Below are 144,179 nucleotides of genomic sequence, written 5' to 3'. Positions count from 1 at the left end.
ACTTTATTTTTTGCCTTCGCCTTTGCCCCATGACTTCCTTGCCAGTTATTTTCTGTGACCCTCTGTCCTATCAACACCTTACCCTTTGTTCTCTTTCGCCCTACCCTCGCTTTATTTGCTTAAAACATATTACTTTTCTCACCTTTGCCAATTCTGATGAAAGGTCACAAATCTGATGATTTGCTTCGCTAATCATAGATGTTGCCAGACCTGCTGAGTACGTACAGCACTTTTTGTTTGTATTTAAGCCTTTTACTGGAGTTCCCCAGGCATCAGCGTTTAACCTTTCCTCTTCCTGATATATATGAATGACCTAGACCTTGGTGTGTAGGGCACAATTTCAATGTTTGTAGATGATACGTAACTTGGAGGCGTTGTGAGCAGTGAGGAGGATAATGTAGATCTTCAAAAGGACAAATTCAAGTTGGTGGAATGGACAGACAGGTGGAAGATGATCTTCAATGTGGAGAAATGTGAAGTGATTCATCTTGGTAGGAAGAACATGGAGAGACAATATAGAATAAAGAGTAGAATTCTGAACGGGGTGCAGGAGCAGAGGGACATGGGTGTATATGGGCATAAGTCACTAAAGGTGGCAGGATAGTTGAAAGAATGGTTGATAAAGCATACATTATCCTGTACTTTATTAACAGCAGCATGGAATACAAGGGCAAGGAGGTTATTTTGAAATAAAAACAAGAAATGCTGGAAATACTCAGCATGCCTGGCAGCATCAGTGGAGCGAAAAGCAGAGTTAACGTTTCAGGTCAGTGACCCTTCATCCTATTCTTACCTTTTTATGTGATACTTTATCAAACACATTCTTCAAACCAATATAGACAACATTCATCACAGTCCCTTCATCCAACTTCTCTGTTACATCATCAGAAAATTCAATTAGATTAGTCAAGCATGACATTCCTTTTGTAAATCCATGCTGGTTATCATGAATTACCTCAAACCTCTCAAAATGACTGCTTTTGTTCCCTGATGATTGTTTCTAAAAACCTTTCCCACTGCTGGTATTGAACTAACTGGCCTGTAGTTGTGAGGACTGTGTGTTGTCCATTGATGTATCTGCCAGGTGAGTGGCCTTCTATTCTGGTGAGGTGAAGATATAATGTTCTCCCTCAGCATGGAGAAGCAGGATGAGAGGTCCAATGGCTTTGTCAGGATAACGGGATTCCTGATGGTGTAGGAGGCTCTGCGGGGCACGATGCCTTCATTTTGCAGCATTCAGCTGTTCACACGACCTTCAGAAATTTGTGGAGAACCAGTATGTGGCTCTTCAGAGAGAATCGCTACCCCCCCCCCCCACCAATTTACATGACACATGATTCACCCCCAAGGAAAACAAACCCTACTTCCCACCGCAATCAACCTCACACAATTAACATGTGTGCAACGTGAGCAGTGGAGCCACCAGGAACAACGTGGAACAGACCATCAGTGTGATGAAGAAATGCTTCTGATGTCTGAACCGCTCGGAGGGAGCCCTCCAGTACACATTGGAGCAGGTGTCCAACTTCATGGTGTTCTGCTGCACCCTTCATATCATCGGCATCATGAGGACACAGACGTTGGCAACAGGAATCCGGAGGCCACATCAGGAGGAGGAGGAGGCAGGGAGGATATTTCCTGGATGCCTTCGACCCGGACAGGCTGTTGGAGTGTCCTTGCTAAGATTCCAGTTCCCATAGGACAACTTCCCTTTCCCACCATTGTTCCCCCAATCTCCACAATCACACACACCAGAGACGCCCCATCACAGCGTCCCCTTGATCACCATCCTGCAATACAAACCACCAACACAAACCTTTTTTCTTAACGTCTTAATCTAACAACACATCCAGTTATACAATGAAAACTGAATGATGCACTCTTGTATATTCCCTTTTGCCTGTCTTGTAGGTACACTCGACTTGCCTAGTGCTCCTACACATTGCTTCCCCAGTGATTGAAGCATGGCTGGTGGAAGGCTGCTGACTTTCACTGGGGGAGACTGCATATTGCCGTGCAGGACGTCCTCGAGTAGCTTTGGGTCTTGAGGGCTCGGATTCGGACTGCACCACGTCGATGTGAGCAGTAGCAGCTTGGACTGCAGATGGGTAACAGCAAGTACACTGGTGGAGCGGCAGTGAAGGGTGAACAAATATTGTCATATTGAGAGACGACAACAGGTTAGTGCTCCACGGAGCCACTGCCACTACTACGGGGCGACACCTCAGAAACTTTAGTAATCTACTGGATCACAGATCGCTGGATTGCTGTGAGAACCTGCAAACCCCTTTGCGCACTGAGATCCACAGCCATGATGGCAGCAGTCTGATCCTGCATGGCAAAACATGGATGTCATGAATTCAGCCTGAGCTTCCTCTGCTGCACTGAGACGTTGAGTGTCTGCCGTCTGTGATGCTGTGGAAGCTGAGACAATGGCCACCAGCCACTGTATCAGGGCTGGGTCCGCTAGGGCTGTCATGGAGTTAGTGACCACTTCCACAGGGGAAGGAATGAGCTTCCAGCTCTGTGCAATGTTCTATGCCATGTTGGAGCCGGGCTTCTCCATGTTCCTTGACAATGACAACAGACTCTCTGACAGGTCTGTCTATGGACAAAGTATCTCAGTGTACATATCCATCAGCAATCTCCTGTATGCTTCTCCAGCAATATTCAGATCTGAGTCTTGTGAATTATAACTCGTTTTTGACCTCGCCCTCCGATGAGCTGACACATGAACTATCGATTCCCCTTGGCCTGGTTGCAGATCACTCGTGCTCGGTGACTCATTATGTGCAGATTCCGACTCTACACAGGCAGTGTAAGTATTGAGCTAGTGGCTGAGCGTATCAGACCAAGTGATGGGGCTTCACCATCAGTGCTGTGCTGCTGCTCTCTCTCTCTGTCTCCTGAAGGTGCTGTGACTGGGAAGCTGGCAGTTTTGGGGTATCATTGGAAAGTGTCACATCAGAAGGGGTAGGTTGGTGTGAGGGATTGGGGGTGGGATAGAAAACAGGATGTCCATGGTCCCACCATCTGCAGCTTGTGTATTATCCCAGACAGCAAGATGAGGGGCAGGTGGGTGTTAAGAACGGATGTAAGGCAAGAACTTAGCATCATGCTGAATGTTATTGGTGATGCCGGATGCGACGGCCTATGTCACAGCCGGTCCCATGATGTGGAGAACCATCTCCTCCCTCAGGCTCAGGGGATGAAGGTATGCCTTACCCCCTCCGGTTCACTGCTGCTCCCTGTGATTAGGGGCTACCTTGTCCTGTAATAGAGAGGGCAGAATATCAGTAATTGTGTTTCACTGTGTTTAGGTGATGTGCCTGCCATAGATTAATAGCTGGATGTATGTAAAGGCAGTGATAGGTGATTGTGAGGCTGGTATCAGTGGAAGGTGTTTGAGGGTCAGTTGGGGTATGTGAATGTTAGGAGTGAGTCCTGAGTGTTAGGGACTGCTGATGGGTGAGTCATGGGAGTGTGGTACATTGGGCAGTGTGGGAAGTTGGTGGTGTTGGGGTAGAGATGCCATGTACAGATGAATGCACTGACATTGACCACCTGGGTGAGATCATTAAACCTTTTCTGGCTCTGCTGCCTGGTTCTCGGGGCCAGACCTCTTGCATTGACCTACCTGGCCACCTGCTCCGTTTCCCTTTGGAGGGCGCTCTTTGAGGGTCTCCACCCCTCCCCACAAACACATGGCCTCTCTCCTCTTGTCAACCTCCATAACTAAGACCTCCAGCACCAAATGCGTGAACCGCAGAGCCCTCTCTCTGTCCTATTATTCCATTTACCTTGTCTCCAATTGCAGCATTCACACTCAGCTGCCTGCTATGATTCAGTGTAGTTTCCCTTTAAGGGGGACAGACTGTCTTTAAGAGCTGAATCCTGGCTGAAACACGTGCCAGCCTCACACACATTTAGGGCCCTGTTAAGTGTGCAGACAGGCAGTAGCGCGTGTCAACCTGGGCGGCATGTAGATTTCATGAGAACGAGGAGGCAGCGGGAAGTGTTTGTGTCACCTTCCAAAGCAGGAACGGGCAGGGGCAGATTATGCCCCCTCAGAGTCACAGAGTTAATACAACACAGAAACAGGCCCTTCGGCCCTCTGCCCAAAAAGTGATGCAAACCCAACATTCTCGCTCTTTCTATTTCACTTTTAATCTTGCATGCTTTCTGTCTCTCGGGACTCTCTGTGTCTTGCTCATAGATGCAGAGATTGGTGCAGCACAGAAGGAGGATATTCGATCCATTGTATCAAACGCTATATAATTAGTTCCACTCATCTCCTCTTTCCCCAGACTCCTCCATTGTTTCCTAAACAAGTATTTGTTAAATTCTCTTTTGAAAGATATTATTGAATCTGCTTCCACCATGTTTTCAGGCAGTGAATTCCAGATCCCAACAACTCGCTGTGTAAGAAAATTCTCCTCATTTCACCTCTGGTTCTTTGTCAATTTCCTTCATTCTGTGTCTTTTAATAATGAACTTTCTGACACAGGAAACAGTTCCACATTAATTGCCCTATCAATACCCTTCATGATTCTGAATTCTATATTAAATCTTCTCTTACACTTCACTGCTCTAAAGAGAACAATCCCAGCTGTCCCAATCTCTCCCCAGATCCCTGGTACCATTCTGGTAAATCACCTCTGTATCTTCACTAAGACCTTGACATCTTGAGCAAATTGTGGTGATCAGAATTGGACACAATTCTCCAGCTGGGACCTAACCAATGGTGTATCAAAATCAGCATTTCCTCCTGTGTTTTATTACTCTGTGCCCCACTCTCTAACACCAAGCACTCTACATGTTACCTTCAAAGATCTGTGTGTGTACACCCCAGGTCTCTCTAATCCTGCACCCGCTTTAGAATGGTACCATTTAGTTTATATTGTTTCTCCACTTACTTCCTACCCAAATGTCTCACTTCACACTTCACTGTGTTAAATCACATCTGTCATGTACTTGCCCATTTCACTAGTCAGTCTCTGTGCTCTTGAAGTCTGTTACTATCCTTCTCACCGTTTATTAACATTTCTCAGCTTACGTCCATCTGAAAACATTGACATTATCACCCCTGTGCGCAAGCCCATTGCATTAACATACATCAACAGTGATCCAAACTTTGATCCTGGGGAACACCACAGTTTGCTTCACTTCAGACTGAACAATAACCATTCTCCCCTACTCTCTGCTTTCTGTCACTTAGCTAATTTCCTGCATGCTGGCATTGAAAAAAAAACTTCCATTTATGTAGCGACTTTCACGACTACTGCATTTTCAAAAGCGATTTACAACCAATGAGTACTTTTTATGCCCAAGTCTCTCTCGTAATGTAGGAAACAGGGCAGCCAATTTCTGCACAGCAAGATCCCACAAGGAGCAATGTGATAATGATCAGATCTGTTTTTCTGATGTTGATTGAGGGATAAACATTGACCAGGACACCGGGAATAATCCCCCTGCTCTGCTTCTACATAGTGCGATGTCATCTTTAACATCCACCTGAGAGGCCAGACGCCTTGGTTTAACGTCTCATTCGATAGACGGCACCTGTCACTGCAACATTCCCTCTGTACTGCACTGCAGTGTCAGCCTTCATTCTTGTGATCAAGTCCTGCAGTGACACTTGATCCTAGAAGCTTGTACTAAAAAGGGAGAGAGATACAAACTGAGCCCCGGTTGACGTTGGCCCTTCAATCATTTGTGTTTCTAATTTGCTAACACGGCTGTTATGTAGTAATTTATCAAAGATATGTTGAAAGATTAGGAATATTGGGCAAGTGCAGGCAGGAACAATCATTCAAACATAGAATAGCACAGCCTTGAATGAGGTCATTCGGCCCATCAAGTATGTGCTGGTCCTTTCAGAGAGCAATCCAGTTAGTCCCACTCCCTTGCTTGTTCACAATATCCTTGCATTTTTTCCTTCAGATATTTATCCAATTCCCTTTTGGGATCTACTTTTGAATCTGTATCCATCAGCCTATAAGACAGTGCATTCAAATCCAAACCAATCCGAAACAAAAACCTTTCCTGCCAGCTTCAAAGATTTGTACACAAACACTCCTTGTGTCTCTGTGATTTCATCACCTTTATAGTTGTATCATTTAACTTGCATTGTCTCTCCTCATTCATCCTTCCAAAATGTATTACCTCATACATCTGCAATGCCAATTAAATATTGAGAAGATTGTAGCCGTTGTTTTCTGTCTCTACTCCAAGCATTTCCTAGCTACCAACTCAACCCGCCCATTAGCAAATAGAACCATGGGAAGATTACAGCTCAAAAGGAGTTCCTTCAGCCCGTTGCGTCCATGCTCACCAAGAAAAAAAAAATAGCCGCCCAATCTAATCCCACATTCCAACACCTGCAGTTTGCAGCACTTCAGGTGCATGTCCAAGAACCTTTTAAAACAATTGAGGGTTTCTGCCTCCACAACCGTTCCTGGCAGTGAATTTCAGGCACCCACCACCCTCTGAGAGAAAAACCTTTCCCTCATTTCTCCTCTAATCCTTCTACTAATCACCTTAACTCTATGCTTCCTGGTAATTGACCTCTCCACTAAGGGAAACAGACCCTTATTGTCTGCTCTATCTAGGACCCTTCATAATTTTGCACACTTCTATAAAGTCACCCCTCAGATTCATCTGTTCTAAGGAAAACAGCAATAGCCGATCCAATATTCCATGTAGTTGCAACTTTCAAGCCCTGGCAACACAATTGTAAATCTCCTCTGCACTCTCTCCAGGGCAATCATGTCCTTTGTGCAATGTGTTGACCATGCCAGCTCTCCACTGTGCTATGCAGGCAGTCCCACTCACACGCTCGATTCCGGTAGCCTTGCAAATCTATTTCCATCAAGAGCCCATCCGCTTTCCTTTTGAACGGTCTTCAATTCCACCACCCTCATGGGCAGTGAGTTCCAGAGATTACCATTACCATTATCATTACCATCCCGTGTGTAAAAAAATTCTTCCTCATATTCCCCCTGCATCTCTTACCCAAACCTTCCATCTGTGCTCCCTAGTCCATGTTTCATCAGTTAATGGGAACAGCTCCTTCCTTTCTATCTTTTCTAAACCTGTCAAACTCATGAGGGGTCTGGACTGAGTAGGTAGGGAGAAACAGTTTCCACTCGTCAAAGGATCAAAAACGGATGGGCATAGATTTAATTTACTTGGTAAAATAAAAACAATGTAAACATGAGGAAAACATTTTCACACAGCGATTGGTTGGGATCTGGAAACCACTGTCACAGAATGCGATTGAGAGAGGTTAACTTGAGGCATTCGAAAGGGAATTAGATGGTGACATGAGAAGAAGAATGTTCAGGGAAATAGGGAAAAGGCCAGTGCATATATGAGGGTCGAATGGCCTCCTTCTGTGCTGCAATATCTCTGATTCTGTGCAATTCTCTCATACTCTTGTATACTTCTCGTAAATATTCCCTCAATCTCCTTTTCTCCAGGGAGAACAATCCCACATTTTCCAACCTAACCTTGTAACAAACACCACGCCCACCAGTCCATGGAACCATTCTGATAAATCTCCTCTGAACCCTCTCCAGGACCCTCATATCTTCCCTAAAGTGTGCTGACCAGAACTGGACACAGTAATCCACTTGGGGCATAACCATGGCTGTATAAATTGTCGACATAACTTCCCTGCTTTTGTACTCTATGCCTCTATTCATAAGCACAAGATACTTTTTAATCTCTCTCTCTTAATATGTCCTGCGACCTTCAAAGATATATATACATCCACACACAGGTTCCTCTGTTCTTGCACACTCTTTAGAACTATGCTATTATGTCTGCATAGCCTCACACTATCCCTTCTGCCAAAATGCATCACCTTACTCTCCTCCGGATGAACTTCGATCGTCCATTTCACTGTCCATTCTGCTCACCTATCTCTATCCTGTTGCAGGCAGTTTGTATTATACTGACTTGTTTGCCACTCCTGAAAATTTGGCATCATTAACAAAGGGCGGCATAGTTGCGCGGTGGTTAGGACTGTCACCTCACAGCTCCAGCGACCTGGGTTCAGTTCTCGGTACTGCCTGAGTGGAGTTTGCAAGTTCCCCCTGCGTCTGCATGGGTTTCCGACAGTTTCCTCCCACAGCCGAAGACTTGCAGGTTGAGAGGGAAATTGGCCATTGTAAGGTGTCCCTAGTGTAGGTAGGAGAATGGTGGGGATGTGGTAGGGAATAGGGTGTTAATGTAAGATTAGCATAAAAGGGGTGGTTGTTGATCGGCGAGGATTCGGTGGGCCGAAGGGCCTGTTTCAGTACTGCATAACTAAATGACTAAATTTTAAAATTCTATGCTGATTTCCAAGATCCAGGTCATTTATTTGTAACAAAACAAGCAGATGTCCCAGCACTAACCCTTGTGGAACACCCACATTATACCCTCCTCTAGTCTGAAAAACAACCATTTCTCTGTTTTCTGTCCTTAAGCCAATTTTTGATCCAATTGGACACTGATCATTCTATTCAATGAGGCTCAACTTTGTTCACCAGCCTTTAATGTGGCACCTAATCAAATACTTTTTTAAAAACCGTTATGAACAGCATCCAGCACATTCCCATCATCAACCTTCTCTGATACATCATCAGAAATTTAATTAGAGTAGTAAAGCATGATCTGCCTTTTTAAAATCCGTGCTAACTATCCTTAATTAACTCAAACCACTCCAAGTGTGTGTTGGTCTTTTTCCTTGATAATTGTTTCAAAAACCCAGCAGTTTTAGAGTCATAGAGATGTACAGCCCAGAAGCATGCCCTACGATCCATCGTCGCTAGGCCTCTGTGTTGTCCATTGATAATTCTGGGAGGTGAGGGTGAACATCTATGTCATCATTTTCTCCCTCAGCAGGGAAAAGCAGGATGAGAGGTCCCGTGGCTTTGTCAGGATAGCGGGATTCCTGATGGTCTAGGTGGCTCTACGGGGCGTCCATGGCATCGGGGAGAGGCACAGGAACTGAAAGAACTCTCACTCCATTGATGTACAGTTGGCGTGTGAGCATGCCCAGTACATCATGTTGGTGAATGTCCACTATCCTGGTAGCAGCCACGATACCTTCATTCTGAAACAGTCAGCTGGTCCCAACACTTAAGAACTCAATGAAGAACCATAATGTGGCTCCTCAGAGATAAAGGAAACCCCCTCTAGACACAGGTCATGTTTCTACACCCTCAAACCACCTCGCACTGCCAACCAACCTCACGCAATTAACATGTGTATAATGTGAGCAATGGAGTCACCAGGAACATGGTGGAACAGACCATCGGTGTGTTGAAGCAATGCTTCCGATGTCTGAACCGCTCGGGGAAGCCCTCCAGTACGCACTGGAGCAGGTGTCCATGTTCATGGTGTTCTGCTGCACCCTTCATATCATCACCATCATGAGAACACAGGCATTGGCACCAGGAATCCGGAGACAACATCAGGAGAAGGAGGAGGAGGCAGGGAGGATATTTCCTGAATATCTTCGACCTGGACAGGCTGCCGGAGAATCCCTGCTAAGATTGCAGTTCTGGTAGGACAACTTCCCTTTCCCACCATGGATCCCCCATGCTCCACCATTACACTCATCTGAGATGTCCCATCACAGCGTCGCCTTGGTCACCATCCTGCAATAAAACAATCAGAACATTATTACAGCACAGAAGGAACCATTCAGCCTGTCGGCACAGGCTTTCTGAATGAGTAATTCACCAAATGCCATTCACTGCTTAATCCCTGTAATATTGCACATTCTTCCTTCTCCTATAGCAGTCTATTCAGCTTCCATTAAATTTGCCTCCACCACACTCTCAGGCAGTGAATTCCAAACCTTAACACATACTGCGTGAAAAAAAAACCTTTCCTCATATCGCGGTTGCTTCATTTACCCATTACTTTAAATCTGTGCCCTTTCGTTGTCGATCCTTTCACGAGTGTGAGCAGTTTCTCTCTATCTACTCTGTCCAGACACCTCATGATTCAGAATACCTCTATCAAATTATCTCTCAGTCTTCTTTCCTCCAATGAAAACAGTCCAAACTACTCCAATCTACCTTCATAACTGAAGTTCCTTACCTCTGGAAACATTCTCGTGAACCTTTTCTGTACTCTCTCCAATGCCCTCACTTCTTTCATAAGGTGTGGCGCCCAGAACTGGATGTAATATTTCCGCTGAGGCTGACCTAGCATCTTATACAAGTTCAACATAACTTCCTTGCTCTATGCCTCTATTAATAAAGCCCAGGATACTACATGTTTTATTAACCGCTCTCTCACCATGTCCTGCCACCGTCAATGATTTATGCACATAGACATCTAGGTCCCTCTGCTCCTGCATCTGCTTTAGAATTGAACCCTTTATTCTAGATTGTCTCGCCATGTTCTGCCTACCAAAATAAATCATTTCACATTTGCCTGCATTGAATTTCATCTGCCACCTGTCTGCCCATTCCACCAACTTGTCTATTTCCTTTTAAATTTCTGCACTATCTCCCTCACAGTTCACAATGCTTCCAAGTTTCATATCATCTGAAAACTTTGAAATTTTGCCCTGTACACCTCGGTCTAGGTCACTAGTATATAGCAGGAAAAGCAAGGCTCCTATAAGTGATTTCTGGGGAAATCCACTACAAACCTTCCTCCAACCCGAAAACCAACCATTAACCACTACCCTTTGTTTCCTGTCACTCAGCCAATTTCGTATCTATATTGCTATCATCCCTTTTATTTCATGAGCTGCATGTTTGCTCACACGTCTGTTGTGTGACACTATGTCAAGTGCCTTTTGAAGGTTCATGTACTCCACATCAACAGCATTGTCCTCATCAACGCAGTTTTACTTCCTCAAAAAAACTTCATCAAGTTATTTAAACATGATTTTCCCTTAAGAAATCTATGCTGGCGTTCCGTAATTAACTCGCTTTTGTCCATGTGACTATTGATTTTGTCCCGAATAATTTTTTCTGAAAGTTTTCCCGCCATTGAAGTTAAACTGACTGGCCTGTAGTTGCTGAGTTTATCTTTACAACATTTTTTTGAACAATGGTGTAACGTTTGCAATTCTCCAGTCCTCTGATACCACCCATTAGTCTGAGGAAGTCTTAAAAATTATGGCCAGTGCCTTTGCGATTTCCACTCAATTCGTTCAGTATCCTTGGATGCATCTCATCTCGCCCAGGTGCTTGATTCACTTTAAGTACAAACAGCCTGTCTAAAACTTCCTCTTTATCAATTTTAATACCCTCTAGTGTCTGACTTGCCTCCTCTTTCAACATTGCTTGGGTTGCATCTTAGAATCATAGACAAATTATGACACAGAAAGAGGCTGCTTGTCCCATCGTGTCTGTGCTGGCCTAAAAACGATTCACCCATTCTAATCCCACCTTCCAGCATTTGGTCCGAAGCCTTTCAGACTGCAGCACTTGAGGTGCATATCCATACCCCTTTTGAATGTGTTGAGGGTATATGCCTCAACTATCCTTCCAGGCAGTGAGTTACAGGGATGGAGGATTTTAGCTACAAGGTTAATCTGGAAAACTGGGATTGTTTTCCTTGGAGTAAAGGAGGTAGAGGGGGGATTTGATAGAGGTATACAAGAGGATGGCAATCTTGGTTAAGGTAGACAGGAAAAGATGTTCCCATTAGTAATTGATACAAGGACAAGAGTTAAGGTTGTGGGCATGAGATACAGGGGATGTAAGGAACAACTTTTTTTACAAAGCGAGTCGGATTGGCCTGGAAATCTCTTACTATGAAGAATATTAGCAGAGATGGTGAATGATATCAAAAGGATATTGGATGAACACTTGAGGAAAATAAACTTGCAGGAATATGGAGACGGAGCTGGGAATGAAACTGACTGGATTTATCTGCAAAGAGCTGGAATGGAATCGATGGGCCGAATGGTCTCATTCTGTGCCGCAATGGCTATGACTGTACGGCTATCTGACAGGGGAATACTATTACTACTGCTTTCCTATACTGGGAACGTTTATAATGGACTGGGCAGTATCACCCCGATGAACCCCGTGGTGTAAGTGAATTTTTGAATGCCCCAGAACGGGGTTAAGAAATGTCCTTCACAAACAGAGTAAATCAGTTCAGTCACACTCACAATTCTGGATCATTCACAATGGGGAGTAGTTTGTCATGGACAACAGCCAGGCTTTTCTCTGTGCCCCCCACCTCCGTATGGAAAGTCTTGGCAGGGTTAGGTGAGATAAGACACATTGCATGGGCGATAGCTTTCTTCAATTGTATTACTGCTTCAGTGTTCTCTTCAGTCCAACCGGGTAAAATCTGATCATCATCACCATTAGGTAGTTCATAAAGAGGCGGCACAGTGGTTAGCACCGCAACCGCACATCTCCAGTGACCTGGGTTCGGTTCTGTTTACTGCCACAGCCTCACAGCTCCAATGTCCTGGGTTCTGTTCTGTGTACTGCCTGTGTGGAGTTTGCAAGTTCTCCCTGTGGTTGTGTGGGTTTCTGCCGGGTGCTCCGGTTTCCTCCCACAGCCAATGACTTGCAGGTTGATAGGTAAATTTGCCATTGTAAATTGCCCCTAGTGTACGTAGGGGAATGGTGGGGGTGTTGTAGGGAACATGGTATTAACGTAGGATTACTATAAATAGGTGGTTGTTGGGTGGCACAGACTCGGTGGGACGTAGGGCCTGTTTCAGTGCTGTATATCTAATCTAGGAGCCGCAAATCAAGGGATGAGGGTCCACTGAAAGCCCGCCAGCCTGAGGATAGGACACAGGGCAGTCCTTGAGGTGGACAGGGGTAGACACTGGATGAGGGTCCACTGATGCCCCACCGGCCTGAGGATAGGACACAGACACGTCTTTGAGGTGAACAGCTGTAGACACTGGGTGGTGTCGGCCTGATGTTGGTCTGGGCTGATTCTGGATGATCCATTCTGGACACCTAGAAAGGTGACACCATCTTATACCATCTGGGTCTTACGTGGATGGTCTTTTAGTCCAGCTCCTGAAGTAACTGCAGTAGTTCCTGTAAAAGGGATAAATCTGCGGACAAAGTCTGTGGTGATGAGGAGGAGATCATCGACATATTGCAGCAAGCAGGAAGACTGTGAAAAGCTCATAAGGGCACCGGCCATACGTTTGTGGAACATAGTGGGGTTATTGTGGAACCCCTTGTGACCGATATGTCCAGGGGTATCTCTGGTCCTCATTAATGAATGTGAATTTAAGTTGTTTCTCCGGTTTTGCTGGGATACTACAATAACCATTAGAGATATACAGGTTGGAGAAGACAGCCCTGCCGCTGGGAATCCGGGAGAGTAGGGTGGGTGTCTCTCAGACAACCGGGTTCACACAGGGGTGACTGAGTTGAGTTTGTGATGGTCAATAGTCAGTCACCAGCTGCCATACGGTTTTCAAACCGGCCAAATTGGGCAGTTAGTAGTGAATGTGTCTTTGTGAATTACACCCTGGTATAACAATGACCTGATGGTGTCTGCAATATATGACATAATCTCAGCTCAGTAAGAATTTTGCTTCATGGAGCATGCAATGGTCAATTGATTTCTTCAGGTCTGCTCATGTTTCCACAGTTATCTTTATGGGTTGTGAATACACTCAGCACCGACTCGAGAATCGCCTGTACCTCAGGGTGATCAGAGGTGACTGGTTCACACTCCTCTGATATTTTAATCATGAATATTGAGGGTACACTGGACACCAGATTAAGGGTATGGTTTAATGTTCTACAATATACAAATATAGCGATAATCAATTACTGCTGATAACCTTTGACCACATTACTGCCCAATAGTCCCTGGCCATTATCCAGGATCTTTGACATGAACTCTGTTCCCCTCCCACTTTTAGATCTTATCTATGACAACAGATTAAACAAAAGGAAGTCGAAGGGTCACAAGCAGTATATTGAGGAGTGACAGTTCAAACACAGCACACTGTCTCACCAGGGGGATTAGTCGTGCCCTCGTGAGGCTACGGTGGTCGTTTCGGGAAAGGGGGCGTCTTGGGTCCCCGAGGTAGGTTCCGAGGCAGGGGTGCCCCTCACTCGGGCACCCTGTGCCCGACTGCCATGCCCCCCTTTCATGCCCCCAGCACGCTTGCCACGTGTAAAATATCCATGGAGGCGAACGGGGGCCTTTATATGGACGTTAAGTGGGCACTTAAGGGCCTTGATTGGTCTCGGGTGGACGGGCCGTTTCTTCCCCCTGCCCGACCGCCGTAAGGTTCAACAGAGGTGGGGTGCGTAGGCCTCCCAGAGCCTCCCGCTCAATTTTACCCTGCCCCCACGCCATCTTCCGACCGGCTGGGGTGGTTTAAAATTGGGCCCATGCAGTTCTGACATAGAAGGTGGCTATTATGCATGCTGAATCTCTGCAGAGCAGTCCAGTCAGTCCCACTCCCTGCCAATCCCCATCGCCCTGCAAGTACATTTCCTTCAAGTGCCCATCCAGTTTCCTTTTGAAATTATTGATTTGTCTCCATTTCCACCACCTTTGGGGGTAGCGAGTTCCAGGTCCTTACGACCCACTGCATAAACAAAAGAAGTTCTTCTTCACATTCCCTCTGCATCACTCACCCAAGACCTTCAATCTGTGACCGCTGGTCTTTGCATCAGTCGTTAATGGGAACAATTTCTTCTTGTCTGTCTTATCTAAGCCTGTCATAATCGTGTACAACTCCATCAAATTTCCCGTCAATCTCTTTTGCACCACTGAGAAGCACACCAGCTTTTCCAACCGAACCATTTTCATTAACAACCATTTACTGTGACACGCTGCTATTGAGGCATTTTTGTAATCCTATTAGACACTGGCCCTCCTCTTCCATCAGCCTCAATTTTGTTAACCAGCCTTTTATCTGGTCCTTTCTAAAACGCTTTCTTAAAATTCATATTGACAACATCCATCACATTACCTTCATCAAACGTCTCTGTTTCTTCATCAAAAAATTCAATTCGATAAGCGAAGCATGATCTGTCTTTAACAAGTCCATGTGCTGAGATGATTGAACTCCAACAACCACTACTATCTTCCTTTGTGTTAGGTATGATTCCAAACAGCAGAGAGATTTCCCCTGATTCCCATTGCCGCCAGTTTTACTGGAACTCCTTGATTCCATACTCGGCCAAACGCCCCCTTGAGGTCAAGGGCAGTATCTCTTAACTCCCTTCTGGAGTTCAGTTCTTTTGTCAATGTTTGGATCAAGACTGTAATATAACCAGCTCAGCACGGCGATCAGTATCCTGGGCTGGTTGACCCATATTCACACTGTACCAGCTCAGCATGGCGATCAGTATCCTGGGCTGGTTGACCCATATTCGCATTGCACTAGCTCGGCATGGTGATCGATATCATGGGCTGGTTGACCCATAATTGAACTGTGCCAGCTCGGCATCACTAGTAGTATCCTGGGCTGGTTGCCCCATATTCGCACTGTACCGGCTCGGCATGGCGATCAGTAACCTGGGCTTGTCGGCCCATATTCACACTGTACCAGCTTGGCATGGTGATCAGTATCCTGGGCAGGTTGATCCATGTTTACAATGTACCAGCTTGGCATGGCGATCAGTATCGTGGGTTGGATGACCCATATTCACACTGTGCCAGCTGGACATGGTGATCCATACCCTGGGCTGGCTGACCCATATTCATACTACCAGTTTGCCATGGTGATCTGTGACTGTAATATAACCAGCTCAGCATGGCGTAGGTATCGCAGACTTATTGCTGGGTGGCAGCAAGTGCTCTGCTGAAGTGGAAGTGAAGGGACTACAAATGCTGTCACACTGAGGCAGGGCAGGCGATTGGTGCTCCACTGAGACATTTCCACTCTCACAGGGTTGATCCTAAACAATCCTAGTAATTGTTTAAAGTTTCTGCTGTGTGAGCTTTTGTGTACGGAAATCCTCAGCCATAGGAACATAAGAAATCGGGGCAGGGGTAGGCTATTCAGCTCCTCGAGCCTGCTTTCTCACTCGTCCAGTTCATGGATGATCATCTACCGCTGCACCATTCTCCCACACTATCTCCATATCCCTTGATATTTTTAACATCTAGAAATCTGTCGATCTCTGTCAGGAACATACTCAATGACTTAGCCTCCATTGCCCTCTGGGTTAGAGAATTCCAATGATTCACTATCCTCTGCATGACGAAATTCCTCCTCATTTCAGTCCTAAATGGCCTGCGTCCCATTCTAATACTGTGATCCCTGATTCTAGACCTCACAGCCAGGTGAAACATCCTTCCTGCATCTATCCTGTTGAGCAAGAATTCGGTATGCTTCAATGAGATCTCCACTCTTTCGATTAAACATTGGAGGATAAAGTCCTCAATAAACTTTGCAGGATAAAGTCTCCTCAATCTCACTTCATAGGACAATCCTGCCATCCTAGGAATCAGTCTGATGAACCTTCGTTGCACTCCCTTTTTGTAAATATATCCTTCCTTAGATAAGTAGACCAAATCTGCACACAATACTCCCGGTGCGCTCTCCCCAAGGCTCCACAATTGCACCAAGGCTTCTTTAGTCCGATACTCAAATTTTTTTGCAACAAAAGGCAACATAGAATTTGCCTTCCAGATTGCTTTCTGCACCAGAATGTTAGCTTTTGGTGACTTATGAACAAGGGCACACAATTTCCTTTGGACATCGGCACTCCTTCCAGGTGATGCAGTGATTTATTTGCACTTCTTTCAATTTAGTATCCTGTACTCACATCTCACAATGTGGTTGCCTCTACATTGGGAAGATCAAATGCAGATTGGGCGACCGCTTTGTGGAACACCTCCGCTCAGTCCGGAAGCATGACCCTGAGCTTCTGGTTGCTGGCCATTTTACTATTTCAGTGCCTACAGATGACTTTGGGATTCATTTTATGTTAGCTGCCAGTCTCTTTTCATAGTCTTTCTTGCTACTCTTATTTGCTTTTCACTTCCCCTCCGAACCTGTGTATTCAGCCTGGTTCACCATTGTAATATCCGCCTGACATCTGTGAAAAGGACACATTTTCTTCATCTTCTTCATCATCATCATCTCTTTCATTTTTGTCATCCAGGGAGCTCTGGATTTGTTTGCCCTACCTTTGCCCTTCAAGGGAACATACCTTGACTGTGCCGGGAAAGTCTCTTATTTGAAGTAGCCCATTGTCCAGCTACCATTTTTCTTTTTAACCTTTGATTCCAAATTACTCGGCCCAGATCTAATATTTTTTTAAAATTCTTTTTGTGGGAAGTGGGCGTCGCTGACTAGGACAACATTTATTGCCCATCCCTAAATTCCCTTGAACTTAATGTCTTGCTAGGCCATTTCAGAGGGCATTTAAGACTCTAACTACATTGAAGTTGGCTTTTTCCCAGTTAATTTTTCTTACTCTGGATTGTTTTTTGTCCTTTCTCATAGTCAGCCTAAGCCTTGTGATACAATAATCACCTATCCCCTAAATGTTCCCCTACTGACACTTGATCCACTTGTTCCATCTCATTCTAGAGAAAGAGGTCCAGCGGTGTCTCCGTTCTCATTGGACTGCAAACACACTGCTGTAGAAAATTTTCCTGAACACGATTTATGAACTCTTGCCCCTCTGACCGTCACACTATTAATATCCCAGTCCATATTTGGATAATGAATGTTTCTCATTATGACCTTTTTTTTAGAGGTACAGCACTGAAACAGGCCCTTCGGCCCACCGAGTCTGTGCCGAACATCAACCACCCATCTATACTAATCCGACACTAATTCCATATTCCTACCACATCCCCACCTGTCCCTATATTTCCCTACCACCTACCTATACTAGGGGCAATTTATAATGACCAATTTACCTGACAACCTGCAAGCCTTTGGCATGTGGGAGGAAACTGGAGCACCCGGAGGAAACCCACACAGACACAGGGAGAACTTGCACACTCCAATCAGGCAGTACCCAGAATTGAACCTGGGTTGCTGGAGCTGTGAGGCTGCGGTGCTAACCACTGCGCCACTGTGCCGCCCTATGGTTTTCTTGGCCATCATTAGACTAGCTTTTTTTTTATTTCAGATTTTTTATTAATTGAATTCAAATTCCACCTTCTGCTGTGCTGGGATTCAAACCCATCTCCCAAGAGTAATACCCTGGGTCTCTCGTTTACTAGTCCAGTGACAATACCACTATGCCACCACCTCCCCATGGTTCTCTATAATCCTTACATTTTTCTGTAATGTCCTTCCAAATTTGTTCCTCCACGTCCTTCCCACTAGCTGGTGACATATAGGCAACACTGAGCTATGTAACTGCGCCTTTTTTTGTTCAGTAGCTCTAGCTAAATTCATTCTATCCTTGGCCCCTCTGGAATATCCTCTCTCGCCAGCACTGAAATGCTCTCCATCATCAATACAGCCGCCCCTACCCCTTTTTAACCTTTCCTATCATTCCTGAACACCTTGTATCCAGGAATATTTAACACCCAGTCCTGACTTTCTTTGAGCCAGGTCTCTGTTATAGCCACAACATCATATTTCCACATGGCAATCTGCGCCTGTACCTCACCTGCTCCATCAACCATACTCCATGCATTCTCATACATGCTTAGTAAACCTAATTTGCACCGGATTATTTTCTCCGTTACTCTTATCTCACCAAATAACTTATATATTCTTGTACTTTTACCTATATCTCCCTGTATTCTGTGCCCCTTGGTATTCTTCTGTGGTATTTCCTGCTAGTTCTGACACCCCTGTCAAGTTAATTTAAACACTCATATCACCCTCGCTCCCACCCCTCGATAACACTAGCAAATCAGCCCGCAAGGAAATTGGTCCCAGCTCCATTTATGTGCAACCGTCCGGCCTGTACAGATGCCACATTCTCCAGAAATGATCCCAGTGTCTCAGCAAGGTAAAACATTCCCACCAGCACCATCTTTCCCGCCATGCATTCCCGTGTCTTTAATTACTTGCGTAGGTGCTGGTAGTAATCCGGAGATTACAACTTTTGTGGTTCTGCTTGTTAACATCGTTCCCAGCTCCCTGAATTCTGACTGTAGGATCACTTCCCTCTTTCTGCCTGTGTCTTTGGTTGTGATGTGCACCACGACTGCTGGCTGTTCACCCTGCACCTTCAGGATGCTCTGCGGCTGCTCAGTGATATCCATGACCCTGACACCAGGGAGGCAACACACCATACTGGATACATGTCTGCGACCTCAGAAACGCCTGTCTGTTCCCGTGGCTATTGAATCTCCTATCACTATCAACATTCCAGTCTTCCTTGTACTTCCCTGTATAGCTGAGACAGACTTGTCTCTGGTTGCAGTCCCCAGATGAAGCATTACTTTCCTCAGTATTGAATACTGGTTGGAGAGTGAGATGTACTCAGGGGTCTCCTGTGCTACCTGCCTGATTCTTCTTGACTGTCTGGTCATCACCCATTCCCTCTCTCCTTAAGTTGCGATGTGACCACATCTATAAACGTGCTACCCTCAAATCACTCAACCTCACGTATACACCACAGTGACATCCATGGTCCCACCATCTGCAGCTTGCACATTAGCCCAGACAGCAGGATGAGGAGGAGGTGGGAGTTAAGAAGGGACATAAGGCAGAACATGGCATCATACTGAATGCACTCGTGATGCCAGTTGCTACGGGCTCTGTCACAGCCGGTCCCATGATGTGGCGAACCCTCGCCTCCCTCAGGCTCAGGGGATGATTCGTGCTGACCCCCTCCGGTTCACTGCTGCTCCCTACGCTTATGGGTAACCTTGTCCTTTAAGAGAGAGTGCAGAATTTCAGTGATTGTGTTGGACTGTGTTTGGGTGATTTGCCTGCCATAGCTGAATAGCTGGAGGTATGTGGAGGCAGTACGAGTTGGGTGTGAGGCTGGTATCAATTGAAGATGTGTGAGGGTGAGATGGAGTATGTGAATGTTAGGTGTGAGTGCTGAATGTTAGGGATTACTGATGGGTGAGTGATGGGGGTGTGGTACATTGAGCAGTGTGAGAGTTTGCTGGTGTTGGGAGCAGGAGATGCTATATGGAGATGAATTCACTGACGTTCACAACCTGTGTGCGCTCATTAAACCTATTCTGGCACTGTTGCCAGGTCTTCGGGGGCTGACTTCGTGCATTGACCTCCCTTGCTCCCTGCTCCCATTCCCTTTGGAGGGCGTTCCTTCAGGATCTCCACCCCACCACACGGAAGCATGGCCTCTTTCCTCCTGTCACCCTCCATGACTAAGGCCTCCAGCACCACATCAGAATAACAGAGCCCTCCCTCTGTCCTAGTATTCCATTTACCTTGTCTCCAATTGCAGCATTCACAGTCAGAAGCAGCAGCCTCCTGTGATTCAGTGCAGCTTCCCTTTAAGAGGGACAGACTGTCGTTAAGAGCTGAAACCTGGTTGAAACTCGTGCCAGCCTCACACACAGTTAGGGTCCTGTTAAGTGTACAGACAGGCAGCAGCGCGGGTCACCCTGGGCGACACGAAGAATTCATGGAAATGAGGAGGCAGCAGGAAGTTTGTGTGTCACCTGCCTCACCACGAACGGGCACGAGCATATCATGACCACTCTGCTAAAAAAAAAAGATGCAAACCCGATTTTCTCACTCTTTCTATTTCCCTTTCCCTCTTTCACACTTTCATGCGGTCTCTTTCTCTTTCTGTCTTCACTCTCTCTCTCTCTTTTCCATAGAATCAGAGATTGATGCAGCACAGAAGGAGAATATTCGGCCCATTTTGTCAGTGCTGTCTCTTTGAAAAAGCTATCTAATTAGTTACACTTCTATCCTCTTTCCCCAGATTCCTGTAGCTTTTATTTCTCTTTTCAAATATTTGTTAAATTTCCTTTTGAAAAATATTATTGACTCTGTTCCATGATCTTTTCAGGCAATGAATTCCAGATCCCAACAACTCGCTCTGTAAGGAAATTCTCCTCATTTCACCTCTGGTTCTTTATCAATTACCTTCAGTCTGTGTCTTCTTAATACTGAACTTTCTGACACTGCAAACAGTTTCACATTAATTACTCGATCAAAATCCTCCGTGATTTTGAACGTCTATATTAAATCTCCTCTTACTCTTCACTATTCTAAAGAGAGCAATCCCAGCTACTCCAATCTCTCCACATAACTGAATTCCCAGATCCCTCGTACTATATGATTAAAATTCTGCTGTTCCATGAGTCTTGCACTGAGATGAGCCGTCGTGATTATATAGATTTAGGATATGTTGCCAGCTTTTGCTTTCTATGCCTCTATTTATAAAGCCTAGGATCGCATATGCTTGTTTAACTGCTTTTTTGTCCTGTAACCTTCAATGATTTACACATAAACGCCCCAGGTCTCTCTGTTCTTGCACTCCCTTTACAGTTGTAACATGTAGCTTCTGTTGTCTCTCCGCAAACATCCTTATAAAATGTATTACCTCACACATCTGCTCTGACAATTCAGATTTGAGAAGATTGAAGCCGTTGTTTTCAGTCCCTGCTCCAAAGTTCATTCCCTGGCTCCCGACTCCATCCCTCTCCCTGGCAACTGTGTGAGACTAAAGCAGACTGTTCACACATTGGTGTCATAATTGATCCCGAGATGAGCTTCGGACTACATATACACACCTTCATTAAAACAGTCTATCTGCACCCAGAAAATCATGGAAAAATCATAGAATGTTTACAACAGAGAAAGAGGCCACTTGGCCCATTATGTGTCTGACGGCCAAGCAAAGACTCCGCCCCCCTTCCGCCTGCCTCCCCAAGCCGATCCCTCCTTCCAGTATTTGGTCCATAGCCCTGCAGATTACAGCACTTGAGGTGCAACAAGACACCTTTCAAATGACTTCGGCGTTTCCCCCTCAACTACCCTTTCTGACAATGTGTTCCAGACCACCACCACCCTCTGGGTGTTTTATTCCTCATCTCCCCTCTAATTGTTCTAGCAATCACTTTATGTCTATTCCCCCTCGTCACTGATCTCTCTGCTAAGGTGAATGAATCATTCACCCCCACTCTGTCCAGCCCCTCAAAATTATCTACATTTCAATCAGATTTCCCCTCAGCCTTCTCTGTTCCAAGGAGAACAACCCCAGACTATCCAATTTTTCATCATAGCTGCATTTTATCCAGTCCTGGCAACATCCACGTAAATCTCCCCTGAACTCTCTGTAGTGCAATTAGATCCTTTCTGTAATGAAGTGACAAGAACTGCACAAGTACTTAAGTTGTGGCCTATACGGTTCCAGCATAACCTCCCTGCTCTTGTATTCTATACCTCAGGTAATAAAGGAAAGGAATTCAAAGGGCTTGATAACTGCCTTATCGACCTGTGCTGCTACCTTCAGGGTTCTATGGACATTCACTCCAAGGTCCCTAATTTCCTCTATACTTCTCAGTGTTTTCCCATTAATCGTGTATTCCTTTACCTCGTTTGACCTCCCCAAATGCATCACCACACATTGCTTCATGTTGAATTCCATTTGCTACTGTTCTGCCCATCTGACCAGACCACCAATATCTTCCTGCAGCCTTTAGCTATCCTCCTCGCTATCTACTACATGGCCAATCTTTGTGTTGGATGCGAACTTCTTGATAATGCCCCCTACGTGTACCCCCAAATCCTTAATCTATACCACAAAAAGCAGGGGACCCAGTACTGAATCCTGCAGAATGCCACGAGAAATAACCCTCCAGTCGCTAAAACACTCGTCAACAATTACACTTTGTTTCCTGCCACTGATCCAATTTTGGATCCAGCCTGCTGCAGTTCATTGGACCCTATGGGATTTTATATTTTCAACCAGTCAGCCATGTGGGCGTTTGTCAATGGCCTTGCTGAAATCCATGTTGAGCACATCAACTGCGCTACCCTCATCTATCTAACTTGTTACATTTTGAAAAAGGCATGCAAATTAGTGAGAGAGGATCTTCCCTGAACAATCCATGCCGACTATCCTTGATTAACCTGTGCCTTTCTAAGTTACAGTTTGTCCTGTCTCTCAGAATAGATTCCAATAATTTGTCCACTACTGAGTTTAGACTGACTGGCCTATAATTACTTGGTCTACCCCTCGATCGCTTTTGAAACAGAGGTACAACGTTAGCAGTTCTCCAATCCTCCAGCACCACACCTGTATCCACTGAGGAATGGAAAATGATGGTCAGACCTTCTGCTATTTTCTCTCTTGCTTATTTTAACAGATAGGAGTAGATTTCATCCGGCTCTGGTGATTTGTCAAATTTCAAGGACATTAATCCCAATAATGCTTCCTCTCGGCACAGTGGCACAGTGGTAGCCTCAGAGCTCCAGCGACCCGGGTTCAATTCTGGGTACTGCCTGTGTGGAGTTTGCAAGTTATCCCTGTGTCTGCGTGGGTTTCCTTCGGGTGCTCCGGTTTCCTCCCACATGCCAAAAGACTTGCAGATTGATGTGTAAATTGGCCATTATAAATTGCCCCTAGTATAGGTAGGTGGCAGGGGAATATAGGGACAGGTGGGGATGTGGTAGGAATATGGGATTAGTGTAGGATTAGTATAAATGGGTGGTTAATGGTCAGCACAGACGCGGTGGGCCGAAGGGCCTGTTTCAGTGCTGTATCTCTAAAATCTAAAAATATGTTTATCACATCCAATACTTCACACTCTTCCTTCTTGACTACAATATCTTCATCGTCCCGCTCTTTTGTGAAGACAGACGCAAAGCGTCAATTAAGAACCATACCAATATCTTCTTCCCCTCCATGTAGGTTACCTTTTAGATCTATTGTGGTCCCTACTCTCCCCTTAGTTATCATCTTACTCCTAATATATTGAAACAGCATCTTTGGGTTCACATTGATTTTTCTTGACAATATTCTTTCATGATCTCTGTTTGCTTTCCTAATTTCCTTTTGATTTCGCCCCTCCACTTTCAATACTCCCAGTTTTCCGTAGTATTGCGTTTTCAGCATCAGACACAAGCTTTCCTTTTCTGCTTTCCCTTACTCTTATGGCTCCTTGACATCCATGGGGCTTTAGAAATTGGTGTCTCACCTTTTTTTCTTTGTGGGAACATATTTACACTGAACTCCTTGAATCTTCACTTTGAATGTTTGCCACTGATCTGAGACTGATTTACCTTCAAGTAGTTGCTTCCAGTCCACTTTCGCTCAATCACTCCTCACTTTAGTAAAATTGACCTTTCCCCAATTGAGAACTCTAACTTCTGTTCTATCTTTGTCCTTTTCCATAACTACGTTAAAACTGACCGAATTATGATCACTATCATCAAAATGCTCTCTCACTGCCAGTCAGTCCACCTGCCAACCTTGATTTCCTAGAACTGCTGCAATCCGGAGACACACACAGTTACACCCAGAGAGACACAGTCGCACACACAGTCGCAGACACACAACACAACACAATCCCTCAGACAAACGCACACACAGGCACACACACGCACAGATACACAAATGCACAAAGCACACATCAGGCATGAGATACACACAAACACAGATGCACACACGCAAATCCGCAAACGTACACACACGAATCTCAACCCAGGCACAGTGCCAGGCGCACACACACACACACACACACACACACACACAAACACACACACAAACACATACACACACAGACACACAGCACAATCCAGGCCCGGAGACAACACCACACACCGACACACACACGCACGCACGTGCACTCACACACACAGATACACAAAGACGCAAAGCACAACCCAGGTCTGAAACACACACACAGACACACATATGCACATAAACACACGGACACAAGCAAACACAGCGCAGTCCAGTCCCTGACGTGCACACGCACACCACAACAGAAACACGGACATACACTCACACACGCACACACAGACACTCACAGTCACACACTCACAGACTCAGACGCATACGCACAGACAAACACACGTACACATGTACAGACACACACACAATCACGTGTGCACACATGCGCGCGCACACACACACACACACACACACACACACACACACACACACACACACACACAGGAAGACACACAGCATAACCCGGACACTGAAACATAAAATACGCACACACACACTCAAGCATACACAGATACAAACACAACCGAGGCCCTGAGATAAACACACACGCAGCCACACACGCAGGTGCACGTACACCTACAGACACAGATACACAAAGACACAAATCACAACTCAGGCCTCACACACACACACACACACACACACACACACACACACACACGCACATACACACACACACACATACACACACACACATACAGCACAACCGAGGCCCGAGGACACAAAACACAGACACACACACACAAACACAGCACAGCACAACGGAGGACTTATGCAACGAAACACACGCACACACACAGCACACACATAGACGCAGAGCACAATCGAGGTCCTGATGCACAATCGCACAGCACAGCCCTGGACTGAGGCGTACGCACACAAACACACACACACGCATAGCACAGCACAGTGCAGGTCTGAGATACAGCAATGTACACACACACACGGGCACACACAGAGCATAATTCGCGCCCTGATGCAAACACACACACACACACAAGGACACACACACAACACAACAGAGGTCTAGGAAACCGTAACACACACACGGAAACAAATAAACATACACACATAGACACACAGCACAATCGAGGTCCTTATACACAAACACACAGCACAGTAAAAGAAAGCCCTGACTGAGTGAGACACAGAAATGCACACACAGCACAACCCGGACCTGAAGTAAACACACACACACACACAAAATACAGACATGCACACACATATGCACAAACGCACATAAGCACACTCACGCACATGCACTAACGTCCACCCACACATACACGCGCGCACACACAGAGCACAATTCAGGGCCTGAGACAAACAGCCACACAGACACACACAGGCAAACACATACACACGTACGCAAGCACAAACACAGAGACGCACGCACAACACAGATGAAGACATAAAACACAACACCGGCCTGATACTCAAACACACAAACACAAGCAAACAACCACATGTACTCACATGCACACAGTTACTGAGCCAAAAACACACAGTTACACGCCAGATATCACACCACAGGCATAGAGGTAGACACAGAAACACATCTCATACACACATACACATACAGGCCAGCACATGCACGCAAACGCATCATGCACTCACATACACACACATACACACGCACACACACACACACACACACTCGTACACACATCACCCACGCAAACACACAGTAACACACACGCACATACACTGATCACAACCCAGGCACAAAGCCAGAAACACAAACAAACACACGCACAGATATACGCACTCACATGGATCACACCCCAGGCACTAAGCTAGTTATACACAAACACAGGCATGAAATCAGACAAAAGGCACTGAGGGAGACACAGAAACAACACACACAAACACAAAGATTACAAACCAGGCACTGAGGCACAAAAACACAAACTGACACAGGCCATACAGTTCTCCCTGTACCTGCGTGGGTTTCCTCCGGGTGCTCCGGTTTCCTCCCACATGCCAAAGACTTGCAGGTTGATAGGTTACTTGGCCATAATAAATTGCCCCTAGCATAAGTAGGTGGTAGGGAAATATAGGGACAGGTAGGGATGTGGTAGGAATATGGGATTTGTGTAGGATTAGTATAAATGGGTGGTTGATGGTCGGCACAAACTCGGTGGGCCGAAGGGCCTGTTTCAGTGCTGTATCTCTAAACTAAACTAAACTATCCCCCAGGCACTTTGTCAGACTTACTCATACACACACACACACATGCGCGCACATCACAGACATAAACACACACGCACACGCACGGAAACCAAACCAGGAACAGAGACAGATGCGCACACACTCAGACACCTGCACAATCTCATACAGAAATTAGAACCCAGACACTTAGGCACAAACACACGCACGCAGACAAATTCACATGCACACATATCACACTCCAGGGACTGAGCTAACCATGCACAAACACACACACACATACAAACACACACACACACAATACACAGACACACACACGCGCATAGACACGTACACACACAACGATCACACTCCAGGCACTGAGCCAAACACACACAAGCGTGTGCGCAAACACACACACACACGCAGAAACGCACAAACACACATTCACATGTACACACGCAGCCACCCACATAGAGTACACCCTCGGCATCCAGGCACACACGCACACACACAAACACGTTCACACAAACAGTTCAGATCCCAGTTACTGAGCTCGATGCACCGAAACACACTCATGAGATTACACAATAGGCACTGAGGCAGACACAGAAACAGTTCTCCATCACACATACACACACAGGCGAGCACACACGCGCACACAAATGACACAGAAATACACACATGCACACGCACACACACACACACACACACACACACACACGGACACACATTGCACACACATACACAGACGCAGACACAAACACACACACGCAATTACACAGAACGCAACCCAGGCACTGAGCCAGAAACATACATGCACACACACACACACAGACAGACACACACACACACACATGTACAAACCCACAAACCCAAACATACCCACACACACACACACACGCACGCGCACGCGCTCAGAGACACACACGCATCATTTACACACATACAGAAACGTGCATGCACACACATCACAAATGCATACACACATGCGTACACACACAAACATACACACAATGCACAACATTCCAGGCACTGAGCCAGAAACGTACACACACAGGCAGACAGAAAAACAGACACTCCCACACCCACATGCACACACGCACAAAGCACAGCGCAGGTCTGAGACACAGAAATACTCAAAGCCAGAAACGTACACACACAGACCGACACACACACAGACACACAGACACACAGACACACACACAAACATACACACAAATCACAACACAGTTCCTGAGACAAGCATACATACAGAAGCACGCAGACACGCACACACAAACAGATGCTTCATAGAGCTCAACCTAGACCTCGAGACATAAAACACACACAGACGCAGCCACGCAGCTCAATCCAGTCCTTGAGACAAACACAGACACAGCCACACACACACACACAGACACACAAACACACACGCACACAAATATACACACACACAAACACACGCAGACACACACACACAAACACATACACACATTCACACACACACACTTGCACAGACACACACACTGTCATTCACACAGAGAGACACAAACGTACACACACACACACACACACACACACATACACGTCCACACACACACACACGCACACGTCCAAAAACCCACACACAGGCACACACATGCGTCCACGCGGGCAACATACGCATAGATACAGGAAGGCACAAAGCACAAGCCAGGCCTGAGACACACAAACACACACACACACATACACACACACAGCCACATGCACACACGCACACAGCACAACGCAGGTCTGAAACACAGAAATACACACACACACGCGCGCGCGCGCACACACACACACACACGGACCTACACACAGAGCACAACCCAGGCCCTGATGTAAAATGGACTCACACAGAGAAAAAACATACAAACACAGGGACATGCAGACGCATATCCACAAACAAACGCAAGCACACGCACGCACACACAAACATCCGCGCACACATACACAGGCAAACCTACACAGTCGCACAAGAAGAGACAACCTCCTCCACCCCCACACTCAAGCATGCAACACATTTCAGGCCCTGATATTCACAAACACACACACACAAAGACCTGCACACAAACACACACACACACAAAGACGCAAAGCACAATCTAATCGCTGAGACACGCCAACATACAGAAATACGCATACATGCAAACACGAACAGACGTGCACATAGAGCACAACCCTGGGCACATGACGTAAAACACACACACACAGGCACATTACACAACCCAGTACTTGAGACAAGCACAGATATAGTCACAGACACACAGACAAGCACACAAACACATGCACACACTCACACACACACACACACACACACGCACACACACTCTCTCTCTCACACACACACACACACACATACATACACACATGCATACACACACGCAAACACATCATCGCTCACATAAAGACCTCAAACCAGGCACAGAGCCAGACGCAAAGATACACACAGGTCAGACCCCAGTTATTGAGGAGATACACTCAAACACACGCATGAGATCACAGCACAGGCACTGAGGCAGGCACAGAAACACAGACACATGCACACATCACAGACACATACATCACATACACACATACACAGGCACACACATAGATGCACACCCATCACCCACATACACACAGGCATACGCACACACAAACAAACACACACGCTCACACATGGATCACAACCGAGGCACAGAACCTCACGAATACAAACGACACCACGGAAGGATGCAGGTATGAGGTACAGACATAGACACATAGCACAATTCAGGCCCTGAGACACAAAACACGCAAAAACAAACACACCACAGCACAATGCTGGTCCGAGACACAGAAACACGCACAAGCACACACAGACACAGACACACACACAAGCACAAAAATTATAAACTAGGCACTGAGGAACAAACACACATACACATATACAACACACACACACACAAAGCACAACCCAGTTCCTGAGACACACAAACATACAGCAACACACAGACAAGCACACACAAGCACATGCTTCATAGAGCTCAACCTAGGCCGCGGGACATAAAACACACACACACAACCCTGTCCTTGAGCCAAACACAGACACAGCCACACACAGCCACACACAAACATACAAACACACACACAAACGCACACCACAGCACAATGCAAGTCTGATATATAGAAATGCACAAAGACACAAAGCACAACCTAGGCCTTGAGACACACACACACACACACATGCGCACACGCACACACAAACCCGCAGACGCACATACACGACCCAAGAACTGAGCAAGATGCATGCACACACACAATCACATAGACAGAGATTTCAGTCCAGGCACTCAGGGACACACAGATTCAAGCAGACACATTAACACACAAACACACGCATATCACACGCCAGGTACAGAGCCAGCCATGTACAAACACACACCTGAAAACAAACACACACACACACACATACACATGTCATCGCAGGCACTGAGCCAAGCATAAACACACGCACACATACTCACATAGACACGAATACACACACAGAAATCACACTCCAGGCACTGACCCAAACTTACACATGCACACGCACACACACGCATGCACACTCACACACAAATACAGCTCACACCACAGTTACTGAACCAGTCAAAATTACACACAGACAAACAGACACACACACGCAGACACATACACAGACACACAGCACGACGCAGGCCCTGAGGCAGAGAACGCAGAAAAACAAACACACCGGAGCACAACGCAGGTCTGAGACACGGAATTAGATGCACACACACGCAAATGGACACACACACAGCACAACAGAGGCAATGAGGCAAACACATACACGCATACAAGCGCACACACACACACACACACGCAGAGCACAACGCAGGTCTGAGACGCACACAAAACACAGAAACACACGCACACAAACACAGACACATAGACACATGGCACAATCGAGGTCCTGATACACAACCACACAGCACAGCAGAACGCGGGCTCTGATTGACATATGCAGCCCACATACACCTACATATACACACAGTCACACAAACGCAAACACACCACAGGAGAATGCAGGTCATGGAGTCATCGAGTCATACAGCATAGAAACAGGCCCTTAGGCCCACTGCGGGTGGCTCTGAGACACAGATGCGCACACTCACAGCCACACACAGCACGATGCATGCCCTGAAGAAAACACATACACATCCACAAACACGGACACACACTCGCACACACAACGCATACAAACACATACACAGATGCCCACACTCACACGCAGCAGAATCCAGGCCCTGCGACTCTCAAACACACACTCAAACACACAAACATAGACACAAGGCACAATCGAGGTCCTGATACACAAAGGCACACAAGCCCTGAGTGAGAGATACACACGCACAAGCAAACACAAACACAAGCACAAACACAGTACAACACAATGCAGTCTGGGACACAGAAATGCATACACACACACACACACACATACACGAACACAAATAGCACAACCAGGCCCGAAGGTAAACAGACACACACACACAAAGCAGACAAGCACATACACACACACACACGCACACACACACACACACACACACACACACACGTATATATACGAACACAAACACACACAAGCACACAAACGCTCACACAAACATTCAAAAATACATGCACACACATACACGCACACGAACACACACACTTACACACACACTTACACACACATACACATAAAAAAGCAGCACAATTCAGGCCCCTGAGATTCACAAAGACATACACACACACAAAGACATACACACACACACACACACACACACACACACACACACACACACACACACACACACACACACACACACACACACGAAGACACAAAGCACAATCCAGTCCCTGAGGCACTCAAATATACAGAAACATGCAGGCATGCACACACAAACACACACACACATAGAGCACAACCTAAGGCCTGAAACATGAAGGACACACACACACGCAGGCACACAGCACAACCCAGTACTTGAGGAAACGCAGACATAGCCGCAGACTCAGACACAGACACAAACACATGCACCCACTCACATACAGACACACAAATACAAACACACGAAGTCAAACACACAAACATACACACGCAGAAACACACAGAGAGGAAGACAGACAGCACAATCCAAGCCGGGAGACATGAAACACACACACACACAGACACATAGCACATCGCAGGCCCTGAAATAACCCCCCCCAAACCCCCCCCCCACACAAACACAAACGGACGCACACGCACATACACAAACCTATACACACAAACACACACACACATGCGCGTGCATGCAGACAAACAGCACAACACAGGCCCTGAGACATAAAACACACACAGAGAAACACTCACACAAACACGCACATACACTGACACACAGCACAAGCCATGCCCTGAGCAAACCCACACACTGACACACACGCACACGTACGCACATACACGCACACACACAAACACACACGCGCACACACACACACAGCTCAGGCCCTGAGTATCATACACTCATAGACACACTCTGATCACAGCCCAGATGAGTCACAAGCACAAACACGCAAACACACACACTCATGCACACACATTAAAACCCAGCTGCTGAGCCAGACACATAGGCTCTCACACACACGCAGACGGGACACACACGCACATACGCACTCACAAACAGATCACAGCCAGGGCACTGAACCAGACACACAGACACATATACTCTCTCTCCCTCACACACACACACAGAACACGCACATCACATCATTACCCAGGCAAAGAACCAGATACACACACACACACACACACACACACACACGCACACACACTCTGTCTCTCACTCACATGCTCACAGATACATTAACGATCTCTCTCTTACTCAGACGCGCACGCTGCCGCACGCACACCCACACACTCACACACGCACATCAGAGCCCGGGCACTAGCCAGATACACACACACGCACACTCTTTCTCACACATAAACGATACACGCACACACACATATATGCACTAGCAAACACGCGCACACACACAGAGATTACAGCCCAGGCACTGAACCACACACACACACACATGCACACACATGACCAACGTAGATCACACCACAGGCACTGGGGTGACTCTGAAGCAGAAACGCTGATGTCTGCATGCACACACACAGGGCACACCAAAGCCACTGAGCCAGAAACACAGATAGACATACATGTATGCACAAACACACAGACACACAGAGATCAGATCCCAGGCGCTGAGATAGAATCTCTTAATCAGTCCAACATTTAACTTTCTTTTCAAGTGCTGCAGATGCTGCAAATCGGAAATTAAAACAGAAAATGCTGGAAATAGTCACCAGGTCTGCAGCATGTGTGGTGAGAGAAACAGAGTTTAATGTTTCAGGTCGGGGAGCCTTTATCAGAACTGGGAGATGCTCGAGATTGATCAGTTTTAAAGCAGACAGGGAAAGGAGGGAGCAGGAGTATTATGCCAACATTGAGTTTACCAATTTCAATATGATACTTTTGTTATTTAATCTCTCCCGCCTTTTACCGTATCACAGACCTTTCCATTTGTTCATTCAGGTCCCAACATTTCGATATATCACTGGATACAAGAACAAATTTATAAATCTCAATAAGTCCTCAAACAAACATGTAACTTTGCTCCCAGCTTGATATTTCATTTCTCTTTTTATTTCCCTTCCTCGCAGTTAACTTGTTAACGATTGGGATCCTGTCTCAGGGAAAGTGCGGTCTCTCCAAATGTGTCACTCGCTACCTGGTGGCCATGTCAGCGGCGGATCTACTTGTCATTATCCTGGACCTTATATTGAGACACATTCCCATTGTTTATGAGGAACAGTTTCAGTTCGTGCAGTCCATCTCTGTGTGTAATATCCACGCCGTCCTGCTTTACGCAGCCACAGACTGTTCTGTCTGGTTCACCGTCACTTTCACCTTTGATCGATTTGTGGCCATTTGTTGCCAGAAGCTAAAAAGTAAATATTGCAGTGAGAAAACGTCATCTGTGGTTCTGGCAAAAGTGACTGTGCTGAGCTGTTTCAAGAACATCTTCTGGTATTTTATGTTGTCAGGTCGATATTGGCTGATGAACGAACCGTGGTTTTGTTATTTAACAGCTGGTGTTCGGAATTCTCGTATCTGGGTAACAATAGAGTTCCTCCACAACATTCTAACCCCTGGGATCCCATTTATGGTGATTCTGTTGCTCAACGCTCTTACCGTCAGGCACATTTTAGTGAGCAGCAGAGGACGCAGGAGACTCCGAGCTCACAGAAGAGGGGAAAGTCGCAGAGACACAGAGATGGAGAGTCGAAGGAAATCCATCATTTTACTGTTAGTTATCTCGGGGAATTTCATCCTGTTGTGGGCAGTGCTTATGGTGTATTCGATATGGGCACGGATGTATGATTTGGGGTATGAGCCTTTTCATCTGCCGTGGCTTCTGCTGGAATTGGGATTCATGCTGCAGCTCCTGAGTTGCTGCACAAACACTGCAATTTATGCTGTGACCCAGACGCAGTTCAGGGAGCAGTTGAAGAATGCGCTGAAATATCCCTTTACTACGATTGTGAAATTCATTCAGTGATGAGGGGAATTGAATCACTGACTATTTCCAGCAGCCGATGGGGCGGAACCTCTCACTGTGGAGACAGAGAGGGGGCGGGGCCTGTCAACATGGAGACAGAGCGGGGTCGGGGCCTGTCACTCTGTTGACTGAGCGGGAGCGGGGCCTATTTCCAATGGTAACGGGGAGTGAGGGCGGGGACTGTTTCCGAGGGTGACGGAAGAGCAAAGGCGGGGCTTTTTTCCCAGGGTGACGGAGGAGAGGGGGCGGGGCCTGTTTCCAAATATGACGGTCGCGTGAGGGCGGTCCTGCTACCCAGGATGACGGGGAGAGCGGGCGGGGCCTGTTGCCCATGCTGACGGAGGTGCCGGGCGGGGCCTGTTTCCCAGGGTGAGGGATGAGTGGGGGCGGAGCCTGTTTCCCAGGCAGACGGAGGCGATGAGGCGGTGCCTTTTCCCAGGGTGATGGAGGTGAGGGGGGCATGTTTGTTTACACGATGATTGAGGCGTGGAGCGGGCCTATTTTCATGGTGACGATGAAGTGGGTGCGGTGATCTGTTTCGAGGGTGAAGGAGGAGTGGGGACGGTGTCTGTTTCCCACGGTGACGGAGAAGTGGGGGCGGGGTCTGTTTCACGTGGTGACGGGTGACTGAGGGCGCAACCTGTCTCCCATGGTGACGGAAGAGTGGGGTCGGCGTCTGTTTCTCATGCTGACAGGAGAGTGGGGGCGTTTCTGATTCGAGGCGTGAGGGAGTGTGGGGGCGGAGTATGTTTCCAGTTTGACGAGTTGTGGGGCGGGCCTGTTTTCAGGGTGACGCGGAGGGGGGGAGCGGGTTCAGTTTCCCGGGTGGCGGGGACAGGGGGCATGTTCTGTTTCCCAGGGTGAATGAGGGCGTGTTCTCTTTCCCAGGGTGATGGACTGGAGCACTCTGTTTCCCAGGGTCACAGAATGGGGGACGGGTCTGTTTCCCGTGAGGGCGGTGTCTGTCTCCCAGGGTAATGGGCGAGGGGCCGGGGCCCGTTTCCCAGCGTGACAGAGAGTGGGGGCGGGGCTTGTTTCCCATACTGACGGTGCAGTGGGGGCAGGATCTGCTTCCCATGGTTACTGGGAGTATGGACGGGGTCTGGGGAAAGTTCAGAGGAATGGAACTAATTGGCAGCTCTTTCAAAGCAAATCAAGACCATATAAGGCTGCTGTTTATTGACAAGAGGCAGTCTGATGTTCAACTCTTCAATAATAAAGGACGAGCCCAACTCTGGAACTCCTTGAATTCTTTATAAATATTTCTAAAATGCTGACAGATTATTTCCTTCTTTTTAAATTCACTTCCATGTGTATGGTGAGCAGGCATCGCTGAACACAGTGGGAGCAGCAAATTAAGTTCAGAGTGGGCATGATGGCGCTACACTTACCCTGTGTTTTCCAACAAACAGGTTAACAAAGCCATGAAAAGCAAGCCAAGCACTGAAGTTCATTTCCAGATGAATAGAATTGACAAACAGAGAAGTTATGCTAAACGTACATTGAACCTTGGTTGGAGCACACTTGGAACAATGTGGACATTTCTGTTTACGGTGTTATACAAAAGGATATAGTGACAGATGTGATATAGATTCACAAGGATGATGTCAAAATAAAGAGATATACTGATCAGGAAGTACTGAGGGAGGAGCCAGTTCCAGATTTCTACTGCCCTTTCTTTGAAGAATTGCTGCAAAATTTCACTCTTCTATGGCCCAGCTCCAATATACGATGATGTCACGTTCTCCAGATCCCTCACAATTGGAAAGAGTTTCTCTGTATCTACAAGATCGACACATTAAATGCATTTAATCAGTTCTTCTTAATCCAGGACACCAGTATAAATTTACCTTTACCTTACAGAAAAAAGCAGTGCACCTGGAATTGTTTATCATAGGGATTACACAAATTCCTCTCCCAAAGCGAAGGGGAGCCGTCAAGGACCCTTGAACTTTGACCAGACAATCTGCCATTGTCTATAAAAGCCAGGCTCTGGCAACAAATGCAGCGTCTAGCCAGGACCTCCGACCCACCGGCAGATGAAATGACTTCTACCGCTGGGTGCACTGGCTCGCTCGCCAGAGCTGAGGACCCTCCCTCCTCCCCAGATGTTACCAAATTTAGGAGGACCAACCCTCTCCTTCGTAATTTGGGAGCGAGGGATCTTGCTCAAGACATGAGGCTCTGACGGTGCTGGTGGTGGGGGAGCCGATGGATCTGCACCAGGAAAGAGACCATGTTCTTCAAGGCCCTCATCAGAGGAGGAGTGCCTCGTTATCTTAATCAGGGAGTTGTGCAGAGGCTCAGAGACTGCTCTCTGAGTAAAGGTCTCCGTTTGAATACCCACACCCACCCCACCCTGCCCAGATTCCAAGGGCCTGTGCTCAGACGCCTGGCGGGTGGACTCCCCTGTATCGGGCACAGGGCTAGGTTCAGGCTCAGGTGGTTTTTCTGTGACCAAAGAGAGCGCGTCTGAGTGTTTCAACTTACGAAAAACATGGCCTCCAGAACCGTCTGAGCGGTGGTAATTGCAGTTATAGAGGGACGAGGGCGAGGTGCAGTGGCGCCAACCTGGGCCACTGAGGTGTGGTTGATGGCACTGTGGTTGGTGCAGCTCTTAAGAATGTGCCCAATCCCCTTTCAGGCGTCGCACTGCACCCTGTCCGAGGACCAGCAAAGACGGTAGGTTGCCGACTGGACATCAAAGAGATCTTCCGAGACCATCTTCCACCCCAACTGCATGAATTACTGGTGGTGGAAGGAATAGACATGTCGGAGGCTGCTTTCCCAAAGATCGAGCGGGGCTGGAGTGATTCCAGTCCTCACCTACCCAGAGTGATGCAGGTGTAGGGTGGTGGTATCAGTAGGAGATCACCATGAGTAAAGGGCAGGACATTCGATAGAATTACCCTCTGCTCAGTGACCCCCAGAGGTCCATTGGCAGGAATGCTCCACGCACGGTGAGCTCCCTACTCAGGGCCTGATACACGTCAGCTCAGTCTTTGAGGAAAAAAATTCACTGCCTTCCAATACCTCTTAGAGAAAAGGAACAATGGCCAAGGGGCTCAAACCTTGGTCATTGCCTTTACGCAGACTTCTATGGACAAGTTGGGGTGGGGATAGCTGTTCACCCCATGACTGGAACTAAGCAGTTTATAAGTCGACAGAGTCATCTGGGCAACAACAGAAGCTGCAGCCACATAAATGTTCGAGGGCCCCACCACCAGTGATGGTGGGATCCCCATGGGTTCAAGAGCTAAACCTCATGCCAATTGCAGATTTTTAAAAATAGTCTATAAGAAAATAAATATTTAAATATGCCAAGTTACGGGAGAGGTAGAGGGTATAATGAAAAAGGCAAAGACAGGTTGTGAGTGCTGACTTGCTTTTCGGAGGTGATGCACACAGCTCACTTAAAACAATCTTTGCCAGCTCTCCTGATCCTGTGGTCTTCTGTTTGGGGGAGGCGCCTTCACTTGGATCAGCTGAAAGCTGCGAGACACTAGTTGTTTCCTTCTGTCTCTTTATCCAGGTACCTTCCGCTGACCCAAGCTGGTCAATTAGGTTGGAGAGGGAACGTTATTGTGTGCTTATTGCAGCAGCACAAGTCCCTGCAGAATTGGATGCCCCATCCCTTGTTGTTCCGGCCACGTGTTCCTCCCTCAGCAGTCTGAAGCAAAGAATACCTCCGGTGTTCAGCAACCACCTCCAAACAAGGCCCTGTTTCAAAAAGTTTTTTTCTTCGCTGTAAAGGTTGTTGTTATTGAAATCCTCCTTCTATTTAGTTGTAATTCTTCTCCCTCTGCTCATTGTAACTCCTCTCTCCACGTCTGCAAGCTCCAGCTGCCACCAACACTGTTGACTGATACTCGTGGTTGTAATCAGCACTCAGTATCTCCAATCAGGCAGCATCCAACCCCGTTTTTTTTTTCCTTTTTTCTTCTTTTTTTAACACCGTGCTGCACCTGTCGTGGGAGTGTTTGATGGAACAGTGCAGAGGAAGCTTTGCTCGATGTCTAACCGTGTGCTGCACCTTCCCTGGCAGTGATTGTTGGGAACAGTGTCGAGGGAATTTCACTCTGTACCCAGCCCTGTACTACATCTGCCCTGTGGGTGTTTGATAGGACTATTCATAGTGAGCTTTATTCTGTATCTAACCCGCTTTTTCTTTTTACCCTGTGGCTAACCCATACTATAGCTGCCATGGAGGTGTTTTATGGGGCCAATGTGGAGGAAGATTTAGTCTGTATCTGACCCTTTTTTTCTGGGTGTGTTTCTTGGGACAGTGTAGTGAGAGATTTATGCTGTATCGAACCCGTGTTGTATCAGTCCTGGGAACAGATTAAACTAAGATGATTGTTATTCTCCTTGTGTAACACTCCTGGACATTAAACTCCGTGACAGTGTTTGTGTTGGTCAGCCGTGTTATCATAGACCACTTTCTGTTTCTGTCTGTCTTTTGTGTCTTGTTTCCATGGGTATTTCCTTCATCTGTCATTGCTTACTGTTTCCATGAATGAAGGAAGCAGACACTGCCAGTTGCCATCATGATCTCCCTTAACTCGCCTTATGCACTGATTGCATCCCATTCCCCGGCCAGTGTCTGAGACTTAAGCAGCCTGCACACAAGGTAGGCTTCCTAGTGAGCTGTGAGCTCAGCTTCCAATACCATCACCCAGATCGCCTACTCCATATCGCCCATCTCAGTCTCTGCCTCAGCTCCTCTGCTGCTAAATCTCTCATTCATTCCTTTGTTAGCTCAACAGTAGACTATTCCAACTTACTTATCTCCTGCCTCCCACCTTGTCCACTCCATAATCTTCAGCTTATCTAAAGCTCTGCTCGTATGGTAATTCGCATTTAGTCTCATTCACCAATCATCCCAGCTCCTGCTGAGCTATATTGACTTCAGGTCCAGTAATGCCTCAGTTTTAGAATTCTAATTCTCGTGTTCAACTCATTACAAAGTTTCCAGCAATGGAAATGCGACCTCAAAATGGCGATTGCCAACTTGTTTTTGTTTAGAATTTTACCTTAAGTACTGTTCTCTCTCTCCTCCTGCCTTGCTCCTCTCTCCCTCTCCACTCCCGCCCTGTTCCTCTCTCTCTGATCGCCATGTTCCTTTCTCTCTCTCCACTCCCACAGAGCTCCTCTCTCCCTCTCTCTCTCTCCACTCCCACCGTGCCCCTCTCTTTCTCCACTCCCGCCGTGCTCCTCTCTCTGTCTCTACTCCCGCTGTTCAGCTCACACTCTATGTCTCCCGCCGTGCTCCTCTCTCTCTAGTCCCGCCGTACTCCTCTATCTCTCCGCTCCCGCTGTGCACCCGTGTCTCTCTCCAACGCTGCCGTGCTCCTCCCTCGCTCTCCGAACCTGCCATACTCCTTTCTATCTCACCGCTCCTGACGTGCTTCTCTCACTCACTCCAATCCCGCCATGCTGCTCTCCCTCTGCTGCTGCCGTGCTCCTCTCTCTCCGTCTCGACTCCCACCCGTTTTTTTTATTCATTCAGTGGTTGTGGGCGTCGCTGGCCAGGCCAGCATTTATTGCCCATCCCTAATTACCCTTCAGAAGGTGGTGGTGAGATGCCTTCTTCAACCGTTGCAGTCCATGTGGGGTAGGTACACCCACAGTACTGTTATCAGGGGAGTTCCAGGATTTTGACCCAGCGACAGTGAAGGAACGGCGATATAGTTCCAAGCCAAGATGGTGTGTGACTTGGAGGGGAATTTGCACGTGGTGTTTTCCCATGTATGCGCTGCCCTTGTCCTTCCAGTTGGTAGAGATCGCGGGTTTGGAAGGTGCTATCTAAGGAGCCTTGGTGCATTGCTGCAGTGCATCTTGTAGATGGTACACACTGCTGCCACTGTGCGTCGGTGGTGAGGGAGTGAATGTTTGTAGGTGGGGTGCCAATCAAGCGGGCTGCTTTGTCCTGGATGGTGTCGAGCTTCTTGAGTGTTTTTGGAGCTGCACCCATCCAGGCAAGTGGAGAGTATTCCATCACACCCCTGACTTGTGGCTTGCAGATGGTGGACAGGCTTTGGGGAGTAAGGAGGCGAGTTACTCGCCTCAGGATTCCTAGCCTCTGACCTGCTCTTGTAGCCACGGTATTTATATAGCTACTCCAGTTCAGTTTCTGGTCAATGGTAGCCCTTTGGCTGTTGATAGTGGGGGATTCAGCGATGGTAATGCCGTTGAATGTCAAGCGGAGGTGGTTAGATTCTCTCTTGTTGGAGATGGTCATTGCCTGGCACTTGTGTGGTGCAAATGTTACTTGCCTGTTCTCAGCCAAAGCCTGGATATTGTCCAGGTCTTGCTGCATTTTTCGCCTCTGTTTCCGCTCGCTATGCTCCTCTCATTGTTTCTCCTGTCCCACCATGCTCCCCTCTCTGTCACTGCTCCTGCCGTGCTCTACTCTCTCTCTCTGCTCCTGCATGCTACTCTCTCTCCCTCTGCTCCCTCCATGCACGTCTCTCTTTCTCCACTCCCGCCGTGCTCCTCTCTCTCTCTGTTTGTTCCCGCCGTGCTCCTCTCCCTCTCTCTCTCCATTCCCACCGTGCGTCTCTCTCTCTCTGTCCGCTCCAGCCGTGCTTCTCCATCCCTCTAGCCTCTACCATGCTCCTCTCTCTCTCTCTCCACTCCAGCCGTCCTGCCCTCTCTCTCAACTCTCGCCATGCTCCTCTCTCTTTCTGACTTCCCACCGTGCTCTTCTCCCTCTCTGCACTCACGCCGTGCTCCTCTCTCTCTCTCCGCTACCACCGTACTCCTCTCTCTCTCCCTGCCCGCCGTGCTTCTCTGTCTCTTTCCGTTCCCGCCGTGCTCTGCTCTCTCTCTTTCCAGTCCTGCGGTGCTCCTTTCTTTCTCTCCCTTCCCGCCGTGCTCCTCTCTCAATCTCCACTCCCGCCGTGAGGTAGTGAGGGTGTTCTGCATTGTCGGAGGTAAAGCACTGCAAGAGAACCTCATTGCCAGATGTGCAGTGCTGAGTGAGTGCTGTACCATCAGCGCGGCAGTCCTGTGGAAGTGCTTCACGTTCGGAGGCACAGCACTGAAGGGGAGCTGCACTGCCATAAGCGTAGTGCTAACTGAGTGCGGTACTGTCGAAGAGGCAGTCCTGAGGAAGTGCTACACTGTCGGAGGCACAGCACTGATGAAACGCTGCACAGGCAGCGTGTCAGTGCTGAGGGATGGCTGCACTCTCAGAGGGACAGTTTTGAAGGAGTGCTGGACTGTCACAGATGCTCTTTTTCAGATGAAACATTAAATCAAGGCCCCCTCTTACCTTTCAGATGGCGGTAAAGGATCTCATGGCTTTCTTTTGAAGAAAAGAAGAGCACTAATTTCCGATCACTTGGGCAATAGTTACTCCTCTATACGTCACTGAAAGATGATGATGTCTTCAGAATTACATTGCTCTTTATGAGCTCTTGTTTTACTGAGATTGACTTCAGTCTTTTTCCACATTGCAGCAGAGACTCCACTTGAAAAGCAGTTAATTGGCTCAAAAACACTTTGGGGCGTCCAGTGATTGGGAAAGAACAATGTGGATGCAAGTCTTTTCTTCTTTCCTTTTTTTCATATCACTTTTGATGCCTGCAGAAAATGACACTCAAACTGGCCATAGCAAATTTCACCAACACTAGCCACAATAATTGCCTCTTAAAATAGCCTCAGTGCATATCACTGAGCATCGTCAGAGCAAATATCTCTCAAGCTCATCAACATGAATATCACTTAAAATGGCTACGGCAAATATCATTCATAAAAGCCTCAGCACACATCATTGAAATGGCCACACTGCATAGCGCTAAAATGACTACAACCAATATTACTTAAAATCGCCACGGAAAGTATCATTTCTAATAGCTTCAGCATACATCATTTCAATGGTCACAGTGCATGGTGCTCAAAATAAAAACAACAAATATTATTTAAAATGGCCACTGCAAATATCACTTAAAATGCCACCAGACCAATTATTTATTATGGTCTCACTGCATGTCAGATAAAATGGTCAGCCTGCATGTCATATAACATTGCTGAAGACAGATGTCACATAAATTGACCACCACACATCCCACTTAAAATGACCCACAAGGATTGATCTCATTTTAAAATGGCTGTGTGCATATCTCTTAACCATTGAATACATTGCATTGCCCAGTAACAGAGCACTGTTCCGAAATTAGAAAAACAAAAACACATATACACAGGCTCTTACTGATGACTTCAATATCCTGTCTGTGGGGGAGGACATTTCCTGTTTCAAATCGTGGGTAAGCATGCTTACATCACATTAAAAGTCCAGACCTAAATTAACCACAGCTATAAGCCACTTTAAAACTCAAAGTCCGCAATCGAACAGGAAAACGTTCAAACAGGCCATCAAAATCCAGAGTCCTGGATAGGAAATTCAACCCTCGTGTAAGAAAGAGATTCAAAAGCATGTAGACCCATTGGATACTGCCTCAGGGTAAAGGGATCTGTCCAAGAAGGATGAATATCCTGTCCAATAAAATTCCTCATCCTATAACACTCCAGCTCTATTTATGTCCCGTCATTGAAGTTTTCAACATAAAAAAATGTCCCCAGGGGGAGAGAGCAACAGAAATTGTATATATCAAAGCAAGAGATTCACAAAAAAGTGATGCAAGATTCCAAAGCTTCCTTTCTCAGTTATAGCGACAATCTCTCAGCAACAGCCCATTATAATGAAATCCCAATTAGAAGGCAAAGGATTGCAAGTGAAAAAAGATTGAGACAGGGAGTCTTTGAGAATGTATAACCCACATACACAACATTGAGAGGGATTTCCCTTTTCTGGAGAGAGAGAGGAAGGGAGGAATGCTTGGGAATTGGGATTGGGACTGGGATCCGTCTCGGCCAGAAAAACCCCAGCTCAGCAGTTTACTTCATCCTCTGAGTCTGTGACACATTGAGATGTCTCTCAATATGTTCGCCATTGTCCTGTCCATTGATTTGTTAATCCAGGACAATCCAGGATGGAACCTCTTTGACAAGGGCACTTGTTTTTTTTCTGATTTAAAATCATTAAATTTGAGCCTTTCAGAAACATTCCTGCAGTTTGAAAATATCTGATCCCACTTATAGGGGCCACACGGGGACTGCAGAATGAAGAAGGCCCAGTGCCACTGGCCAGTTCCACCCACAGCTCACACTTTACATTAAACCCAGTAAGCTCCATCAGTTTTTCTCCCTCTTCCTGTCTGAGCTCTGGACTGGAGCATTTCCCCAGACTTTGGGACACCGACGTCGGGAGCAAATGGGACTCCGAATCCCGCACTTGTCAGCAATGAGACCAGCAGAGTACTCTTCCCAGCATGAGGCATCCTAATTGACTGCCTGTAAACTTGCCCTGCAATTAAGGTTGGAGGGCCGGCTTTCGGCAGAGCTACGTGCTGTTCAGGCAGGTCAGTTACTGAAAGGGCGCCTCAGCATGAAGGTTCCCTTTCTGTACAACATAGCAGTAATCAAGTAAACAGGTCATGGCGGTAAAGGGAAGACCCCTCCGCTGGATATGTCTCCAGTGTTTGAGGAATTTATACCCTTCTTTGGAGCTTGGATACTCTGTCTGGTCCAGGAAAATGTAACCCTCTCTTTCAGTCCCTGTCTTGTTCTCGTGCTCTGTCTGTTTCACTCTCAGTCCCTGTTTGTCACTCTCTCTATCATTTCCTAGGCAGGATTTTCCCTGTTGGGACAGTGATGTGATAGTCAAATCTGGTTTTGACACTGCACTCTGTGGGGAATAGTCACCCAGCTATGATTTTCCTCGAATTGATCAATCAGTGTCAGAGGGCGGTTTGGCCATCTAAGTCAGGACGGTGAGCCGGCTTTCGAAGCTAGACAACAATATGAGGCCCGACAGCACTGAAGGAGATGAAGCTTGCCTTTCCAGCTTTGTGGGAGAGAGGGGCTATAATTTATGCGGCATCATCTCTCTAGCTTTTTAAAATGCTAAAGTAAAAAAAAAAAACTGCCGGCCCAGCATTGTGAATGGGGAGCTCCAGGACAGGGCGGCCTGGAACAGGAGCTCAAGGCAGGTAAACAGGAAGTATCTCTCAGCCTGCCTGGAGCACTGTCCATCTCCATTCCCAGTCTGTCACTGGGAAACCACGTCCAGGTAGCTGGTCTAGTCCCCGATGCCTCGGGGAGGCCGGAGGTTGACTGAAACATACAATTCGGCCTTTGACAGAGGACTGAATTTTGTGCTCAACCCATTTCCCTCTCTCCACGTCCTCCCGTCTCCATCCCTCCAAACTTTGGCCTCCACGCTGATCTTCAAACCTACCTCCGGGAAGCAGCAAACTTACAGCAAATGGTATTAAGCAGTAAGATGATGTGGTAAAGTTAGAAAACGATGGAAACACTCAACATATCTTGCAACATTTGAGGAGTGAGAAAAAAGTGTTAATCCTTCGGATTTCACATTAAGCCCTTTAGCAGGAATCATACCCTGACCACTGTGCAGAGAATATCGAATTCCATTGAACAATCCCAGATCATCCCTCCAGCTCAAGTAAGAGGCAGTTCCAGAATACAGGAATGAAGTGAGCGCCCATCTCGATTGAACAATCTGAGCTCTTCTCCCTGGCTCGGATAACAGACAGTTCCACCTTGCAGGAATGACTAAATCCCAGGTCTGCATTGAACAATCCGAGCTCCACTCTCCCGTACAATGCAGACAGCGATAGAGAGTGAGAGAGTGAGACATCGATAGAAGGAAAGATAGATACAGAGTCGGACACATGGTGAGGGAGAGAGGCATGAAGAGAGTTAAACAGGAAGGGAGTAAGGCAGAGAAAGAGAGAGTTGGGGCAGAATTTTATCCCACATATGCAGGCGAGAACAGAGTCATGCTGGTATGACTCTGGCATGCTGGTTTGCAGAGCCCATCCCGCCCCTGAGGCAGGATCTGCATAGAGGCAGGGCTCCAGCCCTCATATTGCCAATTGACAGTAGTTATTTGCCTCTGGCACACACTCTGGGATGAAATTTATAGTTGGCCCTGAGGAAAGAAGTGTTGGGTATTCTAAAAGGCATTAAGGTGGACAAGTCCCCAGGTCCGGATGGGATCTATCCCAGGTTTCTGAGGGAAGCGAGAGAGGAAATAGCTGGGGCCTTAACAGATATCTTTGCAGCATCCTTAAACACGGGTGAGGTCCCGGAGGACTGGAGAATTGCTAATGTTGTCCCCTTGTTTAAGAAGGGTAGCAGGTAATTATAGACCGGTGAGCCTGACGTCACTGGTAGGGAAGCTGCTGGAGAAGATACTGAGGGATAGGATCTATTCCCATTTGGAAGAAAATGGGCTTATCAGTGATATGCAACATGGTTTTGTGCAGGGAAGGTCATGTCTTACCAACTTAATAGAATTCTTTGAGGAAGTGACAAAGTTGATTGATGAGGGAAGGGCTGTAGATGTCATATGCATGGACTTCAGTAAGGCGTTTGATAAGGTTCCCCATGGTAGGCTGATGGAGAAAGTGAAGTCGCATGGGGTCCAGGGTGTACTAGCTAGATGGATAAAGAACTGGCTGGGCAACAGGAGACAGAGAGTAGCAGTGGAAGGAGTTTCTCAAAATGGAGACGTGTGACCAGTGGTGTTCCACAGGGATCCGTGCTGGGACCACTGTTGTTTGTGATATACATAAATGATTTGGAGGAAAGTATAGGTGGTCTGATTAGCAAGTTTGCAGACGACACTAAGATTGGAGGAGTAGCAGATATTTAAGGGGACTGTCAGAGAATACAGCAGAATATAGATAGATTGGAGAGTTGGGCAGAGAAATGGCAGATGGAGTTCAATCAGGGCAAATGCGAGGTGATGCATTTTGGAAGATCCAATTCAAGAGTGAACTATACAGTAAATGGAAAAGTCCTGGGGAAAATTGATGTACAGAGAGATTTGGGTGTTCAGGTCCATTGTTCCCTGAAGGTGGCAACGCAGGTCAATAGAGTGGTCAAGAAGGCATACGGCATGCTTTCCTTCATCGGACGGGGTATTGAGTACAAGGGTTGGCAGGTCATGTTACAGTTGTATAAGACTTTGGTTCGGCCACATTTGGAATACTGCGTGCAGTTCTGGTCGCCACATTACCAAAAGGATGTAGATGCTTTGGAGAGGGTGCAGAGGAGGTTCACCAGGATGTTGCCTGGTATGGAGGACGCTAGCTATGAAGAGAGGTTGAGTAGATTAGGATTATTTTCATTAGAAAGGCGTAGGTTGAGGGGGGACCTGATTGAGGTGTACAAAATCATGAGAGGTATAGACAGGGTGGATAGCAAGACGCTTTTTCCCAGAGCTGGGGATTCAATTACTAGGGGTCACGAGTTCAAAGTGAGAGGGTAAATGTTTAGGGGGGATATGCGTGGAAAGTGCTTTACGCAGAGGGTGGTGGGTGCCTGGAACGCGTATCCAGCGGAGGTGGTAGACGCGGGCATGATAGCATCTTTTAAGATGTATCTAGACAGATACATGAATGGGCAGGAAGCAAAGAGATACAGACCGTTGGAAAATAGGCGACATGTTTAGATAGAGGATCTGGATCGGCGCAGGCTTGGAGGGCTGAAGGTCCTGTTCCTGTGCTGTAATTTTCTTTGTTCTTTGTTCTTTGATCCTGACCCTCAGCCGACACCCGCACAAATGCTCTTCCTATGCTAGCGTCCAAATGGTAATAAGGACTAAACAACACTGTTATTATTAATCTCCTGAACTCAGGGTTTCTGACAGTAATTCTGGCAACCGCGTTATCAACCTGACTAAGATCCGGAAAAGCTCCACAAACAACTTGCATTTATATATGAAAATAACTTTAATATTGTAAAACATCCCAAGGTGCTTCAGAGGAGCATTATCAGACAAAAATAACAGAGTCACATTAGGAGATATTAGGACAGATGACCGAAAGTTTTATGAAAGTGATAGGTTTTAAATTTTGCCTTAAAAGAGGAAATTGAGGCAGCAGAAGGAACGGCCACAAATTAAACAATGAATAAAATTGGATATGCACAAGAGGCCCGAATAAAGGAGCGCTGATATTTCAGAGGGTTGTGGGTCTCGAGTACATTACAGAGGTAGGAAGGGGCGAGGCCATGGAGGGGGATTCCTGACCTCAGTGGAAAAGCTTTTCAACCAAGCGAGCAATACGAGCTTCGATGGTTCTCCTCTCCTCCTCCTATTAAATCAAGAATCTGACATGTAACAAAATTAATCCAGCAAGTGTCACACGTTACCAGATAGAGGAAAGGTTGACAAGTCTGAGTTTAGAAAACATGCCCAAATAGTAAAAACAGGTATTCATTGGAAAATACAAAGCAACTGTCATGCTGTAATAGCTGGCCCCTCGTGTGATTTCTAAAGCTGGTCTATGTTAAACCGAGGTCGAGGCATGACAAAAGAGTCGGGTGTATTTTCATTCATTGGGATGGGAGTGCCTGCTTGCTGTATGTGGGGTTATGTTGGTCCTAGGAGAGGTAGTTGGTTCGAAAAATCTTTATGTTTGGTAAGCATGACAGTCACAGTTTCTCAAAGCTGCGCTGCCATCAGTCTCAATGCTTTCTATTTGTTTTGGGAGCGACGGCAGGTGAAGTAGGGGATTTCCTCTTATTCGAGTCAGAACATATCCAGAAAGGGAAGACATTGTTTTTCAACGCCATGCATTGCCCGTTGAGGTTTGTGTTAAACTTGATGGAGTGTCTTGGCTCTATAGGTGAGAAAAACAAGGCACAGTCTGGATTTAGTAAGTGATCACTGAGGGAACAGCCTTCACGAAAGTTCACAATGTGAGATGTGTTTCAAAACAGTACGCAACAGTAAGAATGCATGTCTTGATGTGGTCACCCCACAGCTTAACAATATGTAGGGAGAGAGCATGACCACTGGACAGTCAAAAGGAATCAGGCAATTAGTGCAGGAGACCCCTGAGTGCATCCCACTATCCAACAGGTATTCAGTTGTCAATACTGATGACAGTGATGGTTCACCTGGGGAGTGCAGCCAGAGAAACGTCCATGGTACCACGGGTGGTTCAGCTGCACAATCTGGTACAGGGAAAGCTGGAAGAGCCATAGCGATAGATGATTCAACGGTCAGAGGAACAGACAGGCGTTTCTGTGGCCACATACATGTATCCAGTATGGTGTGTTGCCTCCCTGGTGCCAGGGTCAAGGATGTCACTGAGCGCCTGGAAAGCATCCTGAAGATGGAAGGTGAACAGTCAGCAGTCGTGGTCCACATAGGAACCAACGACATAGGTGGAAAGAGGGAGGTGGTCCTGCCATCAGAATTCAGGGAGCTGGGAAGGCAATTAGCAAGCAGGACTTCAGAAGTAGTAATCTCCAGAATACTCCCAGTGCCGCACTCAACTGTGTATAGAAACAGAAGGATAAGGCAGATGAATGTGTGGCTGGAAATATGGTGCAGGAGGGAAGGTGTCAGATTGCTGGGACACTGGGAGTAGGTCAGGGGAGATGGGACCGATACAGGCGGGACGAGTGGCACCTTAACGGAGCCGGGACTGAGTTCTTTTTGGAACGTTTTGCTGGTGCTGTTGCGGAAGGTTTGACTAGTTTGGCCGGGGCGGGTGGGGGGGGGGGTGCGGGGGTGGGGGGGGGTGTGGTGGCGAATCTCAGGGTAGGCTAGGCTGGGACAAAATCATAAATTAAAATGGAAGATGGAAAATTAATGCATGAGTAATGGGGCTGCATAGTGGCGCAGTGATTAGCACCGCAGCCTCACAGCTCCAGCGACCCAGGTCCGATTCTGGGTACTTCCTGTGTGGAGTTCGCAAGTTCTCCCTGTGACCACTTAGGTTTTGGCCGGGTGCTCCCTTGTCCTCCCACAGCCAAAGCCTTACAGCTTAATAGGTAAATTGCCCCTAGTGTGAGTAGATCGTAGGAAGATAGTGGGAATGTGGTAGGGTACATGGGATTGATGTAGGATTAGTATAAATGGGTAGTTTTTGGTCGGCACAGACTCAGTGGGCCGAAGGGCCTGTTTCAGTGCTGCATTTCTAAATAAATAAAATGTAAAAAAATAAATGTGTCTGGAAGACAGAGGAAGCGAGGTCTAGCAAATAAAAAAAAACGAGTTTGGCACTGCTCCAGGGTATCTGTTTCAAAACAAGGAGAATAGCAGATGAGCTGAGGGCACCGATAGACACATGTAAGTATGACATCATAGCTACTGCAGAAACATAGCTTAAGGAGGGGCAGGAATGGCAGCTCAACGTTCCTGGTTACAGGTTTTCAAATGTGATAGGGAGGGAATACGAAAGGAGCGGGAGTGGCAATTTTGGTCAAGGAAACAAAGGTTACTGCTGTGAGGAGGCATGATATGTTCGATAGTTCATCAAATGAGGCCATATGGATTATGCTTAGGAACAAAAACGGGACAATCACACTGCTTGGAGTATACTATTGCCTCCCAAACAGTCAGAAGGTGATAGAAGAGTTGATATTTGGACAAATCACAGAGAAGTGCATGAGCAATAGGGCAGCAATTGTTGGGGATTTTAATTACCCCAGTATTAAATGGGATAGTTTTAGTGTGAGAATAGAGGGAGCAAAACTATTGAGGTGCATTCATGAGAAATTTTTTGGCCAGTATGTAGCAAGTCCAACAAGAGAGGGCGCAGCTTTGGACTTAGTTTTAGGAAATGAAGATGGGCAGGTCGAAGGAGTGGCAGTAGAAGAGCATTTTGGTGCTAGAGATCATAATTCGTTCAGTTTTAGCATAATTATGGAAAAGGACAGCAACAGAACATGAGTTCCTGTTCTCAATTTGGGCAAATAATATTTTCCTAAAGTGAGGAGTGAGTTAGCTAAAGTGAACTGGAAACAGTTACTTGAAGGTAAATCAGTGTCAGAACGTTGGGAGGCATTCACAATGGAGATCCCAGGGGTTTTGAGTTAACATTTTCCCTCAAAGAAAAAGGGTGAAGCGGTCAAATCTAGAGCTCCATGGATGTCAAGGAGCCTATAGGGTAAGATAAGGCAGAAAAGGAAGGCTTACGTCGGACATCGAGAACTCAATACTACAGAAAGCCAAGAGGAATGTAGAAAGCGGTGGGGTGAAATCAAAAAGGAAATTAGGAAAGCAAATAGAGGGCATGAAAGCATATTGGCAAGCAAAATCAAGGTGAGCCCAAGGATGCTTTATAAATATATTAAGAGTTGGAGGATAACGAAGGATAGAGTAGGGCCCATGGAAGAAAAAAAGAAAGTAACCTATGTGTCGGAGCAGAAGATATTGACATGGTTCTTAACGAATACTTTGTATCTGTCTTCACAAAAGAAGGGGCGATGCAGATATTGTAGTTAAGGAGGAGGAGTGTGAAGCTTTGGATGTGATAAACACAGGGAGAGAGAAAGTATTAATGGGATTAGTATCCTTGAAAGTTGATAAATCACCAGAGCCTGATTAAATATCCCCCAGATTGTTAAAAGAAGCTATTGAGGAAATAGAAGAGGGTCTGAACATCATTTTCCAGTCCTCACTGGGTACAGGTGTCGTGCCAGACGATTGGAAAATTGCTAACGTTGCACCTCTGTTTAAAAAGGGATCGAAGGAAAGACCGAATAATTACAGGCCAGTCAGTCTAACCTCAGTAGTGGGAAAATTATTGGAATCAATTCTGAGAGAAGGGATAAACTGTCACTTAGAAAGGCATAGGTTACTCAAAGATAGTCAGCATGGATTTGTTAAGGGAAGATCTTGTTGGACCAACTTGATCAATTTTTTAGAAGAAGTAGCAAGAAAAATAGATGAAGTTCATGCTGTAAATGTGGCATACATTGAATTTAGCAAAGCTTTTGACAGGATCCCACAAACTGTTTTTAAAAAGTAAAATTCCATGAGATCCAGGGAAATGCAGCAAGGTGGATACAAAATTGGCTCAGTGGCAGGAAAATAAAAAGGGTGATTGTTGACGGGCGTTTTAGTGACTGGAGGGCTGTTTCCACGAGCGTTTCGCAGGGCTGAATACTGGGTTCCCTGTTTTTTTGGTATATATAAACGATTTGGACGTAGATGTAGGGGGCATGATGAAGATGTTTGCGGACAACACAAAGATTGGACGTGTGATAGCTTGCGAGGAGGATAGCTGTAGGCTGCAGGAAGATATTGATAGTCTGGTCAGATGGGCAGAAAAGTGGCAAATGGAATTCAGCCCGGCGAAGTGTGAGGTGATACATTTTGGGAGATCAAACAAGGCAAAGGAATACACAATAAATGTGAGGGTACCGAGAGATGTAGAGGAAGTGAGGGACCCAGGAGTGTACGTCCACTGATCCCTGAAGATAGCAGGACAGCTGAATAAGATGTTTAACAAGGCATATGGGAGACTTTTCTTTATTAGCCAAAGGATAGAATATAAGGGCAGGGTGGTTCTGCAGGAACTGTATATTTCTTTGGTTAGTGCACAACTTGTTTACTGTGCGCAGTTCTGGTCACCTCATAACACAAAGGATGTAATTAAAGTATAGAGGGTCGAAAAGAGATTTACGATGATGTGGCCAAGACTGGAAAACTGCAGCTATGAGGAAAGATTGGATAGGCTGGGGTTGTGCTCCTTGGAACAGAGAAGGCTAAGGGCAGATCTGATTGAAATGTACAAAATTTTGAGGGGCTTCGATAGAGTGGAGGTGAAGGGTCTATTCACCTTAGCAGAGAGGTCAGTGCCGAGGGAGCATAGATTTTGAGTGATTCGTATGACAATTAGACGGAAGATGAGGAAATACGTTTTCACCCAGAGTGTGATGAGGGTCTGCAACTCATTGCCTGAAAGGGTAATTGAGGCAGAGACCCTCAACTCATTCAAGATGGTTCTGGATATGCACCTCAAGTGCCATAAGCTGCAGGGCTACAGACTAAATGCTGGAAGTTGCGATTAAAATAGATGCATCGTTTTTTGGCCTGCACAGACACGATGGGCCAAGTGGCCTCTTTCTGTGCTTTAAGCTGTTTTTGATTCTATGACATTGGGTGATTGGCAGTGGTGGGATCACGGATGCTGTCCTCCTGAGAGAGGACAGCAGCTTCATTTTCTACGGAGCCACAGGTATTCCTACGGGGCAGCACCTCAGCAATTCTCACTGTCCTGGACCATAGCTTGCTGGACTGCTGTCTGATTCTGCACGTCGCTTTGAGCACTGCGTTCCACAGCCAAGATTGAAGTAGTCTGAGCATGCATAGCAATGGCCCAAGTGTCTCCGTGTGAGCTTCTATTGCAGCAGTGAGATATAAGCATAGAAACACGAAGATTTGCAGAACCGAAGGAGTCCATTCAGCCCATCGTGTCTGTAACAGCCAAAAATAGTTATCCAGAGCAATGCCAGTAGCTGACCTGCTGGCTTCCGAGTGTGGGTTAAGTGATGGTGCCCGCTCTTTCACGTGGCTCTTTGGAGGTTGAACATACATCAGTTCTTGACCATCTGAAAACACAGAAGCAGAAGGGCCGAGTTAGATGAGGGAAGTGACAGTGAGGAAGAATGATGGAGTTCCACGGACACACAATCAGCAGTTTCAATTTCATGGCACCTTTTAGATCAGGGTAAGGTGAGAGTGGAGAAGGTGCATAAGGCAACAACTTACCATCACCCTCGAGATCCTCGGAAGCACCAGTAGCCACGGGCTCTGTGGCATTTGTCCCCATTATTCGTTACAGCATTTATGCAAGAAAGCTGAGAGGATACAGGCGTGCTTGTGCTCCACCCGTCCTCTGGTTTATCCAACTGCTCTGGGCCAATTTCTCCTGCACGATGGAGGGCAGAATGCCAGTAACCATGTTTCACTCTGGGTGGATTATGTGCCTGCCATAGCTCAACAGCTTAGATTTGTAGAGGTGTGTGTGTGTGTGTGTGTGTGTGTGTGTGTGTGTGTGTGTGTGTGTGTGTGTGTGTGTGTGTGTGTGTGTGTGTGTGTGTGTGTGTGTGTGCGCTGCTGTCATGATTGGAAGTTGTGTGCAGTTGAGGTGCAGTGCAAGGATGTTCAGGGTGAGTCCTGCATGTCAGTGAGTGCTGCTGTGTCAGTCATGGGGTGTGATATATTGAGAAATGTGAGAGCTGCGTGGTGAACTGGCTCTGAAATGTGATGTGCCGAAGACCACCCCGGTGAGTTAGGAAGGTTTTTCCAGCACTGCTGTCATGTTTTGGGCGCCACACTCTGGGGATTCACCACCGCTTTCATTCACTCCCAATACTTGCAGCGTCACAGTCTGGAAGATTTCCTACCACTCAGTGGCAATATAGCCTCTTTCTTGAACTCCACCTGTCTGAGCATTGCCTCCAGATCAGCGTCAACAAAGATGGATTCCTTTTCCCTGCCGTGGTTTGACATTCACCTTGTTCATCATTGATCCAAAGTAATTATACAGCAGCCTGCAGTGCATTGTTGTAGGTTCCTTTTCACAGGGGCTGTGATTTTTAAAAAAGGAAGGCCGTCTTCAACACTTGGTTTGTTCACAAATAAATGCCCAAGCTATTTTTCACACAGAGAATTGACCGACCAAGGGAGACCTCACAGTGTTGGGCACAGTCAAATGCCCTGGTGTTTAAAACCACAGAGAGCTGATACACCAGGCGAGGGCTCGCTGTGTTGGACGCAGTGAGCTACATTGAAGCATTGTTTAAATAGAGCTGGTACAACATGGAGACCGTACTGCTTTGGAAGGAGACTCACATTTTTGACACAGTGGAAACAGTGAAGTTTTTTATCAACACAGACAACATATACACAATGGGAGGCCTCACAGTGTTGCACACCTCGTAATACACCGATGTGTTGAAAAGCACTGAGAGCTGATGCAACATGTGAGGTCTCAAAATGTTGCACACCTTGTCATACTCTGAAGTGTTTATAAATACAGAGAGAGGGCATACAATGGGGGTCTCACATTGTTGGACACAGTGTAATGCACTGAAGTATTTATAATCATAGACTGATACACCATGTGCGGCCTCACAGATTTGGACACAGTACAACGCGGTGAGTTGTTGGTAACCACTGAGGGGCCTCACACTGTTGGACATTATGAAAAAGGATGAAGCGTTCATTCGTCCAGTGAGTAAATAAATGAATAAAAATCTGGAACAAATCTGGAAAATAAATCTAGTCTCAATAGTGTTGACCAGAAAACAGAAAGCTATCAGATTGTTGTAGGAATCCATTCGGTTCATTAGAGCCCTTCAGGAAGGAAATCCGTCCTCCTTAGACATTCTGGACTGCATGTAGCTCCAGATGCGCAGCAATGTTGTTAACTCTTAAATGCCCTCTGAAATGACCTAGCACGACACTCAGCTGTAACAAACCGCTGCAGAAAATTCGAAGAAGAAACAAACCCAGATGGACTACCCAGCATTGACCTAGCCATCGCTCACCAGCATCTTCTCAAGGGCATTTAAAGATAGATAATAAATGCTGGCCTTGCCAGTGAGGCACGCATCACATAAAGCAAGAGAAAATATGTTAAAGGCCCACCGCGCCCAGTCAACCCTGCAAAGTTCAGCTCACTAACATCTGGGAACTATCACTAAAGTAGATTACCTGGTCATTATGACATTACAGATTGAGGGATCTCACAGTGCACAAGTTACGTTTCCTACATTACCGCAATGACTTCACTTCAAAAAGTACTTCATGGGCTGCTGTGGGATATACCGTGGTTATGAAAGGTTTGATATAAATGCATGTGTATATGTTTTGTACAATTGCAATCAAGCCAGGGGACCAATTGTGGTTTAATGGGAAATGCAGGACAGCACGTCAGGAGCAGCACCAGGTCTACATAAAATTAGGTGCTAACCTGGTGAAACTATAGCACAAAATTAGTTGCATCCTAAACAACAGAAACAACATGCTCAAGACTGAGGTAAGCAATCCTACAACCATCAACTCTAAGCAAAGTTCTGCAGTCTTGCCACATCCATACGTGAATGGTGGCTGACAAATAAACAAGATCTGGAGGAGGAGTCTCCACAAACATTCTCCTGTTCAATGATGGGAGAGCCCAGTCCGTCAGTGCAAAACACCAGGTTGAAGAATTCGTACCCATCTTCAGCTGGAAGTTCTCAGTGGATGATCCTTCGTGCCTTCTCCAGAGTTCCCGGCCATCATAGATGGCAGTCTTCATATAATCAAGAAAAGTGACATCAAGAAATGTCAAGAATGCATTGCATATAGCAAAGGTTACGTCTCCTGACAACATCCCAGCTGTAGTACTGAAGACCTATGCTTCACATTCCCAAGCCGATCTGTTCCAATACAGCTGCAACACTGGAATCTATTCGGCAACATGGTAAATTGAACAGGCATGCCCTGTCCAAAAAAAACAGGACAAACCTAACCGGCCAATTACTGCCCCATCAGTCTCCTCTCAATCATCAGCAAAGTGATTGCACTTGTCGACAGTGCAATCAAGTACCACCTGCTCACCAATACTCCGTTTTTTGTTCTGTCAGGGTCATTCAGTTCCAGGCCCCATTGCAGACATGGTCCAAACATGGATAAAAGAGAAAAATTCAGAGGTGAGGTGAGAGTGATGGCCTTTGATATCAAGGCAATATTTGACCGAGTGTATCATCAAGGAGCCCTGGAAAAATGCAGTGACTGGAAATCGGGGTGAAACTCTCCACCGATTGCACTGTATTCAGTACCATTCCTGATTCCTCAGGCACTGAAGCAGTCCGTGGCAGCATGAAGCAAGCCCTCGACAACATTCAGGCTTTGTCTGTTAAGTGGGAAGCAACATTCACGCCACACAAGTGCTAGGCAAAGATCATTTCCCCAAAAGGTTAATCTAACCATCTTCCCTTGACATTAACTGGCATGACCATCGCAGAAACCCCTATCATCGACATCCTGGGGTGCACCATGGACCAGAACCGTAGCAGGACGATCCATATAAGTACTGTGGCGACAAGATCACGTCAGAGGCTCGAAATTCTGTGTTGAATCCCCAAATCCTATACACGATATGCAAGGTGGAAGGTGTGATGGAATATTCCCCACTTGCCTGGATGGGTGCCGCTCCAACAACACTCAAGAAGCTCAAAACCATCCAGGAAAAACGAGTCTGCTTCACTGGCACCCCGTACACTATATTAATCTTACACTCCCTTTACCACAGATGCAGTCAGAGTAGTGTGTACCATCTACAAGATGTACTTGCGGCTGAAGCTGGTTGCAAATGTCACTCCATGCTGGATGCTTGTTTTGTGATGCTGATTTCAGTCTCATTCACTGTTTATCCTCCAGTACCTTGACAAGTGGTAATGCTGTGCTTGGGAACCTATACAAAGACTTGCCAAAATTTCGACCATAGGGCGCAGCACAACCACCGTCCCTGGTTGATTCTGTCTTGCAATGTTGAGGTCCACGGCAGCACAGCAACAACAGCTTGAACTTATATCGCGCCTTTAACCTAGCAAAACGTTCCAAGGAGCTTCACAAGATCATAGTCAAATTTGACACTCATTCGATAGAGACATGAGGTAATTTAATCAAACACTCTGCTTGCTTCCTTGGTGTTGTGACAACTGAAGGCACGGCTGCTAATAGGGGATTGGAGGAAGTTGGACTTGTACAAGAGGCCAGAGTAAGAATCATAGAATGGTTACTGCATAGAAGAAGCACATTCGGCCCGTCGTGCCTATGCTGGCTCTCTGTAGGAACAATTCACCCAGTGCCACTATGCTACCTTTTCCCCGTTGCTCTCCTATGCCAGATAATAATGCAATTCCGTCAGAAATACCAACTTTAAGGGCATTTAAGTGGTCATTGGATAGACATATGGATGAAAATGGAATAGTGTAGGTCAGATGGTTTCACAGGTCGGCGCAACATCGAGGGCCGAAGGGCCTGTACTGCGCTGTAATGTTCTAAAAAAAAAACCTGGATTGAACCTGCCTCCACCACCCTCTCAGGCAATGCATTCCAGATGCTACCCACTCACTGGGATTATTTTCCCCATGTCGTGATTTCTTCTTTTGCCAATTACCTTAAATCCGTGCCCTCTGGTTTCTGATCCTTCCACCAATGGGAATAGTGTCTCCCTATCTCTGTGTCCAAACTACTCGTGCTTTTTAATATCTCTATCAAATCACCCCTCGACCTTTTGTTCTCCAAGGAAAACAGATCCAACATTTCCAATCGATTCATGTAACTGAAGGTTCTCATCCCTGGGATCATTCTCGTCAAACTTTTCCACACCCTCACTTCAGCCTTCACATCCTTCCTAAATTGTGGTGCCAAGTGCGGGAGGCAACACTCCAGTTGAACGTAACTCACTTACTTTTGTAGTCTATGCCCCTATTGATAAATATAGGATGCTTTATGATTTATTAATCGCTCTCTTAACATGTCCTGCCACCTTCTATTATGTATGAACATGTACACCAAGGTCCCTCTACTTCGGCTTCCTGTTCAGAAAGTTATCTTTTATTTGAGATTGTCTCTCCGTGTTCTTTCTCCCAGAATGAATTACTTCACATTTTTCTGCATTAAATTTCATCTGCCACTTTTCCGCCCATTCCAGCAACATGTCTGTGCCCTTTTGAATTTCTACACTATGCTCCTCACAGTTCACAATACTTGTACGTTTTGCATCATTCGCAAATTTAAAATTTTGCCCTGTTCACCAAGGTATAGGTAATTTATATATATTTGGAAGAGCATGGTTCCTTACAACAAAGGCTATTACACGATAAACCTTCCTTCAGTCCATAAAATAACCATTAACCACTATCGTTTGTTTCCTGTCACTCAGTCAATTTTGTATTCATCTTGCTACTGTCTCTTTTATTCAATGGGCAGTAAATTTGCTGACAAACAAATTATGTGGCACTTTATCGCACCTTTATTGGAAGCCCATGTGCACCACATCAACAGCACAACCCTCATCAACCGTCTTTGTTATTTCAACAGAAAATTCAAGCAGGTTCATTAATCATGCTTTTCCATTAGCCAATCCGTACTGGCTTTCCTTAATTAATTCGAATTTGCCCAAGTGACTATTAATTTTGACCCTAAGTATCGTTACTAGAAGCTTCCCCACCATTTAGATTAAGCTTTCTGGCGTGTAGCTGCTGGGCTTTTATTTGCACCACAATTTGAACAGAGGAGTTACATTTGCATTTTTGCAGTCCTCTTGCATCACCCACAAATCTACGGAATATTGGAAATTTATGGCCAGTGCCTCAGCAATTTCCACTCTCATGTCCCTCAACATCTGGTCCTGGTGCTTTATCAATTTTGAACACGGACAGCTTATCCAATACCTCCTCCTTATCAATTGTAAACCTTTTAAGTGTTTCAACTACCTCCTCTTTCACCATGACCTGTGCAGCATTGTCTTCCGTGATAACGACAGATGCAAAAATATCAATTCAATACCTCAGCTGTGTACCCTGCTTCCATTCATAAATTCACTTCTTGCTCCCTAATCGGCCCCAATCCTCCTTTTTAGTGCTTTTATTATTTAATTGCTTATCGAAGAGATCTAAAGAGGATTCCCTTTGATGTGAGCTACCAGTCTCTTCTCATATTCTCTCTTTGCTTCTCTTATTTGCCTTTTCAATTCCTGTCTACAACTTTTGTATTCAGCCTGATTGTCACTTACATACTCCACCTGACATCTGTCATAAACACAATTTTTCTTCTTCATCTTAATTTCTATCTTGTTTTCCAACCAAGGAGACCTGGACTTCTTCGCTGTACGTTTCTCCTTCGAGGGAAAATTCCTTGACTGTTAGCAAACTATCACTTCTTCAAAGGCAGTCCATTTTTGAATTACTGCTTTGCCTGCAGTTCTTTGATTCCAATTTATTGGGATCAAATCTATTCTTACTCTACTGAAATTGGATTTCCCCCAGTTAATCATTTTTTACTCTGGAATGTCGCTTGTCCTTTCTCATAATCACTACAAACATTAGGATACCATGATCACTGGACCCTAAATGTTCTCGTCCTGACACATTATCCACTTGGCCCGCCTCATTCTCAAGAACCAGTTCCTATTGGACTCGTAACATCCTGTAGTAGGAAATTTTCGTGAACACGCTTTCGGAACGCTTGTCTTTCTGTGACGTTTACACTACCACGATTCTTGTCTACATTCGGATAATTAAAGTTACCCATTATAACTACTCCATAATTATTGCACCTCTCTGTAATTTAATTTCTTTACAACTGTTTGGTGGCCTATAAATTACACGGAACAGCGTATTTGCACGTTTTTCGTTCCTTAGCTCTATTAAAATAGATTCTGTCTTGACCCATCTGGGACATCCTCTCTCTCCAGCACTGCATGTTCTTTTTCATCAATTCTGCGACCCCTCCATATTTCCGCCCTTTCCTCCCTTTACTGAGCACATTGCATACTGTAATATTTAATACCCAGTCCTTCCATTCTTTGAGCGAGGTCTCTGTTCTAGCGACAGCATTAATTTGTCAGAGGGCTCACTTAACAACTTATTGATCACACTCAGTGCATTCACATACGTGCACGGTAAACATAATTTAGAGTTCATCACTTCAAGTGACAGAGTCACGGGGGTCACTTGCGGCATGGACGAAGATCATTAGGTCCATCGAGTCCGTCATGGCTCTCCACAGCGCTGTGCAGTCAGTGCCACATTCCCGCTCATTTTTTAAATAATTCATTCATGGGATGTCGGCATCGCTGGCTGGCCCAGCCTTTATTGCCCATCCCTAATTGCCTAAAGGTGGTGGTGAGCTGCCTTCTTGAACGGCTGCAGTCCAAGTGAGGTAGGTGCATCCACAGTGCTGTGAGCAGGGCAGTTGCAGGATTGTGACCCAGCGACAGTGAAGGAGCGGCAATATAGTTCCAAGTCAGGTGGTGTGTGACTTGGAGGGGAACTTGCAGGTGGTGCTGTTCCCATGCATTTGCTGCCCTTTTCATGCTAGTTGGTAGAGGTCGCAAGTTTGGAAGGTGCTTTTTAAGGAGCCTTCGTGCATTGCTGCAGTGCATCTTGGAGAATCTAACCATCTTCCCTTGACATTCAATGGCATTACGATCGCTGAATCTCCCACTATCAACATCCTAGGGGTTACCATTGACCAGAAACTGAACAGCAGGAGCCATATAAATACCGTGGCTACAAGAACAGGTCAGAGGCGAGGCATCCTGCGGCGATTAACTCACATCCTGACTCCCCAAAGCCTGTCCCCCATTTACAAGCCACAAGTCAGGAGTTTGGTGGAATACTCTCGACTTGCCTGGATGGGTGCAGCTCGTACATCACTCAAGAAGCTCGACACCACCCAGGACAAAGCAGCCCGCTTGATTGGCACCCCATCTACAAACATGCACTTCCTTCATCACCAACTACCAGTGGCAGCCGTGTGTACCTAGATTCTCTCCTGTTGGAGATGATCATTACCTGGCACTTGTATGGTGCAAATGTTACTTGCCACTTATCGCCCAAGCCTGGACATTGTCCAGGTCTTATTGCATTTCTACACGGACTGCTTCAGTATCTGAGGAGTAGGAATGGTGCTGAACATTGTGCAATCATCACCGAACATCCCTACTTCTGCCCTTATGATTGATGGAAGGTCATTGATGAAGCAGCTGAAGATGGTTGGGCCTGGGACACTACCCTGAGGAACTCCTGCAATAATGTCCTGCGACTAAGATGATTGACCTCCAACAACCACAACCGTCATCCTTTGCGCTAGGTATGACTCCTAACAGCGGGGAATTTCCCCCTGATTCGCGTTGACTTCAGTGTTGCTAGGGCTCCTTGATGCCATACTCGGTCAAATTCTACCTTGATGTAAAGGGCCGTCATTCTCCCTTCATCTCTTGAGTTCAGCTCTTTTATCAATGTTTGAACAAGAACTGGACATCTTGCAACCAAAGAACACAATTCTGACTCGTATTCTCTCCAAGCAAGGCTCTGTGTGTCCAGTGACATATGTTAATATAAGCCCATCACCGATGGACCATGTAAATAATCACCCACGTCCAGACACAACCTGAAAACACTCCCACTGACCACACAAATGGTAACACACTGACAGAGACCACGGGCTGAATTTAACATAAACACTGACACACGGTATGTATCGGAACTCACTTCCAGACAAGTAGTGAACTGTAAAAAAAAAACACTGTCCTTAGCAATATTTACAGACTGACATTGAGAACAGATTAATATGAACACACTCACTGACACACTGTGGACATCATGACCCACAGTCAGATAAACCCGATAAAGTCTAAAAGACCGTGACTGTCTTCAGGAATATTAAGACACAGGCAGAGGCACCAGATCAACACTAACACAGTCCCCGACACACAGTGTACATCATGACCCACAGTCAGATTAACCCTGCGAAGTGTAAAACATCAACATTGCCTACAGGAATATTAACACACTGACAGATAACATATATTAATATTAACACACACATTGAAACACTGTGCACATCATGACCCACAGTCAGATAAATCCTGTGAATTGTCAAACAGCACCACTGTCCTCAGGAATATTAACACACTGACAGAGAAGACAGGCTAATAGTAACACACTCACTGACACACTGTATGCATCATGGCCCACAGACAGATACATCCTGTGAAGTGTAAAACAACCCCAAAGTTCTCAGTAATATTACCACACTGACGGAGGAGACAGATTGATATTGACACACTCCCTGTCACACTGTGTACATCATGACCACAGTCAGATACACCCCGTGAAGTGTAATACACCACCACTGTCCTCAGGAATATTAACACAGTGACAGAGAACACAGATTAATATTAACACACTCGCTGACACACTGTGTGCATCATGACCCACAGTCAGATACACCCTGTGAAGTGTAAAACACCCCCACTGTCCTCAGTAATATTAATACAGTGACAGAGAACACAGATTAATATTAACACACTCACTGAAACACTGTGTGCATCATGACCCACAGAATGATGCACCTTGTGAAGTGTAAAACACCCCCACTGTCCTCAATAATATTAACACACTGACAGAGAACACAGATTAATATTAACACACTCACTGACACACTGTGTGCATCATGACCCACAGAATGATGCACCCTGTGAAGTGTAAAACACCCCCACTGTCCTCAATAATATTAACACACTGACAGAGAACACAGATTAATATTAACACACTCACTGACACACTGTGTTCATCATGACCCACAGAATGATGCACCCTGTGAAGTGTAAAACTCATCCATTGCCCTCCACAATATTAACACATTGATAGACACCACTAATTAATATGAACACGCTCATTGACACACTGTGTACAACATGACCCACAGTCATACACACTATGAGAGGTGTAAATGTCCTCCACTGTCCTCAGGAATATTAATTTACTGGCAGAGACGACGAATTAATATTAACACAGTGACTGACACACTGTGCACATCATGACCTACAGTCATATACACTCTGTGAAGTGCAAAGCACCTCCGGTCCCTCAGGAATATTACCACACAGACAGAGAACACAGACTAATATTAACACACTCATGACACATCGTGTACACCATGACCCACAGTCAAATACTCTCTATGAAGTGTAAAACAGACCCACTGGACACAGGATTAATAACACTCTATCAGAGAACACAGATTCATATTAACACACACACTGGCACACTGTTTACATCATGATAAAGATTCAGGTACACGCTGTGAAGTGTAAAACACACCCACTGTCCGCAGGAGTATGTACATACTGAAAGAAGCTACAGATTGTCATTAACACACGTCACCGACACATTATGTGCATCATGACCTTCAGTCAGAAACACCCTGTGAAGTGTAAAACACCACCACTGTCCTCAAGAATACTCACGCCCTGACACAGAACACAGTTTAATATTAACATACTCACTGACACACTGTGTTCATCATGGCCCACAGTCTGATACACCCTGTGAAGTGTAAAACAACTCCACTGTCCTCAGGAAAATTTACACACTGAGGAAAAACAGATTAATATTAACCCACACACTGACATACAGTGTACGTCATGGCCTACTGTCGCATACACCCTGTGAAGTGTAAAGCACCCCCTCTATCCTCACGAATATTAACACACTGACAAATACGACAAATTAATACTAACACACTCAGTGACACACTGTGTACATCATGCTCGACAGTCAGATACACTCTGTGAAGTGTGAAGCACACCTACTGTCCTCAGGAATATTAACACAGTGACCGAAGCCACCGATTAATATTCACACACTCACTGACACACTGTGTACATCATGACCCACAGACAGATACATCCTGTGAAGTCTAAAACGCCACCACTGTCGTCAGGAAAATTAACACAGTGACAGAAAACAGAGATTAATATTAACACACTCACTGACACTCTGTGTACATCATGACCCACAGTCAGATACACCCTGTGAAGTGTAAAACACCCCCATTATCCTCAGGAGTTTCGACACACCGAAAGGGAATACCGATTAATATAGCACACTCCCTGACACACTGTGTACATCATGACACACAGTCAGATACTCCCTGTGAAGTGTAAAACACCACGCTATCCTCAGGAATATTAACACCCTGACAGAGAACACAGGTTAATATTAACACACTCCCTGACACACTGTGTCTCATTCCCCAGCTCTTTTTGCACAGCTCTGCACGCTTATTCCCCTCACGTGACCATCCAAAATCTCTTTGAAATCGTTAAACAACCTTTGTAGGCAGTATTTCCCAGGCTATTCCAAATCGCTGTGTAATAAGTAGTTCCACTGATCCGCCGGTGTCTCTTGCCGAAATCTTAACATTAGTCCGTGTAGCATTAGCTGACAGGAACGTCTTTTCTTTTCCTACCTTGTCCAAACCTGTCAGAATCTTGCATACCTCTATCAAATATCGCCTCAATATCCTTTGCTCCAAGGAAAATTACCTCAGCTTTTCTAACTCAACGTTGTCGAAACCTTCCTTCCATCCATCCCTGGAACTATTCCGATTAAGCTCCTCTGCATCCTCTCAAGCACCCTCACATCCTTCCCAATGTGTTGTGACCAGAACTCGATGCAATGCCCTAGTTGGTGCCTAAACAGAACTTTATAAATGTTGAGCATAACATTCGTTCTTCTTTACTCAGTACCTCTATATATCATGCCCAAGATGACATTTGCTTTGCTTACCACTCGCTCAGTGTGTCCTACCAACTTCAAGGATCTAAACGCATGAAACCCCATGTTCTGCTGTCCCTACACATTCTTTTGAACTGTGCCATTCGTGTATATTGCCTCTCCATGCTCCTTCTGTCAAATTGCAGCACCTCACACATGTCAGTAATAAATTTCATCTGTCACTTGTTTTCCAATTCTGCTAACCTATCCAGGTCCTGTTGTATCGATTGGTATCAACCGCATTGTCACCATAACGGAGATCCTAGTACCGACCCTCGGGGAAAACCACTGTCGAGCTTTCATCACTCTGAAAAATAACTATTTAGCACAAGTCACTGTTTTCTCCAATAAATCGTTCTTCATCCAACGTTGACACTGACCCTCCTATTCCATGAACATAAATTCACTGCAAATTTGCCACAAACAGACTATGAAAGAAACTACAAGTTCAGCTGAAAATTAAATGAAATGTTAAATGTAAAAACAAATTAAATTTAGGAAAGTGATCAACTCTGATATCTCTTAAAATTCAGTCACTCATTACATTTATTCCATTTAGTACTCTATATAAACCATACTCTCTAAAACGAGACTTGCTGCAACTTAAACCATTTATGATTTAGGGCCTGATCTCCAGAGCGTAGGGTCTAAGCAGCTGAACCACGGACACCAATGGCAGAGTAATTAATCTGTGGGGTGCTCAAGAGGCTAGAATTAGATGAGTGCAGATATCTCGGAGAGTTGCAGGGCTGGAGGAGATTACAGAGATAGGGAGGGTTGTGGCAGTGAGGAATTTGAAAAGAAGGCTGACAGTCTTAAAATTGAGGCGTTGCCGACCAGGAGTCTATGTAGGTCATGAGTATCGGGGGCGATGGGTGAAAAGGACCTGGTGCGAGTTAAGACATGGGCAGCAGCGAGACTGCAGAGACCAGGCAAGGTGCACTGAAACAGTCAAGACCAGAGGTAACTAAGGTAAGGATGAGTGTTTCAGCTGCAGAAAATCTAAGAGAGTGATAACGTCATGCGACATTAGAGGGGTGAAAATAGGAGGTTTTACTGATGGTGTGAATATTTGATAGGAGTTTCATCTCAAGGCATGTGAAGGTCAAATATCTAAACATGTTTTCAAATAGTTTGGCTTAATCTCAGACACGGAGAGCTATGGAGTCTGTAATTAGGAAACGTTTGGAGTGGGGATAGAATACAATGGTTTCAGTATTCTCAATACTTAATTGCATTGCTGAAGTGTGAAGTGATACATTTTGGGGAATGAATAAGAATAAGAAATGAAGGCGAAATGGTACAACTTTAAATGTGGTGAGATAACAGAGAAATGGGGTGTTTGTGTTCAAATGTTTGAAGGCGCAGGACAGGTCAACATAAAGTTAATAAACCATGTGGGATCCTAGGCATTATAAATAGAGATGTACAGTAAAAATGCCGACACACTATGCTAACCATACATTCAAGACTAGTTCGGCTCCCCGTGGAGTATTGTTTCCACTACTGGGCACCACACTTTTGTAAGGGCACGAGGCCATGTGGGAGGGTACAGAAACGTTTTACTAGACTCTTTCCGCAGATGATGTCGCTGGGGTTGTTCTCCTTAGGGAAGAGACATTTAAGAGGAGATTAATATTTTGAAGGGTTTAGTGAAATACACAGAAACTGTTTCCAGTATGTGAGGGGTCGATAACTAGTGTAAACAAATTTAAGGCGATTGCTAAAAGTAGCAGATGTGTGAATTTGTGTTTATAAGTGATTTGGATTTCGAATGCGCTGTCTCATAGGCTTTTGGATACTGATTCAATAGTAGTCTCCAAAAGGGTATTTGCTAAATATCTAAAGGAGAAAAAATAGAATAATGTAGTGAAACGGCTCGTGAGTGGGACTAACTGGTTTGCACTTTGAAAGGGCCAGCACTGACTCGATGGGCTGAATGGCATCTTGCAGGGCTGTGTCATTCCATTATTCCATGATTACTCCTGCCTGTATTTTCCCAATTGTCCTGTCCTTTGAAAATGTGTTTATTAAAGTACCACGTAACAGAGTTGTTACCCAATTAGAAGCACTTGGTATTAAAGGGCCAATGACAGCGGTGTCTCAATTTGTAGTTCTCTCCCCTTTCAGTCACAGCTTCTGAGTTCAAGTCTCACTTCTTGAATTAATCACAAGAGGCAAGGCTGACACTGCAGTGCATGATTGATTGAGAGAGTGTTGCATTGTCAGATGTGCTGTCTTTTGAATGAAATTTAAATCAAGGCCGCATCTGCCCTGTCAGATGGATGTAAATGATCTCATAGGATTATTCAGAAGAAGAGCAGGGTAGTTAACCCCGTTTTCCGGGTTAACATTTACTCTTCAGCCAGCATTACAAAAACGGATCTGATTATTCTTATATTGATCCTTGTGGGATCTTGCTTTGCAGTAATTGGATGCTGTTTTTCCTGCATTAGAAGAGTGCCTACGCTTTAAAAAAGTGCTCATTGGTTGTAAATAGCTTTGCAAATGCAGTGGTCATGAAAGGCACCACATTAAAAAAAACTTTTATTTTTTTTTTCACTGCCAGCATGAAGGAAATTAGCGAAGTGACAGAAATCACAGAGTAATGGAGAATGGTTGTTGTTCAGTCTGGAGGGAAGGACAGCGTGGGGTTCCACAGGGTCGTTGTTGGGATCGCTGTTGCTGTACGTTAATATGATGGGCTTGTGTACAGAGGGGTAATTTCAATATTTTGAGATTGAGGGAAGCTCGGAAATGTAAATAAATAGTGAGAAGGACAGTAACAGACTTAGGGGGACTGAGACTAACTGGAGAAATTGGCAGAGATTGGCAAATGTAATTTAATGCAGTGAAATTTGAAGAGATATATTTTGTTAGAAAATATTTATAAAGGTCATATGAACAAAAGGGTATTATTTAAATAAAAACAAGAAATGCTGGAACCACTCAGTAGGTCTGGCAGCATCTGTGGATAGAGAAGCAGAGTTAACGTTTCGGGTCAGAGACCCTTCTTCGGGTATTATTTAAATGCGCGTGCAGGAACTGAGAGACCGATAGTACATGCACACAGAACTTTGAAGGGAGCAGGACAAGTTGACAAGGTTATATAAAAATATGGTGCCCTTGGTTTTACAAACAGAGGCAAAGAGCAGCAAAGGTCAGGGAGAAGTTTTATTTTTATATATCATTGGTTAGGTCCCATCTGCAGAAATGTGTCCAATTATTATCACCACACTTTGGTAAAGATGTCAAGGACTTAGTGAAGATACAGAGGTGATGTACTAGAATGATACCAGGGATCTGGGGATTCAGTTACGTGGAGAGATTGGAAAAGCTGGGATTGTTGTCTTTAGAGCAGTGAAGGGTAAGAGGAGATTTAATATCGAACTCAAAATTATGAAGGGTTTTGATAGGGTAATTGATGTGAAACTGTTTCAGAAAGTTCAGTATTACGAAGACACAGACTGAAGGCAATGGATAAAGAACCAGAGGTGAAATGAGGAGAATTTTCTTACACAGCGAGTTGTTTGGATCTGGCATTCACTGCCTGAAAACATGGTGGGAGCAGATTCAATAATATCTTTCAAAAGCATAATTAACAAATACCCGAACAGGAAAAAGTACAGTGGTCTGGGGATACATGAGGGGAAAGGAACAAATGAGATAGCTCTTTCAAAGAGACAGCACTGAAACAATGAACAAAATAGCCAGCTTCTGTGCGGCATCATTCACTGATTCTATGTACAAGATGCAGAGTTTGAGAGAGAGAGAGATGGGGCCATGGGGTTAATGTGCTGTGTAAATTGGAGTCAGAGAGAAAGGGAGGCTTGTGCCCATTCCCGTTGAGGCAGGTGACACGTAGACTTCATCTCCTAATTGCCATGAGCGTACTGCCCAGTAGGACCCATGCTGCTGTTTGGCTGGACTATTAACTAACTGCGTGCGAGGCTGGCATATGCATCAGCCAGGCTTAATCTCTTAAAGCCAGTCAGTTTCCCGAAAAGGGGAAAAATACTGCAAATGTTGGAAATCTGAAATAAAAACTGAAAGTGATGGAAATAGCCAACAGGTCTGGCCGCATCTGTGTCGAGAAAAGCAGGGCTGACGTTTCAGGTCAATGACCTTTCATCAGAACTGATTAGAAGGATAATGAGCTCACACAGGTGGTCAATGTCAGTGAATTCATTTCCACTTGACATCTCCTACTCCCAACTCCACCAAACTCACACACTGTTCAATGTACTACAGCCCCATCACTCACCCATCAGCAGTCCCTAACACTCAAGACTCATACCTAACATTCACATCCTCCACCTCATCCTCACACACCTTCCTCTGATACCAGCCTCACAGCCACCTCTCACTGCACCCACATACCTCCAGCTATTCAGCTATGGCAGGCACATCACCCAAATACAGTGCAACACAATCACTGACATTCTGCCCTCTCACTTACAGGACAAGGCAGCCCATAATCACATGGAGCAGCAGTGAACCGGTGGGGGCAGGCTATACTTTCATGCCCTAAGCTTAAGGGAGGAGATGGTTCTCTACATCATCGAGAGCATTCAGGATGATGCTATGTTCCTGCCATATCTACTTCCTAACTCCCACATCCCCCTCATCATGCTGTCAGGGATGATGTACAAGCTGCAGATGGTGGGACCATGGACCTCCTGCTTTCTGTCCCACCCCCAATCCCTCACCACAGCTCTGTGATCACCTCCGCATTGAATCAGAGTCACCTCACACACTGCTGAAGGGTTAGGTGTAGGTAGGAAAAATGCTCTTGGAAAACCCTGGGTGGGTAGGGCAGAGCCCACTCCTCCTCCATCTTTGCAGAGCTTCCCCTCTCTGCAGCCACTGCTCCATTTGTTAATCATGTTACAGACGCAGTGAAACTGTAACAACAGTTCCCATACTTCGTCCAGAGTTGGGTCACCAAATACTCTGTACTCCCTGAATGCATTCAGCAGCTCACAACAAAACCTCCAAAAAACCATCCAGAGAAACTCCACTAACTTTACAATAGCAGTAGTAAGTCAAAACCACTTCACCTGTAAGTTGGGTGCCTCGTCCTTTTTAAATAAGAGTCGAGGGGGTTCCTTGTGCTACTGATTGTATGTTCAGCTGAGAATGACTAACACAGGCAGTCATTGGACATGCACAGACCAAGTTTAAAAGTTATACATCAAAGCTGTCGGAATGGTACATTGATGCCGCATACAAAACCCTCCTCACAATAATGGCACATGCACGATACGCCCCGCCTAGAGCAATGCTCAGCATGGGTCACTGTGCAGGCCATACCAGAAGTAGATGGTGCACAGCGCACATCATTTTGCGGATCCAGCATTCCGTAGCATTGGCACCAGTCCTGTTAGAGAGTGAAAATCACTATCGGGGGAGATAGCAATGCAATATATTACACTTCAAAAATTGAATCAGCAAAATACCTAAAAGTAAACAATTTGCAGGAATATGGAAAATGGCAGGGGAGTGAGACTAATTGGAGTGGTGAGGCAATGGAGGGACATAAGACATAAAAACATAAGAATGAGAATATTAAAATTAAAGTGTTGCCAGACCGGGAGCCAGTGTAGATCAGTGAGCACAGGGGTGATGTGTGATCGGTGTTTGGTGTGAGTTAGGATACAATCAGCAGAGTTCCAACTGTAGTTTCTGGGGATTTGTAATTAGGATGGCGGCCAGGATAGAATTGGAATACTCACCTGCAGATTTAATAAATGCATGGATGATAGTTTATGTAGCAAATGTGCTGAGGCAGTGGTGGAGGCAGTGATATTGTGGAGGTGGTAGTAGGCAGTTCCGAATAAGGGTCACTGAAGTGAAAGTTTAACTCTGCTTCTCTCTCCACAGATGCTGCCAGGCCTGCTGAGTATTTCCAGCATTTCATGTTTTTATTTATGGTAGTAGGGAAGTTTGGAGATTTATAGAATATCGGGATAAACTCAGCTCAGCCTTAACTAACTGTCAGAGGTTGCAAATAGTCTGGTTCAACTTCTGTCATTGGGCATTGAGGGTGATGCAGATCAAGATAGGGAATGGAGTTTGTGACAAAGACTGAAGAAATGACTTTGTTCTTCCCAAGATTCAAGTAACAAGAACACTAAATCAGTGAAATATGGTTTATAGATCAAACACTTGGATCCAGAGACTTACCAGGGACACCAACAATAGCGAGGAAGGGACAGTAAATCAATTAAATCAACTTCAGCACGGAACAGATTCGATAATCTAATGTCATCCAGTCTGCAGTAACGTTAGAAAACCAATAGGGGAAGCTCCTGCCCAATGTTATAACATGAAGATCATTTGTTCTTAGATTCTGAGCCATTGTTGCAGCATTCCAATCAATTGTTCTCATTTACTGAGACTTTGTTGTAAAATTGCAATCTCGTGTTCTCAGATTCTGAACGACACTCTCTCACTCTCTGCCTGGAGCTTCTGATTCCTGTTAGTGATGGGGGTGACGGTCCCATTGACACTATGGGAAAACACATTAAAAGGAGACTCTTATTAATAAAAGGGAGACACCAACCAGTGACACAATTGGGGTCCATGGAGACAGACATTAATTACAATCACTGATTCAGTTAACTCCTTTGACTCCAAGACTTCTTTTACCACTATAAACTAGAACTTTTAACCAGTTTTGATGGGATGTATGAGGATTGCTGAGAGAAGGACGGTTGGAAATACCAGAGTTACTGGCCAGAATCATTCAATACTCCTTGGATATGGGAGTGGTGACAGAGGACTGGAGGGTTGTAGGTTTTACACCCGGCTTATGCAAGTACAGTAAGGATAAACCCTGCAACTACTGACCATTCATCCAACGTCGGTGGTTGGAAGTTTCTAAAGACCATATCCCTGCATAAAAAGGGAAAATAAATTTGCTTGGAAAAATATACGTTAATAAATGACAATCAGCACCAATAGGTTAATGCCAAATCATGTCTGATGAACTTGATCGAGTTTGGTTGCAACGTAAAAGTGAGAGTTGATGAGGCCAGTGTGGTTGGTGTTATGTATATGGACTTTCAAAAGACCTGTGATCAAATGACATTTAATTGATTTGTCAGGAAAAATGAATCCCATGGGAAAATGGGATAGAAACAGTATGGATATGACATTGACATAGGGACAGAAAGCAGAGAGAAGTGGTAAACAGTGTTTGTTCAGTCTGGTGGGGCGGGGGGTGGGGGAGGCAGTGGGGGGACGGGGTAGTGATGTAGTACACAGCGCTGTTTCCTGGAGGTCGATTTCAGAACCTCTGCTGTTCCTGGTATATAGATAGATGGATATATATATACGACATAGACTTCTATGTAAAAAACATAATTTCAACATTTGCAGATGACACGACATCATAAAAATAGTAACCAGTGCACAGGAGTTTAGTAGGCTTCAGGGGGAAATAGACAGTCTGATGGTGAAATCAGCATATCCATGGAGAATGAAGTTTAACACATGGAATTGGGGAAGTGATCATTTTGGGATGGATAATAAGGGGAGTGAATAGAAACTGAACTGCACCATTTAAAAGTTGGTACAGGAGTAGAGAGACGTGGGTGTGTATGTACACAAATATTCAATGGTGGCCGAACAAGTTGTGAAGGCTTTTTTAAATTCGATTTATAACGGGAAGCATAGAATAAAAGAAAACAAAAGACCTGTCATCAAATGACATTTCATAGATCTGGTATGAAAATGGAACACATGGATTAATGTGACAGTGATGGTGTGGATACGACACTGACTCAGGGACAGAAAGCAGAGAGAAGTGCTGAATTGTTCAGACTGATGGGGGAGGGGGTGGAAACAGTGCTGTTTCTCAGAGGTCAGTATTAGAACCAGTACTCTTTCTGACATATAGATAAATAGATACATGACAAAGACTTATGTGTAAAGAGCAGAGTCTCAATGTTTGTATAAAGCAGGAAACTTATAAATGTAGTAACCAGTCTGGAGGGTAGTAGCCGGCTTCAGGAGGACATGGACAGTCTGATGATGAAATGAAAATTCACATGGTGAATGAAGTTTAACACATAGAATTGGGGAAGTGATTATTTTGTGAGGGATAATAAGGGGAGTGAATAGAAACGAAACTGCACCTTTTCAAAGATCCGACAGGAGAACAGAGACCTGGGTGTGCACGTACACAAATATTCAATGGTGGCTGGACAAGTTGTGAAGTTTTTAAAAAAGCATACGGGATCGTTCGTTTTATAACTAGAAGTGAAGAATAAAAAAAAACACAAGAACATTCTGCGAAGACGAGCTAAATGACTGTTTAGGCCTCAGCTGGAGTATTGTGTCCCATTCTGGGCACAACACTTTATGAAGGATTTCAGGGCCTTCGAGATGGTATGTAGGTGATATACTTGAATGATAACAGGGATGCGGGAATTCAGTTATGTGGAGAGAAGCTGGGATTGTTCTCCTTAGAGCAGGGATGATAAAAGGGAGATTTAATCGAGGGGCTCAAAATGATGAAGTGTTTTGCTAGAATAAGTAAAGAGAATCTGGTTTGACTGGATGAAGGGTCAGTAACCAGAGAACACAGTTTAATGTTGATTAACAAACAAACAGAGGAGAGATGAGGAGATTTTCTTTTCTTGACACAGCGAGTGTTTATGATTTGGTATTCACTTCCTGAAAGGGTTGTGGAAGCAGATTTAACAGAAACTATCAAAAGGGAATTGGATCAGTACTAACAGGGTGATTTGCTGAACTGGGAGAAAAGAACAGGGGAGAGGAACAAATTGTCAAACCCCTTCAAAGATCTGGCGCTGGCGTGATTTGTTAAATTACCTCCTCCTGCGCTCCATGATTCGATAACCTTTGATAATGGAAGCCGTTGAACAGGTATTTTATGTGTACACTAGATGGTCAGCGGTTTGTAAGTAAGAGTAGTTTTCACTTGTTCTCGAATAAAGGCAACAACGGAAAGCAAGGGGCTGCTGAACCAATTTGTGTTGACAATTTACTTAGCAGAGAGTCATGAATGGTGATTAACATTGTGCAATCATCAATGAACATCCCCACTTCTGACCTTATAATTGAAGGAAGGTCATTGATGAAGCAGCTAAAGATGGTTGGGCCGAGGCCACTGCCCTGATGAACTCATGCAGTGATGTCTTGGAGCTCAGTTGATTGATCTCCAATGACCACAACCATCTTCCTTTGCGCTGGGTATGATTTCAACCAGTGGAGGGGTTTCCACCTGATTCCCATTGACTCTAGTTTTACTAGGGCTGCTTGATGCCATACTCGGTCAAATGCTGCCTTGATATTAAGGGCCGTCACTCTCACCTCACCTGCTGAGTTCAGCTCTTTTATCCATATTTAAACCAAGGCTGTAATGAGGTCATGAGCTGAGCGGCCCTGGCGGAACCCAAACTGAGCGACACTGAGCTGGTTATTACCTAGCAAATGCCGTTTGACAGCACTGTCAACAACACTGTCCATCACCTTTCTGATGATTGAGAGTAGAATCATGGGGCGGTAATTGGCCAGGTTGGATTTGTACTGCTTTTTGTGTACAGGAAGTACCTGGACAATTTTCCACATTGCCAGGTAGATACCCGTGTTGGAGCAGTACTGGAACAGCTTGGCTATGGGCACGGCAAGTTCTGGAGCACAGGTCTTCAGTACTATTGCTGCAATATTTTCAGAGCCCAAAGGCTTTGCAGTATACAGTGCCTTGAAAACACGTGGAGTGAATCGAATTGGCTGAAGACTGGCAACTGTGATGCTAGGGACTCCAGGAGAAGGCCGAGATGGATCATCATCTCGGCGATTCGGCCTTATCTTTCGCACTGATGTGCTGGGCTCCCCCATCATTAAGGATGGGGATATTTGTGGAATCACCTCCTCCAGTTATTTGTTGAATTGTCCATCACCATTCATGACCAGATGTGGGAGGACTGCAGAACTTAGATCTGATCCATTGTTTATGGGATCACTTAGCTCTGTCTACCACACGCTCTTTACGCAGTTTGGCATGCAAGTAATCCTGGGCTGTAACTTCACCAGGTTGACACTTTATTTTGAGGTATGCCAGGTGCTGCTCCAGGCATGCCCCTCTGCACTCTTCATTGAACCAGTGTTGATCCCCTGGCTTGTTGGTAACGGGAGATACGCCGGTCTATGAGGTTACAGATTGTGTTTGAGAACAACTCCGCTGCAGCTCACGGATTCACAGATTTTCATTGCTAGATCTGTTCGAAATCTATCCCATTTAACACGGTGGTAGTTCCACACAACACAATGGAAAGTATACTCGAAGGGCGGCACAGTGGCGCAGTGGTTAGCACCGCAGCCTCACAGCTCCAGGGACGCGGGTTCAATTCTGGGTACTGCCTGTGTGGAGTTTGCAAGTTCTCCCTGTGTCTGCGTGGGTTTTCTCCGGGTGCTCCGGTTTCCTCCCACAAGCCAAAAGACTTGCATGTTGGTAGGTAAGTTGGCCATTATAAATTGCCACTAGTATAGGTAGGAAAATGTAGGGACAGGTGGGAATGTGGTAGGAATATGGGATTAGTGTAGGATTAGTATAAATGGGTGGTTGATGGTCGGCACAGACTCGGTGGGCCGAAGGGCCTGTTTCAGTGCTGTATCTCCAAACTAAACTAAACATGTGAAGAGGGGACTTCGCATCCACAAAAATTGGGCAGTGGCCACTCTTACTAATTCTGTCATGGACAGATACATCTGCGGCTGGCAGATTGGTGAGGATGAGTTCAAGCATGTTTTTCCCTCTTGTTGCTTCCATCACTACATTCCGCAGACCTGACCTAGCAACTATGCCCTTTAGAACTCGGCTTGTTCGGTCAGTAGTTGTGCTACCGAGCCACTCTTAGTGATGAACATTGAAGTTGCCCAGCCAGAGTACATTCTGTGCCCTTGCCACTCTCAGTGCATCCTCCAAGTGGTATTCAACACGGAGGAGCTGAGGGAGGGCAGTAGTTGATAATCAGCTGGACGTTTCCTTGCCCATCTTTTACCTGATGCTATGAGACTTCATGGGGTCTGGCGTCAATATTCACGACTCCCAGGACATATCCCTCCCGACTTTATACCACTGTGCCACCACCTCTGCTGGGTCTGCCCTGTTGGTTGGACAGGACATACCTAGGGATGGTGGTGGTGGAATCTGGGATATTTTCTGTAAGGTGTGATTCAGTGCGTATCACTTGACTCGTCTGTGGGACAGCTCTTCCAACTATGGCACCTGCCTCCAGATGTTAGTAAGGAGGACTTTGCATGGTTGACAGGGCTGAGGTTGCCGTTGTCATTTCTGCTACCTCAATCGATGCCTGGTGCCAATTCCTCATTGGCCTTTTAGCGAATAGGTACAGCTGAGTACCTTCGGAGAGCATTTTAAGAGTCAACCATATTTCTGTCGATCTGGAGTAACATGTCAGCTAGACCAGCAAATGCTATTCCCTAAAAGACATAAGTGAAGCAGACTGTTTTGTTGCAACAGTCGACAATGGTTTTCTGGCCTTCATTCGACTAGACCTTTTAATTGTTTTTTTTTTATTAATTGAATTAAATTCAACCTTCTGCCACGGTGGGATTTGAAACCACGCCCACAGAGAAGTATTCGGGATTATTAATCCCATACCAATACCACAAGAGCACTGCCTCCCCAGTGTTACAACAAAAGGTCACACTGAGGGAGAATTATAAACCAAGACTGGGCCTCGGGCCCACACTTGCCTGGGGCAGCGGAGACACAGTGGAACTGGGAGGAATTACACCAGAGAGGCACCTGTAAATCAGTACCAGAGTTAGGGTCCACTCTTACTTGGGAGAGTGGAGAGGCCACGGACTTGGGAGGAATTACACCAAGGAGGCACCTATCAATCAAGACCACGGCATGGGGCCCGCACTTGCCTGGGGGAGCGGAGAGGCAGCGGGCCTGAGAGGAATCACAACAAGGAAGAGGCACCCATAAATCAAGACTGGGGCTCTGTGCCCACTCTTAACTGGGAGAGTGGAAAGGCAGCAGGTCTGGGAGGTGTAGAATGGGAGAGGAAACTGTAAATTAAGACTGGGGTGTGAGGCCTGCACTTATCTGCGAGAGCAGAGAGGCAGTGGTCCTGAGAGGAATTGCAACTAGAGAGAGCCTCGATCAATCAAAACCGAGGGTCTGTGCCCATTCCTAACTGGGAAAATGGAGAGGCAGCGGGCCTGGCAGGAAATGTAGGGAAAGGGAACTGTACATCAAGACTGGTGCTTGACACCCACACATATCTCGGAGAGATGAGAGGCAGGAGACCTGAGAGGAATCTCACTGGAGAGGGACCTGTAAATCCAGTACGGGACTCGGGGTGGGGCTGGTGGAGAGTCAGTCTTGCGCTATGACTGTGGCTTTCGCTGGAACCAAACGCTCCATTTGAAGAACCATTCAAAAAGGGAAGGAAGAAGAGTGGAAGAGAAATAATGACAGGAATTTCGTTAGTTAGGGGAATTGACAGGCGTTCCTACAGTCATAGATGTGACACCAGGATGCTATGTTGCCTCCCAGGTGATAGGATCAAGGTTGTCACGGAGAGGCTGTAGGACATTCTTCTGGGGTGGGTGAACATCCAGAGGTCGTGGTCCACATTGGTACCGAAGACGTCCGTAAGAAGAGGGATGAGGTCCTGAAAGTTGAGTTTAAGGAGTTATGATTATAAATTAAAAAGGAGGACCAAAAAAGCAGTAATCTCAGGATTGCTGCAGTGCCACGTGCTACTGAGGATATGAATAGGAAGACTAGGTAATTGAACACGTGGCTGGAGAATTGGTGCAGGAGGGAGAGCATCATAACGCTGAGGCATTGGGATCTGCTCTGTGGAAGGTGGGACTGGTACAACATGGACAGGCTGCGCTTTAAAAGGACTGGGATTGCCATCCTCGTAGGGATTTGCTGGTGCTGTTGGGAAGGGTTTTAAATAAATTGCCTGGCAGTCGGGAACCTCAGAGGGAGCTCAGATTGGAGGGGAGCAAGACAGGTAACAGGAAGCAGAAGGTAGTAAGCGAAATTGGAAGGCAGGCGAGATAAAGGCAAACATCAAATAGGAGTTGTATGAGAAATACTGTTGATACAAAGGTAAGGGCACTCTACCTGAATGCACGCATAATTCACGACATGGTAGATGATTTGAAGGCACAAATAGAGGTAAATGGCAATGATTTTGTTGCCATTACAGAGATACAGGGCTGGACGTTAGGTTGGGCAGACGGGAGCTGGCCACTGATGTAAAAGTCGATGGCGAACACGCTCCTGCCTAGCCCGCGGATCTGTCCCGCATTTTATGGGTTCCCAGGCTTTAATTGTTCTGAGGCGGGACGTCCATCCGCTTGAGTGAGGTAATCCCGCCTCAGTGAGCTGCCAGCCAATCATCGGGCCGGCAGTTCTTAGTCCCAGAAGTGTCACCGGGAGTGGTGGCTACTGCTGGGACTGCGGCCCAGCCAAGGACATGGAGCCAGGACTCCAAGTAAGTTTGAGTTACCTCACCTGGGTAATCAGTCGGGCCCCAGCGAGGCAAGGACGGTCGTTTGGGGGGGAGGGGAACGTCTTGGGCCCTGGAGGTGGTTGGAGAAGCAGGAGTGGCCTTCACTCGGGCACTCTGTTCCAGATTGTCAGGGACTCTTCCGCGCCCCCCGCTCCCGCCCCCGGCGGGGTCAGGAAAGGCTGTCCACTCTCACCGGCCGCCTTTCCCAGACTCCAGGACGAGCGCTTGCCACGGGTTAAATCCTTGTGAGGGAAGGGGCTGTGAAGGCCCTTAAGTGGCCATGAAGTGGCCACTTAAGGGCTTCGATTGGCCTGGGACGGGCCGCCCATTTTTCGCCCCGCCCCCCCCCTCGGACGACGTCATGTGGAGCGGAGGCAGGAGTGGGTCGGGAAGGCCTCCCAGAGACGGCCATAGTTACAGGGTGACAAGCACTCGGATCTGGATATTTCTGTGTTATTTGACATTTAGGCGGGATAGGCAGAGGGGCAAAGGAGGTGGTGTAGGGCTGTTACTAAGGGGCGAGATCAATACGATAGTGAGAAAGAATCTTTGATCGAAGGAGCAAGATCGAGAATCTATTTGGGTGGAGCTAAGAAACAGCAAGGGGGAGCAAACAAAACAAACACACATTCCTCAAAGACGCAATAACTCAACTGGAAAGTTGAATCAACCTTCAAACTAAAGTTAAATCTTAAGAAAGCTTAATACCTAAAATGAAGTTAAAGTTTGCATTAGGTCAAAAGAAGTGACTCATAAGATCGCCAGAAAAAGTGGTAAGCCAGACGAATGGGAGCAATTTAGAATCCAGCAAAGGAGGACCAGGAAACTGATAAACAAAGGGATAAGAGACGATGAATGGAAGCTAGCTAGAAACATAAAAACGGACTGTAAAAGCCTCTTTAGATATGTGAAAAGGAGACAATTATCAACTACGAATGTGAGTCATTTGCAGGTGGAGACAAGGGAGTTTGTCGTGGAGAATGTGGAAATGGCAGAGAGACTAAATAATAACTTTGTGTCCATCGTCACGGAGGAAGGCACATCAAATCTCCCAAAAAATCTAGGGCACAAAGGGACTTGGGGAAAAAAAGAGATACTGAGAGCAGCCAATATCACTAAAGAGTTAGGAGTTACACTCGAAATATTAATTTGGTTCAAAGTTGATAAATCATCTGGACCAGATGACCCAGAACCCAGAGTACTAAACGAGGTGGTTGTAGAGATGGTAGATGAATTTATGGTTTTCTTTCAACAATCTATAAATTCTGGAAGGGTTCCTGGAGCATGGAAAGTAACAAATGTATCCCAACAGTTTAAGAAGGCAGCGAGAGAGAAAATGGAGAACTACACGAGTACTTTGCATCGGTATTCACCGAGGAGAGGGACATGACGGATGTTGAGGTGAGGGACAGATGTTTGATTACTCTAGGTGAAGTCGGCATAAGGAGGGAGGAAGTGTTGGGTATTCTAAAAGGCATTTAGGTGGACAAGTCCCCAGGTCTGGATGGGAGCTATCCCAGGTTACTGAGGAAAGCGAGAGAGGAAATACCTGGGCCCTTAACAGATATCTTTGCAGCATCCTTAAACACGGGTGAGGTCCCAGAGGACTGGATAATTGTTAATGTTGTCCCCTTGTTTAAGAATAGTGGCAGGGAACATCCAGGTAATTATAGACCGGTGAGCCTGACGTCAGTGGTAGGGAAGGTGCTGGAGAAGATACTGAGCGATAGGATCTATTCCCATTTGGAAGAAAATGGGCTTATCAGTGATAGGCAACATGGTTTTGTGCAGGGAAGGTCATGTCTTACCAACTTAATAGAATTCTTTGAGGAAGTGACAAAGTTGATTGATGAGGGAAGGGCTGAAGATGTCATATACATGGACTTCAGTAAGGCGTTTGATAAGGTTCCCCATGGTAGGCTCATGGAGAAAGTGAAGTCCTGTAGGGTCCAGGGTGTACTAGCTAGATGGATAAAGAACTGGCTGGGCAACAGGAGACAGAGAGTAGCAGTAGAAGGGAGTTTCTCAAAATGGAGACGTGTGACCAGTGGTGTTCCACAGAAATCCGTGCTGGGACCACTGTTGTTTGTGATATACATTAATGATTTGGAGGAAAATATAGGTGGTCTGATTAGCAAGTTTGCAGACGACACTAAGATTGGTGGAGTAGCAGATAGTGAAAGGGACTGTCAGAGAATACAGCAGAATGTAGCTAGATTGGAGAGTTGGGCAGAGAAATGGCAGATGGAGTTCAATCAGGGCAAATGCGAGGTGATGCATTTTGGAAGATCCAATTCAAGAGTGAACAATACAGTAAATGGAAAAGTCCTGGGGAAAATTGATGTCGAGAGAGATTTGTGTGTCCCGGTCCATTGTTCCCTGAAGGTGGCAACGCAGGTCAATCGAGTGGTCAAGAAGGCATACGGCATGATTTCCTTCATCGGACGGGGTATTGAGTACAAGGGTTGGCAGGTCATGTTACAGTTGTGTAAGACTTTGGTTCGGCCACATTTGGAATACTGCGTGCAGTTCTGGTCGCCACATTACCAAAAGGATGCTTTGGAGAGGGTGCAGAGGAGGTTCACCAGGATGTTGCCTGGTATGGAGGGCGCTAGCTATGAAGAGACGTTGAGTAGATTAGGATTATGTTCATCAGAAAGACGGAGGTTGAGGGGGGACCTGATTGAGGTGTACAAAATCATGAGAGGTATAGACGGGGTGGATAGCAAGAAGCTTTTTCCGAGAGCGGGGGATTCAATTACTAGGGGTCACGAGTTCAAAGTGAGTGGGGAAAAGTTTAGGGGGGATATGCGTGGAAAGCTCTTTGCGCAGAGGGTGGTGGGTACCTGGAACGCGTTGTCAGTGGAGGTGGTAGACGCGGGCACGGTAGCGTCTTTTAAGATATATCTAGACAGATACATGAATGGGCATGAAGCAAAGAGATAAAGACCCTTAAAAAATAGGCGACATGTTTAGATAGAGTATCTGGATCGGTGCAGGCTTGGAGGGCTGAAGGGCCTGTTCCTGTGCTGTAATTTTCGTTGTTCATTGTTCTGCAGACCTGTTAGTTTGCAGTCAGTCGTCTGGAAATGTTAGAATGTATTACAAGGATGAGATAACTGGACACTTGGAAAATAACGATATGATTGTGCAGAGTCAGCATGGTTTTGTGAAAGGGAAATCATGTTTGACAAACTTGGTGGAGTTTTAGGAGGATGCCACTGGTAGCATAAAAATAGGAGAACCTTTGGATGTGGTGTGTTTGGATTTTCAGAAGGCTTTTAAGAATGTCCCACACAGGAGGTTAGTAAATAAAATTGGAGCACATGGGATTAGGGGCAATATACTGGAATGGTTTGCGAATTGGTTAACAGAGAATCGGAATAAATGGGTCATTCTCAGGTTGTCTGGCTGATACCAGTAGGGTACCACAAAGATCAGTGCTGGGGCCAGAGCTGTTCACAATGTATATAGATGATTTGGATTTGGGGACCAAAGGTGCAAGGAGGCTTCAAGGGAATTTGGAAAATCGGAAAGAATATAACAAATGGACTATAATGTTTATAAGTGTGAAGTGATCCACTTTGGTAGAAAAAAACAAAAAGGCAGTGTATTTCTTAAATGGTGAGAGGTTGCGAAGTGTTGGGAAGGTCAAATATGGGAAAGGAAACATCCTGCTTATTACTACCTACCGCCATCACTCAGCTGATGAATCAGTACACCTCCATGTTTATCACTGCTTAGAGGAAGCACCGAGGATGGCAAAAGGCACAGAATGTACTATGGGGGCGGGGGAGATTTCAATTTCCATCACCAAGAGTGGCTCGGTAGCACCACTACTGGCCCAGTCCTGAAGGACATAGCTACAAGATTGCGCCTGCAGCAGGTGGTGAGGGATGGAACAGGAAGGAAAAACATACTTGACCTCACGCTCACCAATCTGAATGCCTCAGATGCATCTGTTCATGACAGTATTAGTCATAGTGAGCAACGCACAGTCCTTGTGGAGACGAAATCCCGCCTTCACTTTGAGGATATCCTGCATCGTGTTGGGTGGCACTACAACCGTGCTAAATAGGACAGAGTTTAGAGTCATAGAGTTAGACAGCACAGAAACAGACCCTTCGGCCCATCCTGTCCGTGCTGGCCATCAAGCACCTAACTATTATAATCCCATTTTCCAGCACTTGGCCCGTAGCCTTGTAAGGTATGGCGTTTCAAGTGCTCATCTAAATACTTCTTAAATGTTGTGAGGGTTCCTGCCGCTAACACCTCTTCAGGCAGTGCGCTCCAGATTCCAACCACCCACTGGGTGATTTTATTTCTACCTCAAATCCTCTCTAAACCTCCTGCCCCTATCCTGAAATATATGTCCCCTGGTTATTGACCCCTCCCGCTGAGGGAAAATGTTTCTTCCTATCCATCCTATCAAAGCCCCTCATAATTTTGTATACTTCAATCATGGCCCCTCTCAGGCTTCCTTGCTCTAAGGAAAACAACGCTAGCTTTTCAGTCTCTCTGCATAGCTGAAATGCTCCAGCCCAGGCAACATCCTGATGAAAACCTCTGCAGCCTCTCCAGTGAAATCACATCCTTCCTATAGTGTGGTGCCCAGAACTGTACACAGTGCTCCAGCTGTGGGATAACTAGAGTTTTATACAGCTCCATCATCACCTCCCTGCTCTTATATTCTATGACTCTGCAAATAAAGGAATGTATGCCATATGCCTTCCTAACCACCATATCTACTGGTGTTGCTGCCTTCAGTGATCTATGGACTAGTACACTAAGGTCCCTCTGACCTTCTGTACTTCCGAGGGTCCTATCATCCATTGTGTGTTCCCTTGCTTTGTTAGTCCTCCCAAAAAGCATCATCTCACATTTCTCAGGATTAAATTCCATTTGCCAATGCTTTGCCCATCCTCGCATCCCATCTTTATCGTCCTGCCATCTGAAGCTTTACTCCTCACTATTTCCAACATCACCAATTTTCATGTCATCTGCGAACTTACTTATCATACCTCCTATACTCAAGTCTAAATAATTAATGTACACTGCAAACAGCAATGGCCCCAGCACCGATCCCAGTGGTACACCACTGGTCACAGGCTTCCACTCGCAAAAACAACCTTTGACAATCACCCTCTGCCTCCTGCCGCTGAGCCAATTTTGGATCCAATTTACCAAATTGCCCTGGATCCCATGGGGGCTTACTTTCTTAACTAATCTCCCATTCGGGAATGTATTAAAAGCCTTACTGAAGTCCCTGTAGACTATATCAACTGCTTTACCCTCGTCTACATATCTAGTTACCACCTCAAAAATTCAATCAGCTTAGTTAGACACGATCTCCCCTTGACAGAGCCATGCTGACTATCCCTGACTAATTCCTGCCTCCCCAAGTGGAGATTAATCTTGTCCCTCAGATTTTTTTCCAATAGTTTCCCAACTACTGATGGTAGACTCACCGGCCTGCAGTTACCTGGTTTATCCGTGCTACCCTTCTTAAATGATGGTACCATATTCGCTGTACTCCAGTCCTCTGGTACCTCTCCTGTGGCCAGGGTGGATTTGCAAATGTGTTGTCCCTGCTATCACCTCCCTTGCCTCACATAACAGCCTGGGATACATCTTATCTGGCCTGGGGATTTGTCCACTTTTTAGCCCGCTAAAACAGCTACTATTTCCTTCCTTTCAATGCTGATTTGTTCAAGTATATCACAATCCCCCTCCCTAATCTCGACACCTTCATCGTCCTTCTCCATAGTGAACACAGATGAAAGGTAAACATTTAAAACTTCACCTATGTCCTGCGGCTCCACACAAAGATTGCCACTTTGGTCCCTAATTGGCCTTACTCTTTCCCGGGTTATCCTCCTGCCTTTAGTATACCTATAAAATGCCTTAGGATTTTTCTTTATTTTGCCTGCCAGTATTTAGTCATGTCCCCGCTTCGCTCTCCTAATTACTTTTTTAATTATCCCTCCCTACACTTTCTGTACTCCTTCAATGCCTCCACTGTTTTCAGGCCTCTGAATCTGCCATAAGCATTTTTTTTCCTAATCCAACCCTCTATATCCCTTGACATCCAAGGTTCCCTGGATTTTTTGGTGCTACCCTTTACCTTAACTGGTACATGTTGGCTCTGAACCTTCACTATTGTCCTCTTTGAATGACTCCCTCTGGTCTGATGTAGACCTTCCTACAAGTAGCTCCCAGTCCACTTTGGCCAGATCCTGTTTTATCAGATTGAAATCGGCCTTATCTCAATTCACTACCGTTATTTTCAGCCCGTCTTTGGTATTTTCCATAACTACCTTAAATCTTACAGAGTTTATGGTCACTTTCCTCGAAATGCACCCCCACTGTCACTTCTACCACTTGTCCAGCTTCATTCCCTCCGATTAGGACCAGTACTGCCCATTCTCTTCTAGGACTCTCTACGTACTGGCTCAAACATACCTCCTGTATGCATTTAAAGAATTATGCCCCCTTTAAGACTTTTGCACGAAGACTATCCCAGTAGATATTGGGTAAGTTGAAATCCCCTACAGTTATTTCCCTATTATCTTTACATCCTTATGTGATTTTCCTACATATCTGCTCCTCTATCTCTCCCTGAGTGTTGGAGGCCTGATGCCACTCCCAGCCAAGTAATTGCCCCAGTTTTGTTCTTAGGTTATACTCATAGGGTCTCATTTGAGGAACCTCCTAAGTTATCATACTTTCGTGTTGCAGTAATTGACTGCTTGACCAATAGTGAAATGCCACCTCCTCTTTTATCCCATTCCCTGCCACGCCTGAAGATTCTATACCCTGGAATATTGAGCTGCCAGTCCTGCCCCTCCCTCAACCATGTCTCTGTGATAGAAATAGTATCATAATCCCATGTGCTAATCAACGTCCTCAATTCATCTGCCTTACTAGTAAGACTCCTTGCAGTATAATAGATGCAATCCAGATGTTAAACAGATCTATCAATGCAAAACTGGGCATCCACGAGGCGCTGTGGGCCATCAACAGCAGCAGAATTGTACTCAAAGAGAATCTGTAAACTCAAGGCCCGGCATATTCCCCACTCTACAATTACCATCAAGCCGTGCGACCAACCCTGGTTCAATGAATAGTGCAGGAGAGCATGCCAGGAGCAGCACCAGGCATACCTCAAAATGAGCTGTCAACTTGGTGAAGCTACAACCCAGGGTTGCTTGCATGCCCAACTGAGTAAGCAGCATGCGATAGACAGAGCTAAGCGATTCCATAACCAACGGATCAGATCTAAGCTCTGCAATCCTGCCATATCCAGTCGTGAATGGTGGTGGACAATTAAACAAGTAGCTGGAGGAGGTGGCTCCACAAACATCCCATCCTCAATCATGGGGGAGCCCAGAACTTCAGTGTAAGAGATAAGGCAGAAGCATTTACCGCAATCTTCAGCCGGAATTGACGACCTGATTATCCATCTCGGCATCCACCTGAAGTCCCCAGCATCACAGATGCCAGTCTTCAGTCAATTCGATTCAATCCACGTGATATCAAGAAACGACAGAAGGCACTGGATACTGCAGAGGCTGTGGACCCTGACAACAGTCCCACAATAGTACTGAAGTCCTGTGTTCCAGAACTTGCTGCACCCCTAGCCAACCTGTTCCAGTAACGACACTGGCATCTACCCGGCAATGTGGAAAATTGCCCAGGTATGTCCTGTACACAAAAAGCAGGACAAGTCCAACCTGGCGATTTATCACCCCGTTAGTCTACTCTCAATCATCAGTGAAGTGATGGATGATATCATTAACAGTGCCAACAAGTGGCACATGCTTCGCAATAACCTGATTAGTGACGCTCCGTTTGGGATCCTCTCTGGCCACTCAGCTCCAGGCAACATTAATGCATTGGGTCAAACATGGACCAAAGAGTGGAACTCAAGAGGTGATGTGAGAGTGACTGCCCTTGACATCAAGGCAGCATTTGATTCAGAATGGCATCAAGGAGCCCTAGCAAAACTGAAGTCAGTGGATATCAGGGGGGAAATTCTCCGCTGGCTGGAGTCATACCTAGCACAGAGGAAGATAGTTGTGGTTGTTAGAGGTTAATTATTTGAGCTCCAGGACATCACTGCAGGAGTTCCTCTGTGTAGTGTCCTAGGCCCAACCACCTTCCGCTGCTTCATCAACGACCTTCCTTCAATCATAAGTTCAGAAGTGGGGATGTTTGCTGATGTGTGTATAATTTTCAGCACCATTTGTGACTCCTCAGATACTGAAGCAGTCCGTGTAGAAATGCAGCAAGACCTGAGCAATATCCAGGCTTGGGCTGATAGGTGGCAAGTAACATTCGCGCCACACAAATGTCAGCCAATGACCATCTCCAACAAGAGAAAATCTAACCATCTGCCCTTGACATTCATTGCGAATACCATCACTGAATCCCCCACTATCAACATTTGTTCAGTTACCATTGACCCGAAAGTGAACAGGAGTAGCCATATAAGCACTGCGGCTACAAGAGCAGGTCAGAGGCTAGGAATCCTGAGGCGAGTAACTCACCTCCTGACTCCCCAAATCCTGTCCACCATCTACAAGGCATAAGTCAGGAGTGTGATGAAATACTTCCCAATTACCTGGATGGGTGCAGCTCCAACAACACTCAAGAAGCGCGACACCATCCAGGACGAAGCAGCCCGCTTGATTGTCAGCCCATTCACAAACATTCACTCCCTCCATCACCGACGCACAGTGACAGCAGTGTGTACCATCTACAAGATGCACTGCAGCAACGCACCAAGGATCCTTCGATAACACCTTCCAAACCCGCGACCTCTACCACGTAGAAGGACAATGGCAGCAAATGCTTGAGAACACCACCACCTGCAAGTTCCCCTCCAAACAAATCACCATCCTGATTTGGAACTAGGCTGCCGTTCCTTCACTGTCACTGGGTCAAAATCCTGGAACTACCTTCCTAACAGCACCATATGTGTTCTTACCCCACATCAACTGCAGCGGTCAAAAAGGCAGCTCACCACCACCTTCTCACGGGCAATTAGGGATTGGCAATAAATTCTGGCCTTGTCAGCCAAGCCCACATTCCATAAAAATGAATAAATACTAAAAAAAAAATGTCTGTTCTGAATTTCTATCCTGTACTGACAGTGATGTCTTTTATACACTCCTTTTACCATGTATTCGAATGAGAGGGGTACAGGCATTGATTGTGCTTACCATCTGTCCTCAAATTGCTGGCTGTTGCCTGGGTCACTGAATGTAGCTCACCAACCTTATTTACTGTATTCCACGCATTCGTCTATATGCACATTAACCCTAATGTAGACCTTATTTGTGCCCTCTTACTCTGACCCCACGTAATACGGTACTATATTCGATCTCGTGCAATCTGTCCCTCCGAATTCCCTGTGCACCTGTGTTTTACCCTCAATTGTTACATACTGGCATCGACACCCTTGCAAAGAGAGGGAAATAGGGGACAGGCATGGAGATTTTAAAGTGCGGTATTGTAATAATGAATTACCATCAGTGAAGAACTCATTCTATTCTGTTTATTTATTCACTAAGTAAATAACGAATAACAACTTTCTACAAAACAAAATGAGAACCTGACAGAAGTACACACAGAGGAATCAAGTTCAACAGTAAAATTAACACAATCTGATAACAGACAACCTCAACACACAGTTACTATCATTAATTGTTCGGGATATTTCAGCACATTATGATCTTGAATTATACGCACCACTGCTTCTTTCTATTTTTCTTCCCTTCTGCTTATCTCTTTCCCTGGGTTTCGTACTCCCTGTTCCTTTTCTCCTTCCTTCTCTAAGTCACCCTCCCGATCTCTCTGGAATATTCACACCCTGCAAACTGATACTTAATGACATATATCACATAAAGTTTATTCCTAACAATCTGTGCCTGTATTCTGTTCACCAACCCCGTATTCAATTATTCTATTTTCAGAGTCAGTTTGTTCAATGGTGAAATCTCTATGAATAATTGAATGCTTCTGCAGTGGACCCTAGTCTCCACCTGTTCATCTCCACTCTTCACTGCATCCACAATGCATGGAATCGAAAGACACTTCCAGACCAACGTCATGATCACTGGAATACTTTCTCTTGGTATTATAAAGTTCACCTTTAGAGTGTGGAATTGTTTAATGAATAAGCAGCTGTCAATCTACAGATAAATAGAAAGACTCTTGATTCCAACTGACAGAATGCAAACCAATAAACCTAGTGCAGTAGCACAGTTAACATCGATTTACACCGTTAGCAGCTGAGATACTGGCTTACCAGGAATTCCAATTGCTGCAAGTACAGGGTAATAAATATCTTATATCTGATAGATTAATGGAAATATCATTTGAGTGAGAAGCAGAGACTTGTGTTGGCCTGGAACCCACAGATATAGCAGGCATTCTGAGCTGATCCATTCCAAAGGGTCCTGATTTTTACAGAGGATAAGTCTCCATTCATACAGTTATATCCCTGTTCTTCTTCTTCTTTGGCCTCCTTGTCTCGAGAGACAATGGGTAACCGCCTGGAGGTGGTCAGTGGTTTGTGAAGCAACGCCTGGAGTGGCCAGAAAGGCCTGTTCTAGAGTGACAGACTCTACCATTGGCGCTGCAGATAAAATTGGTTGTCGGGGCTGTTACACAGTTACCCTGATCAATGCTATTAATTGCATTCACCTGATTAAACACGTTTTATTTGCAGCCTTGATTCTGATATAAATAATGTTGCGGATAAAATGCAATAATATCTCGGTCAATACCATTTTCTTAGTAAGATCACTGTTGGGAATTAGACGGAAATCTGGACTCATACTGGATGGATGCTACAAATATGAATGGTGTAATTTTCATTTTCCATATTATTGTATTGACCTCGTTCACGCTTGGCGTCTGTGTTGTAAATGCAACTGATTTTTCTGCAGTGGACACTTAATGCAGTGATAAAAGAAATCCCGTTACACCCTGTTCCTGCCTTTTCCCAATTGAAATGTGAACTTTGAGTCTCTGAATTCGGGACCACGTTCAGGGTTGTAGCCTAGAAGCTACCGTGAGTGATATTAAGGGGCAAACACTGTACACGTCTATTATGGAGGCAGTCGCGTAATGATAATATAACCGGGGTAGTAATCCAGAGACCCAACCTAATTACCTTGGGAAAGGGGTTCTAATCCCATCATGACAGCTGATGGATTTTAAATTCAATTAATCAGCAAATGTCTGCAATTGCAATTTAGTCTCTCTAATGGTGTCATGAACTACCATCGATTGACGTAAAAATGATTTGTTTCCCTGATTCCTTTTCAGGAAGGAAATCTGCCATCCTTTCTTGGTCTGGTCTACATGTGGCTACAGGCCCAGAGCAAAGTGGTTGACTTAACCGCCCTCTCGAATGGTTCAGCAAGCTGTCAAGGGTAATCAACGCTGACCATGCAACTGAGCTTACATCACATGAAAGAATAAAATAAAATCTTCTCTCAGCTATTTCACTGCAGATATTTACCTGTTTATTCCATAGTGGTTAATGGCTTTAGTAAAGATAGAACCGTACCAACTCCAGACTCCTTTCCTCCAGGTCACTGCTGATCAGACATCCAAATTTCACCTTCCCTCACTATCAACTGCCCCAAATCCCTGCTTCCATGTCCAACCCTCACCAAGTCCATCTCACCCATCACCTTCAGCCTAACTGACCTGTATTGGCTCCCAGTGGCCCAAGTTCTTACATTTATAATTTTTATCATTGGGTTAAAATTTTTCCATGCCCTCCCCACTCTTCATCTCCAGCCACTCCTCCAAACCTGGAGAAAATTCATCCGTGATCTCGCCATATCTCCGACATTGGTATCTTTCAATGGAAGTGCCCCTGCCTGGTTCCAATATGAATGAACTGATTGTAACCGGATCATCCCCAGCAATGGTTTCTCTTCTCACATCAGTACTATTACCTCAGGAGTCCCAGAACTTCCCATTCTTTCCCTCTTCTGTCCCTCATCTACACACATCCCGCTGGCAGCATCATCTGCAGATATGAGGATAGTTTCCACATGTGTGCTGACAACACCCAGCTCCAGCTCTCACACATCTCCATCGACCCGCCACTGCTTCTGTGTTATCAGACTCTAACAGGAGGAGATTGCAGAGCCTTTGTCCTTGATCTTTATGTCGTCATTGTCGACAGGAATAGTGCCGGAAGACTGGAGGATAGAAAATGATGCCCCCTTGTTCAAGAAGGGGAGTAGGGACAGCCCTGGTAATTATAGACCTGTGAGCCTTACTTCGGTTGTGGGTAAAATGTAGGAAAAGGATATCAGAGACAGGATTTATAATCATCTTGAAAAGAATAAGTTCATTAGCGATAGTCAGCACGGTTTTGTGAAGGGTAGGTCGTGCCTCACAAACCTTATTGAGTTTTTCGAGAAGGTGACCAAACAGGTGGATGAGGGTAAAGCAGTGGATGTGGTGTATATGGATTTCAGTAAGGCGTTTGATAAGGTTCCCCACGGTAGGCAATTGCAGAAAATACGCAAGTATGGGGTTGAAGGTGATTTAGAGCTTTGGATCAGAAATTGGCTAGCTGAAAGAAGACAGAGGGTGGTGGCTGATGGCAAATTTCATCCTGGAGGTTAGTTACTAGTGGTGTACCGCAAGGATCTGTTTTGGGGCCACTGCTGCTTGTCATTTTTAGAAATGACCTGGAAGAGGGTGTAGAAGGGTGGATTAGTAAATTTGCGGATGACACGAAGGTCGGTGGAGTTGTGGATAGTGCCGTAGGATGTTGTAGGGTACAGAGGGACATAGATAGGCTGCAGAGCTGGGCTGAGAGATGGCAAATGGAGTTTAATGCGGAAAAGTGTGAGGTGATTCACTTTGGAAGGAGTAACAGGAATGCAGAGTACTGGGCTAATGGGAAGATTCTTGGTAGTGTAGATGAACAGAGAGATCTTGGTGTCCAGGTACATAAATCCCTGAAAGTTGCCACCCAGGTTAATAGGGCTGTTAAGAAGGCATATGGTGTGTTAGCTTTGATTAGTCGGGGGATCGAGTTTCGGAGCCACGAGGTCATGCTGCAGCTGTACAAAACTCTGGTGAGACCGCACCTGGAGTATTGCGTGCAGTTCTGGTCAGCGCATTATTGGAAAGATGTGGAAGCTTTGGAAAGGGTGCAGAGGAGATTTACTAGGATGTTGCATGGTATGGAGGGAAGGTCTTACGAGGAAATGCTGAGGGACTTGAGGTTGTTTTCGTTGGAGAGAAGGAGGAGGAGAGGTGACTTAATCGAGACATATAAGATAATCAGAGGGTTAGATAGGGTAGATAGTGAGAGTCTTTTTCCTCGGATGGTGATGGCAAACACGAGGCGACATAGCTTGAAGTTGAGGGGTGATAGATATAGGACAGATGTTAGAGGTAGTTTCTTTACTCAGAGAGTAGTAGGGGCGTGGAACGCCCTGCCTGCAACAGTTGTAGACTCGCCAACTTTAAGGGCATTTAAGTGGTCATTGGATAGACATATGGATGAAAATGGAATAGTGTAGGTCAGATGGTTTCACAGGTCGGCGCAACATCGAGGGCCGAAGGGCCTGTACTGTGCTGTAATGTTCTAAATCAACAGTCGATTTCACATGAACTGCAATTTACTCTCATTAAACTTGAGACAAAGCGAAGCCTCCACCTTTGGATCCACCACAAACTTCACAACGCTTTCATTGATTCAACACCATTCCTAGTCATTGCACCAGTCCAAATATGCTGTTGTGTAAAATGTGATGGCTATTCATCTCAGACCAGAGCTTCTAAACTCATGTTGTCTCCATCAGAAATGACGCCTCCTTCCTGCTCAATAACATCTCCGGCCTCTGCCCCTGCTTCAGCCCATCTGGCACCGAAAACTCTCAATCACTCATCTGTGTGAGATTATTAGGTTACTAAAAGCTACTAACCAGAGTACTAACTGTTAAAATATGGGTATTATAAACTAACAGTTGACGGATCATTATAAACTAACATTTAGCTTTATTAGAACCCTTCTTTGCAGTCTGGTAAAATGGGAACACTTAGGAAATTGAGCACAGTATAGAAACATAGGAAAATAGGAGCAGACGTAGGCCATTCGGGCATTTGAACCTGCTCTGCCATTCAATACGATCATGGCTGATTATCCAAACTCAGTAACCTGTTTATGCTTTCTCAACGTATCCCTTGAACCATTAGCCCTAAGATCTACATCTAACTCTTTCTTGAATATATTTAATGATTCGGCCTCAACTTCTGTCAGTGGTAGAGAATTCCACAGGTTCACCACTCTCTGGATGAAGAGATCCCTCCTCATCTCAGTCCTAAATGGCTGGCCGCTTATCCTTAGACAGTGACCCCTGGTCCTGGACTCCCCCGCCATCGGGAACATCCTTCCTGCATCTAGTCTGTCCAGTCCTTTTAGAATTGTGTAGGTTTCTATGAGATCCGCTCTCATTCTTCTAAACTCGAGTGAATACAAGCCTAATAGACGTAATCGCTCTTCATACGTCAGACCTGCCGTCCCAGGAATCAGTCTGGTGAACCTTCGTGGCACCCCCTCCATAGCAAGAACTTCCTTCCTCAGATAAAGAGACCAAAACTGCACGCAACACTCCAGATGTGGTCTCACCAAGGCCTTGTATAATTGCAGCAAGACATCCTTGCGCTGTACTCGAATCTTCTCGCTATGAAGGCCAACATACCATTTTCCTTCTTATCTGCCTGCTGCACCTGCATGCTTACTTTCAGCGACTAGTGCACAAGGACACCAAGGTCTCGCAGCACCTCCCCCTTTCTCAATCTATCTCCGTTCAGATAGTAATCTGTCTTTCTGTTTTTGACAGCAAAGTGGATAACCTCACATTTATCCACAGTACACTGCATCTCCCTTGTATTTGCCCACTCACTCAACCTGGCCAAATCACACTGGAGCTTCTCTGCATCCATCTCACAGCTCACAGTCCAATCCAGCTTTGTGTCATATGCAAACTTGGATGTATAACGTTTAATTCCCTAATCTATGTCATTAATGTATATTGTGAATAGCTGGGGTCCTATCATTGATGCCTGTGGTACCCCATTAGTTACTGCCTGCCACTCGGAAAGAGACCCATTCATTCCTGTTCTTTGTTTCCTGTCTGCCAACCAGTTCTGTATCCATGTCAGTGCCTTACCCCAATCCCATGTGCTTTAACTTTGCATGCTTATCACTTATGTGGGGCCTTCTGTAAAGCCTTCTGAATGGATAGACGGGATAGAGGGATTCAGCGACATTATACCAAGATTTAAAATGCTTACCTGCAGCACAAGGGTGGGACTTTGAGAGCCGACAGTGAAAAAGAGCTTCTGTGCAGATGTGCCTTACATGAGATGAGGAAACTCGAAATGTAGAAGCATTGAAATAAACTGGTCAATACAAAGGGATATTAATTCCACGAATTCGAAATGTGAGCAACTATCACGAAATCATCCTTGGTTGGTTAAGAAAGAAATCCTTTTCAACAAAACTAATCACTGATTGGGAGAGTGGAGGGTTAATTAGAAATCTGCCACGTTAAAAGATGTCCTGTCTTTGATACAGTATGGCAGAGAATTTTCAAACAGTACGAGACAAGAGAGAGAGAGACCGATCAAAACCTGAAGACCATAAGCTGCAAGCGAAAGAGTCGTGTGCTCTGCCATCATGTTTCTAATGCGGGTAACATATGTATTGGCTGTTACTCACTGTCTAAGTTTGTGAATATAGTTTATCTTGAACTACACCTTCATCACAATAAATTCGATTCACAGCAGGTTTTGTGCTGTTAAGTCTGTTCCCATCTTAGAAAGAGGAATGAACCACCCCTATCTGAGCAAATCTTAGATTCGGCATCCCAGATGGGACTTGGTACATTGTGAACAAGAAAATAAGGATCTCGAGTTCGCGAGACTGACAGACATGCCTCTGGGCGTTAAAACCCTTTTGGGGTGTGCTGAGCTTAAAGGGCCCGCCAGGGATCCAAAGGCACTTATACAACAATATGTAAAGAGAATGAATAGCATTATATTGTCTAAAGATGCCAAACGGGTCTTCAAGGATAAATACACCGAAGTTCATTGAAGATGGGATAGGCCAGAAGAAGATAAAGATAGAGAAACCAATTAAAGAAGAAGTCTGGTTTATAACACTCACCGAATGCAAGAGACCATTATTCAGAAAGATAAAGAAGTTGAACAACTGAACTAGTGGGTTCGAGATTTGGAGTTGTGCCACAAGCATGCGACCGCTCTGTTACAACAACAATAGGTCTCTAACATTAAAGCTGGCACAGCCCTCATTGATGCTCAGAAAAACAGTAAAAGTCATTTGAAACAATAAGAGGAGGAGAATGGTCGTTCAGAAAATAAGATTTGAAGCTCCAGGGAACATTGGAGAAACAACGAGGAATTGTGGCTGCAGTAACCATGGGAGGCATTGCCTCGTCTCCTGCCAGCATGGTGGTTGGACCACCGATTGAGGAGCGATGGAGTGGGAAAATGACAGGTATCAGTTTGAGGAAAGAGGGACAACTTAAACAAAATGCTTTTAGCGAAATTCTAAATAAGTATAAGCAAAAGCAAGTTACTGTGCCTTTTATTCAAACATGAAAATTTTTGGGAGCTTCTGCGAATGAATGTTCTTATCTGTGTGCCTTGTGTTCTGCAGAGGTAAAGGTCACTATCACTTTGTACTCTGGCTTTCATGTGGAAAGCATGAGTCTGTTACTTGTTCTATTATTTCTATATTTCCAAGTCATGATTTGTTTGTGAACCTGGTGACTGGAGGACTTACCTGGAGACCGGAGTCATGGCTCGCTGAGCTGGCAGGAATCGCATCCTGACCAGGATCTGAAAAAGAGAGCAGGGCTCAAAGCCCTTACTTACTTGGAGCCCGGAGTGGCGGCAGTCGCACGTCCGAGGAATGGCATGCTGAGCGGACCTGAAATAGAGAGCAAGGGGCTCGATGCCCTTACTTACCTGGAGACCTGAGCAGCAGCAAACTCTCTCTCTCTCTCTCTGTGCTGGCGCGTGCTGAGATTCGAAAGATAAGAAAAAACTTGCAGTGACATCACAGAAATCTGCAAAGTGATCAGCTGGGTAAGAAACAGCTGTTAGTGCATTCAAATAGCTTTAAAAACATGGTCTTTTTTTTTCAAAAAGCACAAAACCTAATGCATAAGTGATAAGGTGAGTACTACTAAAGTGTGTTTTTTCTTTTTATATTAGTGTAATTTATTTAGTATTTTTGATTGTAGTGGGTGCTGTTTCGAGTAGAACAAGGCCCTGCACGTAATTAGTATTTTTTATAGGCAGTAACTAAGTAATCTAAAGGTAAGTTGCGGCAGGAGAGCTCGCACCCGTGATATGCTCCTCCTGCGCTAGGTGGGAAATCAGAGACGCTTCCAATGTCCCTGACGACCATGTGTGCAGGAAGTGTATCGATTTGCACCTACTGGCTGCCCTCATTACGGAGATGGAGCTGCGAGTGGATTCACTGTGGAGCATCTGCGATGTTGAGGACGTCGTGGATAGCACGTTTAGCGAGGCAGTCACACCACAGGTATTGGCTGTACAGGCAGAAAAGGCATGTGGGACCACAAGGCGGAGTATTAGATACAGGTAGGTAGTGCAGGAATCCCCTGTGGCTATCCCCCTCTCAGACAGATATACCACTTTGGAGACTGAAATAAAAGCCAAATACTGAGGATGCTGGAAATCTGAAATAAAAAGGGTCACTGACCCGGAACGTAAACTCTGCTTCGCTTTCCACAGATGCTGCCAGACCTGCTGACTGGTTCCAGCATTTCTTGATTGTTTCCACTTTAGATACTGTTGGGTGGGGGGGGGGGTGCGGGCTCCCAAGCTAAAGCAGAAACAGCCATGTTCTTGGCACCACAGATGGCTCTGCTGCACAGCACGGTGGGGGAGGGGGTGGTGGGGGGCAGCCTGGGAGACCCATTGTGATAGGAGATTCAATTGTAATGCAAACATACAGGCGTTTCTTTGGCCGCAAACGAGACTCCAGGATGATATGTTTCCTCCCAGTACTAGGGTCAAGGACGTCTTTGCGCGGCTGAAGGACATTCTGAAGGGGGAAAGTGAACAGCCAGTGATCGTGATACATATCGGTATTACCGACATAGGTAGAAAAAGGGATGAGATCCTGAAAGATGAATTTAATGAGTTAGGAGCTAAATTAAAAAGAAAGACCTCAAAGGTAGTAATTTCAGGATTATTTCCTGTGCCACGGGCTAGTGACTATAGGAACAGGAGAATAGACCAGATGAATGCGTGAATGAAGAAATGGTGCAGGAGGGAGGGATTTAGGTTCCTCGGACATCGGGACTGGTTCTGGGGCAGGTGGGAACTGTACAAGCGGGACGGGGTACACCCAGGCAGGTTTGGAACCGATGTTCTCCCAGGGGCGTTTGCTAGTGCTGTCGGGGAGTACTGAAGCAAGAATGGCAGGGGGATGGGAACCTGAGTGGGGAGACTAAGGAGGAGGAAACAAGGATAGAAACGGAAGACAGGAAACAAAAAGGCACAAATGGAAGGCTTAGAAATCAAGGGCAAGAAGCTAATTAGGGCCAGAATGAGAATTAATGCTAAGATGACTAAGAATGTTAAAAAGACAAGCCTAAAGGCATTGCTTCTCAATGTGCAGAGTATTCACAATAAGGTAGGTGAATTAACCGTGCAAATAGATGTAAATGAGTATGATGTAGTTGCAACAACGGAGACATGGCTGCAGGGTGACCAAGGATGGGAATTGAACATCCAAAGGTATTCAGTATTCAGGAAGGACAGGCAAAAAGGGAAAGGTGGTGGAATAGCGTTGTTAGTAAAAGAGGAAATCAATACAACAGTGAGAAGGATATTAGCTCTGAGAATCCTGATCTGGAATCTGTATGAGTGGGGCTAAGAAAGACAAAGGGGCAGAAAATGTTGGTGGGGGTTGTATATCGCACCTAAACAGCAGTGGCGATGTGAAGAATGGCATCAAACAGGAAATTAGAGATGCATACAATACGAGTGCAACTGTAATTATGGGGGAATTTAGTATAGATATAGATTGGGCAAACCAAATTAGCAATAATACTGTGGAGGAGGAATTCCTGGAGGCATGCGTGATGATTTTTTGCACCAATACGTTGAGGAACCAACTAGAGAACAGGCCATCCTAGACTGGGTATTGTGTATTGCAAAAGCATTAGTTAACAATCTTGTTGTGCCGGGTCCCTTGGGGAAGAGTGACTGGAACATGATAGAAACATTAATTAAGATGGAGAGTGAGCGAACTGATTCCAAGACGAGGGTCTGAATCTACATAAAGGAACCTATGAAGGTATGAGGCGCAAGTTGACTATGGTAGATTGGGGGACGTTACTTAAAGGGTTGACAGTGGATAGGCAATAGTTAGCATTTAAAGAGCACATGGATGAATTGTACCAATCCTGTCTGGTGCAAAAAATAAAACAGGAAGTGTGGCTCAACCGTGGCTTACAAAGGAAGGACAGTATTAGATCCGAGGAGCAGAAATATAAAATGGCCAGAAGAAGCAGCAAAGCTGAGGATTGGGAGCAGATTAGAATTCAGCAAATGATGACAAAGGTATTGATTTGGAAGGGGGAAATAGAGTTTGAGAGTAAGCTTGCAGAGAACATAAAAACTCTATGTAAGATCTTCTATAGATATGTGAAGAGGCAAAGATTAATGAAAACAAATGTGGCTCCCTTACAGTCAGACACGGGGCAATTTATAATGGGGAACAATGAAATGGCAGATCAATTAAATACATACTTTGGTTCTGTGTTCACAGAGGACGACACAGATTACCTCCCAGAAATGTTGGGGAACATAGGGTCGAGTGAAAAGGAGGAGCTGTTTGAAATCAGTATTAGTAGAGAAATGGTGTTAGGGAAATTGATGGGATTGAAGGCCAATATATTCCCAGGGCCTGATAATCTACATCCCAGAGTACATAAGGAACTGGCCCTAGAAATAGTAGATGCCTCGTTGGTCATTTTTCAAAATTCTATAGACTCTGTAACAGTTCCAATCCATTGGAGGATAGCTAATGTAAACCCACTATTTAAAACAAAGGAGGTAGTGAGAAAACAGGGAATTATAGACCAGTTAGCCTGGCATCAGTAGTGGGGCAAATGCTAGAGTCCATTATAAATGATTTAATAGCAGAGCACTTGGAATACAAGGACAGGACCGGACCAAGTCAACATGGATTTAGAAAAGGGAAATCATGCTTGACAAATCTACTGGAATTTTTTTGAGAATGCAGCTAGTGGCATAGAAAAGGGAGAACCAGTGGCTGTGGTCCATTTGGACTTTCAGAAGGCTTTCGATAAGGTCCCAGATAAGAGATTAGCAGGCAAACTTAAAGCACGTGGGATTGGGTGTAGGGTACTGACATAGATAGAGAACTGGTTGGCAGATAGAAAACAATGAGTAGGAATAAATGGGATTTTTATGACTGGCTGGCAGTAAATTGTGGAGTACCTCAGGGACCTGTGCTAGGACCCCAGCCATTCACTATATATTAATGATAGAGATGAGGGAATTAAATGTATTATATCGAGGTTTGCAGACGACACAAAGCTGGGTGGGAGTGTGAACTGTGAGGAGGATGCAGAGAAACTCCAGTGTGATTTGGACAGACTGAGTGAATGGGCAAATGCACGACAGATGCAGTACAATGTGGATAAATGTGAGGTTATCCACTTTGGTGGCGAAAACAGAAAGGAACAATATTATCTGAACAGCGATAGTTTGGGAAAAGGGGAGGTGCAGTGAGACCTTGGTGTCCTTGTGCGCTATTCTCTGAAAGTAAGCATGCAGGTGCAGCAGGCAGTTAAGAAGGCAAATGGTACATTGACCTTCAGAGCGAGAGGATTCGTGTACAAGAGCAAGGATGTCTTGCTGAAATTATACAACGCCTTGGTGAGACTACATCTGAAGTGTTCCGTGAAGTTTTGTTCTCCTTATCCGAAGAAGAAAGTTCTTGTTATGGAGGAAGTGCAGCGAAGGTTCACCAGACTGATTCCTGGGATGGCAGGATTGACGTATCAAGAGGGATTGGGTCGAATGGTCATGTATTCTCTAGAGTTTGGAGGAATGGGAGGGGATCTCATAGAAACCTACAAATTTCTAACAGGACTGGATAGACTAGATGCAGGAAGGATGTTCCCGATGGCGGGGGAGTCCAGGATCAGGGGTCAGAGTCTAAGGATAGGGGGTAAGCCATTTAGGACTGAGATGAGGGGAGATCTCTTCACCCAGAGAGTGGTGAACCTGTGGAATCCTCTACCACAGAAAGCAGTTGAGGACAAATCGTTAAATATGTTCAAACAAGAGTTAGATATATTTCTTAGGGCTAAAGGGATCAGGAGATAATGTGAGAAAACGGGAACACGGTACAGTGTTTGAATGATGAGCCACGATCGTATTGAATGGCGGTGCAGTCTCGAAGGGCCGAATGGTCTGCTCCTGCTTCTATTTGTCTATGTTTCTATTTTTATGAGTAGGATAATGTTTAATGCCTTTATTTTTTTTGAAATTTGCTCACAGCCACCACCACCACCACTGCCGCCCCTGCCCCCACGCCACCGCCAACCGCTCCCCCACCCCAAGAAACTCAACCGCCACGTCGATGAAAATGTGTAATGCGGCCTCCACCTGAAAAGGTTGGACAGTCCTGTACTAAAGTAAAATCCTAACATTTGAAGTTCAAGTAGTTGTACAATATATTCCACAGCTCGGTGCTTCTTATTACGACCATTATTAGTATTAGTATCAGCGGTAGCGTCCATACTAGCAGAATAGATATTTTAAATATTTTCTTGGTTTTGTTTTTTCCTGAAGATAATATGGGTGATTTCAGATTAATGGAAACTTTTTTAAAAAAATACATGGCGTACTATTTCTGTGTTAAATCTATCTATAATTTTGTCATTAAGCACATGGAAGTAAAACCACTTCCATCCCTCTTGCTCAAACCATCGTGGTCCTGTTAATCTGTGAATTGATCGCACTGATGGTGGTAATGTGGAGAAAGTTCACAAGCAAAGGTGAGTCTCAAATCTTACCACTGAACTAACACGGAATCTCGGACATTGTTTCATATCCAGTTCATTGTATTTTTATAGATAGTGTCACTTGGCCTTTTTTGAAATAAATTTTAACCCGTTACTAAGCATTTGTTTTGTGCAAGGTACTTCCCGGATCTGTAAAATGTGACCTTTAAAATTGAGAGTCATGTAAAGTCATAGAGAGAGAGACACACAGAGTCATACAACACTGAAACAGGCCCTTTGGATCACTAAGTCTGTGCCGACAAACAACCACCCATTTACACTAATCCTGCATTAATCCCATATTCCTTACCATTACGTACTTACACCAGGTGCAATTTACAATGGCCAATCTACTTATCAACTTGCAAACTTTTGGCCATGAGAGGAAACTGCAGTTCTCGGTGGAAACCCATGTGGTCACAGGAAGAACTTGCAAACTCCACACAGGTAGTTCCGTGAACCGAACCCAGGTCACTAGAGCTATGAGGATACATTGCGAACCATTGCACCACCCCAGTGCATGCAGTCACTGCCCCAGTTTAACACCAGTACATGAGACTCCAGAAGTGTTGCAGCAATGGATTCAACACGTTTAATTAAACTGTTTGGACTGCCCTTCATCCATAGGTCCGACTCTTTCCGTATCTGGGTCCGGATGCCCGATCTCGAGCTCTCCAATCGGAGAAATTCCCTTTTTAATGGACATGATGGACAATCCGCTCACTGTCTTCTTATGAAGCAGTCCTATCACTGTGACAGTGCCTCTGTGAAAAGCTGACTGATCGCTGTGGACAACATCAGTTTGGGAGAGTGAGTAATCAGTCTGTGTGAGAAGTGACCTGCTATGTATATAGACCAGGGATGCGTTAGTTGTTGGGAATTTTGTGTGTATGGTGAGATGAGAAATTGGTTCGGAAAGGTTCCCACTGCTCTGTATTGCTCAAAGAATGGGTTTGCTGTTTTGTTGTGAATAGCGAGCAGAAGCACTGTTTCCAATTCCCACCGGCTCCAGACAGACTCTCCCAGATGTCTGAATCTGCCAATAATAAACACATCGTCTGAGTGAATGTCAAATAATACAATCACACTAATGCTTGTCGTATAAGACAACCTAATCGTGGAATCGAGATGGAGGAAGGAATATGCAAACAAGTTACAGAAATTAGAAGAAAGACATAGAATAATAATCATCGGAGAATTTCAACTACCACAAAATGAGTTGGCCAGATGAGGGGTCAGGGATTGGAGCCCCGACCAGGTGCATTGCCCTCTCTTCTAACCCAGTCTGCAAGAAGGTTAATAGACGGAGCTTCGCTACTGGAAGTATTGTGAGCCATGAGGAAGATAGTGGTAAACTTCAAGAGGTGTTAGACGGACTGATGGAATGGACGGACAGGTGGCGATGAAATTTAATGCAGAGAAATATGAAGTTTTTCATTTTGGAAGGAAGGAAGAGGAGGCATTACAACATAAAGGGTCAAATTCGAAAGGGGGCACAGGAGCAGAGGAAACTGGAGGTATACTGGAGATATACAAACCATTGAAGGTGGCAGGACAGGTTGAGAAAATGGTTAATGAAGCAACCCGGAACCTGGGCTTCATAAACAGGGACATAGTCTATAAAAGGAAGGCAGTTATGCTGAACCTGTATAAGACCCTGGTTCAGTCTCAACTCGTGTTTTGTGTCCAATTCTAGGAACCACACGTTCGGAAGAATGTGAAGAGATCAGAGAGGGCACAGAAAAGATTCATGAGAATGGTTCCAAGGATGAGGAGCGTCAGTTATATGGTTAGAAGGAGAAGCATGGTGGGGTGGGGGGGGGGAGGGGTGGGGGGTTGGGGTGGGCGAAGGGTGGGCTGCTAAAGGAGAAAATGGAATAACATCTAGAAACCAAAGAGATAAATAAAAATAGTCAGAATAATTTTCAAAACAGATTTCCCTGATTAACCAACCTCATTGAAATCTTTTAGGAAGTATCTAAATGGATAGCAATAATGCTGAAGATGCAATTTATCTAAATTTCCAAAAGGCCTTTGATAAGGTTCCACATAATAGACTCATAAATAAGCTCATAGCACACATGTTAACTATGATTCACTTGATAGTGCTCTCACCTCTTAGTGAGAAGGCTCTGGATTCAAGTCCTATGACAGAACCTTAGCACAACAATCAAGGCAGCCACTCCAGTGTAGCGCTGAGGGTGTGCTGCACTGTCAGAACTGCCACCTTTTTGGATGAGGCAGTAAACCGAGGCTCTATCCACTCTCTCAGATGGAGATAAAAGATCCCATGGCACTATTTAAAACAAGTGCCGTGGCGTTATGCAACATCACAACAACAGATTATCGGATCATTATCATAGCGGTTTGTAGAGCTTACTGTACACAAATTGCCTCCCCGTTTTCAATATTACAACAGCGCGACACTCCAAACGTACTTCATTGGGTGTGAAGCGCTTTATTTTTATTTTATTCTGGGTCAGGGCACAAGTAGCTGTATGACTAGCTGTCTGCAATTCAGAAAACAGAGAGTAGGTGTAAAGTGTAAGTATTCGTTGTGACACAATATGCGAAGTGGTATTCCATCAGGAACTGTTCTTGGACCAATGTTGTTCACAATTTATATTAATGATTTAGACTTTGGAATCAACGACACAATTTCTAAATTTGTTGGTGACACCAAATAGTGAGAACGGAGGGCAAGTGGTGGGGTGTATGGGGAGAGAAATTTAATATTGAGGAGGACTGAAACTAAATTCAATAAGATGTTAAAAAACTTTCATAATCGGAACATAATTGGCAAATGAATTTCAACATAAGTAATTGTGATGAATTTCGTTCTGGTCAGATAACTCAGAGGTTACATATTACTTGGAATAAGAATGCAAATGACGTATTTAAGCAAAGGAGCCTGGGAGATCAAAGACACTAACAAAAATGTGGATACGGGTTTACAAAGTCCTCTGAAAGGCAAACTCAGCATCAGAGTTAATTTCTAAAGGGATGGATTTGAGAAGTAAATAACTTATACTAAAACTCTATTGAACATTGGTTGGACTACACGTTAAGAGCTGTTTAACCATTCTAGTCAGCATATTACCAAAAGGATATAGAAGCACAGGCGAGGGTGCAAAAAAGCTACAAGAATGGTACCAGAGGAAAGCGGTTAGAAATATCAAAAACGACTGTGTAGGCTGTGTCTCTTTTCTAGACATGAGGCTAAGGAGTGACCTAACAGAGGTCTTCAGAATTATGAAAGGTGTTGATGGAGTAGAACAAAAAACAAAGAACAAAGAAAATTACAGCACAGGAACAGGCCCTTCAGCCCTCCAAGCCTGCGCCGAGCCAGATCCTCTATCTAAACATGTCGCCTATTTTCTAAGTGTCTTTATCTCTTTGCTTCATGCCCATTCATGTATTTGTCGAGATACATCTTAAAAGACGCTATCGTGCCCACGTCTACCACCTCCGCTGGCAACGCGTTCCAGGCACCCACCACCCTCTGCGTAAAGAACTTTCCACGCATATCCCCCCTAAACTTTTCCCCTCTCACTTTGAACTCGTGACCCCTAGTAATTGAATCCCCCGCTCTGGGAAAAAACCTTCTTGCTATCCACCCTGTCTATACCTCTCATGATTTTGTACACCTCAATCAGGTCCCCCCTCAACCTCCGTCTTTCTAATGAAAATAATCCTAATCTACTCAACCTCTCTTCATAGCTAGCGTCCTCCATACCAGGCAACATCCTGGTGAACCTCCTCTGCAACCTCTCCAAAGCATCTACATCCTTTTGGTAATGTGGCGACCAGAACTGCACGCTGTATTCCAAATGTGGCCGAATCAAAGTCTTATACAACTGTAACATGACCTGCCAACCCTTGTACTCAATACCCCGTTTGATGAAGGAAAGCATACCGTATGCCTTCTTGACCACTCTATTGACCTGCGTTGCCACCTTCAGGGAACAATGGACCTGAACACCCAAATCTCTCTGTACATCAATTTTCCCCAGGACTTTTCCATTTTTTTGTATAAACACAGATAGACTATTTCCACTCGTGGGAAAGTGCAAAACTAGAGGCTATCAATAGTATATAGCTGCCAAGACATCAAAGAGGGAATTCAGCAGAAACGTCTTTTCCCAGAATGTGGTGATAATGAGGAACTCACTGTCAGAGTGAGCAGTTGGGAGGATAGTATGGGTATATTTAAGGTAACGCTAGGTGAACACATGCGTATAGAGAGCTCTGCTTATGGAGTTAGATGAGGCAGAATTGGAGGATGCTCTAGTGGATTGCAACGTCTGCATATACTGGTTGGGCCGAACGCCTGCTTCTGTGAGGTATATTCTACACAAATCTAATATTCACTGAAACATCACAGAAGTGATAAATTGGTTGAAGTGATTGTCAATCCTTAATTGTGCATTTGCCTTTATTATTTTCTGTGTTTGCTGAACATGGTGTTTCGGTCACTAATATTTTGTTTCATTCCATTTAAATGATCACACAAATGGTTGTATGACCATGAGGCGACAGCCGTATTGTCCCAGATTTTGTTCTCTAGCTGACTGGATTCTTGTTTCTGGAACAGATTCCTATCAGGAGTTCATTCCTCACGATCCCTACTCTCTATCTGACTGTTGTAACTGCCTTAAATATGATAAATAACTTTAATCTACAAACGGTGATTGGCAATAATAATGTCAATAACATTTATCAAATCAGCAAAACCTTTCTCTTATGCTATTTTTAAGGAAGGATTGAACGGGTAAGATCGGATCAATCTGCCGGTTAAAAGAGACAGAAAAATGTTCTGACATTATCCTCCTTGGGCCCTTTACTGGCCCGTAGCCCAGCGATTCCATGTTCTGCCGTCACTGCTGCCGGATTTAATGTCTCTGATAATAATAGAGATCGGGAGCGATGGAGCAGGGGAAGGGTTTCTGGATCAAGACACCCGGTTCACTGTCTCTGGAGTAACGGATTATGTCATACATTATTTTCTCTGCTCTGATATCTGAGATATTACCAGTACTAACCGGCTGTACTGCATATTACAGTGACTGTTCGAGGGCAGAACTAATATTTATTGTCCATGCCTAGTTGTCCATAAAATGTATTTCTGAACCTTCCCCTGAACTACGGCACTCCTTGTGGTAATGTTCTCCCAAAATATTGTCAGGTAACAAATTCCAGGACACGATCACAGGGACAGTAAAGATATTATGTTCTCTGGTCCGAAGTCCCAATCATTCTCTCCAATAACCATCCGTTTTTGTGTTTAACAGTTTCATATTCAATCGAGTCGCTCAATAAGATCGAATATTACACCATTCACAGTTTGACTGACCCGGATCCTGGATCAGAAAATCCTGAAGTGTATTCCTCCAGTATTCAGGGTGGATACATTTTTACTTGCTACCGTCTCGTTTTTGGATGTCACTCTTTCTACCATCTAAAACCAATATCTAAAGACATCAAAATGTATACACAGTAACATGACGCTGCGTAGGAACCAGAGTACTGGAGAGTGATTTTATGTGAGAAAAAAACATATATCGACCACACCCAGAATGAACCATTCAGCGCATTGTGTTTTCTCACACGGATCAATGGAAGGTGAAATATGAAATGTGCGTGCACATTGGGTGGTGATTCAGTGAAAGTCCTGTGGCTTTTTAACCGAGAACAAAGCACCGCGACACCACATGGTCCAATCAGCTGCGCACCTACCCTCACCACAGCAGAATACAGCAACTGATCCATTTTCTCATCCAACAAAACCCTGCTAGATTGACTTATAATAATATCATTTCTGAGCACTCAGCGTTAGCATTTGGTTTCAGTGAAAATCATTATTTCCTCTCAGGTCTGCTTGCGGGTGATTATGATGATGTTGAGACTGGAACCATTGACACTCAGGGTGGTCACTTGTTGATCCGGATGATCTCTTCACATTGACAAATACAGGAGGTGATCTCTCCACTCTCGGTGAGTTAAATTACTGACACTCCCGAAGCTATCTGTGTACTGGCGCTGTTTTGAATTCAATTCCAATTGGCGGTGAATGTAATGATTACAGAAAATCTAAAACAACAGCAAAAGATATCAGTTTACTCGACCCAAAATGACATTGCCAAGGATCCTTAGTACTGGAGAATGATTTTAATTATAAGAGATTGTAGAAATACCTTATATTTGAAACAAAGTGTTACCCATTGCATCCTATGTTTTTCTGCTTCTTTAATAGTAGGCATAGCCATAAGTAAATGGAAGGACATTAAATAAAGGACATAATGGAAGTAAATTTACAGTCGTTGCAGGAGGTCTACAAATCTGCTGTTTCATTGGATCACACACGAACCAGAGAGGGAACACAGGGCCTGGTATCTAGCGAAAAGAGTTTTTTCGCTGCTGTAGATCTTGTTGCTTGCTGTGAAGAATATGACACCCCCTCCCCACACCAACCCCGGTGCGGGCTTGGAGGTGAGGCAGGGACGAAAAATTATGTAGGATGTCAAGGGCTCTATGCCCATCCCCAATTGTATAATACCAGCGGCGGGAAGGTGGCTAGTGGCCTGGGCGCCCTTTAACTAATCAAGGCCCATAACAGCCACTTAACATCCTCTGCCTGCCGCCGTTGGTAACAAGTGGTGTGCCACAGGGATCTGTGCTGGGGTCTCAATTATTTGCAATCTGTATAAATGACTAGGATGAAGGGAATGAAGGCATGGTTGCTGAATTTGCTGATGACACAAAGATAGGTAGGGAAATAAGTTGTGAAGAGGACATAAGTAGGCTACAAAGGGATATGAGAAGGTTATGTGGGTGGGAAACGGTCTGTCAAATAGAGTATAATGTGGGAAATTTTTAAATTGTAAATTTTGGCAGGAAGAAAAAAAATAAGCCTATTTTATAAATGGTGAGTGTTTGCAGAGCACTTAGATGCATGAATCACAAGAAGGTTAGCATGTAGGTAGAGCAAGTAATTAGGAAAGCTAATACAATGCTACCATTTATTACTAGCAGAACTGAATATAAAAGTAGGGAGGTTATGCTTCAGTGAGACCACATCTGGAGTACAGTGCATAATATTGGACTCCTAATTTACGGAAGGATTTAAATGCATTGAAAACACTCCATAGAAGGTTTACTAGACAAATACCTGGAATGGGAGGGTTGTCTTATGAGGAAACGTTGGACACACTCGGCTTGTATCCACTGGAGATTGAAAGAGTAAAACGCCACTTGATTGAAACATGTAAGATCCTGAGGGGTCTTGTCAGGGTGGATGTGGAAAGGATGTTTCCCCTTGTGGGAGAATCTAAAATTAGACATCATTGTTTAAAAATAAGGAGTCTCCCTTTAATACAGAGATGAAGAGATTATTTTTCTCTCAGAGGGTCGTGAGCCCTTGGAATTATCTTCCTCAAAAGGTGGTGGAAGCAGAGTCGTTAAATATTTTTAAGGCAGAGATGGATAGATTCTTGATAAGCAATGGGTTGGAAAGTTATGGGGAGAAGGTGGGAATGTGAAGTTGAGGTTACAGTCAGATCAGCCATGATCTTGCTAAATGGCGGATCAGGCTCGAGGGTCCAAGTGGCCTACTCCTGCTGCTAACTTATATGAATGTTATTATATATGTTAACACGTATGTATTATTTGTCTGCTGTCACCCAGCAGTAAAATGCAGCATGTCGCTAGGAAGAGGAAACATTCTTTTCCATTCACAGATAAGCAAAGTACAGCCCCTTCACGTTTTTGACACACGCATATATGACCTTGACTGATTCCAATTTCACTAAACGCATTACTCTCTCTCTCACCCTGACTATTCCCCTTGTAAGAACCTCATCCTTTCCCCCTTAAATCCAAAGGATACAGACTTGAAGGATAAGGCAGACAACTGGTTTAGCCATTCACCACCAGATCTGATTGCACCATATAAAACCTGTTCTGTCCTGTTCTCATCTGCTAAAACTTCCCACTATTCCAAGATTATCCTGAATTGCAAATATAACTATTGCTTCTTTTCTCTCCAGCAAACTATCTTCTCCAACTGCTTTCCCCTGTCTCCTCCACTCTCACCTCCAACATTAAAGTCGGGAAGCTGACGGATGATGTGGTCACTAAGATTGAGGCCATCAGCTCAGCCAATTCTTTCCCTTACCATAGGCTACTGCGCCAAACTTCCTCTAAAGTTCCTCTTCTGCCCTAGCCCTCAAATTGAATCATTCTCTAGTATCTCTCTTATCTCCCTTCATGAACTTTCCAAGCTCTGCTTCCGCATGAGAGCAACGTCTTGCTTCCTTAACACTATTCCTATTACACCATACCCAACTGCATTGCTGGTCCCATTGTCAGCTCATATTGTAAATGGGACCAACCCGGGAGCATTTATTTTCCGACCTGGTGATGTGGAATGAGACAGGATTTATAAGTGACCCCATAGTAAATGATCCTCTAGACAAGATTGGTGATAATATGATCGAATGTCACATTCAGCTTGACGGGGAGTGGTTTAGGTTTGAAACTCGTGTCTTAAACTTAAATAAAGGTAATTACAACCGTCTGAACACAGAGTTGAATAAGTGGACTGGGAAAATTAGTTAAAAGGTAATAGTGTACAGAAGCAGTGGCAGACATTTAAGGAGATATTTCATCATTCTCAACAAAGATATAGTCCGTCAAGAAAGAAAGACTCTCCAAGAAGGATGAACCATCTGTCGCTAAGGATGTTAAGGTGTTTTCAAATTGAAAAAAAAGGCATAGAATGCTCTGAAGATTAGTTGTCGTACAGAAGATAGGGATTTATTCAGCAGAGGATAACGAAAACATTCGAAAAGGAGAAATTAGAGCATGGGTGTAAAGTAGCAAGAAATATTAAAACAGCCAGTAAAAGCTTCTACAAATGTACGAAAAAGGACAAGCGCAGCTAAATTACGTTTTCATCCCTTAGAGGATGAGTCTGTGGAATTACTGATGTGAAACAAGGACATGGCAGAGACATTCAACAAGTATTATTGTATCTGTCTTCACAATAGAAGAAACAAAAAACAGTCCAAGAACAGCATAAAGTCAAGAGACAACATGGCGTGAAGAACTTAATGCAATCATTATCACTAGCGAAAACGTACAAGGAAAACTGATGGAAATAAAGGCTGACAATTGCCTGCGCCTGATGACCTTCATCCTAGCGTCTTAAAAGAAGTGGCTGCAGAGAGAATGGGTGCATTGATTGTAATCTTCCAAAATTCCTTAGATTTTGGAAAGGTCCCAATGGGTTGGAAAAGTGCAAATGGAGTGCCGCTTTTCAAGAAAGGTAGTAACATAAAGAAGGACACTATACGCCAGTTAGCCTAAAATCTATCATTGAGAAAATATTATAATTCGTTATTAAGGAAGTAATAGCACGACATATGGAAAATCATAATGTAATCAGGCAGAATCAACATGGTTTTATGAAAGGGTTGGCATATTTATTGGCGTTCTTTGAGGATGTAACAAGCAGAATGGATAAAGGGGCAACAGTAGATGTAGTACATTTGGATTTCCAAAAGCATTCGATAAAGTGCCACAGAGAAGGTTACAGCACAAGATAAAAGTTCATCGTGTTAGCGGTGATGTATTACCATGGATATACATTGGTAGCAAACAGGAAACAAAGAGTCAGAATAAATGATGCATTTTCAGGCTGGAAAACTGTAACTAGTGGAATGCCACAGGGATGAGTACTGGGGCCACAACTATTTACGATCTGTATTACTGACTTGGATGAAGCGACCGAGTGTATTGAAGCCAGATTTGTGGATGATACAAAGATAGATTGGAAAGGACGTTTCGAGAAGGACACAGAATGTCTGCGAAGAGCTATAGGTAGTTCATATGACGGGGGAAAAAAATTTATAAATAGAGTATAATGTGGACAAAATGTGGGACTGTCCACTTTGGCAGGAAAATTTTGAAATGCAGAGTATTGTTTACATGGAGAGAGGCTGCAGAATGCTGTGGTATGCATGCATCTGGGTGTTCCTGTTCATGAACCACAAAAAAGTTATCATGTAGGTACAAAAAGTAATTTGGAAGGTAAATAGAATGTTGTCATTTATTGCAAGGGGGCTGGAGTATCAAAGTAGGGAAGTCTTGCTATAAATATCCAGGACATTGGTGAGATGGCACCTAGAGTACTATCCACAGTTTAGTCTCTTTGCTAAAGGAGGAATCTGCTTGAATTGAAAACGATTCAGAGAAGATTCATTAGGCTGATTCCTGGGTTGAAGGAGTTTGCTTTATGATGTAAGGTTGAACAGGTTGGGCCTATACTCGTTGGCGTTTCGAAGAATGAAAGGATATCTTATTGAAATGTATAAGCTCCTGAGGGGCTTGACAGGATAGATGCTGAAGGATGTTTCCCATTGTTGGAGAATCTACAACTAGATGGCACAGTTTCAAGACGAGGATGGGGAGGAATTTCCTCTCTCAGAGGGCTGCTATTCTTCGGAATTCTCATCCCCAGGGGGAAGCGAGGCTGGGTCATTGAATATGTTCAAGGCTGAGTTTGACAGATTTTTGATACAAAAGGGAGTCAAGGGTTATGGGGAGGCGGATGCGCGGGGGCAGACAGAAAAGTGGATTTATGGGCACGATCAGATCAGCGATGATCCTACTGAATAATGGAGCAGACACGTGGGGACGAATAGCCGACGCCTATATCTATTGCTTATGTAATAAAGCATAAAGTACTGGAAATACTCTGCAGGTCTGGTAATATCTGTGGACAGAAAAGCAGAGTTAACGTTTCAGGTCAGTAATCCTTCATCAGCACCTATTTTTTATGCTCTTTCTCTCTTCAGGTTCTGTCCTTCTTTCCTTTGAATCAGCCATCGTCCTCTCTGTGTTCCATAAACAACCTTGACACAACTGCCCTTGCAAACTTCTGCACCATCTCCAAAAGCCTTTTCATCTCCAAAGTCTTTGAATGTGACTTCATCTCCCAAATCCATGCCAATTGTTTTCGGAACATCTATGGTTGAATCTCTCCAATCAGGTTTGCACAACTGCCACAGTAGCAAAATAGCCCTTAACAAAGTCAAAGATAAAATGTCTTTCGTCATCCTTCTCGACCTGTCTACAGCCTTTGTGGTTGACCACAACATCCTCCTCCAAATCTTCTCCATCTTATCCAGCTGGGTGGGATGACTCTCATGTGGTTCTATGTTAACTATCTAATCATAACCAGGGTATCACTAGCAATGACTTTTCTTGCACCATTACCTGTGATGTCCTCCAAGAATAAATCCTTGTCTCCCTTTTATTACTCGTCTACATGTTACCCTTCAGGGACATCATCTGAAAACAATGTGGCAGTTCTCACGGGTATGCTGATAGCATCTAACTTTACCTCACCACCACCTCAGGACATGCGCGCTGCCAATATCATCACCCTCCATAAAAACAAAGGTGACCGCGGTGACTGCAACAACTACCGTGGAATCTCCCTGCCCAGCATAGTGGGGAAAGTCTTTGCTCGAGTCGCTTTAAACAGGCTCCAGAAGCTGGCCGAGCGCGTCTACCCTGAGGCACAGTGTGGCTTTCGTGCAGGGTGATCGACCGTTGACATGCTGTTCTCCCTTCGTCAGATACAGGAGAAATTCTGCGAACAACAGATGCCCCTCTACATTGCTTTCATTGATCTCACCAAAGCCTTTGGCCTCGTCAGCAAACGTGGTCTCTTCAGACTACTAGAAAATATTGGATGTGCACCAAAGCTACTAAGTATCATCATCTCATTCCATGACAATTTGAAAGGCACAATTCAACATGGTGGCTCCTCCTCAGAGCCCTTTCCTATCCTGAGTGGCGTGAAACAGGGCTGTGTTCTCGCACCCACACTTTTTGAGATTTTCTTCTCCCTGCTGCTTTCACATGCGTTCATCGTCTTCTGAAGAAGGAATTTTCCTCCACACAAGATCAGGGGCAGGTTGTTCAACCTTTCCCGTCTCAGAGCGAAGTACAAAGTATGGAAAGTCCTCATCAGGGAACTTCTCTTTGCTGATGATGCTGCTTTAACATCTCACACTGAAGAGTGCCTGCAGAGTCTCATCGACAAGTTTGCGGCTGCCTGCAATGAATTAGGCCTAACCATCAGCCTCAAGAAAACGAACATCATGGGGCAGGACGTCAGAAATGTTCCATCCATCAATATTGGCGACCACGCTCTGGAAGTGGTTCACGAGTTCACCTACCTAGACTCAACTATCACCAGTATCCTGTCTCTAGATGCAGAAATCAACAGGCGCATGGGAAAGGCTTCCACTGCTATGTCCAGACTGGCCAGGAGAGTGTGGGAAAATGGCGCACTGACACGAAAAACAAAAGTCCGAGTGTATCAGGCCTGTGTCCTCAGTACCTTGCTCTATGGCAGCGAGGCCTGGAAAACGTATGTCAGCCAAGAGCGACGTCTCAATTCATTCCATCTTCACTGCCTCCGGAGAATACTTGGCATCAGGTGGCAGGACCGTATCTCCAAAACAGAAGTCCTCGAGGCGGCCAACATCCCCAGCTTATACACACTACTGAGTCAGCGGCGCTTGAGATGGCATGGCCATGTGAGCCGCATATGAGATGGCAGGATCCCCAAAGACACATTGCACAGCGAGCTCGCCACTGGTATCAGACCCACCGGCCGTCCATGTCTCCGCTTCAAAGACGTCTGTAAACGCGACATGAAGTCCTGTTACATTGATCACAAGTCGTGGGAGTCAGTTGCCAGCGTTCGCCAGAGCTGGCGGGCAGTCATCAAGCCGGGGCTAAAGTGTGGCGAGTGGAAGAGACTGAGCAGTTGGTAGGAAAAAAGCCAAAAGCGCAAGGGGAGAGCCAACCGTGTAGCAGCCCCGACAAATAAATTTTACTGCAGCACCTGTGGAAGAGCCTGCCAATCTAGATTTGGCCTTTATAGCCACTCCAGGCGCTGCTCTACTCCCCACTGACTACCTCCAAGCGCTTACCCATTGTCTCTCGAGATAAGGAGGCCAACGAAGACCTCTCTCAACTCCTCCACTGTCGTGAAATAATCAGACTGCTTATCCGACATCCAGTACTGGATGAGGACAAATTTCCTCCAATTAAATATTGACTGGAAATACTATAGTTCGAGTACTTTAGATGGGTCTGTTTTTGTCCAGTGTGTGCAGGAGGGTTTTCTGACACAGTATGTAGACAGGCCAACCAGGGGCGATGCCTCATTGGATTTGGTACTGGGTAATGAACCCGGCCAGGTGTTAGATTTAGATGTCGGTGAGCACTTTGGTGATAATGATCACAATTCGGTTAGGTTTACCTTAGCGATGGGCAGGGACAGGTATACACCGCAGGGCAAGAATTATAGCTGGGGAAAGGAAATTATGATGCGATTAGGCAAGATTTAGGATGCGTAGGATGGGGAAGAAAACTACAGGGGATGGGCACAATCGAAATGTGGAGCTTATTCAAGGAGCAGCTACTGCGTGTCCTTGATAAGTATGTACCTGTCATGCAGGGAGGAAGTTGTCGAGCGAGGTAGCCGTGGTTTACTAAAGAAGTTGAAGCGCATGTCAAAAGGAACATGAAGGCTTATGTTAGGACGAGACGTGAAGGCTCAGTTAGGGCGCTTGAGAGTTACAAGCTAGCCAGGAAGGATCTAAAGGGAGAGATAAGAAGAGCAAGGAGAGGACACGAGAAGTCATTGGCGGCTAGGATCAAGGAAAACCGTAAGGCTTTCTATAGGTATATCAGGAAGAAAAGAATGACTAGAGTTAGATTAGGGCCAATCAAGGATAGTAGTGGTAAGTTGTGTGTGGAATCAGAGGAGATAGGGGAAGCGTTAAATGAATATTTTTCGTCAGTATTTACAGGAGAGAAAGAAAATGTTGTCGAGGAGAATACTGAGATTCAGACTACTAGGCTAGATGGGATTGAGGTACATAAGGAGGAGGTGTTAGCAATTTTGGAAAGTGTGAAAATAGATAAGTCCCCTGGGCCAGATGGGATTTATCCTAGGATTCTCTGGGAAGCCAGGGAGGAGATTGCAGAGCCTTTGTCCTTGATCTTTGTGTCGTCATTGTCGACAGGAATAGTGCCGGAAGACTGGAGGATAGCAAATGTTGTCCCCTTGTTCAAGAAGGGGAGTAGAGACAGCCCTGGTAATTATAGACCTGTGAGCCTTACTTCGGTTGTGGGTAAAATGTAGGAAAAGGATATCAGAGACAGGATTTATAATCATCTTGAAAAGAATAAGTTCATTAGCGATAGTCAGCACGGTTTTGTGAAGGGTAGGTCGTGCCTCACAAATCTTATTGAGTTTTTCGAGAAGGTGACCAAACAGGTGGATCAGGGTAAAGCAGTGGATGTGGTGTATATAGATTTCAGTAAGGCGTTTGATAAGGTTCCCCACGGTAGGCTATTGCAGAAAATACGCAAGTATGGGGTTGAAGGTGATTTCGAGCTTTGGATCAGAAATTGGCTAGCTGAAAGAAGATAGAGGGTGGTGGTTGATGGCAAATGTTCATCCTGGAGTTTAGTTACTAGTGGTGTACCGCAAGGATTTGTTTTGGGGCCACTGCTGTTTGTCATTTTTATTAATGACCTGGAAGAGGGTGTAGAACATAGAACATAGAACATACAGCACAGAACAGGCCCTTCGGCCCACAATGTTGTGCCGATCCTTTGTCCTCTGTCAAGGACAATTTAATCTATACCCAATCATTCTCCTTTATCCATATACCTATCCAAAAGCCTTTTGAAAGTCCCTAAAGTTTCTGACTCAACAACTTCCCCGGGCAAGGCATTCCATGCCTCGACCACTCTCTGGGTAAAGAACCTTCCCCTGACATCCCCCTTATATCTCCCACCCTTCACCTTAAATTTATGACCCCTTGTAACGCTTTGCTCCACCCGGGGAAAAAGTTTCTGACTGTCTACCCTATCTATTCCCCTGATCATCTTTGCGGATGACACGGATGACACGAAGGTCGGTGGAGTTGTGGATAGTGCCGTAGGATGTTGTAGGGTACAGAGGGACATAGATAGGCTGCAGAGCTGGGCTGAGAGATGGCAAATGGAGTTTAATGCGGAAAAGTGTGAGGTGATTCAAATGGAAGGAGTAACAGGAATGCAGAGTACTGGGCTAATGGGAAGATTATTGGGAGTGTAGATGAACAGAGAAATCTTGGTGTCCAGGTACATAAATCCCTGAAGGTTGCTACCCAGGTTAATAGGTGTGTTAAGAAGGCATATGGTGTGTTAGCTTTTATTAGTAAGGGGATCGAGTTTCGGAGCCACGAGGTCATGCTGCAGCTGTACAAAACTCTGGTGAGACCGCACCTGGAGTATTGTGTGCAGTTCTGGTCACTGCATTATCGGAAGGATGTGGAAGCTTTGGAAAGGGTGCAGAGGAGATTTACTAGGATGTTGCCTGGTATGGAGGGAAGGTCTTACGAGGAAAGGCTGTGGGACTTGAGGTTGTTTTCGTTGGCGATAAGGAGGAGGAGAGGTGACTTAATAGAGACATATAAGATAATCAGAGGCTTAGATAGGGTGGATAGTGAGAGTCCTTTTCCTCGGATGGTGATGGCAAACACGAGGGGACATAGCTCGAAGTTGAGGGGTGATAGATATAGGACAGATGTCAGTGGTAGTTTCTTTACTCAGAGAGTAGTAGGGGCGTGGAACGCCCTGCCTGCAACAGTAGTAGACTCGCCAACTTTAAGGGCATTTAAGTGGTCATTGGATAGACATAGGAATGAAAATGGAATAGTGTAGGTCAGATAGTTTCACAGGTCGGCGCAATATCGAGGGCCGAAGGGCCTGTACTGCGCTGTAATGTTCTAATTCTAATTCTAATTCCAAATATTAGGAAGACTGAAGACGATGTCTTCGATGCCTATCACAAACCTCATTACCTAGCTACTGACTCCATCACTCCCCCTGGCTACTGTCTGAGGCTGAGCCCCACGATTCACAACCTTGGTGCCATATTGGACCCAGAGATCAGCTTCTGAGCACATGTTTGCACCATCTCTAAGTTCATCTATTTCCAATTCTGTAACATTGCCCGACTCCACACCGCTTCATTTCATCTGCTGCTACAATCTGCATTAATGCCTTTGAAAAGCACCGATGGGTGACCACCCACATTCTACCCTCCATTGATTTGAGGTCGCCGGAGAGATTACGTGCCAGGGGGCAGCCGGGAAGGTAAGTGGAGATTTAAAATACTTACCTCCTGTTTCGGCAATTTCCTGTTTGTAGCAGCGGTCCAGGGAATAGGCGCACAGTGCAGGGGTCCCCTCAATAATAAGTTTACCGTTTTGGACACGGTTGGGGTGGATGGCCTACCAGGGGACAGCTACAGCGGCCAGGTCTCTGGCACTGAGCCTGGCTCTGTGGCTCAGAAGGGATGGGGGGAGAATAGGAGAGTGATACTGATAGGAGATTCAACGGTTAGAGGAACGGACAGGAGATTCTGTGGCCGCGAACGAGACTCCCGGATGGTATGTTGCTAACCGGGTGCCAGGGTCAGGGAGGTCTCGGATCGAGTCTACAGGATTCTTAAGAGGGAGGGAGAGCAGCCAGAAGTCGTGGTACACATCGGTACCAATGACATAGCTAGCATAAGGGATGAGGACCTGAAAACCGAATATAGGGAGTTAGGATGGAAGCTAAAAGGCAGGACGAGCAGGATAGTAATCTCAGGATTGATACCGGTGCCACGTGCTAAGGATGCTAGAAACAGAGAGCAAGTGCAGCTGAACGCGTGGCTACAGAGCTGGTGTACGAGGGATGGCTTCAGATATTTGGATCATTGGGATACCTCATGGGGAAGGTGGGACCTGTTCAAGAAGGATGGGTTGCATATGAACTGGAGGGGCACCAATATCCTGGGCGAGACGTTTTCTAGAGCACTACGGGAGAGTTTAAAATAATTTGGCAGGGGGATGGGAACCGGAGCTACGAATCAGTGGATGGGGTGGCTGTTGAACAGCAGATACAGAGTGCAGAGAGTCTGTGAGGAAGGTTAGACAGTTGACATGGCAAAGTTGCAGCCAGTATGATGGGTTGAAGTGATTCTATTTTAATGCAAGAAGTGTCAGGAATAAGGGTGATGAACTTAAAGCATGGATCAGTACTTGGAGCTACGATGTTGTGGCCATTACGGAGACTTGGATATCACAGGGGCAGGAATGGATGTTGGATGTTCCGGGGTTTAGATGTTTCAAAAGAAATAGGGAGGGAGGTAAAAGAGGTGGGGGAGTGGCATTGCTAATCAGGGATAGTATCACAGCTGCAGAAAGGGAGGTCGCGAGGAGGGATTGTCGACAGAGTCAGTATGGGTGGAAGTCAGAAACAGGAAAGAAACAGTCACTTTATTGGGAGTTTTCTTTTGACACCCCAATAGCAACAGAGACACGGAGGAACAGATTGGGAGGCAGATTTTGGAAAGGCGCAGAAGTAACAGGGTTGTTGTCATGGGTGACATCAACTTCCCCAATATTGATTGGAACCTCCTTCGTGCAAATAATCAGGATGGAGCAGTTTTTGTCAGGTGTGTCCAGGAAGCTTTCCTGACTCAATATGTAGATAGGTCAACTAGAGGGGAGTCTATGCAGAATTTGGTGCTTGACAACGAACCAGGCCTGGTGGCAGACCTGTCGGTGGGAGAGCATTTCGGTGATAGTGATCACAACTCCATCACCTTTGCTATAGTCATGGAGAGGGATAGTTGGAAACGAGATGGGAAAATATTTAATTGGTGGAAGGAGAACTACAATGCTATTAGGCAGGAACTGGGGGCATAAATTGGGAACAGATGTTTTCAGGGATATGCACGACAGAAATGTGGAGGTTGTTCAGGGAGCACTTGCTGCGACTGCTGGATAGGTTTGTCCCGATGAAGCAAGGGAGGGATGGTTGGGTGAAGGAACCTTGGATGACAAGAGATGCGGGGCAGCTAGTCAAGAGGAAGAAGGAAGCTTATATGGTTTGAGGAAGCAAGGATCAGACAGGACTCTAGAGGGTTACAAGGTAGCCAGGAAGTAACTGAAGAATGGACTTAGGAGAGCTAGAAGGGGACATGAAAAAGTCTTGGCGGGTAAGATTAAGGAAAATCCCAAAGCGTTCTGCACTTATGTGAGGAACAAGAGGATGGCCAGAGTAAGGGTAGGGCCGATCAGGGATAGTGGAGGGAACTTCTGCCTGGAGTCGGAGGAGGTAGGGGAGGTCTTAAATGAATACTTTACTTCAGTATTCACCAGTGAGAGGGACCTGGTCGTTTGTGAGGACAGCATGGAACAGGCTGATATGCTCAAACAGGTTGATGTTAAGAGGGAGGATGTGCTGGACATTTTCAAAGGCATGAGGACAGATAAGTCCCTGGGGCAGACGGGATGTACCCAAGGTTATTACGGGAAGCGATGGAGGAGATTGTCGCGCCTTTGGCGATGATCTTTGCGTCCTCACTGTCCACTGGAGTAGTACCAGATGATTGGAGGGTGACAAATGTTATTCCCTTGTTCAAGAATGGGAATAGGGATAACCCTGGGAATTACAGATCAGTCAGTCTTACGTTGGTGGTGGGAAAATTATTGGAGAGGATTCTGAGAGACAGGAGTTATGATTATTTGGAAAAGCATAGTTTGATTCGAACCAATAAGAAAGGCATTGTGAGGGACAGGTCATGCCTCACAAGCCTTATTGAATTATTTGAGGATGTGACAAATCAGATTGATGAAGGAAGAGCAGTGGATGTGGTGTATATGGATTTTAGCAAGGCGTTCCCCTTGCTAGGCTCATTCAGAAAGTACGGAGGCATTGGATACACGGAAATTTGGTTATCTGGATACAGAATTGGCGCGACCATAGAAGACAGAGGGTGGTAGTATATGGAAAGTATTCAGCTTGGAGCTCAGTGACCAGTGGTGTTCCGCAGGGATCTGTTCTGGGACCTCTGCTTTTTGCGATTTTTATAAATGACCTGGATGAGGAAGTGGAAGGCTGGGTTAGCAAGTTTGTCGATGACACAAAGGTTGCTGGAGTTGTGGATAGTGTGGAGGGATGTTGTCGGTTGCCGTGGGACATTGACAGGATGCAGAGCTGGGCTGAGAAGTGGCAGATGGAGTTCAACCTGGAAAAGTGTGAAATGATTCATTTTGGAAGGTCGAATTTGAATGCAGAATACAGGCTTAAAGACAGGATTCTTGGCAGTGTGGAGGAACAGAGGGATCTTGGGTTCCACGTCCATAGATCCCTCAAAATTGCCACCCAAGTTGATAGGGTTGTTAAGAAGGCGTATGGTATTTTGGCTTTCATTAACAGGGGGATTGAGTTTAAGAGCCGCGAATTTACGCTGCAGCTCTATAAAGCCCTGGCTAGACCACACTTGGAATATTGTGTCCGTTCTGGTCGCCTCATTATAGGAAGGATGTGGAAGCTTTAGAGATGGTGCAGAGGAGATTTACCAGGATGCTGCCTGGACTGGAGGGCATGTCTTACGAAGAAAGGTTGAGGGAGCTAGGGCTTTTGTCATTGGAGCGAAGAAGGATGAGAGGTGACTTGATAGAGGGGTACAAGATGATGAGAGGCATAGATAGAGTGGATAGCCAGAGACTTTTTCCCAGGGCGGAAAGGGCTATCACCAGGGGGCATAATTTTAAGGTGATTGGAGGAAGGTTTCGGGGAGATGTCAGAGGTAGGTTCTTTACACAGAGAGTGGAGGGTGCGTGGAATGCACTGCCGGCGGTGGTAGTAGAAGCAGATACATTAGGGACATTTATGCGACTCTTGGATAGGTACATGGATGATAGTAGAATGAAGGTTTATGCAGGTAGTTTGATCTTAGAGTAGGTTAAAGGGTCGGTACAACATCGTGGGCCGAAGGGCCTGTACTGTGCTGTACTGTTTATGTTCTATGTTCTATGTTCTATCCAAAGCTCTTCTGTCTATGTTCTTACTCTCACTAAGTCCCGTTCACCCATCTCTGCTGTGCTCTCAGATCGACAGTAAATCTGAGTTAAGCAGCACTTCGGCTTTAAAATTATCATTCTTGTTTACAAATCCCTCCAAGGCCTTACCCCTCCCTTTCTCTTTAACCTTCTCCAATCCTACAACCCTCCTTAATTCTGGCCTCTTGGTCATTCCCGATTCTAATGCTCCATCATTGGTGGACCCGACTTCAACTGCCAAAGCCCTAACTCTGAATTCCTTCCATAAATCTCTCCACCTCTCTACCTCTCTTTCCTGCTTTAAGACACGCTTCAAAACTTGCCGCTTTGTTCAAGCGCTGGCCCGTCTGCCCTATATCACCTTACATTTTGCTTCATAACGTTTCTGTTAATTTATTACGTTAAAGGCGCCACATAAATACAAGTTGTCATTATTTCAGTCCTATCATTAATCTATAATGTATTTCTTCCCAAAGTATACAGCTCTCAGACGCGCATTGAGCCACGTTTACCGGTCCCTTCCACTCTTGGTAACGATGAGGATGTTCATTGTACACATTTACCACGCCGGGCATTCCAGAGGGGTTGAGCAGTAACCGTGTGTTTCAAAATCTTGCAACATCTGTATCAACCCAGTAAGAGCAATGTTACATTATTTGTTGCACTGTTTGTAATTCAGTGCTGAGAGTGTACAGTCCAGGGTGGTTTCTGCTGTACAATCATGGGAATGTGTATCCAACCCTTAGTCAGACTTAAAGTTATGACAGAAAATATGCTATTAATTTACTATTGAAATAAAGAGGGTATTTTAAATGGGAACATTCTGAATAATGAAAAAAGAGACTCAATTTGATTTGATTGTGCGTTGGTTGGAATTGTTTTAACGCCCTCCCTCCCAAGGCTTTACTTTTCTTATTAGGTAGACATCAGTGTTAAATCCAGGATATGATGTCGTGAGGCGTATCGCAGTCCAATGAGAAATATTCTATGTTAAATCTGAGAAAATGACCATCAACCTTTCCAACTGTGTGAACATGCTGAGTGTATTTTTGTTCACAATGCAAATTTCACTTTATTTTAATTAATCGCTATATTACTTTGTGTTGCAATAACTAGATTTAGGTTGTTTCCATATTTTGCCTAATGTTACCTTTGCTCTGCTTAATTAAAAAATGAGAAACAAAACTTATTTCAGAACATTTCTCTGTCTATATTAATACAGTAGTTCACTGCCTTGCATCAGCGAATTAACTCTATAATTGACGTTAGGAACTTGTATTTATTAATGCAAGTATTATAGGAACATCAGTTTGTAACCGCTTCACTGTTTTCATGTCACATTGAAGCAGGATTGGAACCTACCAGCGGGTCAAATAAATGGTGATCTGCTTTGTTGCCACTTATTCTAACTGATCCCTCCACCCCCATATACTAGATGTGTGGAAACTAGGTTTAATGTAAGTGATGATGTACAATGTAATTGGAGTTTAACAATGGAGATGCATTTATTTAATATTTTAGTTGTGATTTGTGCCTTTTTCTTATCAAGGGAACGACTGTAGCCTGCAATGTTCTCCAGTAGGTTCCGATTTTATCAGTGGAACTACTGAAACACCAGCGCCCGCCAGCAGAGGGCATCAATTATTATAATAAATTGGAGGACACGTTTGTTGACAACGTAGGCACTAGATGGCACACTACTGTCACATAAGCAAATGCTTCAGCAGGTCAGGTCACATTTGTTGAAAGGGAAACAGGACGAAAGTTTCACTTGAAATTATCTTTCTTTAAACACCATATCTTTATAAATGGCCCACTAGCTTCACACGCTGCTCCATTCATCACAACTCCTTCATTCACCTCCCAACATTTTCCTATCAACCAACACTCGTCCTTCACGATCATTGTTTCACCTGACCCTCACAAATACGCCACTGTTGCAATAAGTTCACCTACTTCTCACAGCTTGCACACACACAAGGTGGCTGTAGTTAAAGCCAGGCCTTCTAAGTCTTGATCTGCTCAAGGGGATCCTGCAAGGCCATCTGCAGTCTCACCCATTGAAAGTCATCAACCATTACCGGCTATTTTGCAGCCATTGGGATAGCACGGTATTGGGGCAATAGGACAGGCAAGGGCACCTTCAAGCCAAATGCTAATGGAACGAACAAGGGTGGTTAGTTTGCTTTTCTACGAAATATTGCTTGGTTTGTTTGATAAAGTTGGTTTGGAACGGTCGTTTTGTGCTGGCTTTCATTTCAACACTGGCCAAGAAGATGCTGTGATGACCAATGACAGTGGGAAGTAAAGGCATGGGTTTGTTAGTGAATGGGGAATCGGGTTGTCTTGAATGGTACTGCAGTTGGATGAGTCAATCATGGACAGTCCTTCCAGAAAAGGGATGTTCTGTTTGCCTCCACCCTTCCTGCTATTTTTCCTCCTTCACCTCCTCCTCCTACACTTCCTCCTCTTTCTTTTCTTGTTCCTACTCCTCCTCAGCTTCTAGCTATATACCAGGTAGCGAAGGCTGTGCACTCATTTTGGCCGCGTTGTGTCGAATACAGTAGACCAGAACAAATGGTGACACTTTATCCTGTAAGTACCACAGGGCTCCTTCAGAGTCGTCCAGGCAGTGAGGGCATTTCCTGAGCACTGCAATTATCTACTTGATGATGTGTCATGTGGCAGCATGGATTGGGTTATATACGTGCTACCAACAGGTGCTCACATTGCACAACACAGTCATGAGCCAGCTGGTCAGCAGATCGCTCTTGTCGCCCAGTAGCCACTCTCTGCTTTGATGTGGTCACTCAAATACACAGGCAATTGTGCGCAGGAGCTGACTAAATGCATGAGGACTGCTGCCAGGAGACCAGGGATTCGCCTGCAGATACGTTGAGCATTTTTGCACACCTGCTACACATTCTAGGATTAAAGCTCTTTGTTGTTGTGGTACATCTTTGCATTTAGATGAGGCACCTGCAACGCCATGTCTGTGCAGTCGCTAGCAGCCTACACCACTGAATCTCCGACTATCCTGGCAATACCATGTGTAAACCCCACGTACTTTTATCTGGCTAGAAAGAACACAATGCACTCCCATCTCTTCGCATCTCGAGCATCCGTCATCTCTCAGTGGATGGCAAACTAGGGGATGGTAGTGGTGCTACCTGCACCAACCTGGATGGATCCTGATTCACAGAAATGCATGCTCACAGTACCTTTCTAGTCACTCGCAGTGCCTTCCATACCGTTCTCTGAGGCTTGGTAAAGCCAGGACATCATAAGCACAGTTTCTGGCTGAGGTAGAAGTAAGAGAAATGTTCCCTGAAGATACTGGTTTGGGAAGATCTCCTGCTGAGAACCCTTCTCCCTCTCCTCCTTTTCCCTCTGAAAACAGCTTGTCCACTACTGTGTTGCCTGTGCTCAATCTCCCTGACATGTTGCAGGCCAAGGCGGTTGTAGCCACAGCGCCAATGACTGGGAGCAAGTGGTCTGACGAGAACCCTTGAAGTCAGAACCGGGACCTTCAGCACAAGCACCACCCCTTCATGACCACGTCACCAACTTTAAGCAGCAGTCGAAAACTCACAGAGCTTCTCAAACTCAGTGAAAGCCGTAAAGATCAGAGGGAAACTAATGTGGAAGAAGTTGATGATCCCTTTCAATGGCACTGACTGGGAGGTGGATGCTTCCTGCTGCTGAATACACGTTTGGCTGTGTGTGGTTCAGAGCATGAGCCGGAGCAGCGAGCTCTAAATTGACAGAACCGGCATCAAATCAGCATTTACACTGTGACTGACATCACAAACTATCTACTCTGTATAGTTCCGGTACACACTCTGAAATTCCATTCTCATACTCTCAGCAAAAAAGGGTTTATCGTCAGCCCAGATGTGTGTGTGTGTACAACTCTAACATCATTTTGTTACCAAAATGGCACCCGTTAGAAATATGGGCTGTATGGCTTTTCCATAGAAGTGCCTTTGTTGCATTTATTTTGTTTCTTGTTTGATTTTTTTTTCAAGTATAGCACGCAGCAACACCTGATAAATGTTCAGCTGTAAATGCAAATAATTTGCTTTGCTCTTCTTTTTTGCAGATATCTCTGCATATATTTTCTGGATAGAGTTGGAAATCCACCCTATAAAGGAAAGGAACAATTTGCGTTTAAATAGCGCCTTTCACATCCTCAGGGTGTCTCAAGCTAATGAGGTACTTTCGAAGTGTCGTCACTGTTGCAAGATAGAAAAGACGGCAGCAAATTTTCCCACTGCAGAATCTCCCAAACAGTAAGAAGCTATATGAGGAGATTATCTTGTTTAAGTCTGTTAGTTGTGAGATCAATGTTGCCAGGACACCAGTGTGAACTCCTGAGGAAGGATTTTCTTTTTTGCACCTGAATTCTGTAATGCATTCCTACCACCGGGTGGCACCGGCCCCAAAAACTATGAAGGATGTTCAGCCCTTGGATGGTTTCATACTGTGTGCTGATAGGGAAATGCTGGGATCAGCACAATGTCGAAAGAATTGCAGCTCAAATCCACAAACAACGAAGTGGGATCACCAAAATTGGTCACAGTATTCTATATATCACCCCAGGTGTTAAAACGGAGCATTGACATTGACGTTTCATGACTCTGGACTGCTCGACACCACCGTCCAAATGGCGAGGGGAAAGACTGCAGGTCACAATGGAAATTATACATGAACGACGTTGATCCGGCATCCCTGAGATACAAGCATAGCAAGGCTCAGAGACACTATTTACTATATAGCGATCTACATTCATAACAGCAAGTGTCTTGTGATAATTCAGTTTCACACCTTTCCCAATCTACATTTACTGTCCTGAACAGATAATGCAGAGTTTTTATAAAGGCTGCAATCTATATAATGCTGTGGGGGCAGCAGGGTATACAAAGGGATGCCACATCGAAACTCCTGATGGACTTTAAAATACATAGCTGTTTTTATTTTTAATTTCAATTTAATCTCGTAAAATAATGATAAAACCGTGATTGGGGCAAAAGCCATTTACCAGAGACACCAACATACAAAGCTCCAAACAGATTGCACATGAAAAGTGCAGGAGGGCATCCCAAGAGCAGCACAAGGCACACCTCAAAATGAGGTCAAGGTGGTGAACCTGCAACACAGGGCTATCTGCGTGTCAATGTGCATAAGCAGCATGCAATGGACAGAGTGAAAAAAATCCCATAACCAAAAGATCATATATAATTTATGCACTCTTGCCACATACAGCCGTGAATGGTGGTGGACAATTAAACAACTAACTGGAGGAGGTGGCTTCACAAATATCCCCATCCTCAATGACGGGGGAGTCCAGCACATCAACGCGAAAGATAAGGCTGAAGCATTTGATACAATCTGAAGCCAGAATTTCCGATTTGATGATCCATCTCGGCCTCCTCATGAGGTCCCCGCCATCACAGCTGCAAGACTTCAGGCAATTCGACTCACTCCTCACTATATCAAGAAACAACTGAAGGCATTGTATACTGAAAAGGCTATGGGCCCTGAAAATGTTCCGGCAACAGTACTGACAGCATGTGCTCCAGAACTTGCTGCGCCCCTAGCCAAGCTATCTCCGTACAGCTGCAACACTGGCAACTGCTCAGCAATCTGTAAAATTGCTCAGACATGTTCTGGACACAAAAAGCAGAATAAGCCCAACCTGACCAATTACTGCCCCATCAGTCTACTCTCAATCATCAGTAAATTGATGGAAGGTATCATCGACACTGCCATCAAGCAGCACTTGCTTAGCAATAACCTGCTCAGTGACGCTCAGCTTTGGTTCTGCCAGGGCCACTCAGATCCTGACCTCATTACAGCCTTGGCTCAAACATGGATAAAAGAGCTGAACACAAGAGATGAAGTGAGAATGACGGCCCATTACATCAAGGCAGAATTTGACCGAGTATGGCATCAAGGAGCCCTAGCAAAACTGGAGTCAATGGGACTCAGGTGGAAAACACTCCACTGGTTGAAATCGTACCCAGTGCAAAGGAAGATGGTTGTGGTCGTTGGAGATCAATCAATTGAGCTCCAAGACATCACTGCAGGAGTTCATCAGGGTAGTGTCCTAGGCCAAACAATCTCTAGCTGCTTCATCAATGACCTTCCTTCAATCATAAGGTCAGAAGAGGGGATGTTCGCTGATGATTGCACAATGTTAATCACCATTCATGACTCCTCAGATACTGAAGCAGACCATGTAGAAATGCAGCAAGACCTGGACAATTTCCAGGCTTGGGCTGATAAGTGGCAAGTAACATTCTCTGCTCAGTAAATTGTCTCCACAAATTGGTTCAGCAGGCCCTTGCTTTCCGTTGTTGCCTTTATTCGAGAACAAGTGACAACTACTCTCACTTAAAAACCGCTGACCATCAAGTGCACACATAAAATACCTGTTCAACGGCTTCCATTATCAAAGGTTATCGAATCATAGAGCGCAGGAGGAGGTAACTTAACAAATCACGCCAGCGCCAGATCTTTGAAGGAGTTTGACAATTTGTTCCTCTCCCCTGTTCTTTTCTCCCAGTTCAGCAAGTATTGTTAGTATTGATCCAATTCCCTTTTGATAGTTTCTATTAAATCTGCTTCCACAACCCTTTCAGGAAGTAAATTCCAAATCATAAACACTCGCTGTGTCAAGAAAAGAAAATCTCCTCATCTCTCCTCTGTTTGTTTGTTAATCAACATTAAACTGTGTTCTCTGGTTACTGACCATTCATCCAGTCAAACCAGATTCTCCTTATTTATTCTAGCAAAACACTTCATCATTTTGAGCCCCTCTATTAAATCTCACTTTTATCTATCCTGCTCCAAGGAGAACAATCCCAGCTTCTCTCCACATAACTGAATTCCCTCATCCCTGTTATCATTCTAGTATATCACCTACATACCATCTCCAAGGCCCTGAAATCCTTCATAAAGTGTGGTGCCCAGAATGGGACACAATATTCCAGCTGAGGCTTAAACAGTCATTCATCTAGTCTTAGCACAACGTTTTTGTTTTCTTTTATTCTATGCTTCCCGTTATAAAGCGAATTTAAAAAAGCCTTCACAACTTGTTCGGCCACCATTGAATATTTGTGTACATACACACCCAGGTCTCTCTACTCCTGTACCAACTTTTAAATGGTGCAGTTCAGTTTCTATTCACTCCCCTTATTATCCATCCCAAAATGATCACTTCCCCAATTCCATGTGTTAAACTTCATTCTCCATGGATATGCTGATTTCACCATCAGACTGTCTATTTCCCCCTGAAGCCTACTAAACTCCTGTGCACTGGTTACTATTTTTATGATGTCGTGTCATCTGCAAATGTTGAAATTATGCTTTTTACATGGAAGTCTATGTCGTATATATATATATCTATCTATCTATATACCAGGAACAGCAGAGGTTCTGATATCGACCTCCAGGAAACAGCGCTGTGTACTACATCACTACCCCGTCCCCCCACTGCCTCCCCCACCCCCCGCCCCACCAGACTAAACAAACACTGTTTACCACTTCTCTCTGCTTTCTGTCCCTATGTCAATGTCATATCCATACTGTTTCTGTCCCATTTTCCCATGGGATTCATTTTTCCTGACAAATCAATTAAATGGCATTTGATCACAGGTCTTTTGAAAGTCCATATACATAACACCAACCACACTGGCCTCATCAACACTCACTTTTACGTTGCAACCAAACTCGATCAAGTTCATCAGACATGATTTGGCATTAACCTATTGGTGCTGATTGTCATTTATTAACGTATATTTTTCCAAGCAAATTTATTTTTCCTTTTTATGCAGGGATATGGTCTTTAGAAACTTCCAACCACCGACGTTGGATGAATGGTCAGTAGTTGCAGGGTTTATCCTTTCTGTAATTGCATAAGCCTGGTGTAACACTTACAACCCTCCAGTCTTCTGTCACCACTCCCATATCCAAGGAGTATTGAATGATTCTGGCCAGTAACTCTGGTATTTCCAACCGTCCTTCTCTCAGCAATCCTCATACATCCCATCAAAACTGGTTAAAAGTTCTAGTTTATAGTGGTAAAAGAAGTCTTGGAGTCAAAGGAGTTAACTGAATCAGAGATTGTAATTAATGTCTGTCTCCATGGACCCCAATTGTGTCACTGGTTGGTGTCTCCCTTTTATTAATAAGAGTCTCCTTTTAATGTGTTTTCCCATAGTGTCAATGGGACCGTCACCCCCATCACTAACAGGAATCAGAAGCTCCAGGCAGAGAGTGAGAGAGTGTCGTTCAGAATCTGAGAACACGAGATTGCAATTTTACAACAAAGTCTCAGTAAATGAGAACAATTGATTGGAATGCTACAACAATGGCTCAGAATCTAAGAACAAATGATCTTCATGTTATAACATTGGGCAGGAGCTTCCCCTATTGGTTTTCTAACGTTACTGCTGACTGGATGACATTAGATCATCGAATCTGTTCTGTGCTGAAGTTGATTTAATTGATTTACTGTCCCTTCCTCACTATTGTTGGTGTCCCTGGTAAGTCTCTGTATCCAAGTGTCAGATCTATAAACCATATTTCACTGATTTAGTGTTCTTGTTACTTGAATCTTGGGAAGAACAAAGTCGTTTCTTCAGTCTTTGGCACTAACTCCATTCCCTATCTTGATCTGCATCACCCTCGCTGCCCAATGACAGAAGCTGAACCAGACTATTTGCAACCTCTGACAGTTAGTTAAGGCTGGGCTGAGTTTATCCCGATATTCTGTAAATCTCCAAACTTCCCTACTACCATAAATAAAAACATGAAATGCTGGAAATACTCAGCAGGTCTGGCAGCATCTGTGGAAAGAGAAGCAGAGTTAAAATTTTAGGTCAGTGACCCTTATTCGTAACTGCCTACTACCACCTCCACAATATCACTGCCTCCACCACTGCCTCAGCACATTTGCTACATAAACTATCATCCATGCATTTATTAAATCTGCAGGTGAGAATTCCAATTCTATCCTGGCCACCATCCTAATTACAAATCCCCAGAAACCACAGTTGGAACTCTGCTGATTGTATCCTAACTCACACCAAACACCGATCACACATCACCCCTGTGCTCACTGATCTACACTGGCTCCCGGTCTGGCAACACTTTAATTTTAATATTCTCATTCTTATGTTTTTATGTCTTATGTCCCTCCATGGCCTCACCACTCCAATTAGTCTCATTCCCCTGCCATTTCCCATATTCCTGCAAATTGTTTTCTTTTAGGTATTTTGCTGATTCAATTTTTGAAGTGAAATATATTGCATTGCTATCTCCCCCGATAGTGATTTTCACTCTCTAACAGGACTGGTGCCAATGCTACGGAATGCTGGATCCGCAAAATGATGTGCGCTGCGCACCATCTACTTCTGGTGTGGCCTGCACAGTGACCCATACTGAGCATTGCTCTAGGCCGGGCGTATCGTGCATGTGCCATTATTGTGAGGAGGGTTTTGTATGCGGCATCATGTACCATTCCGACAGCTTTGATGTACATCTTTTAAACTTGGTCTGTGCATGTCCAATGACTGCCTGTGTTAGTCATTCTCAGCTGAACATACAATCAGTAGCACAAGGAACCCCCTCGAGTCTTATTTAAAAAGGACCAGGCACCCAACTTACAGGTGAGGGGGTTTTGACTTACTACTGCTATTGTAAAGTTAGTGGAGTTGCTCTGGATGGTTTTTTGGAGGTTGTGCTGTGAGCTGCTGCAGACATTCAGGGAGTACAGAGGATTTGGTGACCCAACTCTGGACGAAGTATGGGAACTGTTGTTACAGTTTCACTGCGTCTGTAACATGATTAACAAATGGATCAGTGGCTGCAGAGAGGGGAAGCTCTGTAAAGGTGGAGGAGGAGTGGGCTCTGCCCTACCCACCCCGGGTTTTCCAAGAACATTTTTCCTACCGACACCTAACCCTGCAGCAGTGTGTGAGGTGACTCTGATTCAATGCGGAGGTGATCACAGAGCTGTGGTGAGGGATTGGGGGTGGGACGGAAAGCAGGAGGTCCATGGTCCCACCATCTGCAGCTTGTACATCATCCCAGACAGCATGATGAGGGGGATGTGGGAGTTAGGAAGTAGATATGGCAGGAACATAGCATCATCCTGAATGCTCTCGATGATGCCAGATGCTACGGGCTCAGTTACAGCCGGTTCCATGATGTGGAGAACAATCTCCTCCCTTAGGCTCAGGGCATGAAGGTATACCCTGCCCCCACCGGTTCACTGCTGCTCCCTGTGATTTTGGGCCACCTTGTCCTGTAAGTGAGATGGCAGAATGTCAGTGATTGTGTTGCACTGTATTTGGGTGATGTGCCTGCCATAGCTGAATAGCTGGAGTTATGTGGATGATGTGAGAGGTGGATGTGAGGCTGGTATCAGAGGAAGGTGTGTGAGGATGAGGTGGAGGATGTAAATGTTAGGTATGAGTCTTGAGTGTTAGGGACTGCTGATGGGTGAGTGATGGGGCTGTAGTACATTGAACAGTGTGTGAGTTTGGTGGAGATGGGAGTAAGAGATGTCAAGTGGAGATGAATTCACTGACATTGACCACCTGTGTGAGCTCATTAAACTTCTAATCAGTTCTGATGAAAGGTCATTGACCTGAAACGTCAGCCCTGCTTTTCTCGACACAGATGCGGCCAGACCTGTTGGCTATTTCCATCACTTTCAGTTTTTATTTCAGATTTCCAGCATTTGCAGTATTTTTCCCCTTTTCGGGAAACTGACTGGCTTTAAGAGATTAAGCCTGGCTGATGCATATGCCAGCCTCGCACGCAGTTAGTTAATAGTCCAGCCAAACAGCAGCATGGGTCCTACTGGGCAGTCCGTTCATGGCAATTAGGAGATGAAGTCTACGTGTCACCTGCCTCAACGGGAATGGGCACAAGCCTCCCTTTCTCTCTGACTCTAATTTACACAGTACATTAACCCCATGGCCCCATCTCTCTCTCTCTCTCTCAAACTCTGCATCTTGTTCATCGAATCAGTGAATGATGCCGCACAGAAGCTGGCTATTTTGTTCATTGTTTCAGTGCTGTTTCTTTGAATGAGCTATCTCATTTGTTCCTTTCCCCTCATGTATCCCCAGACCACTGTACTTTTTCCTGTTCGGGTATTTGTTAATTATGCTTTTGAAAGATATTATTGAATCTGCTCCCACCATGTTTTCAGGCAGCGAATGCCAGATCCCAACAACTCGCTGTGTAAGAAAATTCTCCTCATTTCACCTCTGGTTCTTTATCCATTGCCTTCAGTCTGTGTCTTCGTAATACTGAACTTTCTGAAACAGTTTCACATCAATTACCCTATCAAAACCCTTCATAATTTTGAGTTCGATATTAAATCTCCTCTTACCCTTCACTGCTCTAAAGACAACAATCCCAGCTTTTCCAATCTCTCCACGTAACTGAATCCCCAGATCCCTGGTATCATTCTAGTACATCACCTCTGTATCTTCACTAAGTCCTTGACATCTTTACCAAAGTGTGGTGATAATAATTGGACACATTTCTCCAGATGGGACCTAACCAATGATATATAAAAGTAAAATTTCTCCCTGACCTTTGCTGCTCTATCCCTCTGTTTGTAAAACCAAGGGCACCATATTTTTATATAACCTTGTCAACTTGTCCTGCTCCCTTCAAAGTTCTGTGTGCATGTACTATCGGTCTCTCAGTTCCTGCACGCGCATTTAAATAATACCCGAAGAAGGGTCTCTGACCCGAAACGTTAACTCTGCTTCTCTATCCACAGATGCTGCCAGACCTACTGAGTGGTTCCAGCATTCCTTGTTTTTATTTAAATAATACCCTTTTGTTCATATGACCTTTATAAATATTTTCTAACAAAATATATCACTTCAAATTTCACTGCATTAAATTACATTTGCCAATCTCTGCCAATTTCTCCAGTTAGTCTGAGTCCCCCTAAGTCTGTTACTGTCCTTCTCACTGTTTATTTACATTTCCGAGCTTCTCTCCATCTGAAAAACTTGAAATTACCCCTCTGTACACAAGCCCATCATATTAACATACAGCAACAGCGATCCCAACAACGACCCTGGGGAACCCCATTCTGTCCTTCCCTCCAGACTGAACAACAACCATTCTCCATTACTCTGTGCTTTCTGTCACTTCGCTAATTTCCTGCAAGCTGGCACTGAAAAAAATAAAATAAATGTTTTTTTTTAATGTGGTGCATTTCATGACCATTGCATTTGCAAAGCGATTTACAACCAATGAGCACTTTTTAAAGCGTAGGCACTCTTCTAATGCGGGAAAAACAGCATCCAATTACTGCAAAGCAAGATCCCACAAGGATCAATATAAGAATAATCAGATCCGTTTTTGTGATGCTGGCGGCAGAGTAAATGTTATCCAGGAAAACGGGGTTAACTACCCTGCTCTTCTTCTGAATAATCCTATGAGATCATTTACATCCATCTGACAGGGCAGATGCGGCCTTGATTTAAAATTTCATTCAAAAGACAGCACATCTGACAGTGCAACACTCTCTCAATCAATCATGCACTGCAGTGTCAGCCTTGCCTCTTGTGATTAATTCAAGAAGTGAGACTTGAACCCAGAAGCTGTGACTGAAAGGGGAGAGAACTACAAATTGAGACACCGCTGTCATTGGCCCTTTAATACCATGTGCTTCTAATTGGGTAACAACTCTGTTACGTGGTACTTTAATAAACACATTTTCAAAGGACAGGACAATTGGGAAAATACAGGCAGGAGTAATCATGGAATAATGGAATGACACAGCCCTGCAAGATGCCATTCAGCCCATCGAGTCAGTGCTGGCCCTTTCAAAGTGCAAACCAGTTAGTCCCACTCACGAACCTTTTCACTATATTATTGCATTTTTTCTCCTTTGGATATTTAGCAAATACCCTTTTGGAGACTACTATTGAATCAGTATCCAAAAGCCTATGAGACAGCGCATTCGAAATCCAAATCACTCATAAACACAAATTCACACATCTGCTACTTTTAGCAATCGCCTTAAATTTGTTTACATTAGTTATCGACCCCTCACATACTGGAAACAGTTTCTGTGTATTTCACTAAACCCTTCAAAATCTTAATCTCCTCTTAAATGTCTCTTCCCTAAGGAGAACAACCCCAGCGACATCATCTGCGGAAAAAGTCTAGTAAAACGTTTCTGTACCCTCCCACATGGCCTCGTGCCCTTACAAAAGTGTGGTGCCCAGTAGTGGAAACAATACTCCACGGGGAGCCGAACTAGTCCTGAATGTATGGTTAGCATAATGTCCAGGCATTTTTACTGTATATCTCTATTTATAATGCCTAGGATCCCACATGGTTTATTAACTTTATGTTGACCTGTCCTGCGCCTTCAAACATTTGAACACAAACACCCCATTTCTCTGTTATCTCACCACATTTAAAGTTGTACCATTTCGCCTTCATTTCTTATTCTTATTCATTCCCCAAAATGTATCACTTCACACTTCAGCAATGCAATTAAGTATTGAGAATACTGAAACCATTGTATTCTATCCCCACTCCAAACGTTTCCTAATTACAGACTCCATAGCTCTCCGTGTCTGAGATTAAGCCAAACTATTTGAAAACATGGTTATATATTTGACCTTCACATGCCTTGAGATGAAACTCCTATCAAATATTCACACCATCAGTAAAACCTCCTATTTTCACCCCTCTAATGTCGCATGACGTTATCACTCTCTTAGATTTTCTGCAGCTGAAACACTCATCCTTACCTTAGTTACCTCTGGTCTTGACTGTTTCAGTGCACCTTGCCTGCTCTCTGCAGTCTCGCTGCTGCCCATGTCTTAACTCGCACCAGGTCCTTTTCACCCATCGCCCCCGATACTCATGACCTACATAGACTCCTGGTCGGCAACGCCTCAATTTTAAGACTGTCAGCCTTCTTTTCAAATTCCTCACTGCCACAACCCTCCCTATCTCTGTAATCTCCTCCAGCCCTGCAACTCTCCGAGATATCTGCACTCATCTAATTCTAGCCTCTTGAGCACCCCACAGATTAATTACTCTGCCATTGGTGTCCGTGGTTCAGCTGCTTAGACCCTACGCTCTGGAGATCAGGCCCTAAATCATAAATGGTTTAAGTTGCACCAAGTCTCGTTTTAGAGAGTATGGCTTATATAGATTACTAAATGGAATAAATGTAATGAGTGACTGAATTTTAAGAGATATCAGAGTTGATCACTTTCCTAAATTTAATTTGTTTTTACATTTAACATTTCATTTAATTTTCAGCTGAACTTGTAGTTTCTTTCATAGTCTGTTTGTGGCAAATTTGCAGTGAATTTATGTTCATGGAATAGGAGGGTCAGTGTCAACGTTGGATGAAGAACGATTTATTGGAGAAAACAGTGACTTGTGCTAAATAGTTATTTTTCAGAGTGATGAAAGCTCGACAGTGGTTTTCCCCGAGGGTCGGTACTAGGATCTCCGTTATGGTGACAATGCGGTTGATACCAATCGATACAACAGGACCTGGATAGGTTAGCAGAATTGGAAAACAAGTGACAGATGAAATTTATTACTGACATGTGTGAGGTGCTGCAATTTGACAGAAGGAGCATGGAGAGGCAATATACACGAATGGCACAGTTCAAAAGAATGTGTAGGGACAGCAGAAGATGGGGTTTCATGCGTTTAGATCCTTGAAGTTGGTAGGACACACTGAGCGAGTGGTAAGCAAAGCAAATGTCATCTTGGGCATGATATATAGAGGTACTGAGTAAAGAAGAACGAATGTTATGCTCAACATTTATAAAGATCTGTTTAGGCACCAACTAGGGCATTGCATCGAGTTCTGGTCACAACACATTGGGAAGGATGTGAGGGTGCTTGAGAGGATGCAGAGGAGCTTAATCGGAATAGTTCCAGGGATGGATGGAAGGAAGGTTTCAACAACGTTGAGTTAGAAAAGCTGAGGTAATTTTCCTTGGAGCAAAGGATATTGAGGCGATATTTGATAGAGGTATACAAGATTATGACAGGTTTGGACAAGGTAGGAAAAGAAAAGACGTTCCTGTCAGCTAATGCTACACGGACTAATGTTAAGATTTCGGCAAGAGACACAGGCGGATCAGCGGAACTACTTATTACACAGCGATTTGGAATGGCCTGGGAAATACTGCCTACAAAGGTTGTTTAACGATTTCAAAGAGATTTTGGATGGTCACGTGAGGGGGATAAGCGTACAGAGCTGTGCAGACAGTGCTGGGGAATGAGACACAGTATGTCAGGGAGTGTGTTGATATTAACCTGTGTTCTCTGTCAGGGTGTTAATATTCCTGAGGATAGCGTGGTGTTTTACACTTCACCGGGTGTATCTGACTGTGTGTCATGATGTACACAGTGTGTCAGGGAGTGTGCTATATTAATCGGTAGTCCCTTTCGATGTGCAGAAACTCCTGAGGATAATGGGGGTGTTTTACACTTCACAGGGTGTATCTGACTGTGGGGCATGATGTACACAGAGTGTCAGTGCGTGTGTTAATATTAATCTGTGTTCTGTGTCACTGTGTTAATATTCCTCACGACGCTGGTGGCCTTTTACACTTCACAGGATGTATCTGTCTGTGGGTCATGATGTGCACAGTGTGTCACTGAGTGTGTGAATATTAATTTGTCGTATTTGTCAGAGTGTTAATATTCGTGTGGACAGAGGGGGTGCTTTGCACTTCACAGGGTGTATCTGACTGTGGGTCATGATATACACAGTGTGTCAGTGAGTGTGTTAATATTAATTCTTGGTCTCCATTTGTGTGACAATATTCCCGAGGACAGTGGAGGCGCTTTGCCCTTCACGGGGTGTATATGACTGTGGGTCATAATGTACACAGTGTGTCAGTGAGTGTGTTAATATTAATCTGTGTTCTCTGTCAGTGTGTTAATATTCCTGAGCACAGTAGGGTTATTTTCCACTTCGCAGGGTGTGTCTGACTGTGGGTCATGATATACACAGTCTGTCAGTGAGTGTATTAATATTAATCTGTGTTCTCTGTCAGTGTGTTAATATTCCTGAGGACAGTGGGGATGTTTTACACTTCACAGGGTGTATCTGACTGTGGGTCATGATATACACAATGTGTCAGTGAGTGTGTTAATATTAATCTGTGTTCTCTGTCAGTGTGTTAATATTCCTGAGGACATTGGGGATGTTTTACACTTCACAGGGTGTATCTGACTGTGGGTCATGATATACACAATGTGTCAGTGAGTGTGTTAATATTAATCTGTGTTCTCTGTCAGTGTGTTAACATTACTGAGGACAGTGGGGGTGTTTTACACTTCACCGGGTGTATCTGACTGTGGGTCATGATATACACAATGTGTCAGTGAGTGTGTTAATATTAATCTGTGTTCTCTGTCAGTGTGTTAATATTGCTGAGGACAGTGGGGGTGTTTTACACTTCACAGGGTGTATCTGACTGTGGGTCATGATATACACAGTGTGTCAGTGAGTGTGTTAATATTAATCTGTGTTCTCTGTCAGTGTGTTAATATTCCTGAGGACAGTGGGGGTGTTTTACACTTCACAGAGTGTATCTGACTGTGGGTCATGATATACACAGTGTGTCAGTGAGTGTGTTAATATTAATCTGTTTTCTTTGTCAGTGTGTTAATATTCCTGAGGACAGTGGGGATGTTTTACACTTCACAGGGTGTATCTGACTGTGGGTCATGATGTACGCAGTGTGTCAGTGAGTGTGTTAATATTAATCTGTGTTCTCTGTCATTGTGTTAATATTACAGAGGACAGTGGGGATGTTTTACACTTCACAGGGTGTATCTGACTGTGGGTCATGATATACACAGTGTGTCAGTGAGTGTGTTAATATTAATCTGTGTTCTCTGTCAGTGTGTTAATATTACTGAGGACAGTGGGGGTGTTTTATACTTCACAGGGTGTATCTGACTGTGGGTCATGATATACACAGTGTGTCAGTGAGTGTGTTAATATTAATCTGTGTTCTCTGTCAGTGTGTTAATATTCCTGAGCACAGTGGGGTTATTTTCCACTTCGCAGGGTGTGTCTGACTGTGGGTCATGATATACACAGTGTGTCAGTGAGTGTGTTAATATTAACCTGTGTTCTCTGTCAGTGTGTTAATATTACTGAGGACAGTGGGGGTGTTTTACACTTCACAGGGTGTATCTGACTGTGGATCATGATATACACAGTGTGTCAGTGAGTGTGTTAATATTAATCTGTGTTCTCTGTCAATGTGATAATATTACTGAGGACAGTGGGGGTGTTTTACACTTCACAGGGTGTATCTGACTGTGGGGCATGATGTACACAGTGTGTCAGTGAGTGTGTTAATATTAATCTGTGTTCTCTGTCAGGGTGTTAATATTACTGAGGACAGTGGGCGTGTTTTACACTTCACAGGGTGTATCTGACTGTGGGTCATGATATACACAGTGTGTCAGTGAGTGTGTTAATATTAATCTGTGTTCTCTGTCAGTGAGTTAATATTCCTGAGGACAGTGGGGGTGTTTCACACTTCACAGGGTGTATCTGACTGTGGGTCATGATATACACAGTGTGTCAGTGAGTGTGTTAATATTAATCTGTGTTCTCTGTCAGTGTGTTAATATTCCTGAGGACAGTGGGGGTGTTTTACACTTCACAGGGTGTATCTGACTGTGGGTCATGATATACACAGTGTGTCAGTGAGTGTGTTAATATTAATCTGTGTTCTCTGTCAGTGTGTTAATATTACTGAGGACAGTGGGGGTGTTTTACACTTCACAGGGTGTATCTGACTGTGGGTCATGATATACACAGTGTGTCAGTGAGTGTGTTAATATTAATCTGTTTTCTCTGTCAGTGTGTTAATATTCCTGAGGACAGTGGGGGTGTTTTACACTTCACAGGGTGTATCTGACTGTGGGTCATGATATACACAGTGTGTCAGTGAGTGTGTTAATATTAATCTGTGTACTCTGTCAGTGTGTTAATATTACTGAGGACAGTGGGGGTGTTTTACACTTCACAGGGTGTATCTGACTGTGGGTCATGATATACACAGTGTGTCAGTGAGTGTGTTAATATTAATCTGTTTTCTCTGTCAGTGTGTTAATATTACTGAGGACAGTGGGGGTGTTTTACACTTCACAGGGTGTATCTGACTGTGGGTCATGATATACACAGTGTGTCAGTGAGTGTGTTAATATTAATCTGTGTTCTCTGTCAGGGTGTTAATATTACTGAGGACAGTGGGGGTGTTTTACACTTCACAGGTTGTATCTGACTGTGGGTCATGATATACACAGTGTGTCAGTGAGTGTGTTAATATTAATCTGTGTACTCTGTCAGTGTGTTAATATTACTGAGGACAGTGGGGGTGTTTTACACTTCACAGGGTGTATCTGACTGTGGGTCATGATATACACAGTGTGTCAGTGAGTGTGTTAATATTAATCTGTTTTCTCTGTCAGTGTGTTAATATTACTGAGGACAGTGGGGGTGTTTTACACTTCACAGGGTGCATCTGACTGTGGGTCATGATATACACAGTGTGTCAGTGAGTGTGTTAATATTAATCTGTGTTCTCTGTCAGTGTGTTAATATTACTGAGGACAGTGGGGGAGTTTTACACTTCACAGGGTGTATCTGACTGTGGGTCATGATGTACACAGTGTGTCAGTGAGTGTGTTAATATTAATCTGTTTTCTCTGTCAGTGTGTTAATATTACTGAGGACAGTGGGGGTGTTTTACACTTCACAGGGTGTATCTGCCTGTGGGTCATGATGTACACAGTGTGACAGGGAGTGTATTAATATTAATCTGTTTTCTCTGTCAGTGCGATAATATTCCTGAGGACAGTGGAGGTGCTTTGCCCTTCACAGGGTGTATCTGACTGTGGGTCATGTTATACACAGTGTGTCAGTGAGCGTGTTCATATTAATTCATGGTGTCTATCGATGTGTTAATATTGTGGAGGGCATTGGATGATTTTTACACTTCACAGGGTGTATCTGACTGTGGGTCATGATGTACACAGTGTGTCAGTGAGTGTGTTAATATTAATCTGTGTTCTCTGTCAGTGTGTTAATATTCCTGAGGACAGTGGGGGTGTTTTACACTTCACAGGGTTTATCTGACTGTGGGTCATGATATACACAGTGTGTCAGTGAGTGTGTTAATATTAATCTGTGTTCTCTGTCAGTGTGTTAATATTACTGAGGACAGTGGGTTTGTTTTACACTTCACGCGGTGTATCTGACTGTGGGTCAGGATGTGCACCGTGAGTCAGTGAGTGTGTTAATATTAATCTGTATTCTCTGTCACTGTGTTAATATTCCTGAGGACAGTGGTTGTGTTTTACACTTCACAGGATGTATCGGCCTGTGGGTCATGATGTACACAGTATGACAGGGAGTAATTTAATATCAATCTGTGTCCTCCATCAGTGTGGTAATATTACTGAGAACTTTGGGGGTGCTTTACACTTCACAGGATGTATCTGTCCGTGGATGTTTTTGTACAAAGTGTGTCAGGGAGTGTTTTAATATTCGCCTGTCTTCTCTGTCAGTGTGTTAATATTGCTGAGGACAGTGGTGCTGTTTGACAATTCACAGGATGTATCTGACTGTGGGTCATGATGTGCACTGTGTTTCAATGTGTGTGTTAATATTAATCTGTGTTCTCTGTCAGTATATTGATATTCCTGTGGACAGTGTTGATGTTTTACACTTCGCAGGGTTAATCTGACTGTGGGTCATGATGTACACTGTGTGTCAGGGACTGTGTTAGTTTTGATCTGTTGCCTCTGCCAGTGTCGTAATATTCCTGAAGACAGTCGAGGTGTTTTAGACTTTATCGGGTTTATCTGACTGTGGGTCATGACGTACACAGTGTGTCATTGAGTGCGTCCATATTAATCTGTTCTCTATGTCAGTCTGTAAATATTGCTGAGGACTGAGTTTTTTTTTTACAGTTCACTACTTGTCTGGAAGTGAGTTCCGATACATACCGTGTGTCAGTGTCTATGTTAAATTCAGCCCGTGGTCTCTGTCAGTGTGTTACCATTTGTGTGGTCAGTGGGAGTGTTTTCAGGTTGTGTCTGGATGTGGGTGATTATTTACATAGTCCATCGGTGATGGGCTGATATTAATATATGTCACTGGACACACAGAGCCTTGCTTGGAGAGAATACGAGTCAGGATTGTGTTCTTTGGCTGCAAGATGTCCAGTTCTTGTCACCATTCAATGCTTTTCATATTTAGAGCACAGCGTTTGTGACCACCTTCTTCAACTGCTCTCTGAATTTACTCTGAGTTGCTGCATAAATGCATGCGTTTGTGCAGCATATCAACACCTGCAGCATGAATCCAGTTTCCTGTGCAAAATATGGTAGGAAAGCAGATGTATACTGCAAATCAGATAATCGAGTCCATATAGAATACGCCATTAACATTGACCATAACTGCATGCAATTCACCGAGATAACAAACAGTAAAATGATAGCTTTCCTTCGCTCTCCATTTCTGGATCTCTGGGGATCTCCTCACCACTGTGAACCCGGGGTCTATCGCGGTCAATGTTCACAGTAAAATGTATCTGACTGTGAAGGTGTTGAGCAGCAGAATGAGAACAAATGGTACACATCGAGTGAGGATGTGATGAAGAAACTCGATCGCAGTCCAGACAAATGTTCCTATAATATTGTGTGGGTGACCAAAAGGCAGAGAAAGAGCAGGAAGGCAGAGCAGGTGTCCCCTGCGGTCTTCTCCCTCCAAAACAGGTATACCGTTTTGGATACTGTTGAGGGAGATGGCTCACCAGGGGAAGGAAGCAGTAGCCATGTTCATGGCACCGTGGCTGGCTCTGCTGTTGAGAAGGGCGGGCAAAAGAGTGGAAGGGCTATAGTCATAGGGGACTCGATTATAAGGGGCGTAGATAGGCGGTTCTGTGGTCGAAAACGGGGCTCCCGAATGGTATGTTGCCTCCCAGGTGCACGGGACAAGGATGTCTCAGATCGGCTGCAGAACATTCTGAAGGGGGAGTTTGAACAGCCAATTGTCGTTGTGCGCATAGGCACCAATGATATAGGTAAAAAACGGGATGAGGTCCTGCAAGCAGAATTTAGGGAGTTAGGAGCCAAGTTAAAAAGTAAGACCTCAGAGGTAGTAATCTCAGGATTGCTACCAGTGCCACGTGCTAGTCAGAGTAGAAATGAAAAAATAGTCAGGATGAATGCGTGGCTTGAAAGATGGTGCAGGAGGGAGGGGTTCAGATTTTTGGGACATTGCGACCGGTTCTGGGGGAAGTGGGACGATTACAAATTGGACGGTCTACACCTGGGCCGGACTGGAACCAATGTCCTTGGGGGTGCTTTTGCTAACGCTGTTGGGGAGGGTTTAAACTAATGTGGCAGGGGGATGGGAACCAAATGAGGAGGTCAGTAGACAGTAAGGAGGTAGTAACTAAAGCCTGTAAGGAACTAGATAATGAAGTCAGCGTGACTAAGGGGAAGAGTAGGCAGGGAGCAGATGATGAACGCAAAGGGACTGGTGGTCTGAGGTGCATTTGTTTTAATGCAAGAAGTGTAGTAGGTAAGGCAGATGAACTTAGATGAGCTTGGATTAGTACCTGGGAGTATGATGTTATTGCTATTACTGAGCCTTGCTTGAAGGAAGGGCACGATTGGCAACTAAATATCCCAGGATATCGATGTTTCAGGCGGGATAGAGAGGGAGGTAAAAGGGGTGGAGGAGTTACATTACTGGTCAAAGAGGATATCACAGCTGTGCTGAAGGAGGGCACTATGGAGGACTCGAGCAGTGAGGCAACATGGGCAGAACTCAGAAATAGGCAGGGTGCGGTAACAATGTTGGGGCTGTACTACAGGCCTCCCAACAGCGAGCATGAGATAGAGGTACAAATATGTAAACAGATTATGGAAAGATGTAGGAGCAACAGGGTGGTGGTGATAGGAGATTTTAATTTTCCTAACATTGACTGGGATTCACTTAGTGTTAGAGGTCCAGATGGAGCAGAATTTGTAAGGAGCATCCAGGAGGGTTTTCTGGAGCAGTATGTAAATAGTCCAACTCGGGAAGGGGCCACACTGGACCTGGTGTTGGGGAATGAGCCCGGCCAGGTGGTTGAAGCTTCAGGAGGGGACTACTTTGGCAATAGTGATCACAAGTGTTAGAATACTCATGGACAAAGACGAGAGAGGTCCGAAAGGAAGAGTGCTAAATTGGGGGAAGGCCAACTATACCAAAATTCGGCAGGAGCTGGGGAATGTAGATTGGGAGCAGCTATTTGAAGATAAATCACATTTGATATTTTTTATTTCTTTATTTTAGTGATACAGCACTTAAACAGGCGCTTCGGCCCACCAAGTCTGTGCCGACCAGCAACCACCCATTTATACTAAGCCTACACTAATTCCATGCTCCTACCACATCCCCACCTGTCCCTATATTTCGCTGCCACTCACCTATACTAGGGGCAATTTATAATGGCCAATTTACCTATCAACCTGCAAGTCTTTGGCATGTGCGAGGAAACCAGAGCACCCGGAGGAGACCCACGCAGACACAGGGAGAACTTGCAAACTCCACACAGGCAGTACCCAGAATTGAAGCCGGGTTTTTGGAGCTGTGAGGCTGCGGTGCTAACCACTGCACCACTGTGCCGCCCTTATGTGGGAAGCTTTTAAATAGAGGTTATTTAACGTGCAGGAGAGACATGTTCCTGTGAAAATGAGGGGTCGAAATGGCAAGATTAGGGAATCATGGATGACAGGTGAAATTGTGAAACGAGCTAAGAGGAAAAAAGAAGCATACATAAGGTCCAGACGGCTGAAGAAAGACGAAGCTTTGGAAAAATATCGGGAATGTAGGACCAATCTGAAACGAGGAATTAAAAGGGCTAAAAGGGGTCATGAAATATCTTTAGCAAACAGGGTTAAGGAAAACTCCAAAGCCTTTTATTCATATATAAGGAGGAAGAGGGTAACCAGAGAAAGGATTGGCCCACTCAAGGACAAAGGAGGAAAATTATGCGTGGAGTCAGGGAAAATGGATGAGATTCTAAACGAGTACTTTGCATTGGTATTCACCGAGGAGAGGGACATGACGGATGTTAAGGTTAGGGGTAGATGTTTGATTACTCTAGGTCAAGTCGGCATAAGGAGAGAGGAAGTGTTGGGTATTCTAAAAGGCATTAAGGTGGACAAGTCCCCAGGTATGGATGGGATCTATCCCAGGTTACTAAGGGAAGCGAGAGAGGAAATAGCTGGGGCCTTAACAGATATCTTTGCAGCATCCTTAAACACGGTGAGGTCCCGGAGGACTGGAGAATTGCTAATGTTGTCCCCTTGTTTAAGAAGGGTAGCAGGGATAATCCAGGTAATTATAGACCGGTGAGCCTGACGTCAGTGGTAGGAAGCTGCTGGAGAAGATACTGAGGGATAGGATCTATTCCCATTTGGAAGAAAATGGGCTTATCAGTGATAGGCAACATGGTTTTGTGCAGGGAAGGTCATGTCTTACCAACTTAATAGAATTATTTGAGGAAGTGACAAAGTTGATTGATGACGGAAGGGCTGTAGATGTCGTATACATGGACTTCAGTAAGGCGTTTGATAAGGTTCCCCATGGTAGGTTGATGGAGAAAGTGAAGTCGCATGAGGTCCAGGGTGTACTAGCTAGATGGATAAAGAACTGGCTGGGCAACAGGAGACAGAGAGTAGCAGTGGAAGGGAGTTTCTCAAAATGGAGACGTGTGACCAGTGGTGTTCCACAGGGATCCGTGCTGGGACCACTGTTGTTTGTGATATACATAAATGATTTGGAGGAAAGTATAGGTGGTCTGATTAGCAAGTTTGCAGACGACACTAAGATTGGAGGAGTAGCAGATAGTGAAGGGGACTGTCAGAGAATACAGCAGAATATAGATAGATTGGAGAGTT

The 144,179-nt window shown here is 45.0% G+C and overlaps 1 protein-coding gene across 1 annotated transcript; it reads left to right on the top strand.

Annotated features, from left to right (window-relative positions):
* The first annotated feature begins 33,485 nt into the window (after positions 1-33,485).
* On the top strand, positions 33,486-34,307 carry LOC137360485 (probable G-protein coupled receptor 139). The gene has a single exon (XM_068025891.1). It carries the CDS (start codon positions 33,486-33,488, stop codon positions 34,305-34,307), a length of 822 nt encoding a protein of 273 aa, XP_067881992.1.
* Positions 34,308-144,179: the final 109,872 nt, after the last annotated feature.

This window comes from Heterodontus francisci, unplaced genomic scaffold (assembly GCF_036365525.1).
Source record: "Heterodontus francisci isolate sHetFra1 unplaced genomic scaffold, sHetFra1.hap1 HAP1_SCAFFOLD_185, whole genome shotgun sequence".
NCBI classification, from domain to species: Eukaryota; Metazoa; Chordata; class Chondrichthyes; order Heterodontiformes; family Heterodontidae; genus Heterodontus; species Heterodontus francisci.
The sequence above is the reverse complement of the archived record's forward strand: the minus strand, read 5'-3'. Positions and strand labels throughout refer to the sequence as shown.

Excerpts from the sequence above, each read along its gene's own strand:
- LOC137360485 (XM_068025891.1), top strand. The coding sequence starts at position 33,486 with ATGTCAGCGGCGGATCTACTTGTCATTATCCTGGACCTTATATTGAGA.